This window comes from Carcharhinus amblyrhynchos, chromosome 13, assembly GCF_965287045.1.
Source record: "Carcharhinus amblyrhynchos chromosome 13, sCarAmb.v2.hapA, whole genome shotgun sequence".
In the NCBI taxonomy this organism is placed as follows: Eukaryota; Metazoa; Chordata; class Chondrichthyes; order Carcharhiniformes; family Carcharhinidae; genus Carcharhinus; species Carcharhinus amblyrhynchos.
Genome location: NC_137336.1, coordinates 35,980,149 through 36,124,327, shown reverse-complemented (window position 1 = coordinate 36,124,327; position 144,179 = coordinate 35,980,149). Strand labels below are relative to the sequence as shown.

Below are 144,179 nucleotides of genomic sequence, written 5' to 3'. Positions count from 1 at the left end.
ATGAAATCTTTTGCATTAAAAAATGATTTTTGTGCCTGTTTAAATATAGGAAAGGAAAACTCTCTTTCATGACTGGTTAGGTGCATTGGCCATGCTAAATTCTCCCTCGGTGTACCCGAACAGGCACCAAAGTTTGGCAACGAAAGGATTTTCACAGTAACTTCATTGCAGTGTTAATGTAAGCCTACTTCTAACACTAATGAATAAACTTTAAACTTTAATAATTCATTAGGTCATGGAATACAAATGTGTGGAATTTTTCCTCGGATCCCTTTATCAATTAAGTGAGCAACAATAGGAAAAATTGCTTTGGAATACAGCAAAATGATAATAGTGGGGAGGGCAAGAATAGAATGGTTGAAGCTTACTAAATGAGTTACCTGTGTAAAAATCTAATATTGGTCATAAAACATCAACTTGTCAAAGCCTGGCCCTTTAATTTTATCATCAATTTAAAAAAAATTGAGGCAGACTCGTTTGCTAGCCCTTAGTTACTTATCTATATTGAAGAAGCCGAGAATCAGATATGATTTCCCATCACCACAAAGGGAGGAAAAATCAGACGCATATTTGTGAACTCTTAGTTCAGTGTTAACTGTCTCTTTTTACAGTCTACTGCAACAGATTTTTATTGTATTTTTTATGCCTTGATACCATAGGGTGACATTTTGCAACTTCAGTTACACTAGTTTGCCCATGAGATTGATTTATTATAATCTGCTTATTAGCTCAGCATATTTTCACAAAAGCAATATTTTCTTCTAGTGATTGTACACCAATTGTTACTGATCCCACTATATCTATCGTTACGTAATTTTAAAATATGCTGTCTGTTGAAAATGAAAAACAGCTTGGTTTGCATTATTTGCATGATACATTTTTGAGTACGCAGTTGATTTGCAACCCACATGAATAAATTTGGCACTTTATATAACACCATTTTAACATTCCCAGTTTATATATAGGATTAATAATTCATTTGGGAAAGGGATCAAAGTTTGGTATTGCTTTAAATTATTCATGTTGAATATTTTGTGGTGATAACCCCACTCCTGGACAGGCCTTGCCACCACTTGAGAAATTTTATTCTACATAGCTACTTTAATCCTTCAAAATGTTGAATATATACTCTAATTTGTAATAATACATATACTGTGGACTCCTCTACCTCTTGATCTCACAGATATATAGGTCTACACTGCTCCATTTTTTTTATAAAATAGTTACCTGCAGAAATATTTCATTGAGAGACTGTTTACCACGTCATTTGCATTCATACAATTCATTTTTAAACATGTGTTAGGGAACCCTTGCCAATGTTATAACTATCATGGAATCCCTACAGTGCAGAAGAGGTCATATGGCCTATTGAGTCTGCACCCACTCTCAGACACAGCATCCCACCCAAGCTCTAACCCCCACCCTATCCCTGTAACTGCACACATTTACCACGGCTAATTCCCCTAATTGTGTTTGCTTCTCATTACTATTAGCTTATCTTGGGGTACTACGGGATAATTTACTATGGCTAATACATCTTTGGACTGTGGGAGTAAACCAGAACATATGGCAGAACCCCACACAGACACGGGGAGAATGTGAAAACTCCACAAACTAGGAGCGTTCCTCTCCAAACTTCCAAAAGATTATGTATACACCTGCAGCAACAGAAATAATTAAGTCAACAGTTGCAAAAAAAAAGAAAAAATACAGAGTTCATGAGGCAGTATGCTCGTAACGGATATCTGACCTCATGGACCCAATTTGGAAACCTGTAATTTTAGTAAGGGCATAGGCAGTGGTTTAATTTTTAAATACTATTGCGTTTTGGTTAACAAGATGTTCTGTTTAATGTTTCTTTGACTGTGCATTGTGTTTGCTTCTCATTACTATTAGAAATATTAATCCAAAATTAATTTCCGTGAGGACATGGACTCATAGCGCATGAAACTGTTTTGCCTATTGTGCTTGAAAGATCTATCTGCTCTTCACTCTTTGGCCATACCATTGCAAAATGGATTACTTTTTGTACTGTTGTTAGCTGTAGTTTGAGCAGTTGAAGTATAGATACTGTGTTTCTTTTCCAGTGCACCATTAATCTAACTTTGAGATTAAAAACAGGAAATTGTTGGATGAACTCAGCAGGTCTGGCAGCATCTGTGGAGAGAGATGTTTTGAGTCCATATGGCCTTCCTACAGAACTGAAGAAAGGTAGAAATGCAATGAGACCTGGGACAGGGATAGGTCAGAATAAAGGCAAGATTGAGAAAGGTGTCATGGACGTGATACAAGGGTGGTGGTAATCATGCCATTAAGGATTAAAGAGTGCTAATAACAAGAAGATGAAATAGCGGAATGTGTCACTAGGAGAACAAAGCTCAGTGCTGAGAGCAAAAGTCAACACCAAAGGACAAGTGCCTTGTAGGGGAGGAGAGGGTTGTGTTGGGGCAAACCAAGGGAACCTTAGGCAAAACGTCAAATAAGACTAATATAACACCATTTTAACATTCCCAGTTTATATATAGGATTAATAATTCACTTGGGAAAGGGATCAAAGTTTGGTATTGCTTTATAAATTATTCATGGTGAATATCTTGTGTGATGATAACCCCACTCCTGGACAGGCCTTGCCACCACTTGAGGAATTTTATTCTAAATAGCTACTTTAATCCTTCAAAAGGTTGAATATGTATTCTAATTTGTAATATCACCTTTGCTGTCAGATTTTAATTTGTATTTCATCCATTATAAACAATACCTTAATAGAAATTTGTGTGCTTCCAAAATTGCTTTGTCTTTCTAAATATATCCCTGTCTAAACTGACCCAATTATTGCCCTTGCATCAAAACTATCTGCAATTTATTTTCTTTCTTTGTTTTCTGTTTAACATCTAGGTTCACCATTCAAAAATATTTTTCTCATTTATGAATCAAAAATGTAATTGCATAGACCCATTGATTATCCTGTGAATTTCCTTTATGTTGTATTTAACATTTTTTTTGAGTCCTCCCTCCTTCCATTTACCTGATGTTCTGGATTCATTTTCATTCCACCAATTATTTCACCATCAGCGATTCAAAATTATTTCACCGGCATCTGATTATTTCTGTGTCTTGGCAAAGAGCGGAGATAAGGTCTGTTTTTACAAGATCAATAACTAGAATAACATACAAATTGTTGTCTGCTTTCAAACATTTTGGAACTGACAAGCCTTCAATTTGGTCAAATCCTACATTAATTTTTTTTCAAATGAAACTTGGTTCCAATAACAATCAACACCAACAGATTTTATTTTTGTTTTGTGGTTTCTGCCCAATAACTGCATAGATTTAATTGTAGTTGAGTTTTATCAGAAATATGTGGACATCTCTGAAGCAGCGTTAAATGGACCATGTAATGTTTGTATTCTGATCGATTAGGAGCAGAGGCAGAGATGTGGATATAAACTTGGATAATTATTTTGGATTGCAAAGTGTGCAAAATGTTGGTTTATGATGAGCATTAAATGAAGTCTGTGTAAACTGGAAGGCTTGAGAAAAGAATGAAAAAGATAAATTAGAACAACATTGAGAAAACCATAATATAAATGGAATTAAAAGTCAGTAGAATTAGACATTTTGTTTAACTTATTGAAAACAACTGTCCTTACTCTGGTTTATCCCTACAATGTTCAGAGCCCTTTGAGGAATATGCTCTTTATCAGATTATATGGTAGAAATTAAAAGTCTATAAATGCAAGCGATGCTATTTGCTAGTTTCAGGACAAATTAGGAACACTTGTTTTACTGAAGTCCTTGTCAATTTGCTCCGCGCTGGAGTAATGTAAAAAGCAAAAAAACTGTAGAGGTTAGAAATCTGAAAAAGAAACAAGAAATGCTGGAAAAGCTCAACAGGTCTGACAACATCTGTGGAGAGTGAAATGGAGTTAATGTTCCAATTTGACTCGTCTTCAGAAGTAGAGATGTGAAGGGTTTTATGCTGTTGAATTGTATGGGAGGTAGTGGGGGTAAGCAGGTGAGTACAACAAAAAGGTCAGAGAATTTAGCATGCAGGAGAGATAAAAGGACAAAGATTCATGTAACAAAAGGTGAGTGCAGTGGCATTGGTGATAGTAAAGAACAAAACATTGATTCAGAGTAAGTGTTAATGGCAGAATAAATGAAAACTCTGACAGAAGCGAAAACAAGATTCAGACTTGCATCCTCAAACCTACACTTAACCCCCATTTTCAATGGCATAAAATAAATTAGATTTCTTTTTCTGTTCAGTCTCAAAGAAACACCATTCTGAACTTGAAACATTAACTGTGTTTCTCTGTCCACAGATACTGCTGGATCTGCTGATTTTTTTTTTTAAAGTTTCTTTTGTCCCTACACTTGAGATCCTATTTGTCTTTGTTCACACAGCCTGCATCATCCTAACACAACTTTCTACCTTTTCCAGAGAAACATAGATGAAATCTCGGAGTAATATATTGTACCAATGAATTGTAGATATCAGTTCAGATTTCAGTCACACTGAATAACTTCACATAAACATAATGCTGTATTATACCAAAGTATAGATTATATGCATCTAAAATGAATAATTAGAATTATAATTCTAATTTAATCATTTTGGTCCAAAGGACACACTTTGGGCTTTGGTTCCTTATTAGCTCAGAGATTAGAGCATAACCACCTTGCCAATATTTTGCAATGGTTATAAATTTAAATTGACTACAGCTTTCTCTTAAAATTGCAAACAATGTTAATCAAAGCATGGGAGTGCACTGCAGCTACTTGTCACATTTAAAAAAAAAGGAATAAGCACCTATAAAACACGGTCTATATGTTCAAAAATAATCCAGAAGGAAAATAAGTAACCTCATTTATAATTTGGAGGAGAATGTAGGTGGTCGGATTAGTAAATTTGCGAGCAACATAAAGGTTGGGGGAGCTGTGAATATTGAAGAAAGATGGAGCAGGATATAGATAGGGTGGAGACTTGGGTGGAGAAATGTCAGATGGAAATTAATCTGGACAAGAGTGAGGTGATGTACTTTGAAACGTCTAATGCAGGAGGAAAATATACAGTAAGTGGCAGAATCCTCAACAGTATTAACATACAGAGGGATCTAGGCATAAAGTCCTTAGGTTCCTGAAAGTGGCCACACAAGTGGATAAGGTGGTCAAGAAGGCATATGGTATGCTTGCCTTCATCTGTAGGGGCATAAGAGTATAAAAATTGGCAAGTTTGTTTCACTAGTATCCTTTAGGGAAAAATAACTGCCATCCTTTACCTGGTCTGGCCTACATGTGACTCCAGATCCACAGTAATGTACTTGACTCTTAGATGCCATTGGCTGAAGGGCAGTTAGGGATGGGCAATAAATGCTGTCCGTGCCAGCGATGCCTACATTCCATGAACAAATATATGAAAAGAAAAGGTGTTAGAAGCAGATGCAAAAGAGGAATCTTGATATAAATACATAAACAGGCAGGGAATAGAGGGATACAGACAATGCAGAGGCAAAACGCCTTTAGATTAGAAAGGCATCATGTCGGTGCAGGCTTGGAGTGCTGAAGGGTCTGTTCTTGTGTTGTACTGCTTTGTTCTTGTAGATAAAATCATAACATTTTATAACTAACAGAGTTACCTACTTTTAGTACCATTGCAGTGCCCTTCCCTGTAAGTTTTTTTCAAACAGCTTTTGACAAGAAAGTAAACTTTTTATTACAGTTGGTGATCTTTGAACTTGCTAGTTGCCAGCTTTTCTGACTGGAAATAATTTTTCATTAGTTATCTCACCAATCTCCTCAATTTTGGGTATCGCTATCTGATCTCTGATTTACCACCTTTAGACTTAAGAATCAATAGTTTTCCTACTTGTTCCTTGTAACTAAAACCAACAATTAATAACTTTGCTTATCAATGATTTACAGAGGTTCAGCATTACCTCTTCACTATTGTACAGAATGATCATATTTAATAAAACCTAGGATCTTGCATTTTCTTTCTTTTTACATAGCTCTTAATTTTTAAAGATATGTGCATCTGAACTCTTGGTTGGCGCACTGAGATACATGTCCTCTTCTCCTTCCTCCCAAAATATTTTACCTCTGAAAAGGTTTTCCTTATGTATCTGTCCATTTTGATTTTTGCCTCATAGTTAATCATATTTTTGCTGTCTGGAATTGTTGACATTGTGTCCCTATACCAATGTTAATATTAGTGTTTATGCCTTGGAGGGAGTGCAGAGGAGGTTTACTAGGCTGATACCGGAGTTGAGGGGGTTGAGCTATGAGGAGAGGCTGAATAAACTGGGCTTGTACTCGTTAGAGTTTAGAAGAATGAGGGGAGATCTCATTGAGACATATAAGATGATGAATGGGATGGATAGGATAGAGGTGGAGAGACTCTTCCCGCTCAAAAAAGACAGTAGGACTAGGGGGCACAGCCTCAAGATAAAAGGGGGGCGGTTTAGAACGGAGTTGAGGAGGAACTTCTTCACTCAAAGGGTGGTGAATCTCTGGAATTCTCTGCCCGTTGAAGTGGTGGAGGCTGCCTCGCTAAATATTTTTAAGACACGGGTTGATGGGTTTTTGATAAGAGAGGGGATTAAGGGTTATGGGGAGAAAGCGGGAAAGTGGAACTGAGCAGCGACAGATCAGCCATGATCTTATTGAATGGCGGGGCAGGCTCAAAGGGCTGGATGGCCTACTCCTGCTCCTATTTCTTATGTTCTTATGTTCTTTATTATAAAATAGTTTTTAATGTTCATGGCATTGAATGAGTGGAACCAAAACTTAATCTAAATGAAATGGGATTAGAGGGAGCTCTATAAACTTCAGAAACTGCTCGCAAAAAGATACATTTCCTTGCATTAATATTCGCTTTAAAGCCAATTAGTATCTCCCATTTGATCCAATGGAAAAGATGCATTTTCTTAAGTATTAGCAACTTGGAAGAGGCAGATACTGTCTTTCCCATTCTAATGTGACTAATTACTAAATTAAAGTTTAAGAACAAATAAAGCAGAATAGGATGAGATTGGGAGGGATGAGACAGATAAAATGCAGAAAAAAAAATGATAATGCAATGCAGGATGACAAAGATAAATAGATAAAATTCTCAGATGTACCTTGCACAACTCTATGAATTTGTGCATCGTTCATCAATAAGCCTGAGGCTGCAACTGATCACATCCCTCATCCCTCCAGTCTGAACAGAGAAGGCGAAACTTGCATCTATATAGTGCCTTTCGTATCCCAAAATATTTCAGAACCAGTTCATTCATTTTAATGTATGGTCACATTTTATAGACAAATGTAACCAAATTGCATTGAGAAGAATCCCACAAATAACAATTGGATAAAATCAGTTACCTTAGCTGTGGTGAGGGATAAACATTGACAAGAATACCGGACCTCATCTGTTCATCTTCATGTAACAGCATAAGATCCTTTTCAATCCACCTGAATAGGAAGATGGTGGCTCAGTTGAAATCCTGATCAGAAAAATATATAATTTCCTCGTTATTGTAGTCGTGTAAGCCTAGATTATTCAGGTTCTATTTGGCACAATCCACAAGGCTTGCATATCCCGTGGGGTGCATGGATTTAATTGTTTTGTGTCTTTTCTGAATACTATAGTCATCCTGATTCCTGATGTTGCATCCTTGGGAGACGTGTGCCAACATTGTTGCGGTGGTCTTCCCTTACCAAATATTCAAATGATTGTGTGACTGACTTAAAAATAGCACATCCCCAAAGTTGACTGGAGTTGAAAGAGATACTTACTGAAGACTTGACAGCTGCTCATTTTTTCCAACTCTTAAATAACAAAACTGAACTGAAATGTATTTAAAGTCTGCAAATGATTTCATTTAAAAATGGCTATGACATAGAATTTACAACACAGAAACTGGCCATTTAGCCCAACAGTGTTCATATATGTAACATTTACATGAACTGCTTACCACTCTTATTTACTTCAACTCTCCTGATTGATATATCTTTCTATTCCTTTCTCCCTCATATACTAGCTAATGCTTCCTAGAGAGATCTATGCTATTTTACATCAACCAAACTATATGACAGTGCAATCCTTGTTTTCAACATGCTGAGTATATAATGTTCTCCCAGAAATTCTTATTTAGATATTATGCCAATTATTTTGTCTTGGACTAGCCCACAAGTGGAAATATTTTTCTATTTGCCTTGTTGAATCCTTTCATAATTTTAACGACTGTCTTTTTTTTCCAATAGTGTTTTGGCCTGAGTTTAATCTTTTCTCGTAGCAAAAGTGAAAATTTATAGCTATCAGCCTTATAATGTGAATGTCATACTGTGCTCTGTACTCTGGTCCAACCATGAATCCATATAAATGCAAGTTGTTACTGCATTGGTTTTGACACAACTTCACTGTTTTTGAATTCAGTTTTTCTGAAAATAAAATGAGAAATATTCAGCATGCATGGACAAAGAGCTAATGTTTCAAGTTGATATTTTCTGTTTTTATTTTGGATTTCCAATGTTGGCAATATTCTTATTTCCCTCTAGAAATGAGCCCAGAGCTTTGGCATGCTTTATAGCTTTGTTAGCCAACAGTGCAACTTCTCATTTTGTATAATGGTACTCCTGGGTCTCTTTGTGCCTCTACCCCATTCAGATGTTTTTATTCAAGTAGTTGCCTCTATTTCCTCTTAGTAAAATACATCACCTCATACATTGCTATATTTTTATGGGATTGGCTGAGAAGGTAAAAGGATCAGTCTTAAAAGCTCTTATTTTCATCTGCTAAACTATTTCTCATTGCAGTTTACGTTGTAGAAGATCGTAGAAGAGATGATACTGGAGATACGTGCTTGACGGCATGCTGGACTGCCCTCTGCTGCTGTTGCCTTTGGGATATGTTGACCTAAAGCCCCACAACTACATGGAACTTCCCCATATATCAGACTTCCTTGCTGCTCGGCCTTCAAATCGAAGCTCGAATACCAACTTGCTATTTTTTTCAAAAGATGCCTGTTAAAGATTTCTGTTTGTTGGTCACATAATGCCACTAGCTTAGTAATTAAATAACTGGATGGCAAGTTCTGTCAGTGTGGTGCAATGTCTTATGGCCTGCCCAAGTAATGAGCAAACATTAATTTATGCAGATAATCTTTTTTAAACGAGCTAAAAGTTCCAAAGGATTCACTTTGATACTTACGAAAATAGATGCAACTTCTGTTTCTGACTATTATGTAAAATGACTCCTAATATTTCTTGTGGAACTTAAATTGCTAGAAATGGAGAAAGTAAAGTAAAAATTGCTGTGTTTAGTTTATTATACTTTTTGGAACTGTATATTCCACATTAAAGACACAACTTTTCAATTACTACTTACTGAATAAAGTGAATTTATGCATCAGTACTGTGAATATCCTTTGCCCATTAAGCAATTCAAGAATAACTGAGCACAGAAGGTCAAAGAATGTGAAATTCGAACAAAAGCAGGCCATTCAGCTCTTCGAGCCTGCTCCCACCATTCAGCATCATGGCTGATCTTCTACCTCACAGTTATTCTGTACTTTTTTTTGATTCCCTAAATATCCAAAAATCTAGTGATCTCTATCTTGAATATTCCCAAAGACTGACTGTTCTCTGGGGAAGAGAATTCCAACAATGTGCAACCATTTGAGTGAAAAAATATTTCCCCATTTGTAATGGCCAACCCCTAAATCTGAGGTCAGGAGTCGCAAGGACACATTCTTGTTCACTCCAGCAGGCCCAATGCTACTTCATACGCTACATGTGTTGATTTGGCAGAAGGTGAGACTTCTGCCCATCACAGAGAGGAAGATCCACCTTGGAGAGTTACTGATCAATCACATTGACCAGTAGTGTTCCAGTCTTTCCAGAAAAAGTTCTCTTGTAGCCAGAAAAGGTTTGAAGCAAGCCAGGCTGCCTGGAAACTTGAGTGCCGGGAACTGGAGGAAAGGTTAGTGGCGGGGGAGGCTTCTTGAGGGGGAGATTTTAGGGTTAGTTGGGAGGGGCAGATCTGGAGGTTGCCAGACCTAATAGAAAGGTGCCCACAGTGAGAAGGGGGCTTCTGATGTTCTCCTCTCCCTTCTCATCTGAGATAGACCTTTTGTTCAATTTCGGATCTCTTTCTCCCCCACCCCTTCCCTCACCACAGAACTTGTTGTGGGTGAGGGAGCATTATATTCTGGCCTTCGTTGCAACCAAAGGAAACATCCTCCCAGTATCTACTTATATCAAACTCCATAAGTTTGTTTCAATTAATCACCTTCCATTCCTCTCAACTGTAGGGGAAAAAAAACAGGCTGGTCTACTTAAATCTTTCCTCAGACTATCCTGTCATCCCAGGGATCAGTCAAGTGAACACTTGTTACATTTCTTGAAGACAAATATGTCCTTCCTTGGGCAGGAAACCAGAACAGTACGCAGTACCTCCAGTTATGGTTTTACCGAAGTCCTATATAGCTTGGTAAGTCTTTACTCTAGTAATCCAATCATATTATAAGAGCTAACATAACTCTGTTTTCTTAATTGCTTGTTCAACCTAACTCTATGTAAGGACACCAGGACCTTCTGAAAACCAACCTTTGCCCTCTTTCCATTTTGAACAATGTTCAGCTTGTCTCTATTTCCTGCCAAAATGGATAACTTCATTCTCCACATTCTGACTGCCACTATCTTATCAACTTTCATAACTTGTCTATATTCCTTCGCAGCTCGTCAGTGTCCTCCACAAAGCTTACCTTTCCCACCTAACTTTATACCACATCAAGTTAGATGAGGAAACTGACTGTTACATTTTCGATTTTTGCTAATGTAGATTGTGAATAATCGAGGCCCTAGAAATGATTCCTGCAGCCTTCCACTAGTTACAGCCTGGCAACCTGTAATAACGTTTATTTCTACTGGTTTTGTTAGCTAATTCTTCATGTTAATATATTGCCCCCAATCCTATGAACGCTACTTTTGTGTAATAGCCCCTTCAGTGGCACCATAGTAAATACTTTTTGCACACTGCATCCTAGGCAAGTAGTCACAACCACAAAAAAAAAACTGTTTTCCCAAACACCATTTTCTTAAATCTGGATTGAATTATTAAATCATGATTTTCTAAGTGTCATTACATCCTTCATAGATTCTAGTATTTCCCTACTGTTGACGGCAGGCCCATTTTCTCTCCTTTTTTGAATAGAATAAGTGACTTTAAAATCCATTGGAACCATTTTTGGTGTTGAGACTCTGGGAAGTGCATATGGGCCACAGCACAATATATGAAATTCAATAAACCTAAAAATAGGTGTACTTAATCCACACCTATCACTTGAAAGTGCGTACCCAGCACAAAACACGCTGTTGAGTGGCTGTTCGTCTGAGTAGCAAGTGAAAAATAGTGAACAAAGAACAGACCTTTGGCCCACCAAGTCTACGCTGACACAGATTCCTGTCTGATATTTTCTTGCCTCTGTGGTCCATAGCGCTCTATTCCCTGCCTATTCATGTATCAATCCCAGCACCTCTTGAACGTTGTTAGAGGATCTGCTTCCACCATGTCCTCTGGCAGTGCATTCCAAATATTCAGCACTCTTGTGTGGAAAAACTTGCCCTTTTTTACATCTCTCAACTTTTCCCCCTCTTACTTTCAACCTATGCCCCTGAGTAATTGACCCTTCAACCCTGGGAAAATGACTGTGACTATCTGCTCTATCCAAGCCTGTCATTAGCTTGTAAACCTCTATCAGATCCCCTGCCTTTGAAGTTCCAATGAAAACAATCCAAGTTTGTGCAATCCTTGTTCATAGTCCATTTCCTCCAAACCAGGCAGCATCCTGGTAAATCTCTTCTGCACCCTTTCCAATGCATCAACATCTTTCTGGTAGTGTGGCAACCAAGATTGTACACAATACTCCAAATGCAGCCTAACCAAAGTCTTATACCGGTGCCACATGATTTTCCAATTCCTGTACTCAAAGCCCTGACTGTTTGAAGGCCAGTATGCAATGTGCTGCCCCTTGACCACCTTGTCCACCTGACTTGCCATCTTCTGGGAACTATGGATCTGCATGCCTAGATCCCTCTATGTTAATATTTCTAAGGGCTCTTCCATTTACTGTGTACTTTCTTTCTGCAGTAGCTCTTCCAAATCGCATCACCTCGCACTTGTCTGGGTTAAATTCCATCTGCCATCTTTTGGCCCAGGTCTCCAACCGATTTATATCCTCTGACAATCATCCTCACTATCTGCTACACCCCCAATTTTTGTATCTACTGCAAATTTACTAATCAGACCACCTACGTTTTCTTCAAAGTCATTTATACCCAAATTACAAACAACAAAGGCCCTAGCACTGATCCTTGTGAAACACCACTTGTCACAGGCTTCCAGTTAGAAAAGTACCCTTCCGCTCCTATTCTTTGCTTTCTATGCCTAAGCCAATTTTGAATCCATCTTACCAGCTCACCTTGGATCACACGACTTCATCTTTATCAGCCTGCCATGAGAAACCTTATCGAAGGCTTTACTAAAGTCCATGTACACAACATCCACTGTCTTGCCCTGATTAATTTTTCTTGTCACTTCTTCAAAGAACTCAATCAAGTTTGTGAGACACTACCTTCCCTTCATAAAACCATGCTGCTGATTGCTAATAAGCCTATTCTCTTTCAGATGCGAGTACATCCTGTCCCTAAGAATCTTCTCCAGTAACTTCACCACTGATGTAAGGTTCACAGGCCTGTACTTTCCCAAATTGACCCTTCTGCCCTTTTTAAACAGAGCAACAATGTTTGTTACTCTCCAATCCTCTGGTACCTGACCCATAGCTAAAATCTTTGCATTGTCTTTAGCCAAGGCCTCAGCAATTTTTTCCCTCGTCTCATTGTTCTGGGATAGACCCTATCTGGCCCTGGGGACTTGTCCACCTTAATGTTTTTCAAAACCTCCAATACCTCATCCCTTTTTATCTCAACATGCTCTAGAATGACAACATCCTCCTTTTTGGCTCCGCACGCACATTCCCTCCACTGTCCTTGTGTGGACCTACCCTGTCTTTAAGGACATTTCATGGCCTCTTTTTGCCTGCCTAAGTCCCTGTTTAAGCTTTCTCCTCCTCTCTTTATATTCCTCAAGAACCTGTTCTGTTTTCAATTTCCTGAAATTTATGTATGCTTCCTTTTTCACAAAGCTCACAATCTTTCTGGTCATTCAGGGTTCCTGAATCTTGCCATCCTTGTCCTTCATTTTTTTGAAGGACATAGTGAAATCAGCATAGGCTCAATCCAGTGTGTGTCTCATCAAGGGAAATTATGTTTTGGCTGAAGTGGTTGCTGGAAGTTATTGTAAAAGTGAGTTTGGCCTGGTAAAGTCATAAGAATGACGCAGCATGGCAGTGAGCAGCTTCAGGATTTTCCGACACTGCAGTGCAGGCCTTGGTGCAGGAAGTGGAGAATAAGAGTCATGTCATCTATCCATGGAGGTCAGAGGCTATTCAAGCAAACTTCAAGGAGACAGTTTGACCAAACAGCAGTGCTAGTAAATTCCAGGTATCTAGCCTGAAGAACCTGGACACAATGTCCTGAATACAAGTGATGGAGGTCAGTGAATATATTGTATTATACTATATCCCACAAAACTACTTCATTAACTTTAGGCAGTACTCAATGTACTGGATCCCATTACACCTATAAGCAATCACTTATAATGATTCAAAGGTAACAACTTCACCTCACCTTTAATAATTAGTATTACTACAAGCCTCACAACCCCATCTTAGTTTGCATATGCTGCCAGCTATTCAGCTATTGTTGCCACATCACCCAAATATTTTGCTCCAAACTTGTTTATAGACCCCCTCTTACAGGACAAGAGGACAACAAGCATGGACAATCAAATCTTTATTTCCTAACTCTCCCATAGAGGAGATGGTACTGGCCAACTGTAAAATAGCTGTTTCCAGTGATGTGATTAAAACTATCATAGGTAGCAGTGTACCACTATCTATCTCTTCACATCTCACTTCCCCTTCGTCCCACAGTCTTTGCTAATTTACAAGTTGCAGATGCTTGAATCTTCCTACCCCAGTTCCCCTCACCACAATCCTACTCTTGTGCCTTTTTCCTTTCCAGAACTGGAACCTGGCCAAGCAGTGGTGAAAGAATAGGGAGACTCTGATGAAGTCCAGCTCACTCTCAGCCATTAACTCTGATGTTGACATCACATGTATTTTAGCTTAAAGGTGGGATCTGGAGATATTGAGCCATGTGGCATGAGTGGCCTGCAGCCAGGGCAGGGACAAAGGAAGCACAAGAGGCCAACTTGCCAGAGGATTCAGGTTAGGATTAGATGGGGTAGCTTACAGAAGATGGCTGATGTATAGGCACAATCAAATGCGTTGGCAGAGAAGGCAGAAAGCCTACCATTACTGTAAAGACGTATGGTAGATTTGAAAACCACCCTGGGCTCTGCTCAAAGGTTGAACCCCAGCCACTTCAGCTTGAAAATGGTTTCAGTTAAGGTTCAGTGTGCAAGTAGTTTGGAAAGCACTGCCCATACCTGTAAATGCCCACATTTTGAAAAACGTTTTCATTGAAATGTTGCCCTAAGTATTCAGTTTAGCTCAGTCAGCTGGTTTGTGATGCAGAGCGATGCCAACAGTGTGGGTCCAATTCCCATACCAGCTGAGGCATTCATGATGGCCTGTCTTCTCAAACTTACCCCTCGCCTGAGGTGTGTGATCCTCGGTTAAATCGCCACCACTCAGCTCTCCCCCTCAGAGGGAAGAGCAGCCAATGGTCATTTGAGATTATGGCAATTTTACCTTTATTGAAAGTAGAGAAGTTCTACTTCTGTACCCAGACTTTCTTACTTAGTCTAAGTTCCTTCAGTCCCATTTGGGACTTTTGGTAGTAAGACTCCACCATTGGCCTCAGTACATCACAATCTCCTTTGCTCCAGCCCAGGCGGTGGTCTGTTCTTGGAGGTCTTCCTTAAATGTGCTCCTCCAGGTCTTCTTTGGCTGGCCATGTTATAGGAACAGAAGTAGGCCATTCAGCCCCTCGCTCCACCAATCAATGTCATAGGAACCGAAGTAGGCCATTCAGCCCCTTACTCCACCATTCAATAAGATCATGGCTGATCTGTGGCCTAATGCATGCACGTGCTCTAGGCCCATATCCATTGATACCTCTGCTTAGTAAAAAATTGTCTATCTCAGATTTAAACCTAACAATTGAACCAGCATCCACTTCCATTTGAGGAAGAGAATTCCAAACTTCATAACTCTCTGCATGTAGAAGTGTTTTCTAACATCTGTCCTGAACGGCTTGGCCCTAATCTTCAGACTATGGCCCCTGGTTCTGGAGCCTTCAACCAGTGGGAACAGTTAATCCTCTTCCACCTGTCCTTCCCTGTAAATGTTTTGTGGACTTGTATCAGATCATCCCTCAACCTTCTGAATTCGAGAGAATAAAGGCCTAATTTATCTAATCTCTCCTCTTAGCCATAGGGCCAGCAGGGTGATACAGTGATTAGCACTGCTACCTCACCATCAGGGACCTGGGTTCAATTCCCGGCTTGGGGCCACTGTCTGCACATTCTCCCCTTGTCTGCATGGGTTTTTTCTGTATACTCCGGTTTTCTCCCACAGTCCGAAAGACATGTTGGTTAGGTGCATTGGCTATACTAAATTTTCTCTGTATACCCAAACAGGCACCAGAGTGTGGCAGCTAGGGGATTTTCACAGTAACTTTATTGCAGTGTTAATCTAAGTCTACTTGTGACATTAATAAATAAACTTAAAACTTAAACTTAAAACCCTCTTCTCCCATTTGGTGGTGGCCATTCTACATATTTGGAAAGAGAAATACTTGTCTTCAGTTGGGTCTCTATCAAAATCTTACAAAGGTGTCTCTAACCAGTCCTCCATTGCACTTCTTTGTCTGTCCATGTGATGCCCAAGATCTTACGTAGGCAGTGCTGTTAAGAGATAACCAATTTACATAATGTCTTTGATGTGTAACCAGATTAACTACATAAAGCTTATCATCTAGCACCAGAATCTACAGAGTAAGGAGTTTTCAGTTACAAATGTACTTTAGCTTGGTGAGTGTATCTGAACTATGTGCGATAACTAGAGAAGTTGCTATTTAAAGCACAGCCAGCCCTTATCGTAATTGACACCTTATTTGATTTTTTTAAAAAACGATGTCTAATGCTGATCTTTTGAAACATTTTTAATGCTTGGTAACTTCTAAATGCCTGCATTTTGAAAAAGGTTTTCATTGAAATGTCACCCTAATGATTTTGCAAGTGTTTACATAAAAGTTTTTGCAGATACTACTGTTGACAATTTATATCGCTTACAAAACCACAATGGTGAATTTTTTTGGACGGACACCAAAATAATTCTCAAAATAGCTTAGCTGGACCCACAAATTTTAACCATGGCATAAGCCTTCGGAATCCAATTTCCAGACGAAATCTGAAAAAGGCACAAGTACTAAAGGAAATAAGAAATTTATTTGGTGTGTACTGTTGAATGAGATGAGTCATCATGAGGTGACATTTAATCACATTTCAAAGTCTAGTTGTCACAATGTTAAAATTTACAATGCTGACCTTATCTCAATGATAGCACCTGTACCTGCCTATTTAAGCCCCACTCAGGATTTGGGCTTATCTTTCAGAAAAAAGCTGTCAGCTTTCGACTGAGACATTAAACCTAGGCACTAATTCCAGCTTAATGGATCACATGGCAGGAGAGTAGGTGTGTTTCAAAACCAGAAAATGCTGGAAAATCTCAGCAGGTCTGACTGTATCTGTGAGGAGAGAAGAGGGCCAACACTTCAAGTCCAGATGACCACCTTTCACAGCTTGTTCACAGGAAAAGGACAGCTGCTGTTTGAGACAGAAAAAAAAGCGAACAAGTAGGATTCTCTTGAGAATTTGATTTCTGATTGAAAGAAAGGGAGCAGACGGGACTCATGGAGATTTAAGGAACGGTGTAGTTGAGAGGTGCCTTGTTGATAATAATTGAATCTGGAAAGCTTGAATAGGAATGGAACGATTGTCAAAGGACACTAGGGGCCCAATTCTCCCAAAAAAATTCTAGGTGCCAAACTGGTGGAAAAAATGGTGTAATTCACGATTTTTTTTCAGTGGGAGTTCAGACCCGAACCTCTCACAGTCAGGGCACTGCAGAAGTCACAACTGTGAATATCATTAAAAGCTCATGTGGGGTGTGTTGGGGGTGGGGGGTGGGGGGATGGGGGTGTTGGGGGATGGGGGGGTGGGGGGGGGGTGGGGGTGTGGGGGGCGGGGGGGTTGGGTGGGGGTGAGGGGGTGAGGGGGTGGGGTGAGGGGGTGGGGGGGTGGGGTGGGGGGAGGGGGTGTGGGGGTGGGGGGAGGGGGTGGGGTGGGGGTGTGGTGGGGTGGGGGGAGGGGGTGTGGGGGTGGGGGGGGGTTGGGGGGGTGGGGGGAGTGGGGGGAGGGGGTGTGGGGGTGGGGGGGGGTTGGGGGAGTGGGGGGAGTGGGGGTGGGGGAGTGGGGGTGGGGGAGTGGGGGGAGGGGGTGTGGGGGTGGGGGGGGTTGGGGGAGTGGGGGGAGTGGGGGTGGGGGGGAGGGGAGTGGGGGGAGGGGGTGGGGGGGGGAGGGGGGTGTGGGGGGGGGTGGGGTGTGGGGGGGGGTGGGGTGTGGGGGTGGGGGGGAGGGGGTGTGGGGGGGGGTGGGGTGTGGGGGTGGGGGGGAGGGGGTGTGGGGGTGGGGGTGGGGGTGGTGGGGGCGGGGGGGTTGGGTGGGGGTGAGGGGGTGGGGGGGTGGGGGAGGTTGGAGGGTGGGGTGAGGGGGTGGGGGGGTGGGGGAGGTTGGGGGGTGGGGTGGGGGGTGGTGGGCTAGGGGGAGGGGGTGTGGGGGTGGGGTGGGGGGTGGTGGGGTAGGGGGAGGGGTTGTGGGGGTGGGGGGGGGTGGGGGGAGGGGGTTGGGGGGGTGGGGGTGGGCGTGGGGGTGGGGGTGGGGGGCTGTGTGGGGGGGAGGGGGTGGGGGGGTGTGGGGGTGGGGGTGGGGGCGCGGGGAGGGGGTGCGGTGGTGGTGTTTATTCAGGCCGGAGTCTGAGAGTTCATGCGCTTGCTGTTGCAGTTTGCTGGCCAGCTCAATTACTGGCCAGCCCAGGACCCACACACTGCTGTCCCGCACAACACCCCCACAGCTCAATCGTGGCCCTCATGACAATGCCCAGATCAGCTCCGAAACCACCACCCCCAACCTTCCCAAAGCACCATATTCTCCAACTGCTCCCCCGCCCCCAGCAGTGATGATCTCTCCTTACCTGGTCTTCCCGCCGGCACGCCTGCTCTCCGGTTTGGGAGCCGCGTATGTGTTGGGAATGCATGTGCATGAATCCCGCAAAATGTCCGACACAAACATCTTCCAACCCAACGTGCCAAAATCTCTCAGGATGGGAGAATGGGGCCCTGGATGTTTCAACCTGTTGAGGAGAAGCGAACCTTTGCTGGTGAGCTAGAAGTATCTGTAGGACTGTTCAGTAATGATACACATCAACAGAAATTATTTGAATTGATTTGATTTATTATTGTCACATGTGTTAACATACAGTGAAAGTACTGTTTCTTGCGTGCTATAAGAACAAAAGAACTAGGAGCAGGAGTAGGCCATCTGGCTCCTTCAGCCTGCTCCGCTATTCAATAAGATCACAGCTGATTTTTTTGTGGACTCAGCTCCACTTACCCGCCCGCTCACCAGAATCGTTAATTCCTTTACTGTTCAAAAATGTATTTATCTTTGCCTTAAAAACATTCAATGAGGTAGCCTCAACTGCTTCACTGGGCAGGGAATTTCACAGATTCACAACCTCCTCACCTCAGTGAAGAAGTTCCTCCTCACCTCAGTGCTAAATCTGCTCCCTTATTTTGAGGCCATGCCCCTAGTTCTAGTTTTACCTGCCAGTGGAAACAGCTTCCCTGCTTCTATCTTATCTATTCCCTTCATAATCTTATATGTTTCTATAAGATCTTCTCTCATTCTTCTGAAATCCAATGAATATAGCCCCAGTCTACTCAATCTCTCCTCATTATCCAATCCTCTCAACTCCAGAATCAACCTAGTGAATCTCCTCTGCACCCACCCCATTGCCAGTATATCTTTTCTCAAGTAAGGAGACCAAAGTCTACACAGTATTCCAGGTGTGGCCTCACCAGCACCTAATTCAGCTGCAACATAACCTCCACCCCTCTAGCAATAAACTCCACCCCTCTAGCAATAAAGGACAAAATTCCATTTTTTTTAACTCCATCCTTCTAGCAATAAAGAACAAAATTCCATTTGCCTTCTTTATTACCTGTGCACCTGCAAACCAACTCCTTGCGATTCCTGCACAAGCACACACAGGTCCCTCTTCTCAATAGCATGCTGCAATTTTTTTTGATTTAAATAATAGTCCATTTTGCTGTTATTCCTACCAAAATGGATGACCTCACATTTAGTAACATTGTATGCCATCTGCCAGATCCTCGTTCACCCACTTAAACTATCTATACCTCTTTGCAGACTTCCAGTGTCCTCTGCACACTTTGCTGTGCCACCCACCTTAGTGTCATCCGCGAATTTTGATACACTATACTTGGTCCCCAACTCCAAACCATCTATGCAAATCGTAAATCAGGACTAGGGGGCACAGCCTCAAGATAGGGGGGGGGGGCAGTTTAGAACGGAGTTGAGGAGGAACTTCTTCACTCAAAGGGTGGTGAACCTCTGGAATTCTCTGCCCGTTGATGTGGTGGCGGCTACCTCGCTAAATATATTTAAGACACGGGTAGATAGGTTTTAGGTAAGCAAGGGAATTAAGGGTTATGAGGAGAAAGCGGGAGAGTGGAACTGAGCCACTTCAGATCAGCCATGATCTTATTGAATGGCGGGGCAGGCTCGAAGGGCTAGATGGCCTACTCCTGCTCCTATTTCTTATGTTCCTATGTTCTTAAACAATTGCGGTCCAAACACTGATCCCTGAGGCACACCACTAGTCACTGATTGCCAGTCAGAAAAACACCCATTTACCCCCACTCTTTGCTTTTTGTTAGTTAACCAATTCTTTATCCATGCTAATACATTACTTGTAACACCGTGCATGTTTATCTTATGTAGCAGTCTTTGGTGCAGCAGCACCTTGTCAAATGCCTTCTGGAAATCCAGATACACCACATCCACAGATTTTCCCATTGCCACTGCACATGTAATGTTCTCAAAGAATTCCACCAAATTAGTCAAACATGACTTTCCTTTATGAACCCATGCTGCATCTTACCAATGGGACAATTTACATCAGATGTCTCTATTTCTTCCTTGATGATAGATTCAAGCATTTTCCCTACTACAAAAGTTAAGCTAATCGGCCTGCCTTTTGTCTATCCCCTTTTTTAAAACTGACAAAGCATACCATTCATAGAAAAGGAAACAAGAGTGCAAAATGTGATGTTACAGTCATAGCTAGGGTGTAGAGAAAAATCAACTTAGTGCAAGGTAGGTCCATTCAAAAGTCTGACAGCAACAGGGATGAAGCTGTTCTCGAGTTGGTTGGTACATGACCTCAGACTTTTTATCTTCTTCCCAATGGAAGAAGGTGGAAGAGAGAATGTCCGGGGTGCGCGGGGTCATTAATTATACTGGGTACTTTGCCGAGGCAGTGGGAAGTGTAGACAGAGTCAATGGGTGGAAGACTGGTTTGTGTAATGGATTGGGCATTCATGACCTTTTGTAGTTTCTTGAGGTCTTGGGCAAAAAGCAAGAGCCATACCAAGCTGTGATACAGCCAGAAAGAATGCTTTCTATGGCTCACCTGTAAAAGCTGGTGAAAGTCATGCCTGACATACCAAATTTCCTTAATCTTCTGGGCAAGTAGAGGCATCGATGGGCATTTTTAACTATAATGTTGACATGGGGGGAACCTGGACGGGTTGCTGGTGATCTGGACACTAAAAACTTGAAGCACTTGACTCTTTCCACTTCGTCCCCGTTGATGTAGACAGGGGCAAGTGTGGTGCATGAATGGGATCCAGAAAGTATTTGAAGGATGGGAAGTATTAATAGATTAATATTGTCAAAGCAATATGAATCACAGAGTTTAATTTGTCCACGCTCTACTTTTTCACATCCCTCTTAATCGAAGCTGCCTTTCTCAAGATTAACTTCAGTGTCAACCGCTCTGAAACAATCTGCTATTTTTGGAACACAGCATATGGATTCTTGACAAAGTTATAACAATGTTAAGCCATGTACCCTAAAAAATGAACCTCAGTGTTACATTATTCAATATCATATTTGAATAATGAAATATAAAATTGCTGTCATTAACCATGCTGCTGACAACATTATTGAAGTTCATCTGTACTTGCGCATTTTAGGTAAAAGTGCTTCAGTGTGAGTGAATGTAAGCGACTTTTCTCACCATATGTCAATCTTATTTTTCTTTCAGTGAGATAGCCAGCAGTTTCTGTAAAGCTCACAGATCTATAAAATTTAGCATTATTTAAATCATGTGCACATAGCAACTCTTACTCTTATGTTGCCCTTAAAGGACAATCACCACAGTATTGCACAAACAAAGAATTGTACTTACTTTGCCACATAATCGGGATGGCACGGTGGTACAGTCATCAGCACTGCTGCTTCATAGCGCCAGGAACCCGGGTTCATTTCTAGCCTCAGGTGACTCTGAGTTGAGTTTGCACATTCTACCTGCATCTGCGTGGGTTTCCTCCGGGTGCTCCGGTTTCCTCCCACAGTCCAAAGATGAGCAAGTTAGATGGATTGACCATGCTAAATTTCTCCTTAGATGTATAGGCTGGGGGAATTAGCAAGGTGAACATGTGGGGTTATGAGGATAGGGCCTGGGTAAAATGGTCTGTCGGAGGTCTCATAGATAGGGCCTGATTTTACCATCAAGCCCGTGTTCAGGCGCAAAAACTTGGTAAAGTCGGAAATGAGGCGAGTAACACAAGTGACAAGCCTTCACGCCCATTCCCCCTTTACCAAGCACCTAAAATGGCCACAATTGGCACCACGCCCAAAATGGGCATGCATTTAAATTGACTTAATGGGCTGGACACCCAAACTTACCAGCATTTCTCCCTTTATCACCACATTTGCCCATCCAGATTGAGTGCAAAACAGATATGGTCCGCAAAAGTTCAATATGGGCGCTCCAGCTTCTGAAGAGGTAAGTTCAGAGCTTCCAGCAGCTCTCTGACTCAGATCAGTGGTGGAGGGGGAGGGAGATGGGTCAGATGACTCTCTGGTGGGGGTGGAAGGAGGCGGGTTATATGACTTTCTGATAGGGGGGAGGGAGGTGTGTCAGATCACTCCCTGGTAGGATCTGCGTGTGATCAGTGGGGGGGGGGGAGGGGGGAGGGGGGAGGGGCAGGGGCCGTGATCGGTCTGGGCAGTGGGGGGGGTGGTGTGGGGGGATGAGGGACAGTTATGCTGTGGGCTGGGACCATGTCTGTGGGGGCCAGGGGAGAAGTATTATTCGGTCTGGGAGCAATGTTCGGGGGGGGGGGGGTGTTTCAATTTTCTTTGCTGAGCATGCGCAGTTGAAAGCTCGAATCAGAGCAGCAGCATTTCGGGCACAGTAAGCCCCTACCTCCAGACTTCCACAGTGTGATTCAGAATCGTTGCTTTTATTTCAGACAGAGTGCGTATGGGAGCACCGAAGAACGGATCTAAAATTCAGATCTGAAACACTCCCAAATTCAGCACTTAGAATCAAAATGGTAAAATCGGGCCCATAGAATCCCTACAGTGCAGAAGGAGGCCATTCGGCCCCTCGTGTCTGCACCAACCACAATCCCACCCAGGCCCTCTCCCCATAACCCTGTATATTTACCCTAGCTAGTCCCCCTGACATTAAGGGGCAATTCAGCATGGCCAATCCACCTAACCCGCACATCTTTGGATTGTGGGAGGAAACCAGAGCACCTGGACTAAACCCATGCAGACACAGAGAGAATGTGCAAACTCCACACAGACAGTGACCCAAGGTCAGAATTGAACCTGGGTCCCTGGTGCTTGAGGCAGCGGTGCTAACCACTGTGCCACCGTGCTGCCCCGTGCCATCTCCTTTTGTACTGTAAGAATTCTATGATCATATCATTTACAATGATAACTAAGTTTTTAGTACAACATAAATGTGCATTTTCTTACTGAATAAATCAGCAATTTAAAGGTCATGCAATAATTTTAAATACATATTCTCCCATGTATCATATGGCAGAACACACTCTCCTAACTGCTGATTTTCCTCTCCTCTGTACGTCAGCAAACATAGACTCGTGTCCTTATCTCATGGAAACAATACTTTCACCTAGTTCTTATTTCCTGGAATATATTATCACAAGTGGCTATGTAACCAAATGAATCATGATACTTAAGAGGAAGAAATAAATACTAAGAATTTGCGAAAATAGCAATAAAATGGGATGAGAAGTAATTCTGATATGGAGTTAGCGCTGGGTCTGTGGACAGATATTTCCATGATCCCTGAGAAATCCAGCACAAAAATCCCTTGTTTGCCGCTGGAGAAAATACAGAAAAATGACAAAATAAAATATATTTTGCTGAATTCCACTATTATTCCTCCTCAGTGTTACAACTTTATTTTTTCTCCTCAGTGGCATTATAATTGGGAATTGTTGCCGTCAGTCAATGAAATGAACCCAACCAAAAAGCCACCATCTGCTTTTCTCTTTACTGAACTGCTGAAAATATTTTCATAATTTGCAGAATTTAGAAAAAAGTTTCCATTTATTTTGTTTATTAGTGTCACAAGTAGGCTCACGAGAAGTTACTGTGAAAATCCCCTAGTCGCCAGACTTGGGTGTCTTTTCGGATATACCGGGGGCAAATTTAGCATGGCTAATGCACCTTAATCAGCCTGTCTTTTGGATTGTGGGAGGAAACCGGAGCACCTGGAGGAAACCCATGCAGGCACAGGAAGAACATGCAGACTCCACTCAACAGTGATCCAAGCCGAGAATCGAACGCAGGTCCTTGGCGCTGTGAGGCAGCAGTGCTAACCACTGTGCCACCATGCCGCAATTTATATTGCACCTTTTACATTTTCAGAATGTTTCAGAACAGCCAATGAAACACTGCTGAAGAAAACAATTAGGTTGACCATTTATTTTCTTTCACTGCTTTAGAGATTTGCTTTTATAATATTTCAGCTTCAGTAACAACTTATTTCCACTTTCATGTTTACAAGGAAAATGTACAGCAGATTACAAACCAATTTCATTGCAATGTTTGCATAAGGAGTTTTGAGCTGTTAATGACTAACTGGATACTGTTAATCTGTTCCAGGACTTTGAGAAAGAACATTAGTTTATCCATATGGCATGTTTTATTATTAATGAGTGGAAAATACTCTAACTGCCTAGACTCAATGTCAAGCACTTTAATGATACTAAAGAGAGGCAGCATAAGATATTACCTGCATAAGGACAATTAGGGAAAAGAAACAAATGCTGGCCTTGTCGATGATGCTCATATCAGATGGAAGAATTAAAAATGCTCACCTAACTTTTATACAAATCAGCATTTTTGTAATCCTATAAATTTGGATAACCATTTAAGCTTCATTAATTGATAGGAATATGTCAGAATTTATTAAAGGAGTGGGAAAGAGTGGCCATGTGGTTCCAGCCCATAAGTTTCTAACATGGAAATCCACTCTTGTGATATAACATTTCCTTAACATGTTTGTACAATTTTTTTTAAAGTTCGAAACTAGTTAAAGGGGAGGTGCGTATCCCTACGTTACCCCACTTTGCTCTACCATATCCCTCCCCTTTAAAACTACCATTTTATCCTCTCCTCAAGTACCTGTTCCTTTCTTTTCAACAGTTTTTGCAGACTATCTCCCACCTCAATCATCCAGTTATTCTTTCTTCTCCAAAGTTCTTGATGCCTTGCTGCTTCCCAAACCCATCTTTCCTGTTATTTCATATTTGAATCAAAGCAGGTTTCTGCCTCTACCACAGCACTGAGACAGCTAAAAATTTAAAGTCGTGCTCTATGACTAGAATGCTGGTCCAGTTTTCTTTTTCAGTGTAGCATGGTGTCACAGTGGTTAGCACTGCTGCCTCACAGTGCCAGGGACCCAGGTTCAATTCTAGCCTTGGGTGACTGCCTTTTTAGAGTTTGCACGTTCTCCCCGTGTCTGCTTGGGTTTCCACCAGTTGCTCCGGTTTCCTCCCACAGTCCAAAAGTATGCAGATTAGGTGTTTTGGCCATGCTACATTGTCCCTTAGTGTCCCATGATTTGCAGATTAGATGTGCATTAGCTATGGTGAACATGCTTACAGGGTTATGGGAATAGGGTGGGGGTCAGGGCCTGGGTGAAGCACACCCAGGCCCTGACCTTCAGACCATTGTTTGACCTTCAGACCATTGTTTGTCATTGCCCTCCCTTAATCTGCTGCTGAAAACCCTCATCCATGCTTTTGTTGCCTCCAGACATGACTTGTTGTGATGTCTTGGCCAGCCTTCCAATCTTCTTCTTCTGTAAACTTTGACCCATTCAAACACTGCTGCCTGTGACCTTTTCTGCATGAAGTTTCACTCACCCATCGTCCTTATCATTGTTGACCTATATCAGCTCCAGGTCCCTCAACGTCTCACATTTGCCACCCTCATGTTTAAATCCATCATGGCCTCAACTTCTCCACATCTGTGATATCCAGCCCCATAACCACCCTTCTCCCAAACTCTTTCTTCATTCGAATCTGCCCTCTGTGCACTTAGTTTTCCTATCCCCAACACCAATGTTGGGGATAGGAAAACTGGGCTTTTAGTCACCTAGGCTCCATGGTCTAAAATTCTACTTAAACCTCTTCAACTCACATCCCTCTTTCAATACCCTATTTAAAGCTGCCTTTTTGACCAAGCAAATAGAGTGGGCAATAAATATTGGCCAAGCCAATGATGCTCACATCCTGTAAACAAATAAAAAAAACGTATTTTTTGTTCTGGTGTTGTTCCTTTCCTGCGAAACACCTCAGAACATCTTTTTCTGTTAAATGCAGTATATCAAGGCAAGCTGTTATTATAACTTTTCTTGTCCATTTTATAATTTAATTAGACCAGCTAAAAGAAGGAAAACAATCATCTAAATTCTGGAAACAATCTATGTATTTACAGATTACTCAAGAAGTCTGTCTGGCGAGCAAATGGTTGATCATGTTCTTTCTTTAAATTACATCCTTTCCTCAGAAGTCAATTATTACAAATTTTAAGTTGTTACCCTATGCCACCACATGAAGGCACCAAAACATTTTTTAATAGAATATTACTGTAAACCTGTGAAATCTCCCGACCTTCATTTTAGTGCATTGTATTCAAAAGCTTGAAGCTTGATGAATCTTTCGTAGCTATCTTGTTCTGCCCAATTCTGATGCCATTGATTTGTTACTGTAAAAACTATTACTCAAATAAGCAGTCATAAATATTTAAGACATTCTTCCGGTTTGCTTAAAAATGAATACTTAAGCTTTATATTATATGTGACTATTGACTTAACTATTGACTTTAAAGCTGCATTCATCAGTTTCTGGTACAGAGCATCCAAATTTTCAACAAGAAGCTGACATTTAACAAAGTAAAGTTTATTTCTTAGTCACAAGCAGGCTTACATTCACACTACAACAAAGTTACTGTGAAAATCCCCTAGTCGCAACACTGTGGAGCCTGTTCGGGTATATTACGGGAGAATTTAGTATGACCAATTCACCTAATCTGCACATCTTTGGACTGTGGAAAGAAACCAAAGCACCCAAAGGAAACCCACAGAGACACAGGGAGAATGTGCAAACTCCACACAGTGACCCAAGCTGGGAGTTGAACCCAGGTCCCTAGCGCTGTGACGCAGTAGTGCTAATCACAGTACCACCGTGCCACCCCAATAATCAATCTACATGATTAACACAGCATTAATTTTGAAAATGCACCTTAAAATAATGAATCATTTAGAACATAAGAACATAAGAAATAGGAGCAGGAGTAGGCCATCTAGCCCTTCGAGCCTGCCCTGCCATTTAATAAGATCATGGCTGATCTGTCGTGGCTCAGTTCCACATTCCCGCCCTCTCCCCATAACTCTTAATCCCCTCGCTTATCAAAAACCCATCAACCCGCGTCTTAAAAATATTTAGCGAGGCAGCCTCCACCACCTCAACAGGCAGAGAATTCCAGAGATTCACCACCCTTTGAGTGAAGAAGTTCCTCCTCAACTCTGTTCTAAACCGCACCCCCCTTTATCTTGAGGCTATGCCCCCTAGTCCTACTGTCCTTTCTGAGCGGGAAGTCTCTCCACCTCTATCCTATCCATCCCATTCATCATCTTATATGTCTCAATGAGATCTCCCCTCATTCTTCTAAACTCTAACGAGTACAAGCCTAGTTTATTCAGCCTCTCCTCATAGCTCAACTCCCTCAACTCCGGCATCAGCCTAGTAAACCTCCTCTGCACTCCCTCCAAGGCCAAAATATCCTTGCGTAAGCGCGGCGACCAAAACTGCACACAGTACTCCAGCTGCGGCCTCACCAGTGCCCTATACAGCTGCAGCAAGACCTCCCTACTTTTATACTCAATCCCCCTCGCTATGAAGGCCAGCATCCCATTAGCCTTCCTGACCACCTGCTGCACCTGCAGGCTGGGTTTTTGCGACTCACGCACAAGGACCCCGAGGTCCCTCTGCACCGTCGCCTGCTGCAGTTTTTCGCCACGTAAGTAATAGTCCTTCCTACCATTATTCCTACCAAAGTGGACCACCTCGCACTTGCCAACATTAAATTCCATTTGCCAGTTCCTGGCCCATTCGCCCAGCCTCTCGAGATCCTTCTGCAGACTCTCCACACCCTCCGCGCAATTTGCTGTTCCACCAATCTTGGTGTCATCAGCAAATTTCAACACCATACACTCGGTTCCCTCCTCCAGATCATCTATATAAATGGTAAATAGCTGAGGCCCCAGCACCGACCCCTGGGGCACTCCACTAGTCACCAACAGCCAATCCGAATAGCACCCATTGACCCCCACTCTCTGCCTCCTATTAGACAGCCAATCCTCTATCCACGCTAACACCCTACCCCCAACTCCATGCCCCCTTACCTTCTGCAATACTGATATATTGTTTTTTCTATCCAACAAACACATCTTCATAACAAACTTTGCATCAAAGCTTATTAAAGGCTACTAAGTATAAAATTAATTTGCATTTATGCAGTGTCTTTCACAGCTTCAGGATGCCCAAAGCACTTTCCTGCCATTCAAACATGTTTGAATATAGGGAAACATGCAGTTAATTTATGAAGCACATGTCCCACAAACTGGAATGAGATAAAAGATGGGAACATTCGTTAATTTTAGAAAAGATGTTGGTTGAGGGCTAAACAATCGCCAAGAAACTGGACCTTCTTTAAATAGGGGGATCCATATATGTCCACCTGAGTGGACAACAGGCTCCTCAATGGGCGTCAACTTCTTTTTATTCAGTCACAAGACATGGGTATCACAGGTAAGATCAGCTGCCCATTCCTAATTACCCTTGAGAAGATGGTGGTGAACGAATGCACATTACAACTTGGTTGAGAATGAAAAAAAATATTCTCCACATCATTTTAAAATTTGGAGTCACGTCCACCAAGAAACATCAAAGTGCTCTCCCCCTTTCCAGTAGCTCTTATTTTAAAGAAGGTAAAAGAGAAAGGATTTGCATTTGTATAAAACCCCACATCTCTCAGAAATACTCAAAATTGTTACATATTATGTAATGAAATGTAAAAAATTATACTCAGTGAAGTATTCTTCAACCTCCATTTACCATTTGAATATTTCTGAGCTGTTCCAAAGTACAAATACAACCCCAATGGAAGTTACTCTTTTTTTTTCAAATTCGTTATTATGTAACATGTGGTTAAACTTGAGCAAAGGCTTTTTTTTTCAAAAGTCTCTTAAGCTTGAAAAATTTTGAGGCCAATGCAATTGTTTCCTCCAGTTGCACTTAATATCATGCAAAAACTTCAATTCAAATATATTTGGGTAATAGTTAACACTGGCATTACGACCGCATGGGGCCTTTAGTCTTAACTTTCTACAGCTCGGAAATACAGTTAAGGTATTAAATCCATTTCAATTATCAAAAACACCTATTTCTTAAAAGGCAAGTTTAGTCTATTATTGGATAACCAATCTTCAAGCATGTGGTGAGGTGACTATCGTTGACGTCAAAGCAGCATTTGACAAGAGTGTAGTATTTGAGTCCCAACAAAACTGGGATTCAAGGGGATAGGAGTCATACTTAACACAAAGCAAGTTGGTTTTGGCTGCTGGAAGTCAATCATCTCATTTCAGGACATCACTGCAAGAGTTCCTCAGGGTAGTATCCTAGGTACAACCATCTTCAGCTGCTTTATAAATGACCTTCCTTCCATCATACATAGTTACATAGAAAATAGGAGTAGGCCATTCGGCCCTTGGAGGCGGTTCTGCCATTCATTATGATCATGATGTGGAGATGCCGGCGTTGGACTATGGTGGGCATAATAAGATGTTTCACAACACATCCTATAATGGTAATGTTAGTTATCATTCCGTGACTCCTGAATCAAACAATTCCTACTCTGGAGTTTTGTAAAGGAAATACTCTGTGAGGTACTTGCCACAAAACAAATAAAGGAAGTTCTTTACACTTACACTTTGAAGTCAAGTTAGAAAAACATTAACGGTTGGAATCAGAAGCTGTGCAATTTGCATAATAAATGCACCACACAGTAACTTTAGTGTCTTATGGTTTAGTACTTCTGTAGGTAAGCCCTACAATTTAATCACAACAGGCCAAAAGTTCATGTATTGCCTGTATTGTCTGGCCATGAGCTGGAGCACCCTGTGATTGGTATGGGATAAATTTATACGATGGAGAAGCGCAGGGACAAATTTTGCTAAAGTACTTCTTGTTCCAGCATTAAGATGGTGTCATTGGTCACAAAAATGACACAGTCAAAACCATCTTCATACTTGGGGGACAGCAAGTGTTAATATTATGATAAAATGTGTTCAATCCAAGACTTTAAAAAATGGAGAGCAGGACATCACTTTATATTATGATGCTTTATTTTCATTTCACCAGATTCTTCTCAATACGCAAAACAAATTATGAGACTGTTTCAGAGCAAGACATCTCATATATTCACAAATGCACATTTATATAATCTTACATTCCAATGTGAAAACAGATACCAGAATGTGGAAAGCAGTGGTGGTATGTTATAAACTTGTCTCAATATCAGTTTACCTATTGTACTTACTTTGGGAAACCAGATACACAGAAACCACAGGTCTGCTTTCTAAACAAGAAAGACTGCCAAAACTTCAGTGTCAAAATAACTCTCATAACATGAAGTGGGACTGTTTACATTTATCAAATTAAATAAAATACAATTTTGTTTTTTTGATGAAGATGATGAATAACCAAACAAACAGAATATGATAATAAGAGTGTAGCTGGATTTGTAGATCAAGGCAGTCATGTACCACACAGATCACAGGGACAACATGCTCTTGAAAGCAAAACGATCACTATTTGGACAGCTAAGTTGTACCATTTCAGTTGCTTTTATATTAACTTATGTTTCAGTTGGATTCTAGAAGATTGTTAGCCAAGAGTCACTTCCTGCAGTTGAACAATTTAATCCAACTCCTATCACTTGGCAGCAGAATCATCGACCCACAAAGAAAACTACAAGTCTGTCACTGAAGAAGGGTGACGGACTTTGGGTTAATGTTGGGAGCTGGCTCATGGACACCAGTCTCCAAGAATCCAACCTAATGGGCACTAATATAAAAGTGGCTTCTGTTTTATTTTTAAACCCAATTCCCAGTAACATAAACAATTATTGTCCTCTTCTGGCCATTAGCATTTCTCTGATGTTGTCTTCTGCATCTTTCACACTGCGTTCCAAATAAGATTTCCGTTGCTGTTAAGAAATAAAGAGACAATAAGCACAGAATTAGTTTGGTTTATGGTATCCTGATTTAGTTTTTCCTATTAATATTTATAAAGGAACCACAGCAATTGCCAAATCCTTTGGCAATTGAATTATCTGTGATGAACAGATCTTGGGTCCATACTTGAGTACACAGATTAAAACCCACTGCCATTTCACACATGTATTTCATTGACTGTTCAGCTGCAAATAGAGCTGGCTCAAATATTAATAATTCCGAAACCACAGGATATGCAACAAATTACTTTGTTAGAAGAGGAAAATTCCTTCCTTTAAATGTTAGCATCAGACTTCATTCTATCCATGCAAACAAACTGGAATTTTTGCTAATGAATAATTTACCTGTGGTACATACCTTTCTAATCATGATTAATATATAAGCACCATAACAGAAAAGCACAAAACATGTTTTGGGTCTTCCTTTGTTTTTCCAAAATGGCAGCCAGAATATACAATATTATCAATATTCTCTGGTGTAATGTTGGCTTTTTTTCTATCTAAGTGTATACTTATTGTTTTATCTTGTTAATCCATGTGACATTACTCATGCTATTTATCATCTATATTGTTTTTTCAGTCTCAGTCAGCTCAATTTTGATATTATGCAGACCACCCAATTCCTGTTTTGCTCACTTAGCTGTTCAGCAGTGCTGGAAAGTTCCTAATACTCCAGAAATAGATTTATTATTAACCAGACAGTGAAAGCTACCCACCCACAGTATTCTCCTGACACTGCAGAGATCTGAAAATCTTCATGAGCGCTGGAGAAGCAGTTGCTCCACATGCCTACATAAGGTGGACTTAGTAAAATATGGCCTTGCTCTTCTACTTTTCTTGGATGGCTATAAACTTTGTCCAATTGTCCCATCATTTCCTGAAACTTCATAAAAGTTCATACAACCAAAGTCATTTGGCCTTCATTAATACCTCTGCGTGAGCTACAAGGAGTTTCTAAACTTAGCATCTTCATAGAATAGCAAAGATCATGAACTCAGTGAATGAGTAACTGAACCTCAAGCTACTATCCCCATAAGACAATAACCTGGTTCTCTAATACAAATAGTATTACAAAAGTGTGAATTATAGTTTCATAGAATCATAGATCCCTACAGTGCAGAAGGAGGACATTCGGCTGATTGAGTCTGCACCAACCACGATCCCACCCATGCACTGACCACTATCCTATTCCCAAAACCCCACATATTTACCCTGCTAATCCCTCTGACATTAGGGTCAATTTAGCATGGCCAATCAACCTAACCTGCACATCTGTGGATTGTGGGAGGAAACCGGAGCACCCTAAGGAAACCATGCAGACACATGGAGAATGTGCAAACTCCACACAGACAGTGACCCAAGGCCAGGCTTGAACCTGGGTCCCTGGCACTGTGAGGCAGCAATGCTAACTTTTAGCCACCATGCCACCCGGTGACTAAAAACTAAAGGCATCGTCAATAATGCACTAGGAAATAGTTATAATTACTTTGATTTTTTAAAAATATGCCTTCCTAAAGAGTGGTGTATTTAATTTTATGCTTTTAACTCTATAAAATTTTATAGTGGATCTGGATAAAATTCTAAACCAAGTACAAAAGTTCAAAGTGCAAAAGTTAGTAGATTCCTTCCATATAACATACTCCCATAGGATTTATTCCCACAGAAAATTGGGAAAGGTAGTATTTCTACCTTATGTAACTGGACTAGTAATACAAAGACCTGAACTAATAATCCAGAGACAGAGTTCAAATCCCATCACGGCAGCTAAAAGATAGATATTCAATTAATTAAATAAATATTAAATAAAAACTTCTGGCCTAATATTCCACCTGGAATGACAAAGGCAGCAGATGCAAGCCAATGCCACCACCTGCAAGTTTCTTGCCAAGCAACACGTTATCCTGACTTGGAACTATATCATCACTCCTCCCCCCTCACTGGGTCAAAATCCTAGAACTCCTGTTAGGAACAGTCTATAATTTTTAAATTGAATATAAATATATTTGTGTATTAAGAAAGGCAAATTGATTTCAGTTCCATTTTAGATTGTTTGTAAGTCTTGGTGCCTGGGAGTTAGAATAGATCCCTGACTGAAAGGAATCTTTGCATAGTAATAGTGGTCAAATGACATGTTGTTGTTCGTCCATTGTCGATGAGGACCTCAACACCATTAGTCATTATGAGGCTGGATGTGGTGTGCCCGATAATGACTGATCAGGCCAATTCGGGCATGGAATGTCCTGGCACATATTGGACAGACTTGTGTAGACACTGTAGTTGTAGCATTGGTGGCTCTGGACTTGTGCAGCTCGCACTTAAGTTGTGCTTCAGCAATGCACCTTGCTTCATAAGCTTAACAGCCCTTGTGGATGAGGCAGCACAGGAGGAGTGGTTTTGTGCCAGCGTTTCCCAGGTGGTCATGTCTATTCAAGCGACCTCAGGGAGGCCTTGAGTGTGTCTTTGTAACGTTTCTTCTGCCCTCCATGAGAGCGTCTTCCAGCAGAGAGTTCCCCAAAAAGGAGCTGCTCGGGTATGCGTCGTCTGGCATATGGATGATATGACCTGCCCACCGGGTCTGCGCTCTCATCAACAGTGTGTGGACTGATGGTAGACTTGCTCTAGAGAGAACTCCAGTGTTTGGTATTTTTTCTTGCCATCTGATGCATAATATTCTGAGAAGACAAGTCATGTGGAAATGACTGAGCTGTTTTGCATGCCTTCGATACACAGTCCACGTTTCACAGGCATACAGGAGGGTAGTGAGTACCATGGCGCTGTAGACCTTCAGTTTTGTTGCTGGGCTGATTCCTCAACGTTCCCATACAGTGGAGCACAGTATACCGAAAGCAGAACTTGCATGACATAGACACAAGGAGTAGATAGAAGAAAGGATTCAGAGTGTGTGAAAGAATGAAAGCATGGATATTCAGCTCTTCAGAAAGAAAACATTGCAAGGATATGGGAGATAGTAGTTGAGTGAATAATCACTTATAGAACTCAGTAAAGTGATTAGTTTCGCAAAGGGCCTACAAGCAGACTGAGTTAATCAGAATCCACAGAATTCCTACAGTGCAGATGGAGACCATTGAGCCTGCACTGATTCTCCAAAAGAGCATCTTACCCAGGAAACCAGCACTCCCCACCCCATCCCCACCACCTCTCATCCCCATAACCTCACGCATTTCCATTGGCTATACACCTAATTTATACTACAGGGCAATTTAGCAAGGTCGATCCACCTAACCTGCACATCTTTAAACCAAAGCACTCAGAAGAAATTCATGCGGACACAAGGAGAATGTGCAAACTTTACACAAGCGATCACCAAGGACCAGATTCACTCCCAGGTCCCTGGTTCTATGAGGCAGCAGTGCTAACCAATGTGCCATCATGTGGCATCGGATGTCCCGGGGAGAGAGATGCGGACTGGGTGAAAAGCATTGACTGAATATTCAGAAATTCACTGGATGAAAACAATCTGCAGCAGCATCAATCCCAAGCAAGAAGCCTATACATGTCAAGTACCAGCTCTTCAATGGTTTACATGTCTGAAAAGATATTGCTGGGGGAAAGGAATAGTCGGAATTGGAGGCATCTTCTTGATTGTATTAAGGTCTTTCCAACCTATTTTTCTGGTGTAATATAGTTCTTATTTCCTGTTTCATAAATATTTTATTCTGTGTTAGAAGTTCATCAAGACCAGCTAATCTTTTTATATTATTCATTTTCTTATGTTTGTAATTCAGCTGCTACTTTGAAGTGAATTATAAATAAATTGAATTATACACACATTTACTTTTCCTACACTTTTCTGCTGTGTGTTCTAACCTTACTGTTAATGATATATTTTCCTGTGCCCATGCATACACAAAGTTGGCACTCACACAATCTCACTCAGCTAATTAATTCAGTTTCCTGCCTCCGAGGCACTCTCTGGGTTCTGTAACACTATTAACTCAACAGAAAGACATTCAGCAGAGAGACTGGTGAGACTGGTAGACAAATTCGAGAAAAGTTCAAAAGAAAGGCGACGTCAAAGACAGAGATTAGAGAGGGGGTTTCAATGTAAAAACAATGATCAACGTGAATAAAAACATAATGAGTACAATCCAGCTATGCCAAAAAAGATGCAAAATATTATTCAAAGATTTAAATAAACAGCACTTTCCTTACAAATGTGTCTTTTTTTGCCCTATTCAATGATCAATAACAGAATTCAACAGCTTCATAGAAATATCCACCACAGAATAAGATCAGTTATCCAATCAAGCCCATATAAGATGTCTAAAAGAATTACCAATTAGCTCCACTCCAATCCTGTCTCTTCAAAGACCTGCAAATGTTTCACTTTTTAAGAGAGCCAATTCCCTTTTGAAAGTTAATGCTGGATCCACTTCCATCATATTTCAGGCAGCAAATTCCAGATCATAACAACTCACTGACTAAACAAAGAATTCAACTCTCCCATGGATTTTTTGCATTATCTTACATGTAATACATTATTTGCTTAGCTGCTATAATACTCCTGTTAATATAAATCAGAACATCATAAAAGTCATGAGAAACACCATACAAAATACATGAGTTAGTACTTAAGTATGGAACTGAAAAAACGTATTCTTGATCTTGCTCCTTCAAATATCTAAGTGTAGCTTGTGTGATCAAGGAACCTCCCAGCTTATTCAACCTCAAAAAATATAACCCACTGCACTGAGATTTTCAGAAAGCATTTAATAAGCTACCACATCAAAAGTTATTGTGGAAAAGAAAAGCTCATGGTGCACGGGGTAACATATTGGCATGGATAGAAGGTCAGTTAGGTAATAGCAAACAGAGTAAGCATAAATTTTCTGGTTGACAAGATGTGATGTGCCACATGGATCAATGCTAGAGCCTCAGTTCTTTACATGTTACATAAATGATCTGGATGAAGGGGCTGAAGGTATGGTTTCTAATTTGCTGCTGACACAAAGATATATGGGAAAGTAAGTTGTGAAGAGGACATAAAGAGACAACAAAAGAATATAGATAGGTTAGATGAGTGGACAAAGATCTGGCAAATGGAGTGCAGTGTAGGAAAATGTGAAATAGTCCATTTTGACAGGAATAATAAGAGAAACATTTATCTAAATGGTAAGAGATTGCAGAGTTCCTAGATGCATAGGGATCTGGGTACCCTAGTTCATGAATCTCAAAAGGTTTTTATGCAGGTACAGTAAGTAATGAAGAAATCAAATAAGATGTTGTCATTTAATGCAAGGGGAACTGAATGCAAGAGAAGGCATGTTATGTTTCAGTTATACAGGACACCGGTGAGATCACATCTGGAGTATTATATACAACGTTAGTCTTCTTATCTAAGGATGTAAATGTGTTGGAAGCTGCTCTGAGGTTTACTAGACTAATAGCCGGAATGGGTGCATTATCTTAAGAAGAAAGGCTGCATAGACTAGGCTTGTATCTGTTGGAGTTTAGAAGAGTGAAAGACAAGTTGATTAAAACATAAAAAATACCAAGGGGTCTTGACAAGGTGGACTTATTAGGGTGTTTTCTCTTGTGGTCCAGGGGTCACTCACTCAGACAGAGATGAGGAGAATTTTTTTCCCTCAGAGGGTCATGAATCTTTGGAACTGTCTTCCTCAAAAGGCAGTGGAGGGAGGATCTTTTAATGTTTTTAAGGCAGAGATAGATGCGGTGTTGTTCATCTGTAATCGGGCGACTCCGAGGTTGAGGTTATCTAACTGCTTGAAATCAGGAGTTCTGGGCTGCTGCAGACAATGCTGATCAGGTGTCCTCACTAAGCTGCGCATTGATATGGTGTCCCCAGAGGAATCCAGGAACACTGGGTTGTGTAGAGAGGGAGAGATATATTCTTGATAAGCATGGGAGTGAATAATTATCAGGGCATAGGCAGGAATGTGGAATTGAGTTAGAATCAGATCAACCACGATCTTATTAAATTGCAGTGGAGCAGGCTCGAAGGGCCAAGTGACCGAAACCTGCTCCTAATTCATATGTTCAAGTTAGTCCTATACTCATTGGAATTTTGAAGATCAAAGGGTGATCTTTTAGAAACACACAAGATTCTGCAGGGAGGTTTACCAAGTTAATACCTGGTATGAGTGTGTTGTCTTTTAAGGATAAATTGGAAAATGTGGGCTTATTTATACTAGAGTTTAGAAGAATGAGGGGTGACTTTATTGAAGTAATAAGATCCTGAACAGTACTGAAAGGTAGATGTTGAAAGGATTCCTCCTGTGAGACAGTCCAGAAGTAGGGGGTGCCGTTTCAAAATCAGGGGTCAGTCTTATATGACAAAGATTAGGAAAATTATTTTCTCTCAGAAGATTGTGTGACTTTGGAACTCAAGGGGTGCAATCTTAGCGCCCATTCACACTACGCTCCCACTGCAGACAGAGAATTTGGCAACAAGCTAAATCTCTGTTCACTGCAGCAGGATGGGAAAAACCTGCTGATGTGAACAGTCAGAAAATTCCAGCCCGTGCCTCAGAAGGTGGTGGAAGCAGGGTCACTGAATATTTTAAAGGCGGAGATATGTAGGTTCTTGTTAGGCAAATAATAAATGGTTATCGGGGGTAGGTGGGGAACGTGGAACTCAACACATACAGATCAACCATGTTATTATTGAATGGCAGATCTGGTTTGAAGGGCCGAATGGCCCAATTCAGCTCCTATTTCATATGCTTGCATTCTTCTAATACAATCATATCTTTTTCATGTAAGGAGATCACAACTGTGCATAGTCTTCCAGATGTGATCTCACCAAGGTCCTGTACAGCCGCAGTAAAACTTCCCTACTTGTATATTCCATTCCTCTTGCAATGGATGCCAACATTCCATTCGCTTGATCGCTTGCTGTACTTGCATAGTAATTCTTTGTGATTCATGTAGCAGAACAATAGGGCCCTTCTGTACCACCGCATTCTGCAATGTCTCACCATTTAAATAATGTACTGCTTTTCTATTTTTCCTGCCAAAGTGGACAAGTTCACCATTTTCCCATATTGTACTCCATCTGTCAATTTTTTGCCCATTCACTTAACCTGTCTGTATCCCTTTGCAGACTCTGGATTACTTACTTTCCTATCTATCTCAGTGTTGTCAGCAAATTTAGCTACCCTTCATCCAAGCTGTTATGTATATTGTAAATAGTTGAGGCTCCAGCATTGATCTCTATGGCACTCCATTGGTTACAGCTTGCCAACATGAAAAAGGCCCATTTATCTCTACTCTCTTCTTCCTGTTAGCCTTTATCCAGGCTAATATGTTACCCCACACTATGTTCTCTTGCCTTGTGCAGTGACATTTGATGTGGCATCTTATCAAATGCTTTTTTGGAAATGCAAATACACTATATCTACATAGAATCAAAGTGTAGACGAGGCACTTTTGCCCATCATGTCTGCATCAATACACAAGAAACACCTGATCTCCCACCTAATCCCATTTACCAGCACTTGGCCCATAGGCTTGAATGTTATGGGGTGTCAAGTGCTCATTCATGTACTTTTTAAAGGACATGAGGCAATCCGCTTCCACCACCCTCCCAGGCAGTGTATTCCAGAGCATCACCACCCTCCGGGTAAAATAGATTTTCCTCACATCTCCCCTAAAGCTCCTGCTGCTCGCATTGAACCTATGTCCCCTTGTGCCTGACCATTCAAGTAAAGGGAACAGCCACTCCCTATCTACCCTGTCCATGTCTCTCATGAGCTTGATCAGATAGCCCCTCAGTCTTCTCCGCTCCATTGAAACTCAACCAAGCCTACCACTTATCTGCCCATTTGACCATCCAGTCTATATCTTCTTGTAGCCCATGACACTCAGCCTCACTGTTAACCAACTGGCCAATCCTTGCATCATCTGCAAACTTACTATTCTTAACCCACCACATGGTCATTTATGTCATGTACTTAAATGACTAGTAATTTAAATACCCGCATAGGAAGGCCTCTGGACACTTGCTACAGGTTCCCTTTTATCCACCTTGCCTGTAATTTCCTCTTAAAACTTTAACAAATTAATTTTTCTTTCACAAAACCACGTTGATTCTGCCTGATCACATAATGATTTTCTAAGTATTCTACCATAAATTCCTTAATAATGTATTTTAGTAAATTTCCTGTGACAGATGTTAGGCTAACTGGCCTGTAGCTTCCTGCTTTCTGTCTCCCTACTTTCTTGAATATAAGTGTTACATTTGCTATTTTTAAATCCACTGGGACTCGTCCAGAGTCTAAGCAATTTTTGAACATTATAACCTATGCAACTACTATCTCTGCAGCCACTTCAATTAAAACTCTAGGATGAAGACAATCTGATCCTGGGGACTTGTTGGCCTTTAGATCTAATAGTTTTCCCAGCACCCTTTCTCTAGTTTTACATTTCTCCCTAATCTTCCACAGTGAAGAAAGACAAAAATGCTTGTTCAACACTTCAATTTTCTTGCTTTCCTTTATCAATTCCTCAGACTCTCTAGAGGACCAATGTTGGCTTAAGTTACTCTATTCCTATTTAAATACTTGTAGAAACTTAGCTCATACTCTATTTTCTCCATGTAGTTTGTTTAGTCAATCTTTGCTGGCTTATAAATTCTAACCAATCTTCTGAGCTACCACTAATCTTTGCTGATTTGTACTGTTTCTATCCATTTCATACCATCCTTAATTTCTTTATCCAACCATGGACAGTGCATCCTTCATGAAGAGTCTTGCTTTCTATCTGGGATAAATCTTCGCTGAGAGTCATTAAATATCTCCTTAAAAGTCTGCCACTGTTTCTACTGTCTTACCTTTTAAATTAGTTTCCCAATTGACTTTAGCTAGTTCTGCTTTTATATCCTTATAATTAACATTATTCACCTTAGACCCACAATTCTCCCCTTTAAACGGAACATGAAATTCTATTACATTATGATCGCAATCCCCTAAAGGTTCCTTTAACATGATTATTGATTAATCCTGTCTCTTACCAGGTCTGGAATAGCCTCGTCCCTGGTTGGTTCAAGAACATGCTCTTGAAAAAATTGTCCCAAATACACCCTATAAATTCATCTTCCAAATCTGAGTCATCCAATCTAATTGTAGATTGAAGTCACTCAGGATTATTTTGTTACCTTTCCTACCTCATTTATTTCTTCCAGTATACTTTGTCCTACTGTGTATCGACTATTAGGGGACCTATTAAGTATTCAGGATCGACACAGAGCAGTTGCTTCCCTTGATTCATTTCAGTCTGAGATGAGGAGAAATTTCTTCACTCAAACGGTTGTGAATCTTTGGCATTCTTTGTCGCATAAGGTAGTGGATATTCCTTCACTAAGTATATCCCAAAGCTAAGATGACAAGACATTTGGTCTCTCAGGAAACTAAGGGATTTAGGGAGCAGGTGAGAAAATAGAATTGAGGCAGATGATTAACTACGATCATGTTAAATGGCAGAGTAAGCTTGTGGGGTTGAATGATCTGTGCTCCTATTTATATTTCATAGTTATGCACTCACAATTTAAATTAATTTAATCCATTTTACAATACCTCGTGTTTCAGATTTTTTTAAAAATCGTGTTCCTTCTCCATTTTCTTATGAAACAATGTTCAATACTGGAAGCCTTTCATTTTAAAGAACTTTAGTTGTTATCCAGATCAGTTAGATGATATACATGCCCATCTCTTGTGTGTCAGTAGGGGGCAGACTTATTTCAGGATTATATAGCATATAAAACTTAGAAATATTGTTGCGACAGTTCCAGAAAAAAGTTTGATGTAAAATGGATATAAATGTACCCGTGAGTGCTCTGTTGTTGACCAGCAAACACTATTTTAAAGAACTTCAATGCTAAGCGAAACATGAAAACTGTGAATATCTTACAAAATATTTTGCAACAATCTTTCCAGACCTATTACGACAGAGCTCATACAACAGAACTTATGAAGCAACATTACAGACAGCAGCATGGTGGCACAGTGGTTAGAACTGCTAACTCACAGCGCCAGGGATCCGGGTTTGATTCCGGCCTTGGTTCACTGTCTATATGGAGTTAACATGTTCTCCTTGTGTCTGCATAGGTTTCCGCCGGGTGTTCCAGTTAGGTGGGTTGGCCACGCTACATTTCCCCTTAGTGTCTTAAGATGTGTAGATTGGGGGGATTACAGAACTGTCAATATCTTACAAAATATTTTGCAATGATCTTTCCAGAACTATTATGACAGCTCATACAACAGAACTTATAAAGTAACATTACAGACAGCAGCATGGTGGCACAGTGGTTAGAACTGCTAACTCACAGCGCCAGGGATCCGGGTTTGATTCTGGCCTTGGTTCACTGTCTATATGGAGTTAGCATGTTCTCCTTGCGTCTGCATAGGTTTCCTCCGGGTGTTCCAGTTAGGTGGGTTGGCCATGCTACATTTCCCCTTAGTGTCCTAAAATGTGTAGATTAGGGGGATTACAAGTAAATCTAGGGGGTTATTGGGATAGAGTGGGGTAGTGTGTAAGATGCTTTGTCAGAGAAGTGGTGTGGACTTGATGGATCAAACGGCCTCCTTCTACACTGCAGGGATTCTATGGTTCTATGAAATTGTGACTGGAGCACCCCCGTCGGCGTGGGTTTCCTCTGGGGAACCGGAGCGCCGTGTCTGCGTGGGTTTTCTCCGGGTATTCTGGTTTCCTCCCACAGTCCAAAGATGTACGGGTTAGGTGGGTTGGCCGTGCTAAACGGACCCTAGTGTCAGGGGGATTAGCTGGGTAACTATGTAGGGTTCTGGGAATAGGGCTTGGATGGGATTGCGGTTGGTGCAGACTTGATGGGTTGAATGGCCTCCTTCTGCACTGCAGGGATTCTATGATTCTATTCTATTCTATGAAGTGAATTAAAGGAGTTTTTTGTAATAAGGAAAGGACAAACTTATATTGCTCACTTAATCAGCTCTTCATCTATGTCCCTTATTTCCCTAAAACTACTCTTACTACTTTTATTTTTCATCACAATTTTCCCATTTCTGTTTCCCATCATTGGAATATAGAAACAGCTCTGTTAAAATGGAAATTTTTGAATGGTAGAAAGCAGAGAGAAATTAGCTGTATTATTCTGATCTGAACTTTTCTGGTCAGTAGCAACAACTTAAATCAATTCATTCAGGCTCAACTAGCAATATCATTATGTTCCAACATAATTTAAGATCCCAACAACTTGCAAGAAATGCTTTCAACTCCAGGATTTTCTGTTTACTGTAATATGCAAGCTGCCTGCATGAATGGGCAATGTACAAAATCCATCTATGGAAAAGAAATTGGATGCAAATTGCTTATAATTTTTTTTTCTTTTTCATGTTCACACCCACACAGGCTCTTTGCAGACTCAACACTCCTCCATACGGCAAAAGTAGATTTTATAAAAAGTGCTGCATTTTTTGTGTGTAGGATTAGGCACAATTACTTTTTGGTTATTGTACAAAAGTATAAAATTCTAACTATATACAAAACATGGATTTACCAAACAATACATGGTTTAAAATATTTATTCTCTGACATATTTCAGAAGCATTTCAACGAGATTTTGTAAACTGCACAAAATTAAACTAGAAAGATCTGCTTATCAAGCAGAAGCGTAAATCATAATTGCAATTTCATTCGAATGAATCAAACTATATTTTGTTCCAATTATATTAAAGTCAGTCAGAAAGAAAAACAACTTTTGCAAATTAGAAAGTTAAAGAGTATATTCATTTTTGTGACTTTTAATAATTTCAAGCAATGAAGAGTGCTCATTAGGGCAGATTAAAATTCTGCAATTGCACTTCCTTGGTTTTAATGAAGATCAAAGAACAATCCGGCTGACCTTTGTCAAAGGGCAAGCAATTGGAAATTAGCCAACCCAGTTCCACCAATATGCATTCAGCTTCTTTCCACACATCAAATTCCTATTTAACATTCCCACCCAATTCTTCCGTGATGCAACTTCACCGACTAGTGACAAAGTCAGGTGCTGAGGTGTCAGCCCAACCTACAACCATATATGGAATTTATTTCCTGCTGAAGCCTCAGAACATTGTTTTGATGACTTATCACTAGATGAGTAAAAACTCACATACATGGGTGAGATTCTGTGGCATTCACATTTTGTAACCCAATAACGTGTCAAAGTTTATGACAAGTCTGTACAACAAATCCATGCTCACCTAATTAAAATCTCTCTGCAGTTGTGATCTAATTTACAACAGCTGCTTGTGTGGTTAAATGTGAAATAGGTGTGCTGTCTACCTAACAAAGGAGACTGATCAACTAACTACATCTCAATCGTTCTAAAAAAGACTAGTTCAAACTTCAGCCAGTGCATTCCACCACCAAATGAGCACATTTATGAATCGTTTACAAGTCAAACTCAGGCTCCAGGGCACTAGGAAGTGGAACAAAGGGACCTTGGCGTGTTTGTACACGGATCTCTGAAGGGGGGAGGGCATGTTATTATGGGGGGTGGCAAAGGCATATGGGATACTTGCCTCTATCAATTGAGGCATACAGGGAAGTCATGTTAGAGTTATATAGAACTTTGGTGAGGCCACAGTTAGAGTACGGTGTGCTGACAGATGGGATTAGATGGGAGTTCAGCTGTTTTTAATGTGTCGGTGCAGACTCGATGGGCTGAGCCAGGGTGGCACAGTGGTTAGCACTGCTGCCTCACAGCAGCAGGGACCCGTGTTCGATTCCTGGCTTGGGTTACTGTCTGTGTGGAGTTTGCACATTCTTCCTGTGACTGTGTGGGTTTACTCCTGGTGTTCCGGTTTCCTCCCACAGTCCAAAGATATGTTGGTTAGGCGCATTGGCCATGCTAAATTCTCCTTCAGTGTACCCGAACAGGTGCCGGAATGTGGCAGCTAAGAAATTTTCACAGTGACTTTATTGCAGTGTTAATAATGTAAGCCTACTTGTGACACTAATAAATAAACTTTAAACGGGCTTTTTCTGCGCTGTATGGTTCTATGATTCAGTGAGTTCACATTTTTGCATTTAATGTCGGAAAAGGACACCGGATTGAATTCAGAACTCCACTTCAATTTCAGATCTGAAGCACAAACTAACTTAGAAAAGATCATTGCCCACTTATCAGATCACTCTTGTACTGATACAGTCGGTTCCATCCTATTCTGAACCAGCTCACAGAAGCTTCATGTACAGTGCATTCCTTGGCTGTCATGCAAAATGCTTATGCATGCTGGATGATTTAAGGAAATGTTAAAAAGTAAAACGCACACTTTTAAACAAGGTTTTGCAGCCAGAAAGATAACCAGAGGGAGCTGGGAAAGCTAGAACAGACGTGCTGAGGAATGGCTAGCAGCCATATCGTCAACTCCTAAAACTGCAGTTCATGGAGGTAGGCCAACAAATATACTAAATTCAAATGAAATTGCAGCCTATGAAATCACTTGTTTCCCAACGTGAATCACTGCATTCAGGAGAGGTTGGGAGAAGAAGAAAGGAAAAACATTAATAAATAATAAATGCACGGTTTAATGACTAAGTTTAAAAGTCTTGCTGTGTCTTAAAATATTTGTTGAACATAAGAACATAAGAAATAGGAGCAGGAGTAGGCCATCTAGCCCTTCGAGCCTGCCCCGCCATTCAATAAGATCATGGCTGATCTGTCGTGGCTCAGTTCCACTTTCCCGCCCTCTCCCCATAACCCTTAATCCCCTCTCTTATCAAGAACCCATCAACCCGCTTCTTAAAAATATTTAGCGAGGCAGCCTCCACCACTTCAACGGGCAGAGAATTCCAGAGATTCACCACCCTTTGAGTGAAGAAGTTCCTCCTCAACTCCGTTCTAAACCGCCTCCCCTTTATCTTGAGGCTGTGCCCCCTAGTCCTACTGTCTTTTTTGAGCGGGAAGAGTCTCTCCACCTCTATCCTATCCATCCCATTCATCATCTTATACGTCTCAATGAGATCTCCCCTCATTCTTCTAAACTCCAACAAGTACAAGCCTAGTTTATTCAGCCTCTCCTCATAGCTCAACCCCCTCAACTCCGGTATCAGCCTAGTAAACCTCCTCTGCACTCCCTCCAAGACAGACTTGACAGTATAATTGCACCAGGAATTCTACCTATGGGTAGAAGTCACAAAAAAACAGAAAAGGCTGGAGATACTCAGCAGGTCAGGCACCATCTGTAAAGAGAGAAACAGAGTTAATATTTCAGTCCGAATGCAAGTTAATCAACCTCAAACATTAACACTGTTTCGTTTTTGGTTTCTTCAGCATCTTTTGTTTTTATTTGATTTCCAGCATTCACACTATGCTTTGGCAGTAAAATTTGCAATGTTTACAGTCAATTTATTTGAGTTATACTTATTCATTTTGTTCACATTTACAAAAAAACTTTAAAATTAGAGCATCATTGCCATAAGGCAGAAATTATTCATTTTTTGGTCTCTTTTGGTGGATAAATCATTTCCTGTCAATTGTAACTACCACCTAGGTTTGAAGACTTTAATCATGCAATGACTAAGTTATTACTCAACTATACTTCCTCCATGTACGCCACGTAATGAATAAAATATTATTCTGACTGATTGAAATTGGTTACACATTTTGCTAGGAACACTGATGTGGAAGTACCAATATCTATAAACTGAATCAAATTACAGAAGGGCACTGTAAAACTTATTGAGTGTTGGCATAATTGCAGAATGGATTCACTATGACTGATACAAAGAAGGCCACCACATCGAAATTATTCATCTGCTGTTTTTTCTTCTTTCGAAGAATAACCACTTCTTCCCAAAGTCACAACCAATTTGGTTTTATTTCCAGAATTCCTAACTCAAATCAAAATTAAAGTTCACTGAAAAACTAAATGCAACCCTTCCAAGCAAGCAGAGATACTTATGTGAACTTTTGCATCTTTTGCAACATGTTAAGAAATTGAGTTAATACATAGTAGATTCTAATCCAGCTCAGACTGAGAGGATGGAAATCTTGCTCAGTCAGTAAGTATTGCACACCAAATGAGCTACAGGAAACTCATTATATGGGCATTGGTCCACACCACTGTCTCCAACTGGCACGAAATTAGCAATGTCATTTCCAAAAAAGACATGATGCCTGGTGTGGCAAATGGGAAAATATCATACTGATGCAATAATGGTAGCCTTTCTGAGGCTGGGCTGAGGCACAATAGAGAGAGCATTTTAAGCAGCATTGAATTACCTTTCCTGGGAGCGCATGATGCTGACACTGGCAGTCAGATTTTCCACTTTGGACGTGGGAACAAATGGAGGCAAACAAAAAATAAAATGGTGGCCAATTGGAAACATTCTCCCCCACCCAGCCCCAAAAAACATACATCCTATCTTCACCAAACAATTTCCAATGCTTGCCATTTTTACCAGCGCAAGAAAGGGAGCAGGTCAAGAACCACATACACTGTGATGTAGAAGTTACTGGTCCCATTTGAGAAGCAGATATTTCAGGAGTTCTATACTTTTCATTGAGCCACATTTTGGAAGAGTTTCTAAATGCAGAGCAGGGTTATGTACTATGGATAGAAGGTGGGAAAGGTATAAAATGTCAGTAAAAATGATGCTGTCATTTTGACAATTAAAAACTGCATTTATTAACATGAGTAACGACGGTTATGTGTTTGGAGAAGATAAGTGACCATTAAATAATATGGTTGCCAGGTTGTTATTCCTGACAACTAGCAAACTGAGAAGTGATTGAACAACATTGTAAAAGTGGAAAAGCATCTGATGCATTTGAATAGATAATCGACTGGATGAAGTGCTATTCTGAATTATGTAATATTGAAGACTAGCCCAATGTGACATTCAGAGCTAATTGTTTAAACACTTCATATAGCTTTCATTCATTTTTTGAACAGCTCGGCCATCTGTTTGGCTGTTTTAAACCTTTGAAAGACGTATTAGATTTCATCTGATTTCAAAAATAATCATGGATTATGTAATGCAGTGTTTATTTACTCCACTGGCCTGGGAAATGAGAGTCTGATGGCTTTGGCAGATTTATGAGCTTCTTGGCAGAATAATGTTTTGAAATGCCTATTCAAACCATGTTTGCTTTTCACAGAGTTATAAATTTTTCAAAAGCTTTCAAATGTTCCTATTGAGGGCTTGTGAGGGTTGCTTACATAGTGAATATTGGGAGACCGGATGGGGGAGTAGGGGGTGAGGGAGAGATGGATTTCTGGGTGAAGAGGTAATGGGGTGAAGGAGTTGAGGGTGAGGGAGTATTGTACTGATCTGAGGATCTAGGTGCACGTGTCTGGACTGGAGGTGGTCTTTTTAACCTTGCTGCTTTGACATTCACCCACCTCCGTTTCCACCCTCCAAGCCCTGCTAGCCTGCACTGTAGGGATGGAGACAGGATCACAATCTCAGCAAGATCCCTGACTCCCAATTCTCACCTCAATAATGAAAATCTGGCCCATAAATGCCAAAACTTAACAGCATTCATTCTCAGCATTAACAATCCCTATTCTAAAAAACATTCATTTTATGATTAACATCTACACCTTCATTATTTCTTGTGACTTGTAGCTTTTCACATATTTTCTTGACCTAGCTCCCAGAGAGCAAACAGTGCCTAACACAGTCTGCAATTTCCAAGACGTAGAAGCTAAAGTAAGAAAGGCCCATGTTAAATCAAGAGTTTTCTGCAAATTCCATCATACAATAAAGAAACTCTTCAGTTTCTAGCGTCCTTGGTCAAAATAAGGATATTAACAAATAATGTCTTCATCAGTCCAGGCCAGCTATGAGTGGGAATGGCTGAGCTCTGAGAACCAATGAATATTTGTCATCAGAGAGAAATGCCTGTTAGGATGCTGAGGTTTGAGGCTCAATTTTCAATAAATTACGTAGTAAACTAAGCTTACACTGGTTGAATCATACTTCAATGAATCCCAAAATTTGGCAGATGGTATGAAGTTTGGGGGAAAAAGTGAAATAACTCTGTTACATCTACAATCCTTGAGCACCGGCCTGTGGTTACTGACACACCGTCTAGCCTCAGGAAAAAGTGAAATGAAGGTCAGACTAAGATCAGACTATTACATCCTCCACAATTATAAACTTGTTCCACCGGAATTTTCTATCTCACAAGCATGAACGACCCACTTTATTGCTGAGTCAATCTTTTATAAACCAGCTCCTTAACACATAGAATCATCAGTTGATACAGCCACCAAATTGAGTTTGGCACTAGATTTTTTAATGTTGCTTGGAGTACAACTGCAAAAACCGAGCAGACGGATCTGATGAGGTGAACAGAAATCTGACGACTCTGCAGACACTGGGATCCAAGGAAGCTGCTTCAAAAAACATACATCCTATGTCCACTCTCTGAAATTATTTTCCAAGCCTGCATCACATTCCTAATTTGTTCACTCTACTCTTAAAGTTTATTTAAAGTTTATTTATTAGTTACAAGTAGGCTTATATTCACACTGTAATGAAGTTACTGTGAAAATCCCCTAGTTGCCACACTTCGGCGCCTGCTCAGGTACACTGAGGGAGAATTTAGCATGCCTGATGCACCTAACCTGCACACCTTTGGACTGTGGGAGGAAACCTGAGCACCTGGAGGAAACCCACAGAGATATGGGGAGAATGTGCAAACTCCACAAACAGTGACCCAAGCTGGGAATCGAACCTGGTGCTGTGAGGCAGCAGTACTAACCACTGTGCCACAGTGCTGCCCATTCAAACGTTTTCTTAAAAGCAGTCAATTTATCTGTAATTAAAATAGATACAAGATCAGCAGAAAAGATATTCACAATAACCCACAGGGTTTCAAAGAATTATTAATCATCAAGGCAAGAATCGAGGATGCTGGAAAAATTTAGCAGATCTGGCAGCATCTATTAGAAGAGGAAGTAAAGATAATGTTTTGACTCTCTAGTAGAAGATGCAACAACTTCTCCTTTACCTCCTCCTCCTCACGAAACAACACTCCTTTCAGGTTAAGCACCAGGGAGTGCAGAGAAGATTCACTAGGCTGATACCGGAGATGAGGGGGTTAGCCTATGAGGATAGACTGAATAGACTGGGTCTGTACTCGTTGGAGTTTAGAAGGCTGAGGGGGGATCTTATAGAAACATATAAGATAATGAAGGGTATAGATAGGGTAGAGGTAGAGAGATTCTTCCCACTTAGGAAGGATAGCAGGACTAAAGGGCACAGCCTCAAGATGGGGTGGGGGGGGGGGGTGGGCTGCAGTTAAGGAGGAACTTCTTCACTCAAAGGGTAGTGAATCTCTGGAATTCTCTGCCCGTTGAAGTGGTGGAGGCTACCTCGCTAAATATATTTAAGTCACGGGTAGATAGGTTTCTGATAGACAAGGGAATTAAGGGTTATGGGGAGAAAGTGGGAAAGCGGAACTGACCCACTTCAGATCAGCCATGATCTTATTGAATGGCGGGGCAGGCTCGAAGGGCTAGATGACCTACTCCTGCTCCTATTTCTTATGTTCTTATTATGTTCTTATGTGTCAGTGTCCAACTCCCACTTTCCTCATTTTGGTCTATTGTATTTGCTGCTCTATGTCAGGGAGATTAAACACTGACTGGGTGGCCATTTTGCAGACCAACTTTGCTCAGTTCATCAACACAACCCAACCTCCTGTTGCTTGCCATTTTAACACAGCATCTTGCTCTCATGGTCAAATGCCGGTCCTTGGCCTGCTGCAGTGCTCCAGTGAATAAGCTGGAAAAGCAGCATCTCATCTTCTAGTTGGGCATGTTGCAGTCCTCGGAAGTCAACATTGGGTTCGGCAGCTTTAGATTGTGAACTTGCTCAAAGCATTCAATATGTGAACTCTGCTTTCTCTCCTATCAGATGCTGTCAGACCTGCTGGGTTTATCCAGCATCATCTGTTCTTGTTTCAGATTCCAGCATCCAAGATAATTTGCTTATTTTAACCATTACAGCCCTCATTAAATAATTTGAATAATTAAGCACACGTATATGCCATAGGGGCGGCACGGTGGCACAGTGGTTAGCACTTCTGCCTCACAGCTCCAGGGGCCTGGGTTCCATTCCCGGCTTGGGTCACTGTCTGTGTGGAGTTTGGACGTTCTCCCCGTGTTTGCATGGGTTTCCTCTGGGTGCTCCGGCTTCCTCCCACAGTCCAAAGATGTGCGGGTTAGATGCAATGGCCACACTAAATTGCCCTTGGGATGTGTTGGTTAGAGGGATTAGCAAGGTAAATGTGTGGAGTTGTGGGGATAGCGCCTGGGATGGGATTACTGTTGATTCAGACTTGATGGGCCAAATGGCCTATAACTGTACTGTAGGTTTTCTATGATTCTATGATATATGTGCTTCAATTAGAAAACCACTCCCAGGGACTTGAAACAGTCCTATGTAAAATATGGAATAATTATACAGTGCTTTATGTATTTTTATAACTTGTAACCTTCATCTCCCACATAATCCAGCCTTATTAATACGTTTTCAAGCACCATGTCTTTTTAAGTTCACACACAGAAAAGCACATGACTCTCACCCATCAGTGTCAAGAAGAACATGAGCCCTCTGCTATTAGTACCACAGATTATATACATTTGCTATGTAAAATCTACAACAGCTGGTACGAAGAAATATCTCTGATTAGGTTTGGGGTAAGGAAGGAGAAAGAACCTGAGCTGGCTGATCCTCTAACTCAAAACTATATTCTCGTGCTCTCCCCCCAGACTCCTTGGTCACATCTATCATGTGTGTTGTGTTCAATCACAGGTTGCAAGTCAATTCACACGTACCTCATATAAATGAATGTAAGAGTATAGGATAGACGTTACAAATTTTTAATCTAATCTTTTATAATAAAATTGATGTAAAAGGCAATGGAATCATGTGGCTTTAATCTCTGAGCAAATACCTTGAACCTCAAACTTCTATCTGCTTTAAACAAAAACCTACTGGTCCCTAACCAGATCATACCAAGAAGCTAATGGCCTGGTAGAACTTTCAAGTAATCTTACTTTGTATCCATTCAAACAAATTATGACATTGCTGATCAGCACAACAGAATGCAGTCCAAGAATATGGTGCTACGAGCAGTCAATTAAGTTAGTATTAACTGTTTAATTTTACACAGATGGTGCACGTTAACTGGGAATTCACTTACGCTCCCATAAATAGGAACAGGCCAAAACTCTGATGGCTAGGTTATGAGGTGCATGTTTGTAATGTGTATCTTTGCAAATAACTTTGCATTAAAGTTGATTCCAATTGTAACCCTCATTGCTTCGTTTCCCCGATAGAACACGTTAGCAGAGAAAGGTTGTTTAGGTGAAGGTTGAAAATTAAGGGGAAAATAATGAGAAAATTAAAATCCTAAAGGACACTGTGGAAAACGGCATGAAGCAATTGTAAATTTGTCAGCTAGGATTGCCTTTTGATGTTTTTGAACCACAACATTGGAACTGGAAGAAAAAATCTAGATACGTGGGACGCCGGTTATGTCGCTGCCAAAGGGAAAACAGGGTTGGCGTGGTCATTTCTGACAAAAAAGTAAAATTTATAAGTATTTTGAGAGACACGTGCCTGTCATTTGAAAAGTGGTGAGTGTTTGGATCTTCCATGATAGTTCTTGGATAAAATCTACAAGAAAAATCATCTGCTACATGCCTATGAGGCATGGTCAGAATCTGATAGATTTCATTCTAAAGAAATTTATATCACGGACTTTATATTGTATAATAAATTGATGAAATTCAATTGGATAGATACGAGGGTTTAAATTACTGGATTGTGCTAAGATGTATCATTTATATCGGCAAATAGTTCCACTTGGTGCTTTATTCTCAGAGGATGAAACTAACATAAGAACATAAGAAATAGGAGCAGTAGGCCATCTAGCCCTTCGAGCCTGCCCCGCCATTCAACAAGATCATGGCTGATCTGAACTGGATCAGTTCCACATTCTCGCTTTCTCCCCATAACCCTTAATTCCCTTGTCTATCAGAAACCTATCTACTTGTGACTTAAATATATTCAGTGAGGTAGCTTCCAACACATCAAGGGGCAGAGAATTCCAGAGACTCACCACCCTTTGCGTGAAAAAGTTCCTCCTCAACTCCGATCTAAACTGCCGCCCCACCTTATTTTGAGGCTATGCCCTCTAGTTCTGCTATCCTTTCTAAGCAGGAAGAATCTCTCTACCTCTACCCTATCTAGCCCCTTCATTATCTTATATGTCTTTATAAGATCCCCCCTCAGCCTTCTAAACTCCAACAAGTACAGACCCAGTCAATTCAATCTCTCCTCATAGGCTAACCCCCTCATCTCCGGTATCAGCCTAGTGAACCTTCTCTGCACTCCCTCCAAGGCCAATATATCCTTCCACAAATGCGGCAACCAAAACTGCATACAGTACTCCAGTTGCAGCCTCACCAGTAGCCTGTACGTTGCAGCAAGACCTCCCTGCATTTACATTCTATCCCCCTCGCTATAAAGGCCAACATTCCATTTGCCTTCTTGATCATCTGCTGCACCTGCAGACTGGGTTTTTGCGATTCGTGCACAAGGACCCCCAGGTCCCTCTGCACCATATCGCCCTTTAAATAAGAAACCCTCCTACTATTATTTCTACCAAAGTGGATAACCTCACATTTGCTAACATTATACTCCATCTGCCAGGTCCTCGCCCACTCACTCAGCCTATCCAGCTCTCTCTGCAGAATTTCCGTGCCTTCCACACAATTTGCTTTTCTACTCATCTTCGTGTCATCAGCAAATTTCGTTACCCTACGCTCAGCCCCCTCCTCCAGATCATCTATGTAAATTGTAAACAGTTGAGGTCCCAGCACCGATCCTTGTGGCACTCCACTAGTCACCAACTGCCAACCAGAAAAGCACCTACTGATTCCAACTCTCTGCTTCCTATTAGACAACCAATCCTCTATCCACGCTAACACCTTACTCCCAACTCCGTGCACCCTAACCTTTTGCAGCAACCTTTTGTGAGGCACCTTATCAAATGTCTTCTGGAAATCTAAAAACACCACATCCACCGGTTCCCCTCTGTCTACCGCACTAGTCACATCCTCTTAGAAATCCAATAAATCCAATAAAATGAACGCTGTTCACAGCCGTCTGAGGAAAAGATCAGTTGGATTCAAATGTCTGCAACTTTAATAAAATTCCTTGTGAATCAGTCATTTCATTTAGCTTTCATGGAACATTCCATGGTAACATGAAAAATAGAGGATTTAATGATTGCCAAGTTTCAAATTGGTCCAATACTCACATCCACACAATGGAAGAATTAAAGGCAAGCAGAACAAGGATGCAAGTACCTTCAGCAGATCTGGTTCTAACAGTAGAAGGCAAAACTAAAACACAACAAATGGGTGAACGAAGCCCAGGAATGTCGCAGGGATAGTAAATGTGCCCTTCAGCTGTGATTTGAAGTGTCATTGTGTCGTGAACTGACTAAAATGAAGAGGGAGGATCTTGGAATAGTAAAGAGAATTCTAAGGAAGGTAATGAGATCAATTTTAAGCCTGTGTTCGCCAGAGAGAGGACGGCGATGTGGACTGAAAACCCAGAAAGAATCGGAAAATGTGACCCTGTCCGGGGAGATCACATTCCGCAATGTTCTCCGCCCCTTACTGGTGACATAGTGAGGTTCACACCCACATTGAGCGAGAACCTTATTTTAATGTATTATATTAAATTTAAATATAATTATCAGTCCCCCAGGTCATATGCTGATCCCTAGTCATATTTTCAAACCTTGTGGACTCTTGATATCATGTCATTCACTCATTGATTTGTGCTGGTGGTGAGGTAGCGGACGTGGGACTGATGGGGATGCTGGAGAGGGGGCAAAGGGGCTGATGCTGACGATGAACGTTTTGGGGGTGCGGGGGGAACAATGGCAGTGATGACTGTTCGCAAACAGGCGGGTTAAGCGATCCGATGGCGATGATGATAGTTTGGCAGGGAGAGTCAGATGGTGGTGACGACTGTTATTGGGGTTGGGGCGTGGGATGCCACCATCTCTCGGGAGATGTGGAGGAGCCCCGGAAATGTCCATGGAGTTGGGGGCAGGGGGGTTAACTCTGGAGAGAAGCATGCCCGGTTTTTACTCAGACCTTGACACTTTGTCATTTTTTGGTAAAATTTCTCCCTGTAATTCCATACAAATTATACTAGACAAGCATTTTAGTCTTGTGATGAAAATGTTTTAGTCACAATCCTTCAACTGTGCAGTACTAGATAGTGCTTGAATGTCAACAACAGGTGGGGTGGATTGACTTTAAAAAGTTTTGGATAGCAGGGTTGACATAAGAAATATAGAAGTACTTCTTGCTTTATGTTTGGTGATGACAACACATTGAAATCATCAAGAGAGTTTGTAATTCCATGTAAAGTAGCTGAAGAAAGCCATTTTATAATGAGATACCTTCTATGAAAAAGGCACAAATGAAACTTGTCATGGAGCATGATAAGGAAGTCATTAGGTTGGACAAGCTGCAGTTATTCTCCTTGTAGCAAAGGAGATTGAGAAGATGATTTGACATGTACAAAATTGTGATATATTTAGATAAGGCAGGAAAAGAGATGCTGCTCTCATTAGCTGACAGTACAAGGACTAGAAGACACAAATTTAAGGTCTTAGGGAAGAGATGCAGGGGAGTTGAGAAGTCTCCACAGCATAAAGACTGCATGGATTGCTACTGCCCAGTAAATCATGACCTTAGTCTCAGGTTTGACATTCTGGTCCTCACCTCTGAACAATTTTGGTCCTATTATCAAAGGAAAGATATACTGGCATTGGAGGTTGATCTCGGGTATGGACAGATTTTCTTTTGAGGAGAAATTGAGTAGGTTAGGAGTGTACTCATTAGAGTTTAGAAGAGCAAGTGGTGACCTTATTGAGGCGATTATCAAAGGGCTTGACAGAGTAGATGCTGAGAGGATGTTTCCTCTTGTGGGAGAGTCTAGGACCAGACAGCATAATCACACAGTAAGGGGTCACTTTATTTAAGATAGAGATGAAAAGAAATTTTTCTCATAGAGGAAAGTGAATCTATGGAATTCTTGACCACAGAGGGCTGTAGAGGCTGAGTCATTGAGTATGTTCAAGGCTGTGATAGACAGATCTTTAAACAGTAAAGGAATCAAGGATTATGGGGATAAGGCAGGAGAGTGGAATTGAAGATTATCACATTAGATCAGCAATGATCTCATTGAATGGTGAAGCAGACTCAATGTGCCAAATGACCTACTTCTATTCCTATGTCTTATGGCTGAAGGCTGAGCTGGCAGATTGGAAGCAATGTTAAACTTTGCCATCTAATTTCTGGATGGGGCCTGACTTGTGGCTGCAGCAAAGTTTCTGACTGATAACGGAGGGTAATATCAGAGGAAATAGAGCAGTTAAAAGTCTTTTCAGCAACGGACTCTATGAAAGAGATCACATGGTAATTACTAAAATGCTCCATAAAACATTAGCTGGATAACGAAATTGAAAATGACTCTGGCATGGGTAGGTCAGAGAATTCTCCCCAGAATGTTAGAAGATACAGCCCTTTTCCCTTATCATGTCACCTATGGGCGAAATTCCAAGTCACCTTCTTTTCTGATAATCCAACACATTGGTTTCCCTAACAACCTGTAAGAGTCATTGTCATGCACAAATGTCCAGAGTTGCATCAACCTCTTTATCTATACCATCATCATTCATCTGCAAAGCATCTTCAACAAAAAGACTAAATCAAGGATAAGGATGGAGAATTTCGAGCTGGAGCTTTTTCTCCTGAATTTAAGGAAAAAGGTTTAGCCTCATCCATGTCTTGTTTTCAGGCAAACAGTTAAATAACACAATGCAGCTAGGGAAGGTAGAGAAATATAAAGCTTGGGGAGTGCCCTATCTCCTTCCATCCAGCATCCAATTGGCCGCAATCACAGAAGTGGTAGTAAAAGTTTATTCAACATCAGGGTTGCAGCTTGAAACAAGTCAAAGTACAAATTTTACCCATTGTGAAATCAACCCTTTATAAGCCCTCTGAGCTTTAGGCTGCTGATTTGGTCAAATCTACTGGCTTTTCATGAACACCTGACATTCCCACCGAGAAATGTAATGGCATTGATACATATAGATGTGCTGAATCTAGAAACACCAGTGGGGTCAGACTTGCACATCTATGGTGGTGCATCTGTGGGGATATGTAGGACCACAAGATCTAGTTGCTGTTAAGTATAGTAATAGTGAGTGATCAATGATTCCTGAGGCTGTTGTGATAAGTCACTGGAACTCCCTTTCTCTTTTAAATGCAATTAATAGAGTCAGTGGTTACAGACTTTCTGGCTCCAATGCAAACTAAGATATTTTTTAATTGCTGGGAAAGTATTGCCATGCATTCCAAATAATTGCTTTTGTTTCTTTATATCTTTTTTATTAACAAAGGTCTGACTCATAATATGCTGGTGCAAAATATGTGCTGAATGTACATTTTTTTTTGTGTTAAAAAATTGCTCCTCACTCCACCATGGCATTCCTTACAGTGAGTCAACAACTGCACTGTGGTAAGGGTGGTGCTATGATGTGCTGTGGGAGAGGAGTACAAACTTACAGTGAATTCAGAAATAAATTTATAAGTTTGCAGTGTCTTCCTGATGGGTCTTGGAAAATAAATGTGTTTCTTTTTACTCAGTACAGCTGGATAAATAGCTACTATTACTGCAGAAACATTCTCAAAAGAAAACCAACACGAGCACCCCTGTAGCTTTCCGGCCTCATCTGAGGTTAGCTAACTCATCAAAGACCGGAACAAACCATGGGGGATATTCTTCAGCTATCTGACTCAGTACCACAAAGTGAAGTCCATTTAACCTTGGAGGCATCCGAAGAGCAACCATTTCATTTGGCATATGGAGCTATTTATTTTATAAGCTTACCTAAATTAATTAATTGAGACATACTAGCTTCTTTATCTATTTATTTGGGAATTGGCATATCCACACTCATTCAACCAAATGCAGGTTAAATGTGAGAACCTAATAAACCTCTGTCAAGAAGATGATCCCACAGTCTAGCCTTTGGTCCTCCATTTGCCAAAATATTTCTGCACCTACTGATTTGCTCAACCAGCTCATCTCAACCTTTGATGCCTCATCCCCAGTAAAATGATTACTCTCTCTCATCCTGTCACTGCCCCTAGTACTGACCTTGACACCACTCCCTTAAGTCCAAGGGGCACAAATCTTAAAGTTTATTTATTAATGTGACAAGTAGACTTACATTAACACTGCAATGAAGTTACTGTAAAAATCCCCCAGTCACCACACTCCGATGCCTGTTTGGGTACACCGAGAGAGAATTTAGCACGGCCAGTGCACCTAATCAGTACATCTTTCGGACTGTGGGAGAAAACCAGAACACCCGGAGGAAACCCATGCAGATACGGGGAGAACGTGCAGACTCCGCAGAGACACTGATCCAAGCTGGGAATCAAACCCAGGTCTCTGGCACTGTGATGCAGCAGTGATAACCACTATGCCACTGTGCCACCCTGAAAGGATTTGGGAGATTACTGGCTTAGCCATCCACCGCCAGATCTGACTGGAACACATGGGCGTCAGTTGCATTGTTGCAATGTTACTGGACAAGAAATCCAGAGTGTATGCTGGGGGAAAGAGTTCAAATCCCAGCATAGTGGCCGAGACAACTTAAATTTAATTAATTAATAAATCTAGAATAAAAAGTTAGTTTCACGACTGATGATTATGGTATTTTTGGATTGTCATAGAAACCCACATTTAGCTTACTAATGCCCTGTTGATCAGGGAAGGAACTCTACCATCCTACCTGGTCTGGACTACACGAGCTTCCCGACACACAACAATGTGGTTAAAATTCTTAACTTCCCCTAAAATTGCCTAGCAAGTCACTAAGTTGTAGAAAATTGCTACAGAAAAGTCAAATAAGACAAACTGGACTGACCACCCAACATCAACCTAGGCACCAGAAATATGGATGAAGGAACCTCCAATTGATTAAGACTTGCTGCCAAGGCCTAACCTCCTACTCGACTGATAAATTAGTGCTCCTTCATGTTTAACACTGCCTGGAAAAGCACAGGAAGAAGCAAGAGCATTGAATGTACTCTCAGTGGGACAATTCAATGTCCATTTTGAAGAGTAGCTTGGTAGCACCACTAATGATCCAGCTGCTTGGGTCCTGAAGGACATACCTACAAGACTGGGCCTGTGCCAAAATAGCAAGAGAACCAATAAAGGGAATAACTATTTGACCTTGCTCTCACCAATCTACATGACACCGATGTATGGGGTTTGTGACAATATCAGTAGGAGTAGCTACTGCGCAGTTCCTTGTCTTTGCACTGAGGACATGCTCTTTTGTAATGTGAGTTTCTATGATCATGCTATAGGAAATAGATTTGGAACAGATCTAGCAGCTTGAAACCGGGCGTCCGTGAGATGCTAAGTGCAATCTGCAGCAACAGATTTGCTTTAAACCACAATCTGTATCTCCTGGTCAACATATGATTCTATGATTCTATATTCCTCCCTACCATTACCACAAGCTCATTCAAAGAGGAGTGTAGGAAAGCATGCGAAGAACTGCACCAGGCAAAGTTAAAAATGATGTGCTAACTTGCTGAAGTTACAACACAGAATCAAGTGCACATTAAATAGCAGAAGCGGCATGCGATACAGAGCTGAGACAAATTTGTTAGATCAAAAAGTTCTGCAATCCTGCTGTGAACCGTGAATGACAACTGAACAACTGAGGAAGCAGCTCCACAAATATTCCTATCCTCAGTGATGGTAGAACCCAGCACAACAGAGCAGAAAACAAAGCTGGAGAACTTGCAACCAGTTTCATAGAATCACAGAATCCCTACAGTGCAGAGGGGGCCATTTAGCCCATCGAGTCTGAAAAAAGAACAAAGAACAACCCAGCACGGGAAACAGGCCCTTCGGCCCAACGAGCCCGTGCCGCCACATCCTCCTACACCTACCCTGCCCTGCGTGTATGCGAGTGGAACCCCTAACTTAGCCAGATTCAGGGGAGAATAGTGTCAATTTGGTAAACTAATCAGCCTAAGAGCACATCTTTGGGGTGTGGGAGGAAACCGGAGCGCCCGGAGGAAACCCACGCAACCACAGGGAGAATGCGCAAACTCCCACAGACACAGGCCCAAATCCATGTATCTGCACAGCTAGCAGTGCTAGTCACTGAGCTGTTGCGGCGCCCGTCTACCGGCCCAGGATCAAGCACACACACCGACACGAAGTACTAGGCCACTCCCAGAACCTCCAAGAGCAGCCCACGCACGACCCACCGTGTGCATGCCTCTTGTTTGACAACAAGGTGGACTGCCACCTGCAGAATAAAAAGACAAAAACGTTAACATGTAAGTCTGCATTTCCAGTGTCTCCCGAGGCTCTGACCCTATTTAATACCCCCTACTATAACCCTCCATCCTTGTTTTGCTCATGTGTCTATCTAAGTAAACCTTAAACAAGTCCAACGTGCCTGCCTCCACCACTCTACTCGGTAGCGCATTCCATACCCCCACGACCCTCTGTGTGAAGAACCTTCCTCTCACATCCAAATTATACTTCTCCCCCCTCACCCTTAGATCATGACCTCTCGTAATTGTCCCCAATCTAGGGAACAGCCTATCACTATTGACTCTATCTATTCCCTTCAGTATCTTATATACCTCTATCATGTCTCCCCTTAATCTCCGTCTTTCCAAGGAGAAAAGTCCCAGTTTCTCCAACCTTTCCTCATAACTCAGTCCTTCCATGCCAGGCAACATCCTGGTAAACCTCCTCTGCACCCTCTCCAGAGTCTCCACGTCCTTCCGGTAGTAAGGTGACCAGAACTGGACGCAGTACTCCAAATGCGGTCTAACCAACGTTCTGTACAACTGAAGCATTAGACGGCAGCTCCTATACTCTATACCCCTTCCTATAAAGGCTAGCATTCCATAAGCTTTCCTCATAACCTTCTCTACTTGTGTCGCAACCTTCATATGTGAACCTGCACTCCCAGGTCCCTCTGTATTTCTATACTCCTAATCAGTCTACCTTTTATCACATAGCTCCTCTCTGCATTATTCCTTCCAAAATGCATCACCTCACATTTGTCAGGATTAAATTCCATCTGCCACCTATCTGCCCAATGTACCAACCTATCTATATCCTGCTGTATCACCTGACATTCCACCTCAGTATCCGCCAATCCTGCCATCTTGGTGTCATCCGCAAACTTGCTGATCACACCACGTACGCTCTCTTCCAAGTCGTTTATGTATACTACAAAGGAGAGGTCCCAGTACTGAGCCCTGCGGCACACCACTGGTCACTGGCCTCCAGCCCGAAAAGGTCCCCTCAACAACTACCCTCTGTCTCCTATTGCCCAGCCAGTTCTCAATCCACCTAGCTACCTGTCCTTGTATCCCATGTGCCTTAACCTTTTCTACCAGCCTACCATGAGGGACTTTGTCAAACGCCTTACCGAAATCCATATAGATGACATCAACGGCTCTCCCATCGTCAACCGTTTTTGTCACCTCCTCAAAGAATTCTACCAGATTCGTAAGGCAAGACCTCCCCCCAACAAAGGCATGTTGCGTATCCCTAATCAGATCGCAACACTCCAAATGCTCATACATCCTACCCCTAAGTATTTTTTCCATTAATTTTCCTACCACCGATGTCAAACTCACCAGTCTATAATTTCCAGGGTTATCCCTACTACCTTTTTTAAACAGCGGTACAACATTAGCTACCCTCCAGTCTTCTGGGACCTCACCTGTGTCCAAAGAAGAGACAAAGATTTGCGCCAGAGGCCCAGCAATTTCATCTTTCACCTCCCTAAGCAGGCTGGGATAAATACCATCAGGTCCCGGAGCTTTATCCGTCTTTACGCTACCTAAAAGCCTTAGCACTTCCTCCCTCGTAATGGATATTTCCTGCCACTGATCTACAGCTCCCTCCAAGACACTGCACGACACCGAACCCCTCTCCTTCGTGAATACCGACGCAAAGTATTCATTCAGGATCTCCTCCATTCCCTCCAACTCAATACATAACTCCCCTCCTTTGTCTCTAAGAGGACCAATTTTCCCTCTCACCACTCTCTTGCTCCTAATATAGGAATAAAGTGCCTTTGGATTTTCCTTAATCCTATCACCAATAACATCAATGCACCAATAACAATCCAACCCAGGTCCTATCTGCATAACCCCCCCGGTAACCCCCCCGACACAAAGGGGCAATTTAACATGGCCAATCAACCTAACACGCATATCTTTGGACTGTGAGACAAAACCAGAGCACCCAGAGGAAACCCAGGCAGAGAACATGCAAACTCCAAACAGACAGTCACCCGAGCCCCAAATTGAATCCTTGTCCCTGACTCTGTGAGGCAGCAATGCTAACCAATGTGCCACGGTGCCACCCATTTTAAGCCAAAGGTGCTAAATGGATGATTCATTTCAGCCTCCTCCTGATGTTAGTCTTCAGCCAAATAGATTCATTCCATACAACATCAAGAATGGACTAAAGGCAATTAATTGACAAAGCAAAGATCATGAGCCCACTCAGAATCCCAACTGCAATGAAGACTTGTCCTCCAGAACTCCAGCCCATAGCCAAGCTGTTCCAATACAACTGCAACATTAGCATCCAGCCAGCAAAATGGAAAATTGCCCAGATATGTCCTATCAACAAAAAGCAGGTATCCACCATCCTTGCAAACTCTTGCCCCAACTCCAATCTACCTTTCCTCTCCAAAGTCCACCAACCCAAATCTGAGACCATTTTTCCCAGAGCTTCATGTTTGAATCCCTCCAATCAGATTTTTACAGTGCTGAAACGACTCAAAATTTACATCCTATATGTGACAAAGGTCAAGAGTAGCTCCTCTTACAAGAAGACCTGTTTGCAGATTTGACATGGCTGACCACACTATTCTCCTCCAACACCTCTCCACTGTCACCAATTGGGACTAACTGCTCATGCTTGGTTCATTCTTATCTATCTGATAACAGCCAAAATGTCATTGGAAAAAGGTTCCTATCCTTGCACTGTCACCCCTGGTGTTCCACAAAGATCAATCCTTGACCCATCCTTGACTTCTCCTGTTTCTTAGCTACACTGTGCACCTTGGCAATATCATAAACACATATTAATTTTCACACGTATGCAGTCAACACACTCAGCTCTTCCTCACCACCACCTCTCTCGACTCCTCTATTATTGCTAAATTATGAGCAGAAATTCCCTCCGATTAAACATTGGGAAGACCAAAGCCATGGTTTTCATTCCCTGATCCAAACTCTGTTCCCTAATCATTGATTTCATCCTTCTCCTTGGCAGGAGTCTGAGACTAAACCAGTCTGTTCACAACCTCGGTGTCATGGTTAACACTGTGATGAAATACAAACACATGTTTGCACCAACATCACCCAACTTCACCCCGTCTCAGTTTATCTGTAGCTGAAATCATCATTCATACCTTTGTTACCTCTAGACTCAACTATTCCGAAGCATTCCTGACTGGTCTCCAACACCCAACCCTCCATAAACTTGAAAGTCACCCAAAACTCTGCTGCCCATGTCTTAACTCTGAGCAAGTCCTGTTCACTTGTCACATATGCACTCATAACCAATATGGCTCCCAGTTAAGCAACATCTCAATCTTAAATTTTGGATCTTTGTTTTCAAATTTCTTCATGGCCTCATTCCTCCCTTCTTCTACATTCTTCTTCAGCCCCACAGCACTTCAAGATATCTGCACTCCTCTAATTCTGACATCTGGAACATCCTTGATTTTAATCACTTCAGCCACGGTGGCTGTACCTTCAACTGCCAAGGTCATAAGCTCTGGATTTCCTTCCCCAATCCTTTCCACTTCGCACATCTCCTTTAAAATGCTTCTGAAAACTTGCCACTTTAATCAAGCTTTTGGTCATCTACCCTCAGATCTCCTATATGATCCAGTGTGTGAAACATTTTGCAACACTTTACTTTATCAATGGTGCAATACAAGTAAAATGCTGTTGCAAGTATAGTACCATAATCTATATATTAATGTATTTAGTGTCAACATCATTCATCCTTCAGTTTGAAGAAAACGATCTTCATTTGTTATCCAGGTGTTGCGAAGGTGACTGGGAAGTCCTATCTTGGCACAAAAGTGGGGCAAGGACAGAAAAACAAGGCTGGCAGGTAGTTGGGGGAACTGTTCTCATGGTTTTTGTGTTCTTTGCACTTGTTTTGGGCTGACACTGCTCCTCATATGCTGGTGTGCCTTTGGAATTGAACTTGTCCAAGCTGAGCAATCCTGGGCAAGGGTCTCCCATGATGCAACGTCAATTTTCATGTCCTTGATAGAGGCTTTCAGGGTATTCTTGATTATGTATTATAATTCTCTGAATTAACTCATACCTAAAGTTTTATCTTGGTTCCTCTAAGAAGCTGCATTAAACATGATGCTCTAGTTTTCTGATTCAACCCATCAGGAATCCAATGGAGCCAGCTTTGCACCAACCCTTTTTCATGAGAGCTGATCCCATTGGATCATGCTCACATAAGATTTTTTAGTAGGTTCCTACTGGTATATCTTTCACTGAGGCATCCAACTTATATGGGAAGGATCAAAACAGCTCCAGCATTGACAGAGGTCTCAAAGATTGGAAGTACCTATTTTATAAAAAATGTTTAAATGAACTCAGTGCCCATAATTACTTTGTTCTATGAAATAACAGACACCAGGAAGGAGGAGGAGCAGCTCCTGACAACACTTCCTGAATCCACTGCCTGATTTAACAGGGAAGAAAATTCAGCCAGTGTATCATACTGACTTGGAAGATTGGCCCTTCATGATTATCTGCACTCTGGAAATTAGTTTACATCAATTTGTCTGAACAAAAGTTAATAAAACTATAAAGTAGTGTTCTTTGTGAAGCTTCTACTGCAGTGATACTCCCTAACATTTATTCTGACAGACAACAGAATGCACAGTGTAACATTACCCCCACAAATTTTTAAACACTCATGGCCAACATACAAAAATATAGCTGCACAACATATTTAAAAAGCAGTTCAACTCAAAGACCACTCCAATCTTTCCCCTGATGAAACAACAGAGGAATGTCTCAGCATACTCTTCTTTTTCAAGTATTCTGATGTCACTCTGTCCTGTATGCATGGCATGCTAATAAGTTCTCAGTTTCAGAAGAGTTAATCATATGTGACAGATGTTATATGATACAACCAGAATCCATGTATGGCAATTAATAACTGCTTACATTGTACAATGTAATGCACCACCTAACATTGACTAATGTAGCAAATATTTATTGCTCTGTAAACAATCCCACCAAAAATGCTTATTTGGGTCCCCTACGTGTAATGAGTGTGAGCAGTCTCAATCCAGTAGTGTGATGTCCATAGTACAAGCCTGTCCTCAAACAGGAAACCTCAGAGAAATCATTAGGATTCCTGATGTGGGAAAGGAAGAAGGGGGTGTTATGTCTGATAAACACTGAAGTTGGTGTGGTAAAGTAATGGCTGGTGTTATTGCAGAGTCACTGGAACATTTTTCCCAGATATAACATTCAATATGAGTGACTCCTGGAATGCAAATGTTATGGAATGCTTGTTCCAAATGGGACATCCTTTAGTGTTTAATTAGCTATGCAAGGAAATGATATACTGAATTTTGAGTTAAGCCACATTATTCAGGTAAAATGGAAGCTGTCTTAATTTTCATCCAGTCATGTTCTCCTTGACAAGAGATGCGACAAACTAGGTTAGCAGAATTTATACTGCCTTAATTGTTAGCTCTCCGAACTCTCTCCCAGGTACTTTATATATAGATCATCGTAAAGTCAATGCCTAACAACTCAATGGCTAGCTGAATCAAATATATCATAACGATTCACCAACCCATTATTTCTGAAATTAGTGAACTTAACAACTATCTGAAAGTCTTTTTCAAAAATGTCCTCTTTATCCAATTCTCCATCCTTACATCTTTTCATTTAATAGAAACTCTGATAAATATTTGATTTCTTACCTCTAAATTTGAACAGTTTCTAAAATCACTTTTTATTTGTGGTTACGTCACAAATTATTGTTAAATCACACTGGGAGCATTACAACAGGTGAGGATGGGTAAATAGGTGTAGGATCTGGCTAAACGAATATTCCAAGGGGATACCACTCCTGATTATTATCTAGCAATATCGGTGTGGAATCAATTAGTTAGCCAATATTAGCTTGTCCAATTTCGCACAAGTAATTGCCCTTTCTGTTGTACAGAAGCAGAAATCAACTTGAGAGCAAACATGAGGTTAATAAATTTCAGATAAGACAACATTAAGCTTGAACAAGTTTTAACTGATGCTGATTGTAGAATAAGTGTTGAGTGATGCAACTGTAACCAACCACATATGATCAAATTGCGTGAGGTACTGATAAGAGAGAAACAAGTGATCACTTTGTGTAGACTGTCGACCATGACATGAGGATTGTAAGGAAAAATAGGTGAGACTACAAGCATTATACAATGAAATATAAGAATGTTTTCATTTTAAAAATTACATCATATGGGTGGAACTATGTAAGCAATCTACTGAATTACCCCAACTCAATTCCAGAGAGAACATTGATGAGTGTGCAAGATGAGCAAGATATACAGCTCTAAATATAGTAACCTTGTGTGTTATAATTCACAAAGCAGAAACAGAATGGGGAATTTCCAATGATGTATCGTTAGGAGTACCCAGATAGAAACCATAACAACAGTACAAACATAACAGAAATTAGAATGATCTCTTGTCTGCCAAGCAATCTATTCATGATACTGGAGAGTTTCTGATACAGTTGTAGGTAATCATTAAAATGTCTGAGTTGTACATTATATGTTATTTAACCTTTGGGTGACTCTAAACACCTCTTTCTTTTTAAACGAAACTCATATTTGGCATTCCTTCTCCAGGTTCATCTTTGACCGACTTACTGTGAAAGTAATAAAGATATAAATAATAAAACTATTTATTCAATACCATTTATTGACATTATTGATTCTTCCAACAAACATTATCATGAAGTTACCCTCTAGCCTTTTGTTGCAATATGCAGAGACACGAGAGAAAAGAGGTTATTTAGGCCATTGAATCCACGGTGGCTTTCTGAAGAGCAATTCAGTCAGTCCCATTCCACCTTTCTATCCTTGTGGCCCTGCAAATTTATTTCCTTTAACTGCCCATTTAATTTCCTTTTGAAGTCATCAGTGGTCACTGCTGCCACTGTCCGTGTGGGCAACAAGTTTCTGGCATTACTACACACTGTGTAAAATGTTCTTCCTCAGATTTCCTGTGTCCAAAACCTTAAAATTCCCTGATTCTTGAACCATCAGGTAATGGGATCAGTTTTTATTTGTCTACCTACTAAGTCTGTAATAATCTTTACACCAATCTCCTTTGTTCCAAAGAGAATAACACCAAATTTTCCAATCTGTGTGCAGCTAAAATTCCTCATTCTTGAAACCATTCTGCTAAATCCCCACTGCACCCTCTCACTGACCCTTACACCCTTCCAAAACGGTGGTGACCAGACTGGATGCAATAGTCTAGTTGCTTTATCAAGCTTCAGCACAACTTCCCTGATTTTGAACTTAATACCTCTATTGATGAAGCCCAAGATTCCCCTTGCTCTGCTTACTACTCCCTCAATGGCCTGTCACCTGCAAAGATCGATGCACAAGGGCAACAAATGCTGGCATTGCCAGCACACTCACTTCCCATGAAAGAATAAACAGATTGAACCTTTAATGAGCTGGGGAAGAGCCTTTGGAAGTTCCCAGGTAGGGCTTGCATGGCAATTGCCTAGAAGTGCAAACATCTCCTGGACAATTGCCCTGCACTAAGAACCACCTGAAAATGTGATTTCAATCACAAACTTTGGATGGTTCTGACTGGGTTACACCAATAGTTACCCAGAAAAGGACTAAAACCACTTCTAAGTTCTAGTTAACTATTGTGCAGTTCCAGACCAACCCAGCCATGGAACTTTCCCACATCCCGACACCCAGGGGACTCGCCACACTCCCGGACTATTCCCCGCCCCACACAATTCCCCTTAGCTGCATGGGACCCCTCACCAAAGGGCCTGATCAGAGACCCTGACCAACCCCTACCCAACACACCATGCCAGGAGCACAACACCTAGCCCCACCCCCCGATGCCTGACTGCTTCATTCGCCCCACCACTGAGGCCGACACCCCCTCCCCCACACACGACCCCCAAGGCCCGAACGCCAGACCTCTGACTCCCCTATTCTCTGATCCCCCTCGACTCCAACATTTCCCTACCCCAACCTCCTATCCCTCCACCCAGACCTCCAATTCCCCCCCCACCCTGACCTGTGGTCCCCTCCCCATCCCATCAGGCAAGAAACTGGGTATGAAAATCCAAGAAAAATTGCCATTCTGAGGAAGCTGAGGTTCTAATTAAGAGCCAACAAATTTATAACTTCCAGAGAAAATAAACTTAGGTTTGTAGGGAACTGTAAGAGAGGGTCCTGGAGTAACAAAATATGTGGGCAAATCATCTCGGGTGTCATTGCATTTGTTGCCTCTTCATGAAATTTTCTCTATGATAATCCCGTTGGAATACATTTGCATTTCATTTTCCACATTTTGAATGAAAGCAGCAACTAAAACTACTGATGCAAATACGAGCAAGAAGAAAGAAAAATGTGTAATTGTCAGCATGTCTTCTATTTTTTATCTTGTTTTGTAGTGCACAGATAATTCATTTAAGTGCATGACCTTTAAGTCTGTTTGCGCAGCCTTGCACATGATAGCTTAAAGGAGCTGACATGTGCATGACCAGCACAAGAAATTTCAGGTTGCTGCACAATCACGTGGCTCAGAGCAAACACTACAGACTGTCCAAAGGTAAAAAGATTTTTAAAGAACTCAAATAGTGCCTTTAAGAAGCCTATTTAAGTAAGGCGGCCTCATAGGGGTTTCTAAACAGCATCAGTATCACAATCACAAGGTTAAAGCATATCTTAATGTTAAAATTAGATCCTATGTCAATGAGGCCCATGTAAGCCTGTAGAATGATTTCATTTTTACTGTCAAATCCCACAACTAGAAACATAGCACTCATCCAACTGGTCTCCTCTAGGTGATGCATCTCTTTTTTCATTCTCCCAATTGCTGGCAGCAAAACATAGGGTCTCAGCAAACTGGAATTTTAATTCTAAATCATTTCTATAAAACTCTCATCTTCCAACATTAAAATAAGCGTCCTTGAAACATGTTACAACAAAGTTTATAAATGTAAATTTATCTTTAACAACTGACCTCCAAGAAAACCCCTAGCTAGCGCTCAGATACACTTTCTGAACGACCATTAAATTTAGCTTCGACATAGAGCTTGAAGTTCCTGAGGAGCTGGATGGACTACAAACTCTACTTTTTTGGATAAAGTAATTTTGTTTTTTTTTGAACCCAAGATCGAGAAAGGTTATGATCTGTTCAGCCCAAAAAATCATGGTTTTGGGGCAGTGTCAGACTTTTTTTTTAACGATGATCAATTCATAAGCACCACCAAAATGTGCAAGTAATTTTCATAAGAACATAAGAAATAGGAGCAGGAGTAGGCCATCTAGCCCTTCGAGCCTGCCCTGCCATTCAATAAGATGATGGCTGATCTGTCATGGCTCAGTTCCACATTCCCGCCCTCTCCCCATAACCCTTAATCCCCTCGCTTATCAAAAACCCATCAACCCGCGTCTTAAAAATATTTAGCGAGGCAGCCTCCACCACCTCAACAGGCAGAGAATTCCAGAGATTCACCACCCTTTGAGTGAAGAAGTTCCTCCTCAACTCCGTTCTAAACCGCCCCCCCTTTATCTTGAGGCTGTGCCCCGTAGTCCTACTGTCCTTTCTGAGCGGGAAGAGTCTCTCCACCTCTATCCTATCCATCCCATTCATCATCTTATACGTCTCAATGAGATCTCCCCTCATTCTTCTAAACTCTAATGAGTACAAGCCTAGTTTATTCAGCTTCTCCTCATAGCTCAACCCCCTCAACTCCGGTATCAGCCTAGTAAACCTCCTCTGCACTCCCCCCAAGGCCAAAATATCCTTGCGTAAGTACGGCGACCAAAACTGCACACAGTACTCCAGCTGCGGCCTCACCAATGCCCTATACAGCCGCAGCAAGACCTCCCTACTTTTATATTCAATCCCCCTCGCTATGAAGGCCAGCATCCCATTAGCCTTCTTGACCACCTGCTGCACCTGCAGGTTTTTGCGACTCATGCACAAGGACCCCGAGGTCCCTCTGCACCGTCGCCTTTTTTCAAAATGTTGATTGCTTTTCCTCCACTGATAACTGTAGCATGGACAAGAAAGTTGATGACAGTAGACCAAGGGCGGGGGGGGGGGGGAGGGGGGGGGGGCGCTGTTGTGTGTGTGTGTGTGTGTGTGTATAGTTGATTCCAGCTTTTCCTTCCTAGATCTTTGGACTCTAGGGAAAACCTTTCAATGGTAAAATCAAATCTGCATTTTCTAAAAGGTAGGTACTTGACTATATATAGACCAACTCAGGTAGTCTAAGAAACCATGCTACGGTTTGTGCAAATCCCTATGGGTACTTTCCCTTGAAACTCCTCAGCATCAGTACTAATTGCCCCCAGAATAAAGTTTCCAACACCAACAATTTTTATTGCATGCTTTGTCATGCATTTATCTCAATTTAACTAGCATTGCCATTAACTTATTTGAGTATCCCATTCAAAAAAAGTCTGAACAATGTGGAAGTAAATATTATTTTACTAAAAGTTATAACTGACATTGAAAAATAAATCTATCCTACGGGCATACAAACATTTTTGCATACCCATGGCTACACGATTTATCATCAGTATTTGTGTGAGTCACTGCAGAAAGATTAACAAATATTCAAGAATGTTGTGTCATTTACTGGGTCACCTTTATACACCTACAAGATATATAAAAAAGAGTTCTGTACTGTAGCCAAGTTACAAACTGTCAACAACATTCCTAAGTCGTGTTTAACACAGAGGAAGAAGACAGAACCACAGAACCACAGAACCAGAATGTATATCTTCCAAAACTGAAGCAAAAGACAATTATTAAGAAATGAAATTCGTCTCAACTCAAAGTATAAAGAAGCAATTCTTTTTCTTTTATTGCAGGATGGTTTAAAAGTTAAAATAATTTAGCAGCATGTTGATGTGTTTCTCAAAACTTTTGAAAAGGCAAATATGACTGACATAACATTTTGTCTACCTCACCCCAAACCTCACCCCAGCCCCACCCCATCCCCACCTCCAGTTAGTCATTCTTGCTCTTCCATAGGTATGAAACCCTCTGCTATTTAACACAAATTACTATTAGAATCATAAAATCTATGGTGCAGGAGGTCATCTGGCCCATCAGGCCTGCACCGACAATAATCCCACCCAGGTCCCATTCCCATAATCCCACATATTTACCTTCCTGGTCCCCCTGATACTAAGGGGCAACTTAGCATGGCCAATCCACCTAGCCTGCACATCTTTGGAGTGTGGGAGGAAGCCAGAGCACCCAGAGGAAAGCCACACAGACATGAGGAGAGCATGCAAGCTCCACACAGACTGTGACCCGAGGCCAGAACTGAACACGGGTCCCTGGCGCTGTGAGGCAGTAGTGCTAACCATTATGCCGCCCCTTTATCTTTATTTCACTGATTACCAATACTCAATTATTGGATAGATCTTTTCAGATGTTGATCTTGGTTTCATCAAATACCCACATTCTTTCCAGAAGATAGAATATAATATTGATCCAGCAAGGGAACAATTACTAAGTTTATTTTCCCTAACCTACAGTGATAGAGACTAGGTGCACTGCATCAACTTGTGCCATACCAACTTGCATCTTGCTCAGCAAAGATCAAGGATCAAATCCGACATCTGTATTTCAGCTGAGCCATACAACGAGACAGAGACAGTTGTCATCAGAATAAAAATGTGCAGGTCATGTTTATATTTCTCTTTAATATTACATTATTCACTTCTGACATTTCTTTATTTCCAAAGAGCTAGAGTAAATGGTTGCCCATCCAACACAGAGATAAGGATGAACTTCTTCTCTCAGGGGGTAGTGAACCTATGAAATAACTTACTGCAGGAAGCTGTACAGGGTGGGTCATTAAGTATGTTCAGACTTATTTTTAATCAGCAAGGGAAACAAGGGTTATGGGGATAAAGTGGGGATGTGGATTTGAGGATTATCATATCAGATCGGTCATGATCTTGTTGAATGGCAGAGTAGACTCAATTGGCCAAATGGCCTACCTCTGCTCCTAAGTATTATGGTCTTATATACCAAGCATCCAGCAAAAGTCAGGATTATACAGGAAAACAAAATGGGTAGGAAACGGTGGTCAATTTGCCAGGAACAGGTAACCTTGCAGTTTATGAGAGAGTCAAGGAAGCGGATAAAAATTTCAAATTAAAAGGAGCTGAAATAACAATGAACTGGAGAGTATGACCAAGGTCAAAGGAGACAGAGTTAGGGTAATTAAGGTGACAGCTAACATAGCTGAAATGGAGGAAACACACACAGGAGAGGCTGAAGGAAGACATGAAGGGGATAAAAACTAATAGGGGCTGGGTTAAATGGTTGCAAGAAGGAGAACTAAACAAAAGCATTATAAAATTGGTGTATGGGACCAAAAAGGACAAAAGGAAAAAGGGCAGAGACAGGCCAAACTGTTTGGGTGTGGCCGGTAGTGAGAATGCAATCAACTAGAGAAGATTCTATATGAGGGAACAAGCTAATGTTGAGTAGGGCAGCAGCGGAATGAATAAGGCACAGACCGGGGTTAACCACATTAACCCGCATTCTACTAGGCAACAATGACATTTTCTGCATTTTCAATTTAAAATATTATCTGATTTGTCGCACCTTAATGCAAAGTTTTAATTACGTATCAAGAAAGGAAAATATGCCATATTCATAATCATAACATGCAAAATACTATCAAAAAAAGGTTGAGGGTACGTTTAAAAACATAAGCTTCCTTCCATTGCTGCAATTTGGTTAAAATTTCAAAGGCTGTTCATAATGGACAATAGTTTCTCAAATAAGCTCAGCATTCATCAGTGTGGGTTATCAAATTCCATTCCACCCACACTGCACCATTCAGCATTATCAATGGCAAATTAGAAGAATAAAAGGCATCTTCCTGACTCATGGCTATGGAACTCTGGAGAACTCTTACAAAAAACACATAAAATTAATTTGAAGGTGACAATTTACTTTCCACTTTTCCTCTTGTTCTTAAGCTTGCATTCTCTGACATTAATGTGATTTCCAAGCAAACAATAAACAGCACCGTCTTAGAAAATAGAACATAGAAAAACTACAGCACAAACAGGCCCTTCGGCGCACAAGTTGCGCCAATGATATCCATACCTACTAGGCTTACCTATAACCCTCAATTCTATTAAGTTCCATGTACTCATCCAGAAGTCTCTTGAAAGACCCTACTGAATTTACCTCCACCACCACCGACGGCAGCCGATTCCACTCACCCACCACCCTCTGATTAAAAAACTTACCCCTGATATCTCCTCTGTACCTACTCCCCAGCACCTTAAACCTGTGTCCTCTTGTAGCAACCATTCCAGCCCTTGGAAAAAGCCTCTGAGAATCCACCCAATCTATATCTCTCAACATCATATACACTTCTATCAGGTCACCTCTCATTCTTTGTCTCTATGGAGAAAAGACCAAGCTCCCTCAACCTATCCTCATAAGGCATGCCACCCAATCCAGGCAACATCCTTGTAAATCTCCTCTGCACCCTTTCAATAGCTTCCACATCCTTCCTGTAATGAGGCGAGCAAAACTGAGCACAGTATTCCAAGAGAGGTCTGACTAGGGTCTTATAAAGCTGCAACATTATCTCCCAACTGCTAAACTTAGTCCCTCAATTGATGAAGGCATAAGTCTTGATCATATATTTTAGACATTAATATGGAATCCGCATTTTTCTTGATTTTTCACTCGCTGATTTACCAGGTTTCTTTCTTATAAAATAAATATGCACAGCCTGACAAACAGACAACAAAAAAAAGTTCAATTTTGTTGCAAAATTATGTTCTACTGTAGTGTTTTCAAACAATGCAATGCACATTGTAAGCTGGCTATTTTATAATGGACAAGTAATCAACTAAGAGCCTTTAAGGCGTAGAATCCTTCTTTCCCAACAGAGACTGGGTTAAAACCTATGTCATTAGCTCATCAGATTGGAGAAGGTGAGTGTACAATGGCAATTGGTTATAGAGTGTTATACAACACTATGAAGGGTGGAACAGGTAAATCTTGGTCAGTCAGTTAAAGGATTCTGCCAACAACAGCCATTCTTTCAGCCTAACCTCACTGATTTTATTGGAGATGGCAACATTTTGCAACTACCATCAGTAGTTTTAGATGACTCTGAGGGCAATCTCGCCCTATTGCCTGTGAGACATCTCTGTGACATAGCTTCTACATATGCAGCAGTTAGCTGGAATTCTGAGGATGAGGTCCAGCATTTTCCAGCAGCTGCCTTTTCCACCACCACATGTATCAATACAGAACAAAGGCAATGGACACAGTACTGCACCTCAAAAGAATGGATACCCTCAATTCTACTAGATCTCTCTGAAACACACCGCCTCTGAAGAAACCATCTTTCACGGCAGATAGTCACAGATCTTGGGCACCTTCTGGAAGCAGATGTCCATCCTAGAAGAGCAGGTGGCCATTCACTGACCGTGGCTATTGAAGTGATCATAGCCTTCAAATTTTTCACATCCAGGGCTTTCCAGGGCTGAGATTTTGACATAGGTAGGATCTCACAATCTGCAGCCCACAGCTGCATCAACCAGATCACCCATGACTCATTTGTGAGGGCTTTCCAACATTAGTAACTTTTGAGACAGATGAAACAAGTCAAACCCAGAAGACTTAGTTCTCCTCACAGGATCTCCACAGGTCCAGGGGTCATAGATTGATTCACCCATGTATCAATGAAGGTGCCATCAGCACAGTCAGGTATATTTATAAATTAGAAGTGTTGGCACTCCCTTAAAATGCAACTGATATGTGACCACCACAAGACGATAATGCAAGGGTGCGCCAAGTATCCAGTGAGTGGTATGAGTTTGTGCTGCTATGTAAAACTCTTCCAATCGTCTGGGTTACTATTCTTTGTGGTAATATAATGAATACTTATTTAAATGTTACTCATTGCTTATCTAGCACTATATCTTTTAATTTAATTTCCTAATCTAGACATCAGCACACTATGGATCAGGTTAGAAACCAAACAGATTTATTGAAATCAAGTAGGCAGCATAGATAAATGGATTTTAATGCACAGAAAATAGTCTTCCTCCTTAAAACACTGAAAGCAATTGTATTTCCTACATAAAACCTCTCCATAATATTGCTCCTGAACATCGAGCTACTTATGCATTCTTTCAAGAAACCTTTAACTACTCCACCTCTGAAGGTTTTAAAAAGGCTTGGAGTCGGGTTAAGTATGTATGTGATGCACTTTCTAACTTCTTGGAAACACACAAAAGCACAGATAATAGAAGGAGTAGTCCATTCAGCCCTTCGAGCCTGCTTCACCATTCATTTTGATTATGGCTAATCGTCAAATTCAATATCCTGATCCCACCCATCCCTTGATCCCATTAGCCCCAAGTGCTATATCTAATTTTGTCTTGAAATAAAAAAGATTTTGAACAGATCAAGCTTAACGTAAACAAAGGAAATCTAAAATATGCAACTCATGATTACAGCTGGCTGTCACACATTCAAATACTAAAGAAAACCATAGTAAATTTACAAATTAACACATGCACACACAATCCACCCCACCACCTCTTGACCCCTTTGGTCCGTGTGTCTTGTCAGACTGCTGGTCCAACATCCAATCCTCAAAGACCCACTATTATCTGAAAAAAAAACACACAAATAAACCAAAACCATTATCTACTGTCCTCTCCACGTTCCCCCATCATCAATTGCATTCTCTTCCCTGAACTAGGCTGTCTTCAGCTAGTACATCTATTAGACCCACAGCTGAGCTTTCAACTCCTATTTTTTACTTCCACTTATTGAACATCATTATTGTCTCCACCCTATCTCAACTAGTCAGAAAATTATCATCCAAACTTGTGTTATCTCCAAGCTTGACTGTCCCAAAGCTGCACTGTTCCAACTCTGGCCTCTTATACTTCACTGTCTTCCACTGCCTCGCCAATGGGGACGATTCCTTCGGTTCTGAAATGCCATTGTTATGAACCCAGCTGATGTTACTACTAAAAAAGTTAGATCCAGGATGGAACCTGGTTTGATAGATCCTAACTTTTATTTTTTTTGTTTGGATGAACAGAATCACAGGAAACCAATGAACTTATAACTAACTAATAAGCATTTATTAAACAAGAGAAAATTAACTACAATGCTAGCATGCTATGGTGCAGAGGGACCTGGGGGTCCTTGTGCACGAATCGCAAAAACCCAGTCTGCAGGTGCAGCAGGTGATCAAGAAGGCGAATGAAATGTTGGCCTTTACAGCGAGGGAGATAGAATATAAAAGCAAGGGGGTCTTGCTGCAACTGTACAGGGCACTCGTGAGGCCACAACTGGAGTACTATGTGCAGTTTTGGGCGCCGCATTTGCGAGAGGATATATTAGCCTTGGAGGGAGTGCAGAGAAGGTTTACTAGGCTGATACCGGAGATGAGGGGGTTAGCCTATGAAGAGAGATTGAATAGACTGGGTCTATACTCATTGGAGTTTAGAAGGCTGAGGGGGGATTTTACAGAGACATATAAGATAATGAAGGGGATAGATAGGGTAGCGGTAGAGAGATTCTTTCCGCTTAGTAAGTATAGCAGAACTCACATAGTGAGTTTGAGGCACAGCCTCAAAGTAAGGGGGGCGCAGCTTAGATCGGAGTTGAGGAGGAACGTCTTCACTCAAAGGGTGGTGAGTCTCTGGAATTCTCTGCCCATTGAAGTGGTGGAGGCTACTTTGCTGAATATATTTAAGTCACAGGTAGATAGGTTTCTGATAAACAAGGGAATTAAGGGTTATGGGGAGAAAGCGGGAAAGTAGAACTGATCCACTTCAGATCAGCCATGATCTTGTTGAATGGTGGGGCAGGCTCGGAGGGCTAGATGACCTACTCCTGCTCCTATTTCTTATGTTCTTATGTTCTTAATGCACTACTCTTTCACCCCAGCTATACCTCTATAGACATGTACAAATTTGTAAGGATAATACAATGTCTATTAAGGTCCACAATAAATACACAATGCATGTAAACCAATAGATGAAATGCAGTCAGACACCCCACACCTTGAAACCAAGTGGCAGAAGCAATGCAACCTTTGTGGATTTCTCATCATTTCTCTCCCAGAGGCTTGTCACACTGTGAGCCAACTAGTCTCAGTGGAACTCTGACTTTCACACGAGGATTTTCGATCTCTATTCTCAAAGACCACTCCTTGGAATCTTCTCCCAAACTCTTGGATAGCCAAAGATCCACCTCCTAGGTTTTCAGCCTCTCCTTTTGGCATTCCTTTGCCCTGATCACTACTTGTTTTCAAACTTCAACTTTCACAGATTTTCTCAGGTACCGAGCCATGCCAACAGAACGTTATTGCTTTATTGCGATAAAGAGTCAACAACTTTCTGATTACCTCGAATGTCTGGCTTCTCACAAACCAATGTCCCCATGACTGCACCTTGCAGCCCTGTCTTTAACTGGGTGCCCCTCTGTGTTCCAATGAACAGGACATTGACTCCACAATCATCCTAGGACTCTCTTTTGTCCCATTCCCTGGTTTCAAAAGAACTTTCTGCTCTTCAGCTTGAAACCTGCCTTCTGCGGTCTCCATATCTTCCCTGTTCTGGCAATTTCTGTGAGAGCTGATTTGTTCTGGATTGTCAGGTTCGAACTGACTCAACCGCTCTTGCTGTCTCAGTGTAGCCCTCATTGTTAAGGAACAACCTAGTTTTTTTTTATTTAAACCCTGTCTGTTTTAACATCATAAAACCCTCATTACAATCTGAACCAAATTAAAGTTATGAATCTTTTTTAACAGCCAAATATAGAAACCGAAAATCAAGCTTACTTAAAGCTATACCTTATTTCCAATACACACAAAAACAAATATAAATTACGTAGAACTATCTGTTTCCTAACATAATCCACAGACCTTGTTTCTCCACAGCTTCTCCTTGTCTTTGACCAAACTTTATCTTTATTTATTCATGGAACATGGGTATCGCTGGCTGGACAGCATTAATTGCCCATCCCTAGTTGCCCTTGAGAAAGTGATGATGAGCTCCCTTCTTGAATCACTGTACGTGCTCTGAATTGACCATAAGGGATTCCTGTGTTAGCAAGGGAATTCCAGGATTTTGACCCAGTGACTGAAGGAACAGTGATATATTTCCAAGTCAGGATGGTGAGTAGCTTGGAGGGGAACTTGCAGGTGGTGGTGTTCCAACATATCTGCTGCCCTTGTCCTTCTAGATGGAAGTGGTCCTGGGTTTGAAAGGTGCTAAGGATCTTTGGTGAATTGCTGCAATGCATCTTGTCAATAGTACACACTGCTGCTTCTGAGCATTAGGAGGTGGATCTTTGGCTATCCAAGAGTTTGGGAGAAGATTCCAAGGAGGGAGTGGATGTTTGTGAATGTAGTGCCAATTAAACGGACTACATTGTCTTGGAAGGTGTCAAGTTTCTTGAATGTTGTTGGAGCTGCATCCATCTAGGCAAATGGGGAGTATTCCATCACACTGCTGACGTGGCTTGTAGATGGTGGACAGGCTTTGGAGAGTCAGGAGGTGAGTTACTCACCGTAGTATTCTTAACCTCTGATCTGCTCTTGTAGCCACTGTGTTTATGTGGTGAGTCCAATTGAGTTAATGGTCAATGGTAACCCCAAAGTTGTTGACAGTGGGGGATTCAGTGATGGTAACACCACTAAATGTCAAGGGGTGGTCTTTTGTTGGTAATGGTCATTGTCTAGCATTTGTGTTGCACAAATGTTACTTGCCATTTGTCAGCCCAAGCCTAGATATTGTCGAGATCTTGTTGCATTCAAACATGGACTGTGAATGGTGCTGAACGTTGTGCAGTCATCAGCAAACATCCCAATTCTGATCTTATGACACAGAGAAGGTCATTGATGAAGCATGGTTGGGCCAAGGATACTACCCTAAGGGACTCCTGCAGAGATGCACCTTAGGCCATTTTCCAACAATAAAGGTATGATTTAAATGCAAGTGATTGTTTAATTGTGATGATGGGGAGGTGAGGAAAGAATCAAAATGGTCTAAAATGAATACACTGAGAGCTTTTGTAAGCATACTAAAGGCTGTAGAGAGGGACTGGTCTACAATGAAGGACAAAAATAAGTTTTTGAGAATGAGACTGATGCAGATATTTAATAAATATTAAGTCAGCCTTCATAAATGTTAGTGAATGTGACAAGTAAACAATTTTCATTTCTTTCCCAGTTATGAATAACATGGAGATTTGCATGATACATTTTCCATATAGTTCAGATCTTCAGCAATTTTTTTAATATTTACTTATTTAAGACCTTCAGTAATTTTAAGAGTGTACAGAAAAGATTTACCAGGATGTTGCCTGGTATGAAGGGCATTAGCTATGAGGAAAGTTGGGAGAAACTGTTGAGGGGCCACCTGATAGAGGTCTACAAGATTATGAGGGGCAAGGACAAAGTGAATAGTCATAAGCCTTTTCCCAAATTGGAAGAGTCACTTATGAGGGGGCAAAGGTTTAAGGTGCGAGGAGCAATGTTTAAAGGAGATGTAAGAGGCCAAGTTTTTTTATACAGCGGATGGTGAGTGCCTGGAACTCACTACCCAGGTACGTAGTGAAAGCAGATAAATAGAGACTTGAATAGGATGGGAATGGAGGGATATGGTCCCTGGAAGGGTAGGGGGTTTTAGTTCAGTCAGGCAGCACGGTAGGTGCAGGCTTGGAGGGCAGAAGGGCCTCTTCCTGTGCTGTAATTTTCTTTGTTTTTTGTTCTTTACCATCCACTCCCCAAATTCCTTGATCCACCAAGACACCAAAAATCTGTCCAATTCAGCCTTAAATATATTGAACAATGGAGCAGCCATAACCTTCTGGGGTAAAAAAATTCCAAAGATTCACAACATCAAGTAAAGAAATGTCTCCTCATCGCTGTCCTAAATAATCATCTCATTATTTTGAAACTGTGTCCCTTTGTTCTAGGTTTCCCAGTCAGGGTAATAATTTTGATGTAGGGTTACACCTGAAATACTAACTTATTTTCCCTCTATACTTACAGATAAAATTAAGTAAAATTAATTAGGGTACCAAATGAATATATTTGTAAAATACAAATAAAACCCCACAAAAAGAGGAAAAGGCAATGTGGATTTTTATTCATATTTAAATAGTTTTATAGCTCACCAGTTTCTTTTTTGGTGGGGATTGCAACAGTATTCATAAAATGTGTTTAGAGCAGGATAGACTTCCGATTGCAACATACTTTATTACAGCGGAAGAGCCTGAGGCAGCTTTCTGTCTGAACGATGCATAGTGACACCTTGATATATGCTAAATACCAATGCAGTAAATGATTAAATAAAAGCATAAAATATCATGAGTCATATAGAAGTAAATACACAAATTGGTACTTCTTCAAAGAAACCTTTTGAATGTTAAATCAGTCAAAAAGTCGCTTCTAACAATGTAGCAATAATGCAAAGGACAATATGATTCCTACGTAAATGGGTGAAATAAATCACTGGAAGAATGGAGCCTTCGGCCATAGTTATCGTTAGATTTCTAGGTGACAAGGACTGAGTAGGTCAATCAGGTCACCAGAAAACCATCTAGGTAAACATGTTTGGAAAGTTTTCAATGCATGGATGATAGAGTTCAAACAATGACAGATGTTTCCCAAAATGACTTGGTGAAAATATAGGAATCACATTTTCACATCAGAGAAAGAAACGCCCCTCTCTTTAAAGTTAAGGATGCAGCAAGGTATCCTGAGGGAGTCAAAATTGAAGTGACCAGCTTTTAAGTGTATTTATTAGTGTCACAAGTAGGCTTACATTAACACTGCAATGAAGTTACTGTGAAAATCCCCTTTTCTGAGCATAAAGCTGAAAGCATGTGCACCCTTGGGGCATATCAACAAGCTCACATTTTGTCCTCATTTCTGTGCTTAAAATAAATTACATCTGGTAATTTAGAACCTTTGGAAGAAAAAGAAAATCTAACGACATGATAGGATTAGCAGGAAGTGTTAGTGGGAATGCATTCTGGCCCAATGACTCTGCACTATTCCACTTCTCATCTGTCTGCTGCAGGAAACTTAAGACCACAGAAAGAAGGTTTCCTATTTTATCTTTGTCTGGTATAGCAACGGGGGTGGGGGAGGAGAGCAGTGAAGCCAACAATTCTAGGTAGTTACAACATATTCACAATACCAATGCCTACAAAACTTTAAAAAGCACAACATTCGAACAAAAATGACTCTACTGTGCCAGAGCATTAGGCACAATGTGCCCCATATTTCAGATAATCGGTAAAGGACTCAAACAAAAAAGAACTTCGCACAAGTACTGCAGCTTTGTGTAAAACTTGTAAATTCTCCAACCAATTACAAAGTTGGCTTTGTTCACTTCAGAAAGGAATCAGTGGGGGAAAACATTCTGGGTGCAGGCTTTTGGAAGAGACAGATACAAACAGCTGAATGCGTCAGCAGTTTAAAGAAATGCCACTCCTACCAGAAATGTGTTAGTTCCCCTCTGCCCTTTTGCAAAGAACTACATTCAATGCATTACATCAGTAACCACCACCAGCCCAAAGCCCCCGCAAAGGAGATTATTTTTAGTAATTCATTCTGCACACGTCTGCCAAATCAAGTGCCCAGCATAGCTTTGTGCAGAAAAGATCATGTGAACTGGACCAGCCACTGTATCAGCAGCCCTAATAATCACTTTCTACACATTTCAAATAATTACACTTTTAGACAGTGACCTAAACATTAAACTAAGGCGGCCCAAAATTATAAACAGCATTTATACAGTGGCAAAACATAGATTCTTACCTTGCGTCAATGATGGGATTAGACTAATAAACAGATTTTGCAAATTAAGAATAAAATTAAATTCAAAGATATTAACAACTGTCACTTCACTCAAAATAATTACAGGAGAACTTGAACTTAAAATAAAAGGTTAAAAAGTTCTCCAAAACCTGGAACTAACTAATGATTAATAATACAACTACATTGTTGTATCTTTCAGTGCCAACAGTGCTATCAATATTTGTTCAGTGGTGAGAAAGCTATTAAACTGATATATATCAATTCACAAAAACCTGAAAAACTCTTTACACCATTGAGTTTCCAAAATGTAGAGCGTTTAAAAAGTTTGCACAGTATTTTCTTTTCTCAATACACTGAGGCAATTGACAATGTAATCTTTTTCTGATTAATCAATATATTCTGACAACTGAAAGCCTGTTCAGATTTGGGGCACCCTCTCCTCAGGGCCTCTGGTATTTACCTGAAGTGTGGTCCCAGGACTTAGCCTCAGACAAGGCATTGCAGTACCTCTTCCAGCCACTGCATTGCTGTACCTGGAAGTGCTGAAGAACTAGAGTTTTTATAAATATATAAAAAGGAAGAGGCTGGCTAGGGTGAACGTTGGTCCTTTAGAGGATGAGAAAGGGAACCTAGTGGTAGGGGATGGGGATATGGCTAAGGTATTGAATAACTTTTTTGTTTCTGTCTTCACGGAGGAGGACGTGAATAATTTGCCGGGTGTTAGCGATGGAAAGGTGGTAGGACTGGAGGGTCTTAATGACATTACTGTTACTAGAGAGGCGGTGCTCGACAGACTAGAGGGGCTGATTGTGGACAAGTCCCCAGGACCGGATGGAATGCATCCGAGGGTTCTGAAAGAAATGGCGGAGGTGATAGTGGATGCCTTGGTGGTTATTTTCCAGACGTCGCTGGATTCCGGGGAAGTGCCGGATGATTGGAAAACAGCTAATGTTACGCCGTTGTTTAAGAAGGGTGCCAGGCAAAAGGCGGGGAATTATAGGCCGGTTAGTTTAACGTCTGTGGTAGGTAAAATGTTCGAATCTGTCATTAAGGAGGAAATTGCGAGGCATCTTGAAGGCAATTGCTTGATAGAGCAGACGCAGCACGGTTTCATTAAAGGGAAGTCGTGTCTGACAAATTTACTGGAGTTCTATGAGGATGTGTCTAGGGCGGTGGATAGAGGAGAGCCGGTGGATGTGGTCTTTCTAGATTTTCAGAAGGTGTTTGACAAAGTACCTCACAAGAGGTTATTGCAGAAGGTCGAGGGACATGGAGTTGGGGGCAGGGTGTTAGCGTGGATAGGGGATTGGTTGTCAAATACGAGGCAGAGAGTGGGGGTCAACGGGTGCTATTCGGATTGGCGGATGGTGACTAGTGGAGTGCCCCAGGGGTCGGTGCTGGGGCCTCAGCTTTTTACCATTTATATAGATGATCTGGAGGAGGGAACCGAGTGTAGGGTGTCGAAATTTGCTGATGACACCAAGATTGGGGGAACGGCAAATTGTGCGGAGGGTGTGGAGAGTCTACAGAAGGATCTAGATAGGCTGGGCGAATGGGCCAGGAAATGGCAAATGGAATTTAATGTTGGCAAGTGTGAGGTGGTCCACTTTGGTAGGAAGAATGGTAGGAAGGACTATTACTTACGGGGCGAAAAACTGCAGCAGGCGACGGTGCAGAGGGACCTCGGGGTCCTTGTGCATGAGTCGCAAAAACCCAGCTTGCAGGTGCAGCAGGTGGTCAGGAAGGCGAATGGGATGCTGGCCTTCATAGCGAGGGGGATTGAATATAAAAGTAGGGAGGTCTTGCTGCAGCTGTATAGGGCATTGGTGAGGCCGCAGCTGGAGTACTGTGTGCAGTTTTGGGCGCCGCACCTGCGCAAAGATATTTTGGCCTTGGAGGAAGTGCAGAGGAGGTTTACTAGGCTGATACCGGAGTTGAGGGGGTTGAGCTATGAGGAAAGGCTGAATAAACTGGGCTTGTACTCATTAGAGTTTAGAAGAATGAGGGGAGATCTCATTGAGACGTATAAGATGATGAATGGGATGGATAGGATAGAGGTGGAGAGACTCTTCCCGCTCAAAAAAGACAGTAGGACTAGGGGGCACAGCCTCAAGGTAAAAGGGGGGCGGTTTAGAACGGAGTTGAGGAGGAACTTCTTCACTCAAAGGGTGGTGAATCTCTGGAATTCTCTGCCCGTTGAAGTGGTGGAGGCTGCCTCGCTAAATATTTTTAAGACGCGGGTTGATGGGTTTTTGATAAGAGAGGGGATTAAGGGTTATGGGGAGAGGGCGGGAAAGTGGAACTGAGCAGCGACAGATCAGCCATGATCTTATTGAATGGCGGGGCAGGCTCGAAGGGCTAGATGGCCTACTCCTGCTCCTATTTCTTATGTTCTTATGTTCTTATTATGTAGGTCAATATGATTGACTGAGAGGCTTCCTAAGGCAGAACTTCTGTCCAAGGGTAAATGGAAGTTCTGCCTACTGCCAGTCTACACTCAATTAAGCATGAAATGGCAGCAGGCCGGTCAAGAGTCAACGGGAATGTGTTCTCCACTGACTCAGGACAGCAGGTGCCAAGTGCCAAGCACTCGTCATCTTAAAAATTCAGATCCACCTTTGCATTCACAATTCTTGTTATTTTATTCATCCTTGGGTGTGGGCAATGCCATTGGCAATGCCAACACTTATTGTCCATTCTTAATTGCCCTTCAGAAAGTGATAGTGAGCTGCATTTGTAATCTGCTACAGTTCATGTGGCTAGGTGCACCCAAAGGGTGTTCCAGGATTTTGACAGAGCGACAGTGAAGAAATGTAACAGACTTCTAGATCAGCATGATGTGAGATTTTAGGGGAACTTGAAGGTGGTGGTTTTCTTCATGTGTCTGCTGTACTTGTTCTGGCTAGGGGTTGTGGATTTGGAAGGAGACTTAGCGAGTCGCTGCAACGCATCTTCTAGATGACACACATTGCTGTCATGGTGCAGCAGTGGTGGAGGAAGTGAATGTTTAAGGTGGGTTGCTTTGTCATGAATGTTGTTGATGAGCTCAAGTGTTGTTGGAACTACACTCATCCAGGCAAGTACCTCATCACGCTCCTGACTTTGTCTCGTAAGTAGTGGACAGGCTTTGAGGAGTCAGGAAGTGAGTAATTCACTGCAGAATTCCCAACTTCTGATCCACTCCTGGATACACAGTATTTACATGGCTGGTCCAGTTAAGTTTCTGATTAATAGTAATCCCAGGGTGCTAATGAAGGAGGATTCACCAATGGTAATGCCACTAAATATCAAGGAGAAACAGTTAGTTTCTCTTTTGTTGGAGGTGGTCATTGCCTGTCAGTTGTGTGGTGCGAATGTTACTTGCCATTGTCAGCCCAAGCCTGAATGCTGTCCAAGTCTTGCTACACAATTTAACCAACTACTTCAGTACCTCAGTTGTGAGCGGTACTGAAGATTATGCAATCGTTAGCAAATATCTCCACTTCTGAACTTCTAATGTAGCAAGGATATTTTGGCCTTGGAGGGAGTGCAGAGGAGGTTTACTAGGCTGATACCGGAGTTGAGGGGGTTGAGCTATGAGGAGAGGCTGAATAAACTAGGCTTGTACTCGTTAGAGTTTAGAAGAATGAGGGGAGATCTCATTGAGACGTATAAGATGATGAATGGGATGGATAGGATAGAGGTGGAAAGACTCTTCCCGCTCAAAAAAGACAGTAGGACTAGGGGGCACAGCCTCAAGATAAAGGGGGGGCGGTTCAGAACGGAGTTGAGGAGGAACTTCTTCACTCAAAGGGTGGTGAATCTCTGGAATTCTCTGCCCGTTGAAGTGGTGGAGGCTGCCTCGCTAAATATTTTTAAGAAGCGGGTTGATGGGTTTTTGATAAGAGAGGGGATTAAGGGTTATGGGGAGAGGGCGGGAAAGTGGAACTGAGCCACGACAGATCAGCCATGATCTTGTTGAATGGCGGGGCAGGCTCGAAGGGCCAGATGGCCTACTCCTGCTCCTATTTCTTATGTTCTTATGTTCTTATGAATCATTGATGGAACAGCTAAAAATGACTGGACCTAGGATACTATCCTAAGGAACTCCTGCAGTAATGTTCTGGGGCTAAGATTGTTGACCTCCAATAACCTCAGCCTCTGTGCTGGGTATGTATCCAACCAGTGGAGAGTTTTCCCCCAGATTCCCCCGATTTCAATTTTGCTGGAGCTCATTAGTGCTGCATTTGCTCAAATGCTGCCCTGAAGTCAAGAACAATCATACTCATCTCACCTCTAGGATTCAGCTCTTTCGTCCATGTCTGCAGCCGAGTGGCCTTGGGGGGGCTCAAACTGAGCACCGATAGGCAGGTTGTTACTGAGTAAGTGCCACTTCACAGCAATTCTTCCATCATTTTGTTGACTCCAAAGAGGCAGTATTTGGTCAGATTGGAATGGTCCTGCTTTTTGTCAACAGGATAAAGCCAGGCAAATTTCCACATTGTCAGCTTGATGCCAGTTTTGTAGCTGTACTGAGACTGCTTGCCTAAGCATGAGGCTAGAAGTCCTGCAACAGAAATCAATGTTGGACACTATGGGGGCGTGATTTTCCAACCGGGCTTGCCCCAAAGCCAGAAAGTCCTGCCCAAGGTCAACGGGACCTTTGCATGATCTGTGTCCCACCCGCAATGATTCCCATGGTGGGAAAATTCCACACTGTTTATTCAGATTCCATCTTTCCAAATGTTAACTATAACTTTAAGATCTACGTAAAGCAACATGAAACAGCCCACAATAACTGCTCATTCTCTCTTCCCTGGTTTGACGACTTCATTAATGAATTGCCAAGGCAGTTGTCCAGCATTCTTCCATTTATGTAGGATAATAGACATGCAAAAAGCAAATCTGTTGGGCTTGGGGTAGTTTGATATAGTGCATTTTTGCGGATGATCTGAGAAACCAATATGTGGTAAGCAGGTTCTGTCCAAATGTTGTATACAAAGTGGTCATCAGGTGTTGTTGTGGTTGTTGTTTTTGGTGGTGGCACTTGTTGTCAAGCTGCTATGGCCACTGATCATCATGGTGTGCACACCAGTTCACAGGTGATATCACCACTGCCCTCTATTGCTGACCAGCATCACCCTGGAGCAAGAATTCCAGGGCCTTCATGACACTCTTTCAAGCGTCTCTGAAAGAGTTTTGGGTGTCTTCTGGTTCCAGCTACCTCTCCATACAGAAAATTCTTAGGTATGCGACTGCCTTCCAAGCGTCGAATAGTGAGCAAATTCACCTCTGCTTAATAAAGCAGAAAGCAAGAAAGAAATCCTAAGGTTTGTTTGGATTCTACTAAAGTATCACTGTATGCATTGAATTTCTTTTGCTTTCCAGTTCTCCAAGTGTCTACTCAGTTCAGAGATAGTATTCTCACCTCGATTATCGTAAGTTATTGGTTTAAAAATTACAACTAACACGCAGCAAGCTTTTAAACTTGCCAATTTAATTACCTTTGGAGTTTTTAAAGTTTCACTTTTTTGACAGCATTACAAAGAAATCACAAAATGGAAATAAGCCATTTGGCACATCTAATTCTTATTCTTTGCACGTGCAGTACTCTTATACTGTATTCCATTTGCCTGACCTCTTCACATATCCCATTCAGCCCCTTCTTTAACCATCTAACATATTTTTAAATGATGACATATTTCTGTTTTAAGCATTTCACAGCCTCATGATCCTCTGTAAAATATTTACTCTTGTTCTCTGTCCTAACACTTTTGCATTAAATCCAGTAGATACACCCTTTAACTCTAGTCTCTTCAATTACTTGCTTCTATATATCCCAACCTTCGGGTTTTGATAGACATTTCACAAATGTAAAACCGGTCATTTCAGTCGGGAAGTAGGGTAAAAAAAGACGAAACATTGACAAAGGGAACATTTCCACAGATTACTAGCATGTATCTTCCATTAGAAAATCCATCCTGAAATTGATGAAGAGTGGATCAGGCTATCAGAGTTTCAGCTTCTGGCACAGAAGGATAAAATTTAGAGGTTAAAACAGAAGACAAGCCCTACAAAGGCTTTCTAACCAAATGGTTATGATGTTTTTTTACCCACTGTTTCAGAAAACAGCATTTTTCTGTGTTTTTATAAAGTCATAAAAGTGTAATAGTTACAAGAAAAACCACAAAAATACAAGGGCTTGGATTTTGCATAGTCATGAAATCATTGAATGGTTCAAGTACAGAGGAGACCGTTTGGCCCACTGTGTCAGTACCCAGCTGCCTGCAATAGCAACCCTCACTACAACAATGGAGTAATTTATTTTCGGCAACAACTGGCGTCAACACATGCGCAGTTAAAACGTGAAAATCCAATAACCTTCCTCTTCTGCAGGGTGCCCTGGCAACCAACAGACTGCAATTAAATCGTGAAGTTTGCCCACTAGTTCTCCGCCAAAGATGCTGGAAAAAAAAGGGGCTGCTGCATTTAGGAGAAAGTGAGGGTTTTTATGAATGATAACTATTTCCAAACAACACCTCAGCCTGGACAATGTAATTTTATACTGAGATTCTCAACTTTCACAAGTTAGTTAGTTAACTACCTAGGACATCCCAGGTATGTCATTATGTCATTGCAACGGAGATAATTGCGGGGAGCCAGTCTTTTGGGTTGGGATTGTCTGTGTGTTTACTCACAGAAACAGTCAGCTTGAAAGGCTGTGAGGGGGAATTGCTAGCAGGGGCCCATGCTCAGAATGAAAGGTCAAAGTGCATGAGGAATCAAGCTTGTCAGAGGTACCTGGTAAAGCTGATGGAAGTGACCAGCAGTGGAATCTTCACAAAGAGAGAGAATGCTTCAGAGGTCTAAACAGCAGACTAGGAAACTAGGAGAATTAAAGTGAATTCCTAAAACCTGTGGCACACCCTTGTTGATCCCAGAAGGTGCGAGAGAGCCCGCAAGATCCTGTAACGTAGAGGGAAATGTTTTTGGGTGGTATTAACAACAGGATGGGAGATGGTCTGTTGAGATTATCGAATTTAAAATATAAGCATTAATGAAATATTTAATGTTAAATTAAATATTCTTGCTTTGTTTACCTCTTGCACAGTAAAGGTTCTGGTTTAAAATGCAAGATGTTGTAGTGTGATTCTTTTAGTTAACAGCTGGGAGTTTGAATTTCTTTTTAAAAATTAATGGTTTTCTTTGGAATCATAACAAAAAAGTTCTTAGTTTATTCACTGAAGTCCATGCTTCTAATAAGACTTTTATAAGGACAGGGATGATGCCGGCAAGGATACAAGTCATGGTAATCTGAATAAATTGTACTTGTGGAGGGCGAGGCTTGGAAACAATCTGGTATATATCTGTTAATGATACATCTTTAAAGCGGTTTCATTAATTCCAAAGGAGCAGTTCCTAAATTTCTTCACAACTAAATCTATGTCAGTTTTCCATGCCAAAATGCCACCCACATCCAGTATAATTTACAATTTAAGCCACCCAGATAATTTAGGAAATGTAGAGGAGAACTCAGATCTGTATTTCATTTTAATTTCATGAGATAACTAACAATACTTTTGAATGTTGTTCTCGTTAATAATTAGCATTACAGCATTCTATTACACTTGAGATGGGGAGACAAAAAAAATCTCAGTTGGACAATTCTGCTACAAAATCTGAAAAGGTTTACCGTCATCACAACATAATTTCCTCTGACAGGATGCTGGCTTTTACAAACAACATAATTCGACCATATGATGTGGTGTATTCAAACTTCAGATCATGTTTACGGAAAGGAGGTTTAAGTTTCAAACCACGCCACTGAACGTCACAGAATAAAAAGTGGAAGAGATTTGTTTGCTGAATGAGTTCAAAAGAGAGCCACATAACAAATGAAAATAATGATTCACAAGATGATTATCACAAAAGTTCACAATGCAAATGAATGGTTGCAACAGGATGATATGGCATGAGACTTGCTGGAATAGATGAAATAGGTGTGTGTCCTAACTCATCACTTATATGCAAATTTTGATCAGTATCACTGCTGAATACGCTTTGTATACCACCTATGCACATACAATTTGTGTTATGCATTACCTAATCAGAAGGAAGATTGTATAGTTAACTAGTTAATTATGGTGGCACAGTGGTTAGCATTATTGCCTCACAGTGCTCAGGGCCTGGATTCAATTCCAGCCTTGGGTGACTGTGTGGAATCTGCACACTCTCCCTGTGTCCGCGTAGATTTCCTCGGGTGCTCTGGTCTCCTCCCACAGTCCAAGGATGGGCAGATTAGGTGAATTGACCATGGTAAATTGCCCATTAGTGTCTGCAGATGTGCAGGTTAGGTGGGTTAGCCATGCTAACTGCATGTGTTATGGAGATAGAGCAGAAGGGAGGGCCTGGGTGGGATGCTCTTTTGGAGAGTGGGTGCAGATGCAATGGGTCGAATGGCCTCCTTCTGCACTGTAGAGATTCTATAGTTCTGTACTATTCTATTAGCATTGGACTACTCATAATCTTTCAAAATGATACAAGAAATTGCACTTTAGAACCCACTTATTTTAGCTTATATCTACAAATCAAATTCAGAGTCAAAATGAACAGAATCACGAATAAACAGATTTAACCAGGTTATAAAACCTCACTCAATTTATAATGCCTGCTTGAAAATATATATTTTGAAGCTGTCACAGATATTAAAAGTTATAAAGCTGTCCGTCTGCTGATAATCCAAAACACACTGGGTTGCAACGAATAGAAATCAAGCAGATCCTGTACAGAGGAATCAATTTAGTTTGGCAGACTATGCTAACAAGTGATTGATGTGGGAAAATGCAAGAGGAAGAGAGCTGGGAACATATGAAACAGCGGTTATGATGGACAGACTGTAGGGAATAACACAGGGCAGGAATCTAATGGTACTGAAGGGTAACAACAGCAGTATAGATGAAAATCAGAGTCATGGGTTTACAGCTAATGGGAAAGAACATAAGTTGCAAAGGCTTATATGACAAGGCATTAATTCCATTGTACAATATGTTCTAATTATTGTTACAATGGGGAAATTCTGGCTTTGTAAAGGATGTACAGATGGATAATGAAAATGATCCCTCAGATTAGGTATCTTAAGCTCAAGGAAACACAAAACAACTTGATACATTGACACTGAAGTGAAAACAGTTGAAACAAAACCTTATTGGACATTGTATGATTGTATAAGGCATAGATGGATATTTGAACCCTGATAAATCATTTGACGTAAGAACAACATAAGAACATAGTATCAAATTCAGATGAGGAAAACTGAATGAGAGTGACGTTTGTTTAGGGACGAATATTGACCAGTATCCCAAGAAACACTTCTACCTTGCTTGAAATTTAGCCATGGATATTTACAGCAGTACACAGCACAGAAAATGGCCCTTCGGACCACTGCACCACATCTTCTGCAGATTCCAGTAGATATAACAATTTCAAGAAATTATATGAAGAAACAAAGAGTTTTCCAGTTCCTGTACATTACTCCCTTAAGCATCACCACAGAGAGATTAACTAAGCATTTCTTTAATTAGTTGTTCCTAGGACCTTGCTATGCGGAGGATGGTTGTCATATTTATCTATATAATAGTGACTGCAAGTCAAAAATAACTAATTGAATGTGCGGCACTTTGGAGTACCCTAAGGACATCACAAGGCACTATAGAATTTGAAGTTCATTATTTCTCTACTATAATTTCAGTTTCATGCCATAACTACATCACCTCAGGAGACCACTGGGTGCACCACAGAGAAAGAACTTTAATAGCTACTAATAACATCCTTTGCTTTCTCCCACTGAGTTAAATATCTTTAAGCAAACACATATACAAAATTATACTCAAGAAATATGTCACCATTTTAAATTAGTTATTTCAATATACATCTTAACAACACATAGCAACTGATATCAAACAATACATAAGTTCAATTTTGTCTTCGTGGCAATAGTTGCCATCATTTTATCTAACAAATAAGTCTATGGTGAAAGAATTCTGGTTGATAGCCAATTATACCAGAACTTCATACAGTTACTCCTGTAAATACTGTGACTAATATTACCGTGAGAAACCATAAGGGCAAACCATTATAGAACTTCCCTACAATTACTGGCAAAATTGAATAGACGTGAAAGAACTGAAAAACTCCTACATTTTGCAAGTCAGGTCATAAAAACATCAGGTAATTATGTCCAATAAGCCTATACATTTTCAATGAATCTCAAGCCCACTTAATTGCCATATCCATCTTTGTGCTATTTCTACAGAAATCTAGTTGGTTCTTGTACTTTTATATTCCTTTTAATTACCTCTATGGTAATTTATTCTATGTTTAAAACCTAATTTTTCATGTCTCCCTAAAATTTAAATATTTGAAGAGAAGTACAGGAATTGTCCCTATATCCTGGCCATTACTGATTCCTCAATCAATATCACAAAATTAGACTACCTGGTGATTATCACATTTGTAGGAGTTTACGGTGTGCAAATTGATTGCCATGTTTCCTACAATACAGGAATGACTCACTTCAAAAATTCTCCATTAGATATAAAGCACTTTTGAATGCAATGTGTTCTGAAAGGTATTGCTTCAGTGAAAGTTTTTTTTTAGACCAACTTTATCATATCCTTCATAAGTAAAATTTGTTTACATTGATAACTATCTTCCACAAAAATTAGACAACTGGATATGCACAAAGTACTTAAAGGTGTGATTCAGTCAATGCCACTTAAACAGCATAGCTTATTTGCCTATTTAATTATAGCAGTAGGCTCACAGCTTCATAAACTAATCCACATGGCACAGTGGTTAGCACTGCTGCCTCACAGTGCCAGGGACCTGGGTTCGATTCCCGACTTAGGTCACTGTCTGTGTGAAATTTGCACGTTCTCTCCGCATCTGCGTGGGTTTCCTCCAGGTCCTCTGGTTTCCTTCCACAGCGCAAAGACATGCTGGCTAGGTCTGGCCATGCTAAATTCTCCCTCAGTATACCCAACTAGCACCAGAGTGTGGCAACTGGGGAACTTTCACAGGTAACTTCATTGCAGTATTAATGTAAGCGTACTTGTGACATTAATAAATAAAACTTTTTTAAAATACTTTTAAAACATTAATATAATCCAGGATAAAACAGACTGCTTGACTGGCTCCTCATCCAATACTTAGAACATTCAATCCCTCCACAACCAGTGCACTGTGGTTGCACTATGGCCATCTACAAGATGCAATGCAGTCCATTCACAACAATGCCAGCTAAGCGCTTGAACAATAAAACAGTGGTCCATAATTCAAGATTGGCAACAAAGGGTTGGCTTCAGCATGTGCAAACTGTTGTCATCAAGAAGGGTGGCATTATTGGTACGGTGTTTACATTGTTCAGATACACAGGCAAAGGGCATTGCTTAATGAAGTACCTACAGCCTTTACATAAAAAAAGACTCTGGAGAGTAGGCAGGAAGCATATGCGTATGTAATGCTGCATTCTGTAAACAAACTGATTGTCAAGAAAAAGATTAGTGTCTTGTTTTACAGTTCGTCATCAGACTTGGGATCAAATTAGCAGGCAACATTTAGTTGAGGGTGACCTTTGAAACAAAGAGAGGATTCCTTGCAGGGACAGGAGGCGTAGCCTTAACAAGAAATTCAATTGACTTGCTTTAAAAAGAAAGTTCCATTTCAGCATTCTTCATTCAGTCCCACGCTGAGAGCAGGATTGATCAGGACTCACCTCAAGCTCTTTGATCTTTTCTTCTGCTATTTTCTGTTTTTCAAGGAGCTGTTTGTGAATTACAACTTTTGGCTGAAGAATAAACCTTTAAAAAAATGAGAAAACATGATGTTTCAATTTGCAGTTAGGAGAGATTTAAAAATATCAATTAACCATGAAACTTTTTTTCCATGACTGGAAGTTGGCAAACTTCCATTATCAGAGCACAGAAGCTGGAAGCAACCTTTTCCAATATTATATAGGTGTGTGGCTGTGTGTTTCTTTAATTATTGCATTACATAAAGCTTCTATAATATATGAAATAATTTAATTTGTAGCTGTAAAAAGGGAAAGTAGGACTAAATAGAACAGACCAAACTTTATAAACATTGTTTTGGACAGGCCCAATGGGAAGCACTACGTGGCATGTATGCGAAGGGGTCTGCTACTGTTTAACACTGCACCTGATCTTTTATTTTTTTGTGGGTTTTAATTAAACTCTGCAGGACATGGGAAGTACTGTCTGGAATTAAAGTCGCAACTGGATGAACTGATTAATATTGTGGGCCAAATCACATTACCTCAAGTCATTTCCAAGATTTTACATGTATAGTATGAACACCTAAAAAACAATAATGCCATGGAAATCCCTTCCCCAATATTTCAAAACAAAACCCTTTGAAAGTTTGATTTTTTTTCATGTTTTTATCCAAAATGAGATCTTGATTTTTTTTAAAAATTATATACAAGACTTTACTAAAAGCATAGAAATTAACAGCATGAATAAGCCCTTCAAGCTTGGTCTGCCATTCAACATAATCATGGTTAATTCTCTTTCATAATGCCAGACTCCAATTTTCCACATAGTCCTTGATGCCTAGAAGTCTAAAAATCTATTTCCTTCATAAAAGTATTCAGAAATTTGACCTTCACGGGCTTCTGTGGTAGAGAATTCCACAGATTTACACCCTCTGAAGAAATTTCTCCTCATCTCCTAAATGATCCTTATTCTGAGACTGTGACCCCCTGTTCTAGATCCTGCATACAATCTGTCCAGTCCTGTCAGAATTTTATGTTTCAATTAGATCCACTCACATTCTTCTAAATTTCAGTGAATATAGACCCAGTTGGCCAATCTCTCTTCATACCACAATCCTGCTATCCCAGGAATCAATCTCTCTCTATGGCAATTAGATCCTTTCTTCGCAAAGACTAAAACTGCACACAATACTCCAGGTGTGGACTCACCAAGGCCCTGTACAGCTGCCATAAGACATCCTTGCCTGTGTACTCAGGGCCTCTTGCAATGAAGGCCTTCCTAACTGCTTGCATGCTTGCTTTCAGTGACTGGTATACGAGGACACTAAGGTCCTTCAGTATGTCACATTTCCCAATCCATCACCATTTAAGTGCTACCCTGTCATTCTGTGTCTCCATCCAAAGTGGATAATTTCACATTTATCCATGTTATGCATCTACCACGCATTTGCCCACTCACCCTACTCGTCTAAATCACCTTGAAGCCTCTTAACAGACTCCTCATCACTCACTTTCCCACCAAGTTGTGTATCATCAGCAAACTTTGAAATATTGTTTTTGGTTCCCTCATCCAAATCATTGATACATAGCTTGAAGAGCTGGGGTCCAAGCACTGATCCCTGCAGGTCACCATTAGTTACTGCTTGTTTTGAAAAAGACCCCTTTATTCTTACTCTCTGTTTCCTGTCTGCTGACCAATTCTCAATCCATATCAATATATTACCTCCAATCCCTTTAGATTTAGAATCCCTCTTATGTGGGACTTGGTCAAAAGTTTTCTGAAAATCCAAATACACCATCTATTGGTTTACCCTCATCTGTTTTGTTAGTTATATCCTCAAAAAAACTCCAGTAGGTTTGTCAAACATGATTTTCCTTTCATAAATGTTGACTTTTGTCTAATTCCGTTGATATTTGGAAATTAGATTCTATAATTGAAAGAGCAGAAATATAAAAGTGTAAAATCAAACTTTAGAAGAGTCCATCATATTCTTACCACCTTTAATTGTTTTATTATTATAACAATTACTGATATTCCAGATGCCAAACTATACTTCTAAACACTTCACAGGCAAATAAATTTATTATGCTAATTGTCCTCAATGGAAAAAAGATATTAGTTACACAGCAAGGAATTTTGATTGAATAAAAAAAGGAACACAATAAGGTGAAATAAAATAACACACTACAAACTATATGACTATATTACTTCAAAAAGTTGCATGTTTTTGTGTTTTATGGCACTATGGAACTAAACTTTTTTTATGGCGGTTTGAAGCTTTTTACTTAAGTGCTGATTTTGCCTCTAATTTCTTATTTTTCTCACTTGTGGCAAATGCGTAATTTGATGGGTTTCCTCTTGTTCTAAGTGCAATTCTTCAATTGTAGACAATAAGTAATGATCTATTTGACTATGTGGGACATCATTGTCAAGCTTGATCCTGTCCTAAAGCACTACCCTCATGTGTTTTTTTTAAACTGTACAGCACAGGTTAGCAATCATGAGTGAAAAGCTGCCTCAATTTTCCTCTCCTTAACTTGCAGACAATGAGACCAGCCAGCCCAAGTCAGCTAATTCATCCCTCCTCAGTGATTAATCCTGGAATATTATTGGTCTGTATGGCTTAGCATCACTTTAGAAAGTCCACCTCGTAAAATCACACAGACATATATGACAAGACCAAATGCAGACCTTATGTAAGCTGGTTTTGCAGTTGACTCTGAAGAAAATATTAAATTCTAATTTAGGTTTGGACATAGCACAAAAATGTTACAGCGGCTATTGGATGTCCTCCAAAAAACTATAAAAGAAAAACAGAATGTTTGAACTTTTTAAGCTGTATTTCAATAAATCCTGGAGGATGATTTTGAAATATGTGCTTAAAACACAATAAAACATTAATTCACTGCATGCAAATATATTTTGAAATAAAAAAAATGGGTTGCATAAAAGAGGATTATATTACAAATACAAACATTTCACCAAGTAACACTGTAACAAAATATGACCATCAGGCAAGTTGAGTCAGTGATTTAAAATCCACTGGCACAGTTCCAGAAATAAGTATACTGTTATTTTTGAGTAATGTTCATTTATCATACACTCTGTAACATATTGACTTTAAGAATTATTTTTCAACCCTGGATCCAATTTGTTTTGCTGTAGTGCTAAGTATACAGAACCAGGAATGCTGCTATGTGCACAAGAATAGGTTTTGTTTTTGTTTACCATCCATTTCTATCTATTTATAACATATTCTCAAAGGACATGAATACCACATAATATAGTGCAAGTCCTTCACATTACATGTGCATCCACATAGGCCACATCCACTAGTGCTGTACTCTTCACCATTGATTTTACTTATCTTTCATTGAGTCAATGGCAATTGGTTGCTCATTCATCTGTATCCCCTCCCCGTCAAGGCAGCTAGATTCTCCCACCACCCTCCCACCTCAAGAATCTAACAACTCCAAGTATCATCAGACTTCGGACTCCTACTTGTCCAAAATCACATTCTGAATTCTGCTAAACCGCAAAACCCTTAAACCCAGACTAACCTCACCCTAACCCTGGAACCTCACATGTGGATATAAGAAAGGTCAGCAACCTGAAACATTAATTCTATTTCTCTCTCCACCAACACTTCCTGACCTGCTGAGTATTTCCAGCATTTTCTACCTTTCATTTTAGTCCCAGTATAAAGGCCTGGGGAACCCTGGAGAACATCCTTCTCTGCTATCAGAGAAGTATTGTCCAACATTCCTGTTCCTTAGTAAATTACTCCTTTTAATCTCATGTGCTTCCAATTTCCAAATAAGTCTGTTATGACATACTTTATCCAATGTTTTTTTAAAAGATTTATATATACGATCTTCATCAAGTCATTTCGTAATGTTGTTACTATCCTGTTAGGGACCGTTAACATTTAAAGGGAGTTCCGAACACCCAATAATAACTGAGAACTATGCAGAAGATATATATTTTTTAAACAAAAATAAATGTTATTGTATATAAACATAGCAAACACTGTTAACCTAACACTATAGTTTATGAAGGGTTTATACTATAAACACAGTTCTACTTTTTAATTCCCCAAGAGTTCTTTTACCCTATGAAATCTTGAAGGTTCATTCAGTCCTACCCAAAGGTATGTCACAGTCCTCCAGAAGTCACTTCATTTCTACTCACTGTTCCAGTTATTCTCTTAGTTTATAGTTCATGGGGACTCTTCCTTTAGCCTTTTGGCTAACTGATCCTCCAACTTTTATTTGATGCCCACAAAGGTGGATGGCTCAGCTCCATGTTCGGGTTTCTAGCAGATATCCAACTGCCTTCTCATAGCACCCATAAGATGCAGGAGCAGAAGTAGGTCATGTGGCCCATCGAGTCTGCTTTGCCATTCAATGAGATCATGACTGATCTGAAAAGATAATCCTCAAATCCACTTTCCTGCCTTATTCCCATAACCCTTGATTCCTTCACTGATTAAAAGACTGTCTATTTCAGCTTTGAACAAACCTAATGACACAGCCTCTACAGCTCTCTACAGTAAAGCATTTCACAGATTCACTACCCTCTGAAAGAATAAAATCCTCCTCATCTCTGTCTTAAGTAAATGACTCCTTACTCTGAGATTATGCCCTCTGATCATAGACTCTACAAGGGAAAGCAACCTCTCAGCACCATATCAAGCCCTCTAAGAATCCTATATGCCTCAATAAGGTGGCATCTCATTCTTCTAATCTCCAATAAGTGCAGTCTCTACTCAACTGCTTCTCATAAGAAAATCCCTCCATACCTGAGATCAACCTAATGAACATTCTCTGAAGCCAGCAGATCTTTCCTTAGTAAAGGGGACCAAAACTGTTCACATTGTCCAGGTTTGGTGTAATTAGTGCCTTCTTAACAGTTTTAGCAAGACTTTTTTGTTCCAAGGCAACTCTGCTGATTGCCTGCTGTCACAAGGTTCCATGAGAACCACTGTAGATCCTTCCTCTGGCTGCAAGATGGAATAAAACGCCCATCTGCTTTTCCCCTCATGAAATTCAAACTGAGATTCAGCCACATCCGCAATCCATGAAGAGAACAATAAAGTTAAAATTTTCACTTTACTACAATACATTTTCTTTGGTTTTCCCTATCTAATGATTTGTTGCCTACACAAGAACAAGACTGTAATTGCCCTATTATGTTCCCAAGCGCAACTGCTTACAACTTCTACCAGAAACCAAGCACAGACAAATTCAATTAAAGAACCGTCTAACCCCACAGTCTGTCTCTACAGCAAAGTGGCATGTTTTGGGATAGTCTTAAACAGCAAGCGCAAACAAATTAATATACCCTCAACAAAACTCTCTCAATTCTGTAACCCATTTGAAAAGTTTATATTGCTAATGGAATTTTACAATCCTTTCTCCAAATGCCCTGGCTCAATTACAAGCTTAGAGATGGGTCGTTCATTGTTCAATTTTTTTCACTATCTATTCTGACATCGCAAAACAAACATAGGCTATCTTTTAAGTGTATTCAAACCAGATTGTTTGAGTTGCATTTATGGTTTTTCAACCAGGTTCACCCATTTTCTATAGTTAAAACTTTAATTTCTAAAACTAAAAGTTATATTCTAAAACATATGAATAACAAACTAGATTTCTGCAACAATGTGATATGTCTTTCAGAAATCTGTGCTGGCTGTCTCTTATTCATTCATGCTTCTCTAAGCACTGATTTCCACCCCCTTGCCAGCCACTCACTCAGACCGAAGCACATATGTGAACGCTTAGTATTTTATTTGATGCTTAACTGAGTTTTAAACTACATCCTAACCATCAGCAACACCACCAATTTCCATCTAAGCAACACAACACTCCTCTGCCACTGAAAACCTTATCCATGCTTTGCCAGATCTGAACTTCTTACAGCCTCCTAATCTCCACAAACTCCCATATTTACTTGTTCTGCACTCAGCCATCAGTGATCTTCACTGGCCTCTATCCCACATCAAACAACTCATTCTATCAAATTTCTCTATGGTCTGGCTGCACTTTGTCTCTACAATACTTCTTCTGTAATCAGTATTTTATAATATAACTCCCTCCTTTTACCTCACCAGTGGTGAATCTTTGGTGGCATTGACTTAATTTTCCACAGCCTTCTCTTCAAGTTTGCCTTTCTCTGCTGCTTTAAAAATCTTCTGATTAAACTCATAGTTTTGGACAACGTTTAATGTTCTCTCCCTGTCAAATTCAATTTGTGAAGTACTTAAGGGATTTTATGTTGCTGTAGGTGCTATATAAATGTCAGCTTTTGACTGAATTTGCTATTCAGGGAATACACTTGAATAAATTGAACATTTTCTCAATATAATATCCCTCTAATTGTTGGTGCAATCATGCACACATTTACATTTGACATTGTTTAACTAACATTCTGTTAACAAACTATGTATTGGTGTTATGATAGAGAATATGGAAACTGACATTTGTTGCCTCAGTAAAGTTGTCAGCCGAGAGTCACACCTCTCACACGACAATGGTACTGGAAAGTGTCTGGTGTAGGCAGCAGCTTTTGTGTCAATCAGCAACAGTGCAATCCCCAAGGAACTTGTTTCCTCTTAGACTTTAGTGATTCCCGTGGGGAAGGCAACACACTGCTATTACTCCAGAGGAACTAGTCTGCTGGAGGAAGGGAGTCTTCCAGTGGAATGAATCTATTGACCCTCTGCTTCAGTCAGGTAGTCCTGTACTGTTAGGAAGCTGCCAGCTATTTCACCTTTCCAGGTAAAAAGATAAGTGCGGATGATGGCTTCTCCTCTTGGAAAGTGCATTGCTCCAAGTGTATCTGCTTCAATCGACCCATATTAGAAAGCTCAAAGAGAAGGCTGAGACTGAACAGCAACCAAATGATATAGAGACCTGTCCCTCTAGGAAAAATTTGCCACAAGTACTAGCATTTGAGAAAACAACTACAAAGACCAAAATTCACCGCAAAGTATCCTAACTTCTTTTCTTTACACAAACTCACAATGCAAAATAAATACAAATTAAATGTTTCCATTTGACCTTAAATATGTTATTACATAATTGATTCCGTGAACCAGCAGAGATGTTTCCCCTATGCCAGAGGTACACATACCAGTGTTTGGGAATCCTGTGCTGCATAGCAGCAACTGATTGGGAAATGTTCAAATTGTGGGATTTAAGTTAACAGCAAGTATTCTATTGAAATGTTTTGGAAAATAGGAGAGCGGGGAGGGCAAATTAAAGCAACTTCATTCCATTCAAAAATGGGAGAATTAAAAAAAATCAGTCATGTTTAACAAAAATCAAAATTTTCTCCTTATGTATGATGTTATGTCCTAAAGATTAGGGGAGCACAAATTAACACCAAGAAAAAGGACTAATCAAAATGTCAAATTTTCCTTCTTACCAAAAAGAGTACAAAATACAAAACAATCTTTCAGGGATCCCACAGTAGCATCAACAAATGGTTAACATGCATGTTAACTACACTGTGTATAAATGATAGAAAAGAAAACACTTCCAAAAACATAAGGCGGGGTCATTATAGCTGCATAAATGATAACATTTTTTTCTAAATTGTGTACTTCCAGCTTGAATCTAAAGGGTCCAGACAATTTTTTTCAATCATGCACCAGTCCGATAATACTTCTGAAGTATCTTAAAACTGCAGAACTCCCATTTATATATTAATACCTGGAATTATCAAGCGAGTTCATGAAAAATAACAGTGTGCAATGGGGATATGTAAAATATAAAAGTTACCACATTTCTTTACACACTAAAACATGTGGCTTATTCTGGCCACAAGCAATGATGCAGAATTCCACTGTTGCAGAGTTGTGAGCATTCTTTACTTTGCGCAGAACACAGCTTTCAGAAGGTGACCAGGACCTCTTAAAATCAGAAACTTAACCTTGTATGAATTGTGAATATGATGCAGCTTTCCTCACAACTTGACAATCTGTCCTTTTATCATTTGATTATATTAGAAGCAATACAGAATGCATGAATGAACCAAGTAGTCCAGACTGCAATTATAAATTGTTTATTACAAAAAAGGAATTTAAATAACAGATTAAATTAGCAATAGTTATGATTGGTCCCTTGGACTCATTTTGTGTTATGGAAGTCATAGTGAGATTCTTATTCCCTTTACATAAATGCAAGCCTTCACATTCATAGTTATGACTTGTCAGTGACCTGAAAATGTGCATTAAACTGAAGAACTAGCCAACAGCTTCCTATATTTCGCCGACCTTACGAAGGTTGGAGGTGTTGTGGATGGTCTGGAGGGATGTCAGAAGTTGCAGCGGGACATAGATGGGATGCAAGACTGGGCGGAGAAGTGGGAGATGGACTTCAACGCAGATAAATGTGTAGTGGTCCATTTTGGCAGGACCAATGGGACGAAAGAATACAATATCAAGGGTACGATCTTAGCTGTGTTGAAGAGCAGAAGGATCTTGGGGTCCGGGTCCATAGGACTCTTAAATTGGCCTCGCAGGTGGAGGATGTGGTCAAGAAGGCGTATGGTGTACTGGCCTTCATTAATCAAGGAATTGAGTTTAGGAGTCAGGAGGTAATGCTGCAACTTTATAAGATCCTTGTCAGACCCCACTTGGAGTACTGTGCACAGTTCTGGTCGCCTCACTATAGGAAGGACATGGAAGCTATTGAAAGGGTGCAGAGGAGATTTACAAGGATGTTGCCTGGATTGGGAGGCATGCCTTATGAAGATAGGTTGAGGGAGCTGGGACTCTTCTCCCTGGACAGACGAAGGTTGAGAGGTGACCTGACAGAGGTTTATAAGATGTTGAGAGGAATAGATAGAGTGGATTCTCAGAGGCTATTTCCCCGGGCTGAAATGGTCGCTACAAGAGGACACAGATTTAAGGTGCAGGGAAGCAAGTACAGAGGAGATGTTCGGGGTAAGTTTTTCACTCAGAGGGTGGTGAGTGAATGGAATCGGCTGCCGTCGGTGGTGGTAGAGGCAAACTCACTAGGGTCTTTTAAAAGACTTCTGGATGAGTATATGGGATCTAATGGGATTGGGGGTTATAGATAGGTCTATGGCTTAGTAGGTATAGATGTGATCGGCGCAACTTGTGGGCCGAAGGGCCTGTTTGTGCTGTAGTGTTCTATGTTCTACAATTATCACAACTGAAAGAAACCTCAAAGACAGAATTACAGACACAAGGAAACAGATACTGAACAGATACTATTAATTGAATAATGGTTCACACATCATTGAGGCATTACATACCTAATAAATTATTTGACAACTTACAAACAAAAATATGAACAGAAAGTGGTGGAGCACCTCTGGACAGAGAAGACAGTCATTCTAAAAGGCCATCAGCATGAAACGTTAACAGAATTCCTTGCTTCCATTGATGCTGTCTGATCTGCTTTGGACAAAGTCATATTGGACTCAAAACATTAAATATGTTTCTTTCTACACGGTTTTGCCTTTTTCCAGCACTTTGCTTTATTTTGGATCTCCAACATTTTCAGTATTTTCCTTTTATTTTACTGCCTGATCTGCTGAGCATTTCCAACATTTTGTGTTTTCCTCAGCTTGTCAGCATCGGCAGTATCCTGATTTTTAAACTATAAACAGATGAATTGTGAGAAAGACGATCTCCATCTGACTAATTCAAAAATCAGAACACCTAGCTTGTGTCCTCCAGAGTTTAATGTTTCGATGGTACAATCAATTGTAATTGTCTAAGCATTCTCTACAATCTGGTAAACTAAAACGTATCGTAGCATGGCTGCCTTTGAAACTTGATCAGCTCATAATGGGTCATTTAAAAGTCCACATGCAGGACAGAATCATTGTTGACTCAGACAGGGCAATATTTTGGCACCAAAGTCACCCTTAGTGTCCCTGAATTAGGAATGCAAGTCTCTCCCCCCCAGGGACACTGAGGATCATTATGGTACCATACCACTTTACTGTCTGAAAATAACTCAATCAACACAGACAAGTTATCAAACATGAGATCTTTCTGGCCTCTATAACTTGGTACCAAATGCACAAACTATTTACTTACTGGACTATCTGAAGAATGTTCAAGCTATTTGCTTTCCCACTATTTTAATGAGCACAAATGAAAAGTTTACTTTTGCACTTTCAACTGAATTTCATGTGTACCACTCAGTTGACACACAAGATCTTTATTAGATTCACTGATATCTGAAATACTGGGTTTTTCTGTTGGTCTTTCAATTTACACCACCAACAGCAAAAGAATTAGATCAGTATAACAGGTGATAAATAAATACAGCTATTATTAAAAATGATGCCACCAAAATTTGCTAAAAAGTTGCATTATTTTGTTGCGCCATTTAATTTACAATTCATCATAATTTGATTTATATAACATGTATTTCACTGTTCATGGTACATTTATCAAATGTCTGCCAACTTTTTGAAAAATATTGTAATGATCGTTGGTGGTGAACACCACCACCTAATAAATTACTTTTCAAATCCTGTCTGTCCTGTTGCTGTCTACCCTTCCAATCCTTGAATATAGCCATGGTATGTTCATACAGATTAATGCAATGAAGCATCATTTTCTTACTATAGCTACAATGATGTAATCATCTCTCTGAATAGAATATTCTCAATTGGAGTGCAGCCAATGAAGATGACAAGTACATCAACTTCATATTATGTTTCGTAACATTTGTTGCAACTCTATATCCCACTACATGTTCTGCAGCCTTCATTAACTCCCTATTTGCTTCATTCTTTTTCTACCCACACGTCTGCTTCTACTTTCAATTAATCATGAGTGAGGCATCTCCAGAGAAACCATCAATTGGAGAGATAAGCCCATAAGGTGGGATGGCATATATGCACTCTTCTTTCCTGCCAGTATCTATCCTGCATAAATTAACTTTACGTCCAACTAAAAAGTTCCACTTCAAAAAGGATAATGGTATAAGAAATGCAACTATTACCATGAGCAGCCACAAAAGAAAAAAGTCTTGCATTTATTTAGCACTTTTCACAACCACCAGACATTTCAAACTACTTTACAATCATTGAAATACTTTTTGAAGCATATTCATGCAGTGAAAAAAACTGTTTCTTCGGGTTATATAAATCATGAATAAGGCAAAATACTATACGAACCTAATACACAAGCACCTAAGTGGTCCTGTAACAGTTGCCCTATTTAGGGAGTGCAAAATTTGTTATTTCATTTTTCAACACAATTTTGAATTGTGCAGCTTGTACCACCATTCCGTGTTCAAAAAGATATTACACTATAAGCAGAATTTGCAGAAGTTAGTCCTTCACATTGAATTAAAATGTATTCAAAATATTGGGAGGGGGCGAGTCTCCCATCCTGCTGCGCTGCTTTTGCAGCGCAGTGGGTCAGAAGACTTGAGCAGAGGCCGTTTCGCAAGCTACCTGCTGGGCATCATGGCCTCCACAAGTCTCTGTCAGCGGGATTTCTAGTGGCATCAGCTCCCCTCCAGAAATCAGCGTCGAGCGGCATAAGTTATGATAATGTTCTTTACCATACAATCTTAATATCATTAGCAGGCCTGGGACTGAAATCTCCAGGCCCACTAGCCTCTCCCCCTCTGCCAGAGGGCTTTAGCATAGTTCCCCACTTGCGGGGAGAAGTTGGCCCGACCCCACTGGAGTGAAGGGGGGCAATCAAGACCTCCCAAAGAGTCGGACACTGAAGGATGCCCCCTGAGCATTGCCAGCCTGACAGTGCCAACCTGGCCCCCCTGACATTGCCCAAGGGGCAAAGTGCTAATGTCCACTGGGCATTGGGCAGTGCAAAGGGGGCATAATAGGGGCAGGGCCTCCAGAGGGTGACCCGTTGGGGAGGGTGTGTCCCACTGCCACTCTGCACTTGCTAGTGACAGAGGGAGGGAGGACAGTGATCAGGGCTGGCCATCAGGGTGAGAGTGCCTCAGCCTGCTGTGGCACTCAGGGTTGGTGGGGGCGGGTTGTTGTTGGGGCTGGGGCTACCAGTAGGTGGGGGATCAAGAGATCAGGGCTGCGGAGAGATTGAGACGGGCCAGGGATGGCTGGTGGGGCCAGCGACGGCTGGTGGGGCCAGCGACCAGGTCATGGGGGGCTCACACAGCCGGTGATGCGGGGGTTGTGGGGCTGGCCAGCAAATCGGGACGCTGGCAGTGCGGGCTACTGCACGTGTCAATTTTGGCACCGACATATCAGCGCAGTGGCCCATTCAGAGCTGTGCTGTCAGCCTCTTCAGCGGGAACAGGCCCCCCCCCAAATGAATCTTGGACTGATTAATGCCAGTGCACTCTGCAATGCACAGAGTGTGAGAGATTTGTTTTGAAACTTCTCCTGAAAAACTCCAGTTTTTGTGTGACTTCGACACTTCGACCTTTTTTTGGGGAAGAACTCCCCCCGCCTCCCCCCAGCCCCGTCTCTGAACTTTAATGAAACATTTTCAGTTGACAATTATCAAAAAGACGGGACAGGCATTGGCAAAGGATATTTCCTCCTCAGTCAAATGGCTTTAACCTTAAACAGCTTGCAGCTCAAAACATTTATAGAAGTTAGTTTTTCCTGAGAACAGTTATTTCTTTATTCATGTTACGTTTCAACGTTCATTATTTATTTATATACACAATGTCACATCCTTACTTCCAGCATATTCGTTCTTTAAACAGGAACTAAGTAATGAGAGGAAGCCTCTTACCAATTCTTTTTAAATATAGACAATATTTTACATTTCCATTGTTTGTGCGCTAAAAGGTATGCAAATAATCTGTAGCGGATATAAAATAAAATGTATCTGCTCTGGGATATATTGAAAACAAAGAAAATAGCTGTTATTGCCTTGTTCCTTATAATCCTCAATTGAACTTAATGTCTGGAACTGGAATCCACTTCCTCAAGCTGATAAACACTTAAAAAATACCAGGCAGGATATATGCAAACAATACCAATCAAAAGGATCAATTAAGAGTTTACGATCACATTTTAGCATTTTGACCAACATGTTTTGAGTTTGTAGCCCAAAGCATTAGAATTCTTTTGTACTCATTAAGGTGAGGGATGCAAATGATAAGAATTGGGACAACTTAAGCATTGTAAATCTAGTGTCTATAAGAAAAACATTCAACCAAGATACAGAATATCTAGGTGCAGAGCTTCCTCTACAATTCCCCAAAATTGGGCATCAACTCCAAGATCAGAAAAAAACCCATCCTGTCCTAACATCCTATTTTCCCATCCCCACACTTGTCAACAACATTGGCATCACTCAGCATCAAAATATAAACAATTTTGTGATTTGGGTCCAGATCTACATTGCGCAAAAACAACCCAAAAACTGATTTCACCCAGCTATTCTTACAAGCATCAGATAGATGAACCATTCATATCCCCAATCTCAATATGATCCCAGATTTATATTGACAGAATGGTCCACCACACCCTAATTTGCAAATTTTTATCATTCATATAATGCAAGTGTCACTAGCATGGCCAGCATTTGTTGCTCATCCTCAACTGACCTTGATCCGAATGGGTTGAAAATAAATTTAAGAGGACATATAAGAGTCAACCACATTGCTATAAGTCTGGAGTCACATGTAGATAAGATCATAAAAGCTGGGAGCAAGAGTAGGCAATTCAGCCCCTTGAGCCTGCTCTGTCATTCAGTAAAATCATGGCTCAGTCTCAACTCCACCTTCCTGCCCATTCTCCATAATCCTTCAACCCATTAATAATTAAAAATTAAGTGGTCCTTAAATTTATTCTCAATGTCCCGGCATCCACCACACTCTGGGGTGATGAATTCCATAGGTTCACGACTCTTTGGGACAAATAGTTTCTCTTTACCTCTTTAAGTCTGCTACCCTTTATTCTAATAATATGATTGCCTCACAAGAGGAAGCATCTGCTCTACGTCCACTCTGTCAATTCCTTTTATCATCTTATACACCTGAATTAGATCTTTTTTCATTCTTTTAAACTCTAGGAAGTATTAGCCTAAACTGCTCTATCTCTCTTCATTAGATAAATCCCACATCTCTGGAATCAATCTAGTGAACCTCCTCCAAACATCTAATGCCACCATATCCTTCCTCAAATAAGGGGATCAAAACAGTACATAGTACTCCTGGTGCAATTTCCCAATGCCTTGTATAGTTGCAGTAACACTTCCTTACCTTTGTACTCTATTCCTTCAGCTATAAACACCAAAATTCCATTTGCTTTTCTTATTATCTGCTATACTTGCGTACTAGTTTTCTGCGATTCATGCACCAGATCCCTCTGCACCAAAGCATCCCAGAATCTCTACTTAGATAATAAACTGCCTTTCCATTTTTCCGATCAAAAGGGATAACCTCACACTTATCCACTCCATCTGCCCCATTTTGGCCCACTCATCTAACCTATCTATATCCATTTGTAAATTTCTTATTTCATTATCACAACTTACTATCCCACCTATTTTAGTGTCATCAAAGGATAGCAGATTTCCTCCCGCAAAGGACATGAAATAATAAGATGCGTTGTTACAATGGTTTCGTGGTCACCATTAGACTAGCTTTCAACTCCAGATTTTTTATTAATTGAATGTAAAATCTGCCTGCTGGCATGGTGGGATTTGAACCCATGTCCCCAGAGCATTAGCCTGAACCTCTGGATTACAATTCCATTGACATTGTTACTTTCACACAGGCTGCTCATGGGATGCCTGATTGAATTTTTTTCCCTGAACTGGACACATGCAGCTTTTCCAAATGGTTTCAGAGGCAAACATCCATCTCTGCTTCAATATTGCAAGCTGTTCACACATACATTTCTCTTTCATTCTTTTTACATTTCACAACATGGAGTGCAAGATGATACAAAGTTATGGGGTGGTGTTCGCTGGCTTCCCCGTGGCTTGAAAATGGGATTTCCCAATGATCCCACCCCAAACCTGGCTGGAAACCCAGAGCAGGGGTGTGCTGTTGGTGGGACCAGAAGGTCTAGCTGGTGTGAACAACCAAAGAGTTCTAAGCAAAGCTTCCTTTATATTGGCCACAAAGCTAAATTTCAATACCACTTCTAATCGGAACAACTACTACAAGCATGACACATTATGCACAATTGGGAATCAATCTGTCCGTTAGCCATAATGTACTCAACAGAGAAAGAAGTATGAATTTGAGATAATTAATAGATACAATCCTATACATTCCAAAACAACACGTTCCAGCAGATTCTAAAACAGTACTAAATCTCAGGGTTCAGATGATATTATTTCAACAGCTTGAAGTATTTACACCAATGAAATACTATCCCTTCAGTCATCAACACGACCCAACCCCAACAGGGCAGAACCTCATCCAAGTGGTCATATTTCATTTTTGAGCTCAGGGCTTACATACTATAATTCAATGGCATTAGACATCACAGACAAGCTCACTCTCATTTTAAATTGACATATAAACACATACTTTACAGAAGTTAGGAACTGGAAAGCACGATAGTATTTTTATTCCTTTTACGTCCAACCCCACACCCCACCAACATTTCTAGTCAAAGACGCCCATCGGAATATCCTGGCTAAAATCTTTTAACTCAACACAGAAAAGGAATTGGAGTTTGAGACACTTGGGTCGGAATTTTACCCACTTGCCCGTCACGGGAATTGGAGCGGGCAAAGGGCAGACCATGGAAAGGTCCATTGACCTTGGGTGGGATTTTATGGTTTTGGAATGAGCGAGGCCATAAAAACCCTACCCTTAATCTTTTAGTATACTGTCTCCACTGAATTGTTTCCCATGATCCCAACTGGATTTATTTTCAGTGTCACACTCATGTGCTTACCTGTGAGGGTGCAGCAGGGCGGAGCACAGCACTCCAGACACTCTGTGAGCTGACCTGACGGTGCAGCAGAGCACAGCAAAGCTCTCCAGATTCTAGGCACTTGGCAGTGCCAATATTCAAAAGCCTGATGTCAATTTTTGAATAGTGATGTCAGCATGATGATTAGCACTGCAGTTTCAAAACGCCAGGGACTTGCATTCAATTCCATCCTCAAGTGGTTGTCTCTGTATGGTTTGCACATTCTCCCTGTGTCTGGGTGGGTTTTCTCCATATGCACTGGTTTCCTCCCACAGTCCAAAATTTTGCGGGTTAGGTGGACAGGCAATGCTAAATTGCCCCTTAGTGTCCAAAGATGTATAGTGTCAGTGAGATTAGGATAGTAAATACATGGGTTTACAGGGATAGGGCCTGGATGGGATTGTTGTCAGTACTGGTTTGACGGGCCAAATGACCTCCATTTGAACTGTATGGATTCTATTCTATGATTCAGTAAGGGAGAGAGCTGATTGGTTGGCACTGGGTTCTCGACTTTAAAGCTACAATGGGTAAGAGTTCTAGCTTTTTTCAAAAATTCTACTTGGCTTAAATTTAAGGCATTTTAGCTAAAGGATGACTGGGAAGCTCAGTCCCATGTTTTCCGCAGCCTACAAGTGGGAATTCTTCGACGGTCCTTACAGTCTAGATGACCACATATGCAGGAAGTGGCAATGATTTGACCAGCTTAAGAGCCACTTCTCGGCCATTTGGCTAAGATCAAGTGTAGTATCGACGTGTTGTGCTTGGTTGAAGTCATTAGGTTACATTTTAGTTTCATTTGAAGCAATTTTTAAAAGTGGCATCTTAGCCTTTTGACTAAGATGCAAATGAGATCAAGCCTTGGAGGAGAAGCAATGCCTACTTCAATCAGCTTGGACCTTGTAGATCAAGCCCAAGACAGGAGGTGACAGCCCTGTCCTGTCAGCTTGGATCGGGAATGTCTCAACTTGTTGAGACTCTGAATTGGACTTGATTTGATTGAACTGGAATAAAAACAAAAAAAGGGCATTAGCTGGAGGCACAGTGATGCATCCGCAAGACTAAGAAGTTTGTACATAGCACATCTTGAGATATGGTCACCCCTCAGCTTAAAGGGTGCGGTCGAAGAGAGAACGGGTAACCATAGTCTATGGACCATAGACCACAGCGTGGGTTTCCTCCGGATGCTCTAGTTTCCTCCCACACTCCAAAGATGTGCGGGTTAGGTTGATTGGCCATGGAAAATTGCCCCTTTGTGTCATGGGGACAAGCAGGGTTACAGGGATAGGGTCTAGGTGGGATTGTGATCAGTGCACACTCAGTGGGCCTAGTGGTCTCCTTCTGCATAGCACTGATTTTATGATGTCAGAAGAAAGGGGGCAGGCGGGTGGTTAGAAAAGCCACATAAAGCATCTCAATCAAGAGCCAATTTTCTATGGTGGAAAACGGTAATAGTGACAATTCCTTTGCAGCCTGAGCCAAGTTCACAGCACTGTGGGTGGGTCAGCTGCACAAGTGAGGGAGGAGTAAGGATGGAAGAGCAATAGTGTTAGAAGTCTCAATAATGTCAATAATGCAGATAGCATTTTTGATGCCACAGACAAGACCCCAAGATGTACTGTTGCCTCCCTGGCGCCAGGGTCATGGATGTCTCTGAAAGTTATAGGGCATTCTGATTTTTTTTTGCGGGGGGGGCAGCCTGCAACAAGAAATTAGGGAAGAAGGACCTCAAAAGTTGTAATCTCTGAATTACTCCTAGTTTATGTGCTACTGAGTAGCGGAATAGGACAATAGGGCAGGAGAAAAGGCTTTAGTTTCCAGGATCAATAGGGAAAGTTTAATCTGTACAAGTTGGATGAGCTGCATTCGAACCAAAATGGAATGAATATTCTTGTGTTGAAGTTTACCAGTGCTGTTGTGTTGCTGTATTGATCAAAGAGTAAATTTACTGCAGTAAGGAGGGATAATATCTTAGCAAGCTCCGCAACTGAGACCATATGGATAGATAGAAACAGAAAATGATCTTAAAGAGGGGGCAATTATTTGCTGGGAGTACACTATAGACCCCAATCAGTCAAGAAAAGATTCAAATTGATTTGATTTATTACTGTCATTTGTATTAACATACATTGAAAAGTACTGTTTCTCGCGTGTTATACAAACAAAACACATCGTTCATAGAGAAGGAAACGAGAGTGCAGAATGTAATCTTCCAGTCATAGTTAGAGTGTAGAGAAAGATCAACTTAATGCAAGGTAGGTCCATTCAAAAGTCTGACAGCAGCAGGGAAGTTGTTGTTCCTGAGTCGATTGATATGTGACCTCAGAAGAGATAGAGGAATAGATATGTAAGCAAATCTCAGAAAAGTGTAAAAGGAATAGTAAAGGTAAAGTTTATTTATTGGTCACTTGTAGGCTTACATTAACATTGCAATGAAGTTACTGTGAAAATCCCCTAGTCGCCACACTCTGATGGCTATTCAGGCATTCTGAGGGAGAATTTAGCATGGCCAATGCAACTAACCAGTACATCTTTTGGACTGTGCATAAGAACATAAGAACATAAGAAATAGGAGCAGGAGTAGGCCATCTAGCCCTTCGAGCCTGCCCCGCCATTCAATAAGATCATGGCTGATCTGAAGTGGATCAGTTCCACTTTCCCGGTCTCTCCCCATAACCCTTAATTCACTTGTCTGTCAAAAACAACTGTGGGAGGAAATCAGAGCACCTGGAGGAACCTTACCCAGATACAGGGACACCGTGCAGATTCTGCACAGACAGTGACACAAGCTTGTGCTGTGAGTCAGCAGTGCTGGCCATTCTACCACCGTGCCACACAGGATGTCAAATCCCCCATTGTTAATTGGGACAGTCAAAGTGTGAAAGGCTAAGAGGGCATGGAATTATTAAGGTGCATCCAGGGGAGTTCTTTGAGCCAGCAGTAAGAAGTACTACAAGTGAGGGGGTGCTACTGGACCTAATTTTAGGGAATGACGCCAGGCAGGTGGTAGAAGTATCAATGGGGGACCATTTCTGTGATAGTGACCATAACTCAGTGAGATTTAAAGCAGTTATGAAAAAGGACAAAAACGGAATGAATTGGGGGGAAGGCTGATTTTAATATGATAGGAGAGGATCTGGCCAAAGAGGACAGGGAACCGCTACTTGCAAGAAAATCCACATCAGAACAGAGCAATTCAGAAAGGAAATAGAAAGAGTACAGGGCCGATATGTTAAAAGGTAGGACCAACATGTCAAGGGATATATACACAGGATTCGATATGGAAAAAAATTAGGCTTATGGCAGGTACAGGGGCTCAAAAAGAGTGGAGGCCCTAGAAAGCACAGCGGGGTACTTAATAAAGAAATTAGGAGAGCGAAGAGGGGCATAAAAGAATACTGGTGGGCAAAATATAGGAAAATTCTAAGGTGCTTTATAAGTATAGTAAGGGTAAGAGGATAACCAGGGAAGAGTAGAGCCCATTAGAGTTCGAAGTGGCAATGTGGGAGTGGAGCTGGAAAACGTAGGAGAGCTTTAATTTTTTTTGCATCTATGTTCATTATGGAGAAGGACGATGTAGGTATAGAAATCAGGGTGGGCACTGTGATATCAATATGCAATAGGTTGATGAGGTCAAGATCTTAGGCAATTCCATTGTGCTGCTATCAATATTTACCAAAAGCTCTGCCTGCCTAATCAGTCTTGGTGACAGACATTGAAGATCCCCCACCTACAGTAAATACATCACTTTGACTCATCAGCTGAGGAAGGGAAGTAAGTGATGTCAGCATGAGGTCTTCTTTTCCATATTTGACCTGAATCAATGGAAGTTCATCAGCTCTAGACTAAATGAAAAGGACTCAGAAGGTAATTTCCCTTAAACTTTATAGAACTTCACATATCTAGAGACCTGTGCTGTCGGTGCACTGGATGTATGAAGGGATGTTATGGGAGGAGTCTGGAGTGGAGAACTTATGAGTGAAGGTGACTGTGACAAACTTTTACTTAATTAATGTGTAGGATAACTCTCCCAACTTTGGCACCAATCCACAGATGACAGTATTGAGGATTTTGTATAGTGAACCGAGCTAGTTGAGCATTTATCATGCCCTGATTCAATGCCTTGGTCTCAGCCGAATGCAGTGTCAAGTTTTGCACTAAATTATCAACTAACTAAATTACAACTAAGTGACTTTCTAGGTCACTCCAAAGGATGTTTTAAGAGTCACAATCAATGATGTTGGCTGGTCACAACAAGGCCAGACAGAGTAAGGACAGTGGATTGCCATTTCTAAAGGCATTAGTGAAGCAGGTGGGCTTTTGCAACAATCTAACAGCTTCATGGTCACTTTTACTGGTATCAATATTTTATTTCCAAATTTTAGTTTCTTAATAATAAATTTGATTCGCTTCCAGAACATTATATTTTCTTCAGTTTGCCATATATTTTGTACATTTCCTGTTAAGAATTGGTGTGAAGTCCCAGTAAATCCTGCTCTCCACCAAGAGATACAGTGGAAAGCGCATAAATGGCCCCCTAATTTTCCCCATTCCTGTCATGAAATACCTATCCTCTTCTCAGCAGCACGGATGGAGCTAAGTTCTTAATTCAGAGATATTGCAAGTTACAGAAAAAAAACAAAAAGCTGAGAAAACTTTTAGAAAGCTATAGCAGGATAAGAGACAGCTGGACCTAATGTTAACTTCATTCTAGGAGAGCAATAAAATATTACTTACATTCTACCAACACCTTCATACATGCGTGCCTCTTCTGGCATTGTAGATATTTCTCCATCTGTTAAATGTGCATGTTTTTTGGTCCTATTTAATTGTTCAATCTGCAAATCTGCAAGTTTCACCTTCTGTTGCGTATCAAGCACTTTAGTCTGCAATTCAGCAAAAGCCTGAGGAAAAATGTGCAGGAATTAATTTGAAGTGTGACTGTTAATTTTTCAATACCAACATTATTTATTAAGATTACAGATTGAGATATGACCATGTTTTAGACATGTAATGGACCTGATTTTAACTCTGTGTAAGTGAATAAATTTTGAGCAAGTTAAAATCTTGTCTGCCCTTCCTTTTCTTGCAACCAACTTGATTATTTCTCTGTAAACAGAAAAATACTTTTATGACTCATGTATCATATTACGTTACTCGGAACTTTCAGCTTTTCAAGAAAATCCATAAGAAATTGAACATGCTTTCAAGAATCAAGTCTTTTCTTTTCATGAACCTCTAAATATCAACACAAATTATTTTTGATTACAGCAGCCTCTACGTATTTCTACTTTCTGTGGAAAGTAACCTCTCTGGAACATCCTCAATGGAAGATCCTAATAAGAACATAAGAACATAAGAACATAAGAAATAGGAGCAGGAGTAGGCCATCTGGCCCTTCGAGCCTGCCCCGCCATTCAATAAGATCATGGCTGATCTGTCGTGGCTCAGTTCCACTTTCCCGCCCTCTCCCCATAACCCTTAATCCCCTCTCTTATCAAAAACCCATCAACCCGCTTCTTAAAAATATTTAGCGAGGCAGCCTCCACCACTTCAACGGGCAGAGAATTCCAGAGATTCACCACCCTTTGAGTGAAGAAGTTCCTCCTCAACTCCGTTCTGAACTGCCCCCCCTTTATCTTGAGGCTGTGCCCCCTAGTCCTACTGTCTTTTTTGAGCGGGAAGAGTCTTTCCACCTCTATCCTATCCATCCCATTCATCATCTTATACGTCTCAATGAGATCTGTTGCGGACATATTGCACTTGCTCCCTTACTGCCCATAATCAGTATGATTTGTATGGAAAGAGGTGTGTCTTTTCTTACCCTTAGAGTGTGTAATCCAATTTAATAATTCATAAGCGAGCTTTTGTGAGTTTAAAATAAAGGGTATTTATTCTCACATATTTACTGCAAATTAATGCAAAGTTACACACAATCTCATGCACACACACAAACAAAGATTGGATATGGATAAAGATAGTGCACTTTTACAGATTACAGTTAATTCATTCCCTGGCTTATGATTTCTGGTCTCCAATATGGCAGGTCTGTGAATTCTTGAATGTTCAGATGACACAAGTGAGGGCCTTATAAAGCAAGGTTTCTTACTGTCAAATATCTAGGAGTTTGGCTCAGGTAAACTTTGAAACTGGATCAGGTTAAGTACTTTGGCTGTTGATGACCTGAAGCTAGTGTTAAAAGTCTACCTCTCAGGCAGGCTGATGACTGATAATTCTGGTGGATCTGTTGGGTCCTGGGCTAATAAGGATGTAGTCTCTGAAACCAGTTTTGATTACATAACTGCTGGGGTCCATCTAGTCCAGTTTGGATGAGGGAGGTAATGGGATCCAATGAGATTTGATAGTGACCATTGAATTTTGATTTTCCCTTTTGTCCAGTATAAAACAAGGAGACAAGTAGTCTGGAGACTTCAGACTTTAGGTGTTGACCCATTCTTAAACAATAAGATGCATGAATTCCACAAATGGCTGTGAGGTACTCTCACCTGTGCCCAGACTTATTAAGTGTTAACCAGAGACTTAATACTGTCTTTAGTACAAATGATGTGGAGATGCCAGAAGTCACATAATTTGCAGCAGCCATATTAACAGCTTGCTAGTGTCCAATTTTAACAAGTGTTGACTAAAAGTTTATATTATAACATGCCTGTACTGGGCATGACACGCCTCCACTGAAGGGAGGGGGGAGGAATTTTTTTAAAATATTTTTTACATGGTTTCCCTGTAATGATGCAGGTTTAACAAACAAACTCAGAGTAAAAAAATCTCCTAACAAACAGTCAAACAGTGACCATAACATGGTCGAATTTAGCATTCAGTTTGAGACTGAGAAACTTAAATAAGAAACAATTGTGCTAAATTTAATAAGGGTAATTATAAAGGAAAGAGAGCAGAGTTGGCTGGATTGGACTGGGAAAGGTGTTTATCAAAAAAGACATTGACCAGTAGACCTTCATAAAAATAGTTCATGACTCACAACAAAGCTATATCCTATTGAAGAATAGCGATTCCAGGAAAGAGATAAATGAACCATGGTGAACCAAGGAAGTTAAACTGAAAGAAAAAACATACAATGTGGCAAAGAGTAGTGGTAAGCCAGAAGATTGGGAAACTTTTAAAAACCCACAAAAGATGACCAAAAAATAGAGGGAGAAAATAAACAATGGATGGTAAGAGGTTCTTTAAATATACAAAAAGAAAGGAAGAGGCCAAAATGTACACAGGCCTTTTAGAGAACAAGACTGGGGAAGTAACAATGGGGAACCAGGAAATGGAGAGGAGTGAAATAAATACCTGTGTCAGTTTTAAAGGAGCAGATACTAACAACATTCCAAAAATACTAAAAATAGTCAAGGGGCAAAAGCCTGAAGGAAATAAATACAATAACTATCATTGAAAAAAAAGTACTAGGGAAACTAATGGTGCTGAAGGCCGATAAGTCCCCTGGGACTTGATAGGTTGCATTCCTGGATATTAAACATAATAGGTATAGAGATAGTACCTATGTACCTATAGATAGGAATTGATAGTAATCTTCCAAAAATCCTTAAATTCTAGAAAAGTCCCAGTGATTTGGAAAATTGCCAACGTAACACCCTTATTCAAAAAAGAAGGGAGGCAAAAACCAGGTAACTATATACCAGCTTAGCATCTGTCATTGGGAAAGTGTTACAGTCCATCATAAAGGGTGTAAAAGCAAAGCGTTTACAAATGCATAATATAATCAAACAGTGTCAGCATGGCTTAATCAAGGGGAAATCGTGGCTGACAAATTTATTCAAATTCTTTGAAGTGGTAATAAGCAGGATAGAAAAAAAGCAAACCAGTAGATGTAATACATTTCCAAAAAGCCTTCAGTAAGATACTGCACAAAAGGCTACTTAATAACAACCCATGGTGTTATGATAATATATTAGCATGGATACAGAACTGGCTAACGAATAGAAGACTGAGTTGGAATAAAAGTGACATTTTCCAGATGACAGTCTATAACTTATGGAATATCACAGGGATTAATACTGGGGTTACAATTATGTACATTAATACCCCTGACTTTGACACCTTGGACCGGACCCTAAATGTGGACGTGTCAAACTTGAACAATACTGCAACACAGCCAAGCCTACAAAAAGTGTCCACTTTATTCCATCTTCAGAATGCAAAAGCCAATAAACAGTTCAACATCCAAATGAATGGCTACGTTAAAGCACCACACAACTCCAATATATCTCAGAGTGACCCTAGACAGGATCTTCTGGCAACACCTAAAAATAATTGCAGCCGAGATTAAGTTCAAAAACAACTTGATTGCCAAACTAGCCAGCTCAACACTATCCTCCAAACTTAAGCACTCGTGCTCTCATACTTAATAGCAGAATTTGATCAAGTTTGAGAACGCCCCTCCCTCCATCAAAATGGCTGGAGGTGTTCTGACATTACAGAAAAACAACGCAGCAGTTATAGTCAATTTCAGCAAATCAGGAACAAGAGATTTTTCACATCTTTCACTGACATATATATTTGCCAATTAAATCCTGGCTTTTCGCCCTTTCTCAATCAATGAAAAATTGACTTCTGCTAATCCTTTATTTGAATAGCACATCCCCATATCTCACCTTTGGTACTTGTTATGGAAAAAAATCTGGTTTTGTTCACCCTCCACTGAAGGTCAAAAAACAGAATGTTTTGAGGGCTAGGCAAGAGAAGGTTGCAGAAGGGAGCAGACAGGCTCCCTTGAAGGTGTGCAACTAATAACATTCTCACAAGCTATTACAGAGAAGGCACAATTTTTTTTTAATCTGAGCATTTTAACTTCCACAATTGGTCTCAAACCCAGCCCAACAGTTGCATGGTTTCAACCTTCCAAGGAAGAGTGGTCAGCTCTATCGCAGAGGGCAGTGCCAAGACAGCAGGGCCAGTGCCTAATGAGGGAGCGATCAGTGGGGGCGGGGGTCCTACTGCCAGCAATCGGGAGGCTAATAGTGCAGGACCACTGCTCATGCGCTGATCTCTGCTCTGACAGATCGAGCATGCACACTGACCTGTTTAGTGCTTTGCTGCCAACCTCTCCAGTCCACTGAGTGTTGATGAGATTTACGCTTGGTCACTCTGCAGTGCATAGAGTGCGGGAGATTCATTTTGAAAATCCCGCTGAAATAACTAGCGGGATTTACTATAATTTTTACATGAATTCGGCACTTAGATTTTTTTTGGGTGAATCCCACTCAAAACATTAACTCAATTTCTTCCTCCACAGATGTTGCCAGATCTATTGCATATTTCCAGCATTTTCAGTTTTTATTCAAATTTCCAGCATTCACAAGATTTTGCTTTTTTGTTCAAGACTATCGGCCTGAAATGACTCCCAGATATTTCTTTCCATTCATTAAATATGCAGTTTTAAGAGATGAGGTTTCTTTATTCAATTCTGGAGTCACCAGTGATTGATTTACAGAATCAAAGAATCCCTACAGTTCAGAAGGAGGCCATTCAGCCAATTGGGTCTGCACTGACAACAATCCTACTCAAGTCTTATCCTCGTAACCCCATGTAATTACCCTGCTAATCACCCTGACACTAAGGGACAATTTAGCATGACCAATTCACCAAACCTATACATCTTTGGACTGTGGAAGGAAACGGGAACACCCAGAGGAAACCCATGCAGACACAGGGAAAATGTGCAAACTTTACACAAACAGTCATTGAATTGAACTGGCGTCGCTGGTGCTGAGAAGCAGCAGCGCTAACCACTGTGCCACCCCTAATATTTATCCTTGATGCACAATGCACTTAGAATCACAGAAACTTTACAGTGCAAAAGGAGGCCATTCAGCCCATCGAGTCTGTACTGACTCTCTGAAAGAGCGTTCTACCTAATCCGACTCCCTGCCTTATCCCTTAACTTTACACATTCTTTATTTTTAGATAGCAATCCAGTTCCCTCTAATAATTCAATCGAAACTGCCTCCACCACCCTCAACTCCACACCATTTATATGCCATAACTAACTGTTGAGACTTTATTATTGCAATCAAGTGGAAACTCTGAAATTTTACAATCCACTATCTATACATTTTTATTCTAAAGCGCTTCTGCAAACTGAAATAACTCATTGCATGCTACGGTTCACCAAATGTGACCCATACTCCTGCTCCATCGCTGGCACAATGTAGTTCCATGCAGAACCTCCAGAAATTGGACAGCAGTTCACCAAAGTTATACTAACAGTAGTCCCTCCTGCACAACCTCTCCCACCAAGAAAGGCAAAAGTAGCAAAAAAACACTATCACCTTCAAGTCACACACACACACGCACACATACGTATCACTACTACTGGGTAATATTTTGGAATTTTCTACATGACACCACTGCGATCACTAGTGGACTGCAGCTGGATATTTTTATTTGTTCACAGGATGATGATATGCCGACTGGGCCTTTCAAGAGCAGTTAGGATGGGCACAAATGCTGGCCTAGTTAGCAATGCCCATATCCTGTAATCTATTAAAAACGTTCAAGGGGAAAGCCACCACCTACTCAGGGCAACAGCATGAGCAATGAATGCAGCCTTACTGGTACCACCCAAATCCTAAGTAGATTGTTTTAAAAGTTGAGCAATTTGTCGTTGTTACATAACTTCTATGATTCTGTAATCCTCCCAAGCCCAAGATCACTGTACTGCATAATGAGCCATTAAGAACATAATATTCAGAATCACAGAACTGTCATGATGCAGATGGAGGCTATTTGGCCCACTGCATCCCATTTGGCACCAGCTTGCCAAATTATCATATGGCTCTACATTTCCCCCTATCCTTGCAATTTTTTTATTCAATTGTGGGAGTCACTGGCTGTCCAGCGTTGATTGTCCATTCCTAGTTGCCCAAAGGCAGTTGAGAGTCAACCATATTGCTGTGGCTCTGGAGTCATATAGGTCAGACCAGGAAGGACATTAACAAACCAGATGGGTTTTTCCCCAACAATCGGCAATAGTAGATTTTTAATTCCAGACATTTCTTACGTAATTCAAACGTAATTCTGGGATTCAAACCCAGGTCCCCAGAACATCAATTTAGTTTCTGGATTAATAATCCAATGATAATACCACTAGGTCATTGCCTTCCCATACTGTTTCTATTCAAGTAATCATCTAATTCCTTCTTGAATGTCTCAAATAAACTAGTCTCCACCATACTTCCAAGCAATGCAAACCAGACCCAAATGCATCCACTGTGTAAAAAAGTATTTTCTCACATCACATTTGTTTCTTTTGCAAATCATCTTAAATCAGTGTGCTCTCGTTCTTAACCCTTTTACAGGGGGGAACAGTTTCTCCCTATTTACTCTATCTCCTCATAGTTTTGAACATCTCCATCAGATCTCCTTTCAGCCTTCTTCTCTCGTTGGAAACAATCCCAGTCTCTCCAATCTATCCTCGTAATTGAAGTTTCTCATCCCCAGAACCATTCTTGTTAAACATCATGACAAGTATCTTCCCTTAATCCAGGTAATAAAAAATATGGTGTATACTTTATTTAAAACTGGAAATGCATAAGACATCATTTTGCAGTTAAAAGTGCAGACATCTCGTGAAGAGTCCCACCCTAAAAGATCCATATTTCTCTTTCAGATCCTGGTCACACTGAACAACTACGTGCTTCCAACATTGTTTTCAATAAATATTAACATGCAGACGTTTAGTCAACAGCTCTAACGTGAAATCTAAGTTTATTTTTCAGTGTCCACAATGTGACAAAACCTTATAAGCTTAAACTCGCACCAAAGTCAGGAAAATAGTGGTGCTGCTGTCTATTGATTATACACAAGTGGAACCTTTTCAATTCGACAGGCTGAGGAAATGTTCAATTTAAACGGGCCTGCGTGTTTTAATGCCCACCAATCAAATGATAAAAACCCCCCTGACACGTGCTTTTTACTCTTAGAAAGTTAGAACCAACGATCAGTCATCGAAAGCAGATTAAAAGGCGCAAATACGATCACCCGCTGCCTCTCTGTACCTTCTTCAACTCGAGGTCCACGGGCGCCGCCATCTTTAGAGGATGTGAGCATGCGCAGTTCGCGCCTCCTCCACTGCCAGACTCCTGGCACACTCTAAAAGACACTCCCCAATGTCATCACCCAGGAGAGTACGCTGAGCTCGAGGTTGATGATAGAAAAATGCGAAAGCGTTCATTGCCAGGCAGCAACTCAAATTCCTTGAGGAATCTGAGTGCCACTTTCCTCCCCCCCCCCAAAAAAAAATATATTCTTGGAAATAAAAGTACTGGTCCAAATTGGCCTGATATATCTTAAAACGGAATACCAGTAGGAGCTGGGAAATAAAGATATTGGTCCATACTGGCCTTGAGTGCCTTAAAACCGAACAGCAGTTAAAATGGGAAATTAGAATACTGGTCCAGACTGTTTTTTTTTTAACTACTGATCATGCAACCTTGTGTATATTCAGTGGTGATGTGGAGATGCCGGCATTGGATTGGAGTAAACACTAGCGGCGTTTGCTACCAAATAAACCTGTTGGACTTTAACCTGGTATTGTGAGACTTCTTAACTACATCCAGTGGCCCAGCCTCCACTGCTTTCTAGGGAAAACAATGCTACAGAGTAATGAGGTAGCACGGTGGCACAGTGGTAAGCACTGCTGTCCCACAGCATCAGGGACATGGGCTTGATTCCCAGCTTGGGTCATTGTGTGGAATCTGCACCTTCTCCCCCTGTCTGCATGGATTTCCTCCAGTTGCTCCAGGTTCCTCCCACAGCCCAAAAGATGCGCTAGTTAGATGCATTGGCCATGCTGGGTTTTCCTCAGTGTACCCGAACAAGTGTCAGAGTGTGGCAACTAGGAGATTTTCATAGTAACTTGATTGCAGTTTTAATGTAAGGCTACTTGTGACACTAATAAATAAATTTTAAACTCAGAGAGAAAAACATTATCGTCTTAGAGCTTTTGCTAAGCTCCTTTGTTGTGTTCACTTATTTCCCGTTAATGGGGTCATGTGATGTTATCGCAGGAGTGGATGCGTTTTCACAAGTTCTGGCACTACTCAGCTTATAACTTTTTTTATCCTGACGCACGACCTATAATTATTCGAACAGAACTAGACAGTAGATTCAGGAAGAATGACCATGATTCTCCCATCACATCCCACAACTTTTCTGGCGGGTCGTGGTGGGAGATACCATGCCTTGTACCGGGATTTGCGCATGCGCCAGAAACACATGTGCACCACCCAGAGCCAGCAAGCAGTCGTCAGTCAGACCACATTACTAGGCAAGTAAGTACTTTGAATCTTTTTTAAAAGTATTTTATATATTGTTTAGCAGTTCATCATTGGGAACTTTCAAGTCCTGATTGAATCTCCCATCCCGCCAGGAGTACTTCTTTCCGGCGGGGTTTACACTAGCCCCCCATGTTCGGGGAATGAGCAGGAGCCCCGCCGGAATGAAGGGGGGGCAATTGGAGGCTCCCAGGGGGTTCAGGCAATGGGGGTATGGTGCCCACTGGCACCCTAGCAGTGCCAGCCTGTGTCCCCTGGCACTGTCCAAGGGGGAAAGTGCCCATGCCAAAGGGGCACCTTGGCACTGCCCTTTGGGCATCAGGCAGTGCCAAGGGGGTAGGGCCTATAATGGGTGGGGTCGAGGGGCAATCGGTGAGGGTGGGGGGAGTCCCACTATCAATCTTCCAATAGGATCGATCTTGCATGGAGGGAGGGCAGTGATTGGGGTGGACTGGAGGGGTTGGTCTGCTGAGGAGCAGCAGCCTTCAGGGGGGATCTGACCCCAGGGAAAGGAGTCAGTGGGGGAGGGGAGGGTGAGAGGATGGGGGGATTGCCATTGCTGGGGTGGGTGGGTGTGCATTGAGGCATTCTGGGACAGCGATCGGGCTGGCCAGCAAACAGGGAGACTGACAGATCAGAGTCACTGTGCATACGCAGAGTTCCAGAACTGTCAGACTCCTGCACGAATAGGCTCTGCCCCCATGGGTTTTTAATTGTATTCATGACTGGGATCTCTGCAGTGCACAGACTGCGGAGATTCAGGTGAGAAGCTGAACTGACAAAACAGTTTTCCCACCAATTCAGCACTTTTGGAAGAATTGCGACCAATGGTGGGGGAGTCCAGAACTAGGGGTCATAGTTTGAGGATAAGGGGTAAATCTTTTAGGACCGAGATGAATAGAAATTTCTTCAACCAGAGAATCTGTGGAATTCACTACCACAGAAAGTAGTTGAGGCCAAAACATTGTGTGACTTCAGCAAGAAATAGCTTTTGGGGCTAAAGGGATCAAGAGATATTGAGGGAAGTGAAGATCAGGATATTGACTTTGATGATCAGCCATAGTAAAACTGAATGACAGAATAGGCTTGAAGGGCCAAATGGTCTACCCCTGCTTCTATTTTCTGTGTTTCTATATTTCCATCATATATTCTATATTTCTTTCTGTGTATAATCTGTGCTATGCTCCTGGAAGCTCCTGGTTAAATTTTGGTGACAGTTAATTCAGAAAATCTAGTTTGATTGAGACGGCCAGGGTGGGACCAAATTCACAGTGACGGTTTTGACTGTGAGCAAGCCTACTCTTCAGCAATGTCACAGGTATCAAGATGATGACTGCCATCACAGATTATTGGTGATCACATTGATGAACTGCGAGATGTCCTAAAGAGACTGAATGAAGCAGAGAAGCATAGAAACTAGAAGCAGGAGTTATCGATTTGTCCTTTTGAGCCTGCTCCACCGTTCATTTTGAACATGACTAATCATCAAATTCAATATCCTGCTCATCCCGTCTTCCCATATCCCTTGATCCCTTTAACTTCTAGAGCTATATCCAATTTCTTCTTAAAATCAGACAATGTTTTGGCCTCAACTACATTCTGAGTAATGAATTCCACACATTCACCATCCTCTGGGTGAAGAAATTTCTTCTCACCTCAGTTCTAAAATGTTTACCCTTTGTCCTCAAAGTGTGATCCCTAGTTTTGGACACCCCCATCGTGGGACCATTCCTTCTGATTCTGCCATGTCTAATCCTATTAGAACTTTATAAGTTTCTATGAGGCCCCCTTTCACTCTTTTAAACTCCAGTAAATATAATGCTAATCGACTTAGTCTCTCCTCATATGACAGATCTGCCAGCCCAGGAATCAGCATGGTAAACATTTGCTGTACTCTCTTTATAGCAAGAACATCCTTTCTCAGGCAAGGACATCAAAACTGCACCCAATATGCCAGATGTGGCCTCATTAATGCCCTACACAACTGCAGTTAAACATTCCTAATCCTATACTCAAAACCTCTCGCTATGAAGGCCAACATACCATTTGCCTCTTTACTGCTGCTGTACCTGCACACTTACTTCCAGTAACTGATGCACAAGGACATCAAGGTCTCACTGAGTATCTGTCTCTCTCAATTTACACTCATTCAAGTAATAAACTGTCTTCCTATTATTGTTACCAAAGCGGATAACCTCACATTTATCCACATTATACTGCATCTGCCATGCATATGCCCACACATTCAGCCTGCCCAAGTCATGCTGAAATATCTCTGCAACTCCTTCACAGCTCACCCTCCCACCCAACTTTGTATTATCTGTAAATTTGGAAATAATACATTCAGTTGCCTCTTCCAAATCAAATATATAATGTGAACAGTTGGGACCCTAGCATAGATCTCTGCAGAACACCACTAGTCACTGATTGCCGATCAGAAAAAGAATCATTTATGCCAATTTTTTGCTCCCTATCTGCTAACCAGCTTTCTATCCATTTCAAGACATTACCTGCAATGCCATATACTTTAACTTTACATAGTAATCTGTTATGTGAGACCTTGTCGAAAACCTTCTGAAAGTCTAAATAAGCCTCATCCATTGGTTCTCCTTGGCAACTCTACGAGTTACATCCTCAAAGAATTCTAATAGATTCACCAAGCATGATTTCCCATTCATAAATCCATGCTGACTTTGTCTGATTATACCAGTGCCTTCCAAATGCTGAGTAATGAAATCCTTGATCATGGACTCTAGCAACTTCCCCACCTTTCCTTTCTGTCTATTCTTCCTAAACACTGAACAGTTGTCAATATTTAGTTCCCATCCTTGGTAATCTTGGAGCCACATCTCCGTAATGCCAACTATGGAGAAGACAATCCTATCAGTTAAGAGGGCTCACATTAAGTTCCTGGAAATCCTGCTGCATGGTATGTCAAGCATTCTTGTTCCTTCAGGGAGATAGGACCAGAGAAGGAGTATCCATGTGCCCGCTCTCCCAAGGGGAGCTGGGGATGAATTCCCGGCCAAATTTGAGAACAGGCTGCAATGCATTCACAACCTTAACATGAAGGTTGGGCTTTTTGAATTTGATGGAACAAATTTACCTGTCTTTGAGGCCTGGGGCTGGTAGAAGACTCTAATCATTGGTCTTATGTTGTCTTGTCTTCGATGTTTGTCAAGAATTGTTGGAGGCAGCCAGACACGACTGGTTTTTGCCACCCATTGGGGCTTCAGAGGTGCAAAGGTTTTGGTGAAACTCAAGACGGATCCTGAATGTAGCTTGATAATCCTTTTCTGGCTTTAGTGTTTTCAAGTTTCGTGAATAGTTATATTATCCCACAGTTCATTGTTAATCCTGAACTTGGTTCACTTGTGATTATACTCCTTATTTTTATGATATTGCCTTTTATTTTGACAAGTGTGCATGATATTTGAGCACACAGGCATTTGTTACCTTTTGTTCCGTTACACTGTGAAAATCTGAATTGTCCATTTTTTCTCTTTGATAATATTTATCCACCAGCATGCTCTTGCAGTGAAACAAAGGAGGCCTTAGTTTAACGTGCATTATCATTTGCATTTGATCTTAGCTTTGATGGATGGTGCGGGGGAGCGGGTGGGTAAGGGGATCTGCCCAATCGCTTCCTGGCTGTGCAAATTCTAATTCTTAGTTTTCAGTATTTGCAATATGGAGACAGTACCTTGTTTGAAGATTATTTGTGGGTCTCCTTCTTTATACTGGGGAGCTGAATCGATTGTTTGACATGAAAGTTGTACGGTATTTACCTGTTTTTGTTAATGTGTTGTAATCATTGCATTTACACTGAGGGAGTATATTTTTTGGTACCCTTTGCTTGATTTGTAAATAAAATGAGTAATGCTACAACAGGGTGGTGTTTAGGTGGTTTGGTACAGAACAAAGCAAACTACCCCTATCTCTGGGCACCCCAGATGGCAGGTGAGGAAAATCCCCATTACAGCTATTCGTATCACATTTTTATTTTGTACTTTTGTTATTTTGGGATTAAGGGTTCCTTGCCTGTTTTCAATAAAGTTACAGACAGATCATATATCCTGGAAAAGACTTTTTTTTTATTGTTGCTGCCTCTGGTGTTGTTGGAGGGGGGGAAATTTGTATTGGTGCACAGCAGGGTGGGGTCAGCTAATCCTCGGTTACCTAGGCTTTCTTGTGTTGGTCTTCTATATTTACTTGGCTATGCAGTTTGTTATAGTAGTTACTTGATTACTTGGCTCATGGAATGTATAGTGGACAGACATATCATCCTGGTGTTAGGATTTCTTTGATGAGGGGAAATGCGTGGAAACTAATTGATGGTGGAGCTTAAGTGGCATCTCCAGGGTGCCAGAGATGGGGGTAGTTTGCTTTGTTCAGCGTATAAGAGAAATGTGAGCATGTTTGGCCTGTCAGCTCTTATTCTAGTGTGTTGTTGATCCAAGTTTAGCTCAATTGACTAGATTAGGATAGTAGTAACTGTGTTTATCTGGGTCAGGTGGAAGGTGCATTGGGCACTGGAGTAGTTCACCCTCCCCCGAGATTACCCCTTTTGGGGGCTTCTGGACTACTGTCCTTCTTGAGACTTAGTTCCCCTGCGGATGTAGTATCCTGTGGCAGGGGGGTGGGGATCAGAACAATAGGTCAGCAAGCGTAAGACTGGGAACGAACATGGGGCCAAGACAAGGCTACCTAAAGGAAGAGCAATCTGGGGGAGGATGAACTCAGTGGGCCTGGAGGCCTGGAGTGCATCTGCTTCAATGTAAGGAGCATAACAGCCAAAATAGATGAACTTTTGCGTTAATGCACGCCCAGAACTTGGATGTGGTTGCAATGACAGAGACTTGGTTAAAAGAAGGACAGGACTGGTAGCTGAATATTCCAGGGTATAAGTGTTTTAGGTGAGACAGAGGAGGGGCTAGAAGAGTTGGAGGGACTAGTAATACTGGTTAGGGAGCATGTTACAGTAGTACAGAGGGTGGACAAATTGGAAGGGTCATGTAACGAGACACTGTGGGTAGAACACAGGAAGGGTGCAGTCACTATGCTGGGGGTATAATATAGGCCTCCCAACAGCCCACGGGAAGTTGAGGAACAGATATGTAAGGAGATTCTGGGCAGGTGTAGAAAAAATAGTATTGTTGTAGTGGGAGAATTTAATTTCCCTCATATAGACTGGAAATCTCTTAGGCTGGGGGTCCAGACGGGGTGGAATTTATAAAATGTGTCCAGGAAGGTTCTTTGGAACAATATGTTGATAGTTCAACTAGAGAGGGAGCTATACTGGACCTAGTACTGGGGAATGAGCCGGGTCAGGTCATCAAAGTTTCAGTGGGGGAACATGTGGCAAATAGTGACAACAATTCTGTAAACTCTCGAATACTCATGGAAAAGGATGAGTGTTGTCCTATGGGTAAACTGCTGAATTGGGGGAAGGCTAACTACAGCCAGATAAGGCAGGATTTGGTGGCTGTTGATTGGGAGAGGCTGTTCGACTGTCAATCCACATCTGGTATGTGGGAGTCTTTTAAGGAGCAGTTGATAGGAGTGCAGGACAGGAAAAAAAGAAGGACACGAAAGGTAGGATTCAAGAGCCATGGATAACCAGGGAAATTGTGGGTCTAATCAAAAAGTAAAAAGAGGCATACATAAGGTCCAGGCAGCTAAAAACAGATGAAGCAACGGAGGAGTATAGAGACAGCAGAAAAGAACGCAAACAGGGAGTTAGAATGGCAAAAAGAGGTCATGAAATGTCCTTGGCAGGCAGGATTAAAGAGAATCCCAAGGCATTTTATATATACAGTAGGAACAAGAGGGTTGTCAAAGAGTTGGACCTCTCAAGAACAAAGGAAGGGAATTATGTTTAGAACCCAAGGAAGTAAATGAATACTTTGTATCAGTATTCACAAAGGAGAGGGACACGTTGATTGGTAGTGTCTCAGAGGGATGTGTAGCCCCGTTAGAATAAATCAATAATTACAAGGGAGGAAGTGTTAGGTGTTTTAGGTAGCATTAAGGTCAACAAATCCCCACAGTCAGATGGCATCTGTCCTAGATTACTGAGAGAGACAAGAAATGAAATTACTGGGCCTCTAACAGAAATCTTTGTTTCTTCATTCAATACAGGTCAGGTCCCAGAGGACTGGAAGATAGCAAATGTGGTCCCGTTATTTAAGAAGGGTAGCAAGGATAATCTGGGTAATTATAGGCCAGTGAGCTTGACGTCCGTAGTGGGGAAATTGTTGGAGAAGATTCTTAGAGATAGGATCTATACACATTTAGAACTGAATAATCTCATTAGCAATAGACAACATGGTTTTTGTATAAGGGAGGTCATGCCTCACAAATTTGGTTGAGTTTTTTGAGGAGGTGACAAAAATGATTGACAAGGGAAGGGCCATGGATGTCGTCTACATGGATTTTAGTAAAGCATCTGACAAGGTCCCTCATGGCAGACTGGTGCAAAAAGTTAAATCTCACGGGATCAAAGGTGAACTAGCTAGATGGGTACTGAATTGGCTTGGCCATAGAAGACAGACGGTAGCAGTGGAGGGGTCTTTTTCTGATTGGAGGTCTGTAACTAGTGGTCTGTACTGGGACCTCTGCTGTTTGCGATATGTATAAACGATTTGCAAGAAGATGTAGCTGGTCTGATTAGTAAGTTTGTGGACGACGCAAAGATTGCTGGAGTTGCAGACAGTGATGAACATTGTCAGAGAATACAGCAGGATATAGATAGGCTGGAAAATTGGACGGAGAAATGGCAAATGGAATTTAATCCAGATAAATGCAAAGTGATGCATTTTGGTAAATCTAATGCAGGGGGAGCTATATAATAAATGGCAGATCTATCAGGAGTATAGACATACAGAGGGATCTGGGCGTGCAAGTCCACAGATCCTTAAAGGTGGCAGCACAGGTGGAAAAGATGGTGAAGAAGGCATTGGCATTCATGCCTTTATTGGAAGGGGCATAGAATATAAAAGCTGGCATGTGATGTTGCAGTTATATGGAACGTTGGTTGGGCCACATCTGGAATACTGCATCCAGTTCTGGTCGCCACACTACCGGAAGGATGTGGAGGCTTTGGAGAGAGCGCAGAAAAATTTTGCCAGGATGTTGCCTGTTATGGAGGGTATTAGCTATGAGGCGAGATTGAACAAACTAGGGTTATTCTCCCTCGAAAGACGGAGGTTGAGGGGTGATCTAGTAGAAGCTTATAAAATTATGAAGGGCATAGAAATGGTGAACAGTTGGAAGCTTTTTCCCAGGTCAGAAATGACAAACACAAGGGGTCACAAGTTCAAGGTAAGAGGGGCAAGGTTCAATACGGATATGCGGGGGACGTAGTTTACACAGAGAGTTGTGGGGGCCTGGAATGCATTACCAAGTAAGGTAGTTGAGGCAGACACTCTAGGATCATTTAAGACTTATTTAGATAGCCACATGAACAGAGTGGGAATAGAGGGATTCAAATGGATGGTGTAGTTAGGAACACATGATCGGTGCAGGTTTGGAGAGCCGAAGGGCCTGTTCCTGTGCTGTATTGTTCTTTGTTCTTTATATGTGGAATAATGACCATTCTGTACTGTACACTAAATTTTGAGAATTTGTTGCATCTTGTGGAAAAATGTAAATGGAAAAACTGTGAATAGAAATATTCATTTAAAAAACACACACAATTATGCTTGAAATAAGAAACTTGTCAGATTCAATTTACCAATCTGGAACAGGATACACTCGGGTTACCAACCTCCAGCTTTTAACTGTCTAGATCACCAACAATTTGTCCTGCTCCCTCCATGCGGACGCTATAGTTATGAAAGCCCACCATCACCTCTATTTTCTCAGGAGACTAAGCAAATTTGGCATGTCTGCTACAACTCTCAACAACTTCTACAGATGCATCATGGAAAGCATTCTTTCTGGTTATATCACAGCTTGGTATGGCTCCTGCTCTGTCCAAGACCACAATAAACTACAAAGGGTCATGAACAAAACCCACTCAAACCAGCCTCCCATCCATTGACACTATCTATACTTCCTGCTACCTTGGAAAAACAGTCAGCATAATCAAGGATCCCAGGCACCTCGGATATACTCTCTTCTGCTTTCTTCCATTGGGAAAAAGATACAAAAGTTTGAGGACACAAAAATAGCTTCTCCTCTGCTGCCATCAGACTTTTGAATGGACCTATCTCATATTAAGTTGATCTTTCTCTACACACGAGCTATGACTATAACACTACATTCTGCAATCTCTTCTTTCCTTCCCTATGCATGGTATGTTTTGTCTGCTTAATGTGCAAGAAACAATACTTTTCATTGTATACTAATACATGTGACAATAATAAATCAAATCAATCAAATCAAAAGGATTGACCTGGCGTCTCCAGAGATTAGTGATTAATCTCCAGGACTCTGCTGCCAACAGAATTGGTGGGAAATAATCATTACAGCGTTTAAAAAAAGACTTTGTTTCCTAAATTTTCTTGGAACACGTGTTTTTTAGTTTTAAAAATATCAGAAATAGGGAAAAAGGCAGTTTGACTGTCAGCCAAAAATAATTCAAATGAACAACAAAGAGTCTGTTTCCGGCTGGTTGTGGGAAGATGGTGACCCATGAGAATGGACCTTTCGGGTGACCAATGGTGGGAGCGTAGGGGCTGCTGTGTCAGGGATTATATGATGAAACTTTCAGGAATGCATCCAGCCAGATTTGGCAACCCTGCTTTTAACTGAAGCATTAGTCATGGAGCCACAATTTCCTTCAGATCTTCCGAGCTAGCAAAGAGAGAAAAGTCTGCATTCTTGTAGCCCCTGGACATGTGTAGAGGAATAGGTTCTAGTGTGAGGTCCCTGCAGCTTAACAACCTATAGATATTTACTGTTTAGGGAAGCTTATATAAAAAAATGAAACATCAGATAAAGTAAACTGTTTTTCATATATATGCTATTAATTCTTTTAACATACGCTAATGAGGGGATGGTTGAGAATGGAAGACATTTCTGGTCAGCGATGTGGTGGAAAGAAATTGGAACCTCCACCATCATTCCAGATTACAAATGCATGTAAAAGTGTATGTTGCCACAGCAACTCAAACCCCTTGAGCTTTTTCAAGGAGCAGCTACTGCGAGTCCTTGATAAATATGTACCTATCAGGCAGGGAGGAAGTGGTCGAGCGAGGGAACCGTGGTGTACTAAAGAAGTTGAATCTCTAGTGAAGAGGAAGAGGAGGCTTATGTAAAAATGAGACATGAAGGCTCAGTTAGGACACTGGAGAGTTACAAATTAGCCAGGAAGGAGCTAAAGAGAGTGTTAAGAAGAGCTAGAAGAGGACATGAGAAGACTTTGGCAGATAGGATCAAGGAGAACCCTAAAGCTTTCTATAGGTATGTCAAGAATAAAAGATTGGTTAGGGCAAGATTAGGACCAGTCAAAGACAGTAGTGGGAAGTTGTGCGTGGAGCCTGAAGAGATAGGAGAGGCACTAAATGAATATTTTTTGTCAGTATTCATGCAGGAAAAAGTCAGTGTAGTCGAGGAGAATACTGAGATACAGTCTTTTAGACTTGACGGGATTGAGGTACTTAAGGAGGAGGTGTTAGCAATTCTTGAGAGCCGGTTGGGATTTACCCTAGGATTCTCTGGGAGGCTAGGGAGGAGATTGCAGAGCCTTTGGCTTTGATCTTCATGTCGTCATTGGCTACAGAAATAGTGCCGGAAGACTAGAGGATAGCAAATGTTGTCCCCTTGTTCAAGAAGGGGAGTAGGGACCATCCTGGGAATTATAGACCAGTGAGCCTTACTTCTGTTGTCAGCAAAGTTTTGGAAAGAATTATAAGGGATAGGATTTATAATCATCTAGAGAGAAATAAATTTGTTAGGGATAGTCAACATGGTTTTGTGAAGGGTAGGTCGTGCCTCACAAACCTTATCGAGTTTTTTGAAAAGGTGACCAAAGAGGTGGATACGGCTAAGGCAGTTGATGTGGTGTATATGGATTTTAGCAAAGCGTTTGATAAGGTTCCCCATGGTAGGCTACTGCAGAAAATGCAGATGCATGGGATTGAGGGTGATTTAGCAGTTTGGATCAGGCATTGGCTAGCTGATAGAAGACAAAGGGTGGTGGTTGATGGGAAATATTCTACCTAGAGTTCAGTTACAAGTGGTGTACCTCAGGGATCTGTTTTGGGGCCACTGCCGTTTGTCATTTTTATAAATGACCTAGATGAGAGTGTAGAAGAATGGGTTAGTAAATTTGCTGATGACACCAAAGTTGGTGGATTTGTAGACAGTGAGGATGGCTGTTACAGTTTGCAGAGGGACATAGATAAGCTGCAGAGCTGGGCTGAGAGGTGGCAAATGGAGTTTAATGCAGAAAAGTGTGAGGTGATTCACTTTGGTAAGAGTAACAGGAGTACAGAATATAGAGCTAATGGAAGGACTCTTGGTAGTGTTGATGAGCAGAGAGATCTCGGTGTACATGTGCATAGATCCCTGAAAGTTGGCGCCCAGGTTGATAAGGTTGTTAAGAATGCGTACAGTGTGTTAGCTTTTATTGGGAGAGGGATTGAATTTCGGAGCCATGAGGTCATGTTGCAACTGTACAAAACTCTGGTGCGACCGCACTTGGAGTATTGCGTACAGTTCTGGTCACCGCATTATAAGAAGGATGTGGAGGCATTGGACAGGGTGCAGGGGAGGTTTACCAGGATGTTGCCTGGTATGGTGGGAAGGTCTTATGTGGAAGGGCTGAGGGACTTGAGGTTGTTTTCATTGGAGAGGAGAAGGTTGAGAGGTGACCTGGTTGAGGCATACAAGATGATCAGAGGGTTAGATAGGGTGGATAGTGAGAGCCTTTTTCCTCGGATGGTGATGGCTAACACAAGGGAACATAGCTTTAAATTGAGGGGTGATAAATTGAGGGGTGATAAATTTACTAACCCATCCTTCTACACCCTCATCTAGGTCATTTATAAAAATGACAAACAGCAGTGGCCCCAAAACAGATTAATGTCAGAGGTAGGTTGTTTACTCAGAGGGTAGTAAGGGCGTGGAATGCCCTGCCTGCAGCAGTTGTGGACTCGCCAACTTTAAGGGCATTCAAATGGTCAGTGGATAGGCATATGGATAACATTGGAATAGTTTAGGTTAGAGGGTCATTAGTTTGGTTTCACTGGTCAGCGCAACGTTGAGGGCTGAAGGGCCTGTACTGCGCTGTAATCTTCTATGTTCTATGTTCATAGTGAAGTCACCCCTATGTAGCAGCAGCCAGAATATGATTGAATTTTACATGCAGTTTGAGGGAGGGAAGAGTTGGTCCAAGTTTAGTATTTTAAACTTTAAAAAGGGCAGTTATGAGGACATGGAAGAGAAAAAGTATTGGGGAAAATAATGGGACCAAAAGCCAATAGGTCTCTGGACCTGATGGGTTACATCCTAGGATAATAAAGGTAGTAGATACAGAAATAGTGGATACATAGGGAGAAAGCTTCCAAGAATTCTTAAAGTCCCAGACGATTGGATAACTGCCATTTTCAAAGAAACATATAAAACAGGTAACTAACTATATGACAGTTAGCTTAACATCTGTCATTGTTAAAGTTTCTTATGAAAGATGTAACACCAGAGCATTTAGAAATACATAATATAATCAAGCAGAGTCAGCTTGGCTTCATGAAGGGAAAAAATGCCTGACAAATTCACTCGAACTCTTTGAGATGGTAAAGACAAGTATAGATAAGGGGAGCCAATAGATGTAATATATCTGGATTTCCAAAAAAACATTCAATAACGTACAGCACAAAAGGCTACTTAATAAGATAATAGCCCATGGTATTGTTGATAGTATATTAACATGGATAGAGGATTGACTAACTCATAGCAAACAGAGAGTTGGGGTAAGAGTGGTATTTTCAAGATGGCAACCTGTAACTTGTAGAGAGCCACAGCCACAGGGCTGCAATTATTTAAAATATATATTCATGATTTGGGTGAGGAAGTGAATGTACTATTGCCAAGTTTGTGGATGACACAAAAATAGGTGGGAAGACAAGTGGTGAGGATGACACAAAGCATATACGGAAGGATATGGACAGCTAGAATGAGTGGGCAATAACTTGGCAGATGGAATATAATGTAGGAAAATGTGAAGATACATACTTTGGAAGGAAGAATAAAGGAGCTGAATATTATTTAAATGGAGAAAACTGCAGAAAGCTGTGACACAGAAGGATTTGAGGGCCCTCCTCCTTGATCACAAAAAGCTATCATGCAAGTACAAAAGATAGTTGGGAAGGTAAATGAGTGTTGGCCTTTATCTCAAAGGGAACGGAGCATAAAAATAGGGAAGTCTTGTTAAAACTGTACATGAGTTGGACTGCACCTGGAATATTGTGAACAGTTTTGACCCCCTTATCTAAGGAACGATACACTGGCATTGGAGGCAATCCAGAGAATCCAGAGAAATTGGACATAATGGCACAGTGGTTAGCACTGCTGCCTCACAGTGCCAAGGTCCCAGCTTCAATTCCGGCCTCAGGTCACTGTCTGTGTGGAGTTTGCACATTCTCCTCGTGTCTGTGTGTGTTTCCTCTGGGTGCTCTGGTTTCTTCCCACAGTCCAAACATGTGTGGGTTAGGTTGATTGGCCATGCTAAATTGACCCTAGTGTCAGGGGGATTAGCAGGGTAAATGTGTGAGGATGCAGGAATAGGGCCTGTATAGGAGTGTGGTTGGTACAGACTTGATGGTCCAAATATAAGAACATAAGAAATAGGAGCAGGAGTAGGCCATCTAGCCCTTCAAGCCTGCCCCGCCATTCAACAAGATCATGGCTGATCTGAAGTGGCTCAGTTCCACTTTCCCGCTTTCTCCTCATAACCCTTAATTCCCTTGCCTACCAAAAACCTATCTACCTGCGTCTTAAATATATTTAGCTTCAATGGGCAGAGAATTCCAGAGATTCACCACTCTTTGAGTGAAGAAGTTCCTCCTCAACTCTGTTCTAAACTGCTCCCCCCCCCCTTATCTTGAGGCTGTGCCCTCTAGTCCTGCTGTCCTTTCTGAGCGGGAAGAACCTCTCCACCTCTACCCTATCCATCCCTTTCATCATCTTATATGTCTCAATGAGATCTCCCCTCATCCTTCTAAACTCTAACGAGTACAAGCCCAGTCTATTCAGCCTCTCCTCATAGCTCAACCCCCTCAACTCCGGTATCAGCCTAGTGAACCTCTTCTGCACTCCCTCCAAGGCCAAAATATCCTTGCGCAGGTGCGGCGACCAGAACTGCACACAGTACTCCAGCTGCGGCCTCACCAGTGCCCTGTACAGTTGCAGCACGACCTCCCTACTTTTATATTCAATCCCCTCGCTATGAAGGCCAGCATCCCATTTGCCTTCCTGACCACCTGCTGCACCTGTAGGCTGGGTTTTTGCGACTCATGCACAAGGACCCCCAGGTCCCTCTGCACCATAGCATGCTGCAGCTTTTCGCCCTGTAAGTAGTAGTCCTTCCTACCATTATTCCTACCAAAGTGGATAACCTCACACTTGCCAACGTTGTATTCCATCTGCCAGGTCCTCGCCCACTCGCTCAGCCTATCTAGATCCCTCTGCAGACTTTCCACACCCTCCGCACAATTTGCTGTTCCACTTATCTTTGTGTCATCATCAAATTTCGACACCTTACACTCGGCTCCCTCCTCCAGATCATCTATATAAATGGTAAATAGCTGAGGCCCCAGCACCGATCCCTGGGTCATTCCACTAGTCACCAACCGCCAATCCGAATAGCACCCATTGACACCCACTCTCTGCCTCCTATTTGACAGCCAATCCCCTATCCACGCTAACACCCTACCCCCAACTCCATGTCCCCTAACCTTCTGTAACAACCTTTTGTGCGGCACCTTAGCAAACCCCTTCTGAAAATCGAGAAACACCACATCCACCGGTTCCCCTCTATCCACCGCACTAGACACATCCTCATAGAATTCTAATAAATTCGTCAGACACAACTTCCCCTTAACAAAACGGTGCTGCGTCTGCTCTGTCAAACAATTCTTCTCAAGATGCCTTGCTATTTTCTCCTTGATTACGGATTCAAGCATTTTTCCTACGACAGGCGTTAGACTAACTGGCCTATAATTCCCTGCCTTTTGCCTGCTACCCTTTTTAAACAGCGACGTAACATTAGCTGTTTTCCAATCTTCCGGCACTTCCCCGGAATCCAGCGAGGTTTGGAAAATAATCACCAAGGCATCCACTATCACCTCTGCCATTTCCTTCGGAACCCTTGGATGCATTCCATCCGGTCCTGGGGACTTGTCCACCATCAGTCCCGCTAGTCTGTCGAGCATTGCCTCTCTAGTAACAATGATCTCATTCAGGCCCTCCACTCCTACCATCTTTCCATCGTTAACACCTGGCAAACTATTCGCGTCCTCCTCCGTGAAGACCGAAGCAAAAAGTTATTCAAGGCCTCAGCCATTTCCTCATCCCCCACTACTAAATCCCCCCTCTCATCCTCTAAGGGTCCAACATTCACCCTAGCCAGCCTTCTCCTTTTTATATATTTATAAAAACTCTTACTATCCTTTTTTATATTTAGCGCTAGCCTAGCTTCATAGTTTATCCTTCCTTTCTTTATCAACTTCTTCGTCATTCTTTGTTGATATTTAAACCTCTCCCAATCCTCTTCTCGACCACTACTCTGAGCCACTCTAAACGCATCAGCTTTTAATTTAATACTCTCCTTTATCTCCTTCGTTATCCACGGCTGATTATCTCCACTCCTACGATCCTTTTTAACCATCGGAATAAATTTCTGCTGAGCACCAAGAAAGACCTCCTTAAAGATCCTCCACTGTTCCTCAGCAGACCTACCTCCCAATCGGCACCCCCAATCTACATTCGCCAATTCCTCTCTCATCTTATTGTACTCCCCTCTGTTCAAACAAAGGACACAGGTCCGGGATCCCACTTTCTCCAAACAAAGGACACAGGTCCGGGATCCTACTTTCTCCCATGGCCTCCTTCTGTACTGTAGGGATTCTTTAGGGACGATTCTCCCATTCCAACCCACTAATTTTTTGGCAGGTCAGGTCAGGAGCTGCGCACGTACGTCGATTTGCAGGATTCACACATGCATTCCTGTCACACGTGCATCTCCAGAAATCCGGTGCAGTCGAGACCATACAGGAAACTAGCAAGGTATGTCATTTTAATCTGTTTTTATTGTTATTTTAATGTCATTATTGGGCCCAGGACTGAATTCTTCAGGCCCAGTAGCATCTCCCACTCTGCCAGTACAAACTCACTCCAGCAGAGTTTAGAGTAGCTCTCCACTTTCAAGGAAGTAGTGGGAGACCCCACTGGAGTTAAGTGGGGGACAACTGGGGCCCCCCAGCAGGTTGGGCAGTGGTGGGGGGGGGGGGGGGGGTGCCGTGGGGGGAAGGTGGAGCACCCTGGGCACGGCCACCCTGGCAGAGTCAGCTTGTACCCCTGGCACTGCCCAAGGGCAAAGTGTCCATGCCCGGGGGCACCTTGGCACAGCCCACTGGGCATCGGGCAGTGGTAATGAGGTGGGGCTTAGGAGGCAAAGCTTAGGTAGCAGTGCCAAGGGGGCAGGGCTTAGGGGACAGTGGCCAGGGCCTAGGTATGGGGCTTAGGAATGGTCCTTGTTGGGGCGAGTCCCGCTGCCACTCTGCACTGAGATCCGGTCGGGATTGGAGGGCCGGCGGTCAGGGTGGGCTGAAAGTGGTGGTCTGCCGTGGAGATCTGCCTCCCATGGGGGAGGGTCTGCGGGGTTGTGGGGGGGTCTGTCTTCCGTGGGGGAGATGGGGGGATTATCACTGCTGGGGAGGGCTGGAGATTGGGATGATCCAGGATGGAAGGGTGTCAGGGTTGGCCTGGGAATGGTCATGGGGGTCGCAATCGAGCCGTGGGAGGGTGGAGTGGCAGCAGTGCGGGGATTCTGGGCCGGCCATTGATCGAGCTGGCCAACAAACTGCAGGCTGACAATTCAGGGCCACTGTGCATGTGCAGAGTTCCAGAGCTGTAGACTCTGGCATGATTAAGTCCTACCCTTCATGAGTTTTTAATGATATTCACAATTGTGACCTTTGCATCACACAGTGTGTGGGAGATTCCAGTCTGAACTCCCACTGAAAAAAAATCATGATTTACACCATTTTTCTCACAAATTCAACAGTTAGAACCTTTTTGGGAGAATCGCCCCCTATGATTCCAAGATTCTACAAGGTTGATCCTGGATATGGAGAAACTTTTTTTATGCAGATTCCTTGTGTAGATTGGGCCTGTACTCACTGGAGTTTAGAGGAATAAGAGGCAACCTTATTGAAATATAGGATTGTCAGGGACATGACAGGGTATATGCTGAGAGATTGCTACCCCTTGTGGGACAGCCTCAGACTAGAGGGCATAATCTCAGAGGAAGGTGGAGTCACCCGTTTAACACAGAGATGAGGAGAAATTTCGTCTCTCAGAGGGTAGTGAATCTGAGAATTATTTACCACAGAGGGCTATGGAAGCTGGGTCTTTAGGTATTTTCAGGGCTGATTTTGACAGATTTTCAATCAGGAAGGCAATCAAAGGTTGTGGGAATTAGGTGGAAAAGTGGAGTTGAGGATTATTATTTCAGGTCAATTGTGATCTCACTGAATAGTGGAACAGACTTGATGGACAAAATGGCATATTTCTGCTTCTACATTTTGTAGTTTTACGGTTCAGTTTTACCACTCTATAGAACAGTTTAGGGTTGCTCTGTAATTGGAGAAGCCACTTTTTTCATGCAGAAGTTGAATAGGTTCTTTAATTCATGCTTCTTGATAAGGCCCAGTTAATTAATCTCGGTTCAGTGAAATGTTCCTGGCCTGGCAAAGCAATTCCTATATAACACATTTGGTAAAACTAATCAGGAGATATTCCCACCCACACACAAAGTTAATTGCAGCTGACCTTCCTGACAGTTAGAAGTCATTCCACCAAGCAGTTTCACTGAAGTTGTAAATTCAGAGTTGGGGCTGACTTGGTTTGACACTGCATAGAGAAGAACTCTAGCACAATGTCAAACTGGATTTTAAAAATCTTTTGAAACCTACATGCATTCAAATTTAAATGTTTGGACAATGCAGACCCTGTTGCCTATGCGCACAAGACATTTTCCTTTTAATTGCTTGTGGAGGAGGTCTGTCTGCAATTAAGAATCAAAGTTCCAGCACAGCGATGTGAAAAGGATATTGTCTGGCTGGAAATCATGAAGGAATGAGTAGGTGTAGTACAAATGTCACATTTGACATGACAAAATAAAGTGGTTAGCACTGACTGTGTTAAAGTTTCCAAAATATGAAAAGTGACAAGTTATGCTCAGAAGAGAGCAGCCACAGGGCACAATATTCCAAGTGTTGGTGTACATATTCAAAGTGTTTTATATCAAACATATTTTTCCTTTTATCTTAACGACATTAACACAAGCTGTGATACAGTTCTACGTATACCTGCAGCCTTCCAACATTTTGCCTATGTGGTCATTCTTCTTTGTGGAGGGTTGATAGAAATGGTCACAAAGTGTAATGTGGAGGTTCAAAGAAGTCCATAATTCAATTTATTTACTTAGATCTCAAGATGCTGATATCAATACAAGTTGATCTGATTTGAACTAACCCACAGCGAAGCAACAGAACAACCCTTTTGAAAACTTTAAGCTCATAAAATTGTAACAGGACAATCTGATGAATCACATATAAATCTGAAATTAGTATAATCAAATTGCCTGGGCTTCAAGAACTGAGCCTCCAGGCCTTTGGTTACATGTGGTTGCGGGACAGTTTGGAAACCTCCAGCCTGTGATGACCATCAGTATATTATTGAGCTATGAGGCATAAAGCTAAACTTAATCCTGTCCTCTTCTGATGTCCATATGCAAACACGTTTCAGCAGGAATCATTGGAAAGCGATAAGGAGTGGGAATCCTCCCTGCAATTTGTATTTACTAGCCAAGGAGACCAGTGCTTCTACAGCTATCCGGGGTAATATCAACAATTCCAACATGGATAAGGGATTGAATTTTGCTTTTACTTCAAGTTCTATTTCTGCTGGAAAGTTGCTACTAGCTTCTAAAATTTTCATGTGATATGTTATGCTATATACTATGTGACATTCATTACAACTCGCACAAAGTCTTGACCACCAAGGGTCATATTAAAAGGGTGTGCAGTAACAGGTTTAACTCCTGCAATTATCCCTGCTGTAGAATTTGAATGTATTAATCTTTGGACAGCAGTTTATCATGGTATTTTCCTTCAAAGTGCCATGTGACATTGAGTAGTCATGAAAAGTGCTATATAACTGCAAATGTCTTTCTTCAGCTACGCTTCCAGACCAGCCCAAATATTAAAGCTATCTTCAATAGGAACCTAAGCAAACAGGATTATTTATTTATAATATAAAAGCAAGAGGCTGCAAAAATGAATACTTGCATTTTCACCAAGTGACTGTTAACGTGCTTTGTATTTTGTAGACGATAATCTATCCAGTTAAGTTTCTCTTCACCACGTCCCCACCCCACCCCCTCTATATCCACTTCTATTTTAACTCCATGTCCTCCTCTGCTGAAGATGGCAACTGTTACCGGCGATGATCCTACAGGCTCCACTACTAGTCTGGTATCTCATCTAAGTGACCATTCTTCATGCCTAAGTCTAGACAGTGGGTGTTGGAAGGCTATTTGAATCTTGGATCCAAGAGAGGGTGCCCAATTCTATCCTCACCCAACATCAAATCATGTGCTGTGCCAACAGCAGCTACCGCATAGCAAACATGAGCATGAACTTTGGCTGCATTTTTCCTCTCCCTATCCTGCATTTACTGAGGCCAACAATAGGGCCCTGGCTTTGTGCGACTAATATAGCACAGAACCAGAGATTGAGCTTTCTTAGCCTGGTTGACTAATGATCATGCTAAATGGTGCGTTTACCAATTGAGAAAACGAGAGGGCAAGCTTGCCAACTTTCTTCAACTGTGCAAGCAAATAGAGTTACATTTACATTACTTTATTGAAAATAACTGATACAAAAAAAGCTCTCAATATCCAATATTACGATTTAACATTGTAACAAATATAAACCAGTGGTTTTCCCTCCCTGCACATATTACATAGAGATTTTTGGTGGATGATTTCTTAAATTGTAAGTAAAAAAAAAATCCATACAGTCAGACTCATACAAAAAGAACACATTTATTTTACATCAGTAATTCATATTGAGAGGTTCATTTACTATTTACTTATTTTAGGATGGTCATGTTTCTTGAGAAACTCTTTTAAATATTTCCAATGTACACATTTTTAAACAGGCAACAGCAGAAATCACATGCTTTAAATAACAAGCTGCAAATAACCTAAAATAAGTTAAAATATAAAATAATACTAAAATAAATATAAACTGACAATTTAAGAATGCGAATATAAATAAATTGCTTTAAATATTAACAGTATGTTAAGGAAATGCAATGGTGGATACACCTTTAATTTCCAGTCTCCCCAGCTGCTGGGGAATAGATATGCACCCAATGGATGCAGTCACTTTATTCATTCATTCATGAACAATTTGACTTTTCGTCTGTTGTATCTTTCTTTAGGTTATCTTTTATTCTTTCTTGATTTCTTCCATCATTGAGGTAGATTTTGTAGCCATATTGTACCTGCAATTTAAAAAGTACCCACTGAATTGATCATTCTTAAACACTGACTTAGAATTGTAAAATCCCAAAGTATAGAAGGCGGCCATTGGTCCCATTGAGTTTGTACTGATTCTCTGAAACAGCATCTTACCCAAGCCCAACCCCCTAACCTCACATTTATCATGGCTAATCCACCTAACATCTTTGGTTACCAAGAGGCAATTGCACATGGTCAATCCATCTAACTTGCACATCTTTGGACTGTGGGAGGAAACAAGAGCACCCGAAGAAAACCCACGCAGATACTGGAAGAACATATTTTTGCCCTACTACTGTATTTATGGGTGGAATAGTGATGCAATGGTTAGTACTTATGCCTCACAGCACCAAGAACCCGGGATTAATTCCAGCCTGGGATCTCTGTATGCAGTTTGCACGGTCTCCTAGTGTCTGTGTGGATATTTGTTGGGCGCTCCAGTTTCCTCACACAGTTCAAAAGCATGCTGGTTAGGTGAACTGACCACGCTAAATTGCCCCTTAGTATGTCTGAGTGTGGCTGTGCTTAATGTAGCGTATAAGCTATAAGCCCCTGGCAATAGACTATCAACCTGTTCTAGGAATAATTAGCTACAGAAAAAAGATAAGTCCGACCTGTGCACTGTCAGGGTGTAGAAAGGTTGAGGGAGAGAAAGAGAGAATGTATTTATGGGTGAAGTCAGAACAATTCTATCACCCCATCCACACTAGTACCACTCTGCCCTGCAGCAATCTTTTTTTAAGAGCGAGAAGTTTCCATGTTGTTGCAAAATATGACTCTATTACTGTCAAAAAAGTGGAAATCAGTTGAAAACTGGAATCAGTCAAAAGTTCTTTATTACTTTTTATGAAAGCAGAATCATCTTTTGCTTTATTTCAAACATTAATAAATCACTGTCAGGAAAGTACTTGTGTAAATCCCTATAAAAAAAAATTTGATTCCTGTTACCTTACTTTAGCTTGAAATTAAATAGGATACCAAAAGCTTGACATTAGACTGGAGAATTAAAATAGAACATTCTAATTAAATGAACAATGTTTCTGAAGGTGTGTTTCCACATTTCAACAACATGGTAATACAAACACAAAACAAGCTGATAGGGGAGAGTGGAACTCATGAATCCAGTTAGGGTATTGGAAATTGTTGATTTGGACCGTACCAATTTTGCTCCTGCATCTCAACAGGAAATGCATGTTAATGGATGCATTTTGGGTTGTGGATCATTCACAGTCTGTGGGCCGCAAGTCCCACATTACTAATTCTAGTCCTTGAAAAATAAAACAATGTTTACGGTCTGCATGGCATTGTTTGTCTAATTCTAGTCCTTGAGAAGTGAAACAGTGTTTATGTTCTGCATGGCACTGTTTGTCTGTGTGACATTTTCTAAGTAACTTTGGATGAGATGTCTACTTGAGAAAGTAACTTTCCTGCAATATCTGTCTTCCCATTCCAAAAAAGATCATCATCAGCTTTCTCCCAGGCATGCCATGTCACTGCTCTAATACGGATTGCTATGAGATTGAAACGGTAACCATCTCCTTAATTTTCCTTGATATATAGTGAAGCAGCTGATCTGTGCTTGGATCCTCCGCAAAGCAACATCCTGAGTTTAAGAACTCATTCTAACAGACATGAATCCACATTTATTTTAACTCCGTGGCACTACAAATTCAGGCCACGTGATTTTGCATCACACATCTTGTATGCAATTTCTTTTAACTGTATTTTTTTTGATGGTTAAGACAAAACATCAGACTAATGACTGAATAACTTACCACTTCTTTTGAAATCAGTGACTGTTATTATTCCCAAGTTTAATCTTTTCTTCATTTTTTATTTCGTAACTGGCAACTCGCCTGTGATATCTATCAAAAAACAGACTGTAAAGATTTATAAGGCAATAACAGTAGCATGTCAGAATATGGCTTAGTTATTTCACACAGATATTGTTTTTATCATGCTAATATTTGATACCAAATCCATTTTAAGAACCACTGTTAAGTATAGTTACCAGAAGCTATTTTGATATACATTTTTCAAATGATTAAACAGGTTTATTTACTGAGATTTATTTTCATTTTCTCTGTTTAAACAGTACATTAGTTCTGGACTTTTCTGATCAACTAGAA

At 41.2% G+C, this 144,179-nt stretch overlaps 2 protein-coding genes and 1 non-coding gene across 4 annotated transcripts in view; 1 reads left to right on the top strand and 2 right to left on the bottom strand.

Moving 5' to 3' along the window:
* Nucleotides 1-30,157: 30,157 nt before the first annotated feature.
* On the bottom strand, nt 30,158-121,097 carry pfdn1 (prefoldin subunit 1). Its single transcript, XM_080201094.1, has 4 exons — nt 121,017-121,097; nt 113,713-113,879; nt 93,078-93,162; nt 30,158-31,042 (listed from the first exon to the last, which is right to left on the bottom strand). Exons 1-4 carry the CDS (start codon nt 121,047-121,049, stop codon nt 30,959-30,961), a joined length of 369 nt encoding a protein of 122 aa, XP_080057220.1. The 5' UTR covers nt 121,050-121,097; the 3' UTR covers nt 30,158-30,958.
* On the top strand, nt 109,688-109,886 carry LOC145352031 (U2 spliceosomal RNA). The gene has a single exon (XR_013888491.1). It is a non-coding gene; the product is annotated as a U2 spliceosomal RNA (small nuclear RNA).
* Nucleotides 121,098-141,554: 20,457 nt separating the features above from the next.
* Nucleotides 141,555-144,179, bottom strand: part of LOC145351493 (proheparin-binding EGF-like growth factor) — a 4,900-nt gene continuing 2,275 nt past the window's right edge. The window contains exons 5-6 of one of the 2 annotated variants that reach the window (XM_080201092.1): nt 143,826-143,930; nt 141,555-142,034 (exon numbers count right to left, since the gene is read on the bottom strand). In XM_080201092.1, the coding sequence (XP_080057218.1) occupies nt 143,840-143,930 (91 nt within the window). In that variant the 3' untranslated portion in view covers nt 141,555-142,034; nt 143,826-143,839. The remainder of the gene's footprint in view (nt 142,035-143,825; nt 143,931-144,179) is intronic. The other variant, XM_080201093.1, reaches the window with a different exon arrangement.

What these genes read in the sequence shown, in the direction of transcription:
- pfdn1 (XM_080201094.1), bottom strand. Translation starts at nt 121,049, where the DNA reads ATGGCGGCGCCCGTGGACCTCGAGTTGAAGAAG. An exon ending in TGGACCTCGAGTTGAAGAAG is followed by an intron (nt 113,880 to 121,016) that starts GTACAGAGAGGC and finishes ATTTTTCCTCAG; the next exon opens with GCTTTTGCTGAATTGCAGAC. An exon ending in TATGAAGGTGTTGGTAGAAT is followed by an intron (nt 93,163 to 113,712) that starts GTAAGTAATATT and finishes ATTTTTTTAAAG; the next exon opens with GTTTATTCTTCAGCCAAAAG.